General features: G+C 52.6%; 6 protein-coding genes and 1 pseudogene across 20 annotated transcripts; 2 read left to right on the top strand and 5 right to left on the bottom strand.

Moving 5' to 3' along the window:
* Nucleotides 1-13,582: 13,582 nt before the first annotated feature.
* Dedd2 (death effector domain containing 2) lies at nucleotides 13,583-31,583 on the bottom strand. The gene is made up of 6 exons (XM_029479316.2): nucleotides 31,337-31,583; nucleotides 30,553-30,693; nucleotides 29,568-29,934; nucleotides 28,295-28,417; nucleotides 22,519-22,659; nucleotides 13,583-14,675 (listed from the first exon to the last, which is right to left on the bottom strand). The coding sequence occupies exons 3-6, from the start codon at nucleotides 29,893-29,895 to the stop codon at nucleotides 14,284-14,286; spliced, it is 984 nt and encodes a 327-aa protein (XP_029335176.1). The 5' UTR covers nucleotides 29,896-29,934; nucleotides 30,553-30,693; nucleotides 31,337-31,583; the 3' UTR covers nucleotides 13,583-14,283.
* LOC147003380 (signal recognition particle RNA) lies at nucleotides 23,260-23,512 on the bottom strand (annotated as a pseudogene).
* Nucleotides 31,584-31,750: 167 nt separating the features above from the next.
* On the top strand, nucleotides 31,751-38,975 carry Znf526 (zinc finger protein 526). 2 transcript variants are annotated; one of them, XM_021167500.3, is made up of 3 exons: nucleotides 32,194-32,269; nucleotides 34,870-34,962; nucleotides 35,056-38,975. In XM_021167500.3, the coding sequence occupies exon 3, from the start codon at nucleotides 35,073-35,075 to the stop codon at nucleotides 37,092-37,094; it is 2,022 nt and encodes a 673-aa protein (XP_021023159.1). In that variant the 5' UTR covers nucleotides 32,194-32,269; nucleotides 34,870-34,962; nucleotides 35,056-35,072; the 3' UTR covers nucleotides 37,095-38,975. The 2 variants fall into 2 exon arrangements, with proteins under 2 accessions (XP_085698154.1, XP_021023159.1); XM_085842028.1 differs by lacking the exon at nucleotides 34,870-34,962 and having other exon boundaries at nucleotides 31,751-32,269.
* Gsk3a (glycogen synthase kinase 3 alpha) lies at nucleotides 38,976-48,840 on the bottom strand. The gene is made up of 11 exons (XM_021167501.3): nucleotides 48,414-48,840; nucleotides 46,581-46,768; nucleotides 44,507-44,590; nucleotides 44,252-44,362; nucleotides 42,517-42,647; nucleotides 42,318-42,424; nucleotides 41,477-41,574; nucleotides 41,297-41,392; nucleotides 40,574-40,760; nucleotides 40,190-40,297; nucleotides 38,976-39,651 (listed from the first exon to the last, which is right to left on the bottom strand). The coding sequence occupies exons 1-11, from the start codon at nucleotides 48,694-48,696 to the stop codon at nucleotides 39,575-39,577; spliced, it is 1,470 nt and encodes a 489-aa protein (XP_021023160.1). The 5' UTR covers nucleotides 48,697-48,840; the 3' UTR covers nucleotides 38,976-39,574.
* Nucleotides 48,841-55,562: 6,722 nt separating this feature from the next.
* Erf (ETS2 repressor factor) lies at nucleotides 55,563-62,365 on the bottom strand. 2 transcript variants are annotated; one of them, XM_029479908.2, is made up of 5 exons: nucleotides 62,189-62,365; nucleotides 61,983-62,038; nucleotides 57,669-57,903; nucleotides 57,210-57,325; nucleotides 55,563-57,103 (listed from the first exon to the last, which is right to left on the bottom strand). In XM_029479908.2, the coding sequence occupies exons 3-5, from the start codon at nucleotides 57,698-57,700 to the stop codon at nucleotides 55,821-55,823; spliced, it is 1,431 nt and encodes a 476-aa protein (XP_029335768.1). In that variant the 5' UTR covers nucleotides 57,701-57,903; nucleotides 61,983-62,038; nucleotides 62,189-62,365; the 3' UTR covers nucleotides 55,563-55,820. The 2 variants fall into 2 exon arrangements, with proteins under 2 accessions (XP_029335768.1, XP_021023413.1); XM_021167754.3 differs by lacking the exon at nucleotides 61,983-62,038 and having other exon boundaries at nucleotides 55,564-57,103; nucleotides 62,189-62,355.
* Nucleotides 62,366-78,985: 16,620 nt separating this feature from the next.
* Nucleotides 78,986-105,445, top strand: Cic (capicua transcriptional repressor). 13 transcript variants are annotated; one of them, XM_021166301.2, is made up of 21 exons: nucleotides 78,986-79,047; nucleotides 82,102-84,900; nucleotides 96,152-96,301; nucleotides 96,383-96,617; nucleotides 96,714-96,843; nucleotides 96,938-97,120; nucleotides 97,202-97,367; nucleotides 98,134-98,336; nucleotides 98,428-98,653; nucleotides 99,073-99,176; nucleotides 99,397-100,624; nucleotides 100,711-100,898; nucleotides 101,875-101,996; nucleotides 102,103-102,269; nucleotides 102,356-102,646; nucleotides 102,749-103,071; nucleotides 103,363-103,613; nucleotides 103,713-103,867; nucleotides 103,949-104,080; nucleotides 104,260-104,391; nucleotides 104,468-105,445. In XM_021166301.2, exons 2-21 carry the CDS (start codon nucleotides 82,113-82,115, stop codon nucleotides 104,833-104,835), a joined length of 7,542 nt encoding a protein of 2,513 aa, XP_021021960.1. In that variant the 5' UTR covers nucleotides 78,986-79,047; nucleotides 82,102-82,112; the 3' UTR covers nucleotides 104,836-105,445. The 13 variants fall into 13 exon arrangements, with proteins under 13 accessions (XP_021021960.1, XP_085698149.1, XP_029335245.1 ...); XM_085842023.1 differs by lacking the exon at nucleotides 78,986-79,047 and adding an exon at nucleotides 79,735-79,835 and having other exon boundaries at nucleotides 102,359-102,646; nucleotides 102,752-103,071; nucleotides 103,716-103,867; XM_029479385.2 differs by lacking the exon at nucleotides 78,986-79,047 and adding an exon at nucleotides 79,735-79,835 and having other exon boundaries at nucleotides 102,359-102,646.
* Nucleotides 105,446-106,172: 727 nt separating this feature from the next.
* On the bottom strand, nucleotides 106,173-109,045 carry Pafah1b3 (platelet activating factor acetylhydrolase 1b catalytic subunit 3). Its single transcript, XM_021167880.3, has 6 exons — nucleotides 108,885-109,045; nucleotides 108,416-108,514; nucleotides 108,130-108,219; nucleotides 107,362-107,478; nucleotides 107,162-107,284; nucleotides 106,173-106,500 (listed from the first exon to the last, which is right to left on the bottom strand). Exons 1-6 carry the CDS (start codon nucleotides 109,005-109,007, stop codon nucleotides 106,213-106,215), a joined length of 840 nt encoding a protein of 279 aa, XP_021023539.1. The 5' UTR covers nucleotides 109,008-109,045; the 3' UTR covers nucleotides 106,173-106,212.
* Between the last annotated feature and the right edge of the window lie 234 nt (nucleotides 109,046-109,279).

Raw genomic sequence — 109,279 nt, 5'->3', positions numbered from 1 at the left:
GCTCCTGGGGCACAGTGGCTCAGGCGTGTAATCCCAGCTTCCTTGAAGGCTGAGGCAAGGAGACTGGAAGTTCAAAGCCTGTCTAGGCACTTTACTGAGAGCATCTCAAACACGGAGGTGGGAGTGGACATGGCCCCCACCGTTAGTTCCAGCACTCAGGAAACATAGACAGGCAGAGCTTTGTGAGTTCAAGGATAGGCTGATGATCTACTTAGCCTGTTCCAGGCCAGCCAAAGCAACATGGTGAGACCCTGTCTCAAACAAAACAAAACAACAAAAAGGAAAGGGAGGGCCGGGCGAGTGTGAACATCTTCACACCTTCGGGGGACGTGGGAAGATCATTTCTTTTTCAAAAGGTTTGTCTATTTTATATTTTATATTCATTATTATTCTTTATTTATTGGGCGGCAAGAGTATGGTAGCCAGAGAACAACCTGGGAGAGCCCACCTCTGTTTCTTTCTGTCAAGGATTCACAATCCAGTAAGAAAGAGAAATGCATACAGAAAATCCCAACAACAGAGTTGGAAAGATGTCAGAGCAAATAAGGGAACTTGCCCCCCACCCCCGGCACGATGGCCTGATCAATTCCCAGGACCCTCGTGGTGGAAAGAGACAATAGGCTTTCATAAGTGGTCCACATGTGCACAGTGACATGCTCATGACACCTATAAATAAGAACACACTCACTAGAAATCATATGTAACTTGTTTTTTCTTCAATCACAACAGTAAAGTCCCCTGGCATGCAAAACTAACCTGGAGAATTTCCTTGAGGTCTTTTGGGTTGGATTCAGTTGGGTTTTTTTCAAGACAGAGTTTCTCTGTGTAGCCCTGGCTGTCCTGAAACCAGCTCTGCAGACCAAGCTGGCCTCAAACTCCGCCTGCCTCTGCCTCCTGAGTGTTGGGATTAAAGGCGTGCGCCACCCCCAACCCAGCAGGTTTTCCTGCTGAGTTTTAAAAGGGAAAAGTCTTCTAACGACAAGGAGAAGGCATTAAAATCAGAGAGACGTCCAGAGCAGCATTCCTGTGAGGGTTAGTTGTTGTCTCCCTGCAGAAGGGAGACTCCCTGACTGAAGAGTCAACTGTAAGAGAAAGATGCTGAAGAGACTGCCTGGGGCTCAAACATTAAATATCATTGGAAATTAAAAGAGAGGAGTCACTGAGGTTTGGTCTTGTATTTTTTTTAAAGATTTTATTTATTTATTTGTTTACTTACTTAATATATATGAGTACACTGTAGCTCTCTTCAGACACACCAGAAGAGGGCATCGGATCCCATTACAGATGGTTGTGAGCCACCGTGTGATTGCTGGGAATTGAACTCAGGACCTCTAAAAGAGCAGTCAGTGCTCTTAATTGCTGAGCTATCTCTCGAGCCACGGTTTTTTTTTGTTTTTTTTTAAAATATGGTATCTGTGATTGAGTCTTAGAACCCACACATTCTGGGCTGGGGGCTCTACCACTGAGCCATGCCCCTCCCCCCCAGCCCTCTTTTTACATATTTTAAGACAGTCTCACTGAATTTCCAAGGCTGGTCTTGAACTCACTCTGTAGGGCAGGCAGTCCTTGAACTTGCAATCTTCCTGTCTCAACTTATCAGGGAGCTTGGACGACAGGCCTGTACCAGCTGGCCTGGAACCCTGTAGGACCTAGTTCAGGAAACGTAATGTTTTTTTGGAGAAGATGTATTTGAAGGGACAAAAGTAGAAGCAAGAAAGATCAACGGCCATCACCAGTGTCAACAACAGCAGAAAACACAAATATATACAATATATACACATTACAATTCACAACAGGAGCAACATCAGAGTTATAAAGTATCAATGAAATAATGGGGGGGGCTTCACAACAGCATGAGGAACTGTGTTAAAGGGTCCCTGCATGAGAAAGGCTGAGAACCACTTCCTTGTCTCAAGAAACAAGAAGAAGCATAAAGTTAATAGGTGAAATCCTGGAAGTTGATGATGTCTTTCAAGAAGAAAATATGTAGAACATGGGCCTGAAGAGATGGCTCAGTGTTAAAAGCACTTGCCACATCCACATGGTGGTTTACAACTATCTATGAGAAGTTCGAGGGGACCCAACACCCTCTTCTGGCCTCCACAGACACCAGGCATGCACATAAGGCACACACATACATGCAGGCAAACTACTCGCACACATAATAAATACACAAATCTGAAAAGAGAACTAGGGCAGGCCGAGGATGTGCTTCTGTCGGCGGGGAGCTTGCCCAGCTTGCACAACGCCCACCCTCCCAGGGTTTGATCTCCCCATAAACGGGGCATGGTAGCACACGCGGGTCATCTCAGCACTGGGGAGGTGGAGGCAGGAGGGTCAGAAGTTCAAGGTCATCCTCAACTACATAGGAGGACCTAGGCCAACCTGGGAGACATCAGACCCTGGTGCGGAGAGGGGAGGTAGGGGAGGAAGGAGGAGGGAGGGAATGGGCGTGGTAGTACCTAACACTCAGGAGGTTGAAAAGTTCAAGGCCATTCTGAGCTGTATAGCAAGCCCCTGTGGAAGGAAGGAAGAGGGAAGAAAGGAGAGACAAAAGAAGGAACAAGGGAAGCAAGATGGGCTGGTGAGACAGCTCAGTGGATAAAGGTGCTTGTCACCAAGTCTGACAACCCATGTTCAATCCCTAGGATTCATATGGTGGAAGGAGGGAACCAGCCCTGTAAGTTATCCTCTGACATCCATGTAAGTGTATGTACACACACACACACACATACACACACACATACACACACACACATACATACACACACACACACACACATACATACACACATACACACATACACACACATACATACATACACACACACACACATAAACACACACACACACATACATACACACATACACACATACACACACATACATACACACACACACACATAAACACACACACACACACACACACACACACACGCTCACAAACCGAGGCCACAGTCTTTTAAAAAATAGTAGCATGTTTATTTCGTGGTGTATGTGTAGGTTGGATTGTGTGTGTCCCTTCCCTCCCCTCCCCTGTTAGTCACAGATCAGTGGTAGCCCCCAGCACGGAAAGACTTTGGAAGAGACCCCAGCCTCTAGGCTCTAGGAGATAAGTGTTTAGGAGGTTGAAATGAGACTTTTAGGTCGTTCCTTATGCAAAAGCTAAGGAAGGACATATTTTGACAGAGAGGATTGGTAGGGAGAATTAAAGGCTAAATATGAACTAAATATTAAAGGCCTTGGGCATGGGGTCATTAGCTCCTTCCATGTGACCCGTACGGAGGAGGAGGAGGACTGTGCGGTGAGGAGAAACGGACTGTCCAAGACATCCATTGTTTCTGCCTTTTCAGCATCCACCTCTGCTCGCGCTCGCTCGTTGATCACAACTCTCCCCGGCTTCTCTCTAAGTCACCACCATGGACCACTGAAAGCCATTTCCATGAGACTGTCCATCAAGAAACCCAAGCCATCTACAGGCCAAGAGGAGACCACATGACTCGAGTTGCACCAATCAGAGCTTCTCCCTGGAATTTGAATCTTGACAGAAGGCCCAAACCTGGCTGAAGCTGATTCATGCTGCAGTTAGGACCCTAAGGGGACTGTCATTCCTCTTTGATCTACCTGGCCTCCATCCAGCCTTCCCAGGCAGTCTGGTTCCTGGGTACCATTCTCATTTTATCAAATAGATAATGTCTTAGGGTTAATATTGCTGCCGTGAAACACCATGAACAAAAGCAAGTTGTGTTTATCAGGTTTACATTTCCACATCACTGTTCATCATCACAGGAAGCCAGGGCAGGGATTCACACAGGGTAGGGACCTGGAAGAAGGAGCCAATGTAGAGGAAAAATGCTGCTTACTGGCTTGCTCATCGTGGTTTGCTCAGTCTGCTTTCTTATACAACCCAGGACCACCAGCTCAAGGATGGCCCCGCCCACAATAGGCTGGGCCCTCCTCCATCAATCACTAATTAAGAAAATGCCATTCTTATAGAGACATTTTCTTTCCTTTCCTTTCCTTTTCTTTCCTTTCCTTTCTTTTCTTTTTTCTTTAACTTTTTTTTTTTTTTTTTTTTTGGTTTTTCAAGACAGGGTTTCTCTGTGTAGCCCTGGCTGTCCTGGAACTCACTCTGTAGACCAGGCTGGCCTCGAACTCAGAAACCCACCTGCCTCTGCCTCCCAAGTGCTGGGATTAAAGGCATGCACCGCCACTGACCAGCACATTTTTTAAAAGATTTATTTGTTATTTATATGAGAACACTGTAGCTTTGTCTTCACACACACTAGAAGAGGACATCAGATCTCATTACAGATGGTTATGAGCCACCATGTGGTTGCTGGAATTCGAGCTCAGGACCTCTGGAAGAGCAGTCAGTGCTCTTAACCACTGAGCCATCTCTCCAGGCCCCTAGAGACATTTTCTTAACTGAGGCTCCCTCCTGTCAGTTGACTCCAGCTTGTCAGGTTAAGATAAAACTAGCTAGCACAGGTATATTTGTTTGTTTGTTTCATCTAGCAGGAGTCAGTCTCTACTGCCTGCAGCCCAAGAGGCATGTGTCATACATGTTCTTTTAAGAATTAGGGATGAGAGGCTGGAGAGATGGATCAGCAGTGAAGAAAGCTGACTGCTCTTCCAGAGGTCCCAAGTTCAACTCCCAGCACTCACATGGTGGCTCACAACCATCTCTGAGGGGATCTGATTCCCTCTTCTGGAGTGTCTGAAGACAGCTACAGTGTACCCTCTTCTCATGGGTGTGAAGATAGAGTCCTCATGTATATTAATTAATTAATTAATTAAATAAATAAAAGAATCCGGGATGAGGCGTACACTGAGCGGAGAACTTGCTGTGCAAAAGCCTGACAACCTGACAGTGTGAGCTCCTATCCTAGAACTCACAGGAGTGTGAGGAAGAACAGCTTCCATTAAGTTGTGCCCTGACCTCCACGTGTGCTCCATGGTACATCCTGCCTGTCTTCACCCCAAACTAATAAAGGAAAAACATTTTTAAACACTTTGGTAGCTAGGTGTGGTGACATACACCTTTAATCTCAGCACCAGGGAGGTAGAGGCAGGGGGATCTCTGTGAGTTCCAGGCCTGTCTGGTCTACAGAGTAAGTGCCAAGAGAGCCAGGGCTACACAAAGAAACTTTGTTGGGGGAGCGGGGAGGAAGAGTTTGGGATGAGGGCAAAGTATCACAACTAGAAGGCCTGATGAGGGGTGCTGTAAGGAGTTGGGGATGCCCAAGTGTGTCGGGAGTTTTTATTTATTTTGTTTCTTTTTTGTTGCAGGCTTTGGGGTTTGTTTCTTTGTTGCAAAGCTACATTCCCAGTTGACAGTTGTTTTGTTTTGTTTTAGTTTTGTTTTTGTTTTTGGAGACAGGGTTTCTCTGTAAAGCCCTGGTTGTCCTGGAACTCCCTTTGTAGACCAGGCTGGCTTCGAACAGGCATGCCACATGCATGCCTACAGAGGTCAGAAGAGGGTGTCTGATCCCCTGGAACTAAGTCTGATCCCCTGGAACTAAACTACAGATGGTTGTGAGGCATGGTTACCAGTGCTGAGAACTGAAGCTGTGTCCTCTGGAAGAGCAGCCTGTATCTTTAACTGCTCAGCCATCTTTTCAGCCCCTATCCACTTCATGGTAATGGAGATTGAATTCCCATATTCTACACAAGTGCTCTGTTGCTGAGCCATATCCCCAGCCACTGGGAGATTCTAGGCAAGTGCTCTACCACTGAGCAACACCCCCAGCCTGTTCCTGGGTGATTCTAGGCAAGGGCTCTATCACTAAGCCACACCCTAAGCCTGTCACTGGAAGATTCTAGGCAGGTACTTTACCACTGAGCCACGCCCCCAGCCACTCACTGGGAGATTCCAGGCAGGGACTCTAACAATGAGCCCTATCTTCTTTGCACTTTGTAATTTGTGGGTGCACATGCACCAGAAGTTAACTTTGGTAAGCTCGTCAATCACTTTTCAATGCGTTTTTTGGGGGGCCCACTGAATCTGGAGCTCATCTACTTGGCTAGACTGGCTGCAAACAAGCCTAGGAATCCACCCGTCTCTTCCTCTCCAGAAGTTGGGATTACAAACCCCTAGGGACCCACTTTTTACACAATGCTAAGGATCCAGGTTCAGCTCTCCCAGAGCTTGTATGCCAAGCACTTTACAGCCATCTCCCATGCCCGCCCTTTCTTTCTTTCTTTCTTTCTTTCTTTCTTTCTTTCTTTCTTTCTTTCTTTCTTTCTTTTTTTTTGGTTTTTCGAGACAGGGTTTCTCTGTGTAGTCCTGGCTGTCCTGGAACTCATTCTGTAGACCAGGTTGGCCTCGAACTCAGAAATCCACCTGCCTCTGCCTCCCAAGTGCTGGGATCAAAGGCGTGTGCCACCACGCCCGGCCCTTGCTTTCCATTTTAAAACAAGACTTCATCATGTAGTCCAGACAGGCTTTGACTTTTCAATCCTTCTGCCTCACTGCCCAAGGAGCCTGGCCCTACCCCTCTAGCATTTTGATCTCAAGGTTTTCCTTTCGAAGCACCAGCAAGGCCTTAAAGCAGGAGGATCGTGCATTTTAGGCATCCCTCCAAGCTCTCTCTGCTCAATCCCTTGGCTCTGATGGTAGCTGTATGGTGCCTTCCACAGCCTCAGCTCCTCAAGGCAGGCTAGCGGGTTCCAGTAGTACCTTTTCATGTGACATCCTGCCAGTTAGATTTAAGGGCCGTGTGGTCAGTTTTCTGTGGTATTACCCTCCCTCCAGGTTCCCTCAACAGTGTCCTCACCAACAGTTCCTTCATTAAATTACCTTCAAAATTCCAGCTGTGGTCCCTCCCGTTTCCTGCTGAGGTTCTATCAGAGGGTTAGTGAGAGAGATCAGGTTTGCCAGAAGACTGTAGCTGCATGGGGAAAGGAGAAGCCGGAGGGGTCTGCTCCACTGGTACACAACAGAAGCATCCTGAGAGGACCTGATACCACAGGTGTGACAGCCAGGAAGGCCTGACAGGTGGAGATGGCAGATGCTGGGATGATTGGAATACTGGAGTTTGAAGACATGGAAGACTGTATAGGATTGTGATCAAACTCAGGAATTTGGGGCCAGTGAGAAGGCTTAGCGGGTGCTTGCTGTCAAGTCCAATTGTCTAAGTTCAATTCCCAGGACACACAGCAGGAGAGAGTGGACAAGGTGTCCAGAGACTTTTTCATGTACACTGTGGCATGCATATACACATCCACACAACACAACACAACACAACACACACAAACACACAAATGTGACTTTTAAATTTTCAGGAAAGATGGTTCCGCAGTTAAAAGTATTTATTGCTCTTGCAAAGGACCCAAGTTTGGTGTCAGCACCTTCATGACAGCTCGAAACTACAGCTCCGTGACCATAGTTCTAGGGGAACAAACACCAAATGCCCCTTCCAAACTCTGTGGACTTCTGCACACACGTGGGGCACTTACATACATACATGCATAAAATAAAATTTAAATGTTAAATATTAAGAAAATGGCCAGGCAGCAGTAGTGCATACCTTTAATCCCAGTACTCGGGAGGCAGAGGCAGGCAGATTTCTGAGTTCGAGACCAGCCTGGTCTACAGAGTGAGTTCCAGGACAGCCAGGACTACACAGAGAAACCCTGTCTTGAAAAAACAAATAAAAGAAAGAGAGAAAGGAAAGAAAATAGCTGGGCAGTGATGGTGCAAGCCTTTTAATCCAAGCACTTGGGAGGCAAAGACAGGCGGATCTCTTGTGATTTCGAGGCCAGCCTGATCTACAGAGTGACTTTCAGGTTAGCTAGGGCTACACAGAAAACTCTTTCTCAAAATAAAATAAAATAAAATAAAACAAAAAGAAAAGAAAAGAGAGAAGAAAAAAAGAAAACCAAATATTTTTTAAATTTTTACAAATTTTTTGAAAGTTGTTTTACTGCATGTACATGGGTGTTTTGTCTGCATGGTATGCCTGATTTCTGCAGAGGCTGGCCACCCATGAAATCAGTGACAGTTGTCAACTGCCTGTGTGTGACAGGGCTCACATTGTGTCCTCTGAGAAAGTAGCCAGTATCCTCAATGATGAGACCAAAGTCCAGCCCCGAACCCTGTGTGACCCTGGATCCTTAGACACTAAGCAAGCATGCTATCGTCAAGCTGCATTCACACCCCTAAGAATTTAAATTTGGGACTTGCACAATCCTGTTTGTCACTTCACTGTGTCACTCAGACAAGTGGCCTCACATAGCTGTGTGTATCTCACAGAGCTTAAACGATGAGGGAATTAATAACCAGCCTCGCAGGCGTGTGTGAGGGATAAATGCTCGCTGAGCCTTTGGCATGGTGCCTGGCACGTGGTATAAGGACTCAGGAAATGTCCCTTTGTTTACACTTCCAGGGAATGACTCAGTCCAAGGTGTGGTCCAGGGAGTGGATGGCAGGGGTGAGACAGAGGCTGGTCAAAGGATGAGGCAGAAAGAGAATGTGACACAATGTAACAATAAAAAATAGGTCATCGCAGGGCAGTCAGGTGTGCAGCAGGATGCAGAGGCTGGGGTGGAGTGTGGGCCCCTGCCTTGCCCACTTCACTCCCTCACAGTCTTTACTCAAGAACGAACAGAAATTGGGTTGGTGAGGTGGATCTCGGCTTAACCCGAGTTCAATGCCAGGGGTCCACATACTCCACAAAGTTGTCCTCTGGTCTCCTCAAGTGCACTGTGTACACACGACCAAATACAAAACACACACAAACATGCTCGCGCTCGCTCTCCTCCCTCCCTCCCCCTGAAATATTTATTTTAAAAATTAAAGAATAAGCAGAAAATTAAACCAGGCAATGGTGGCATACACATGGAAGTTGAGCAGTCAAGAAATGGAAGAAGGGGGCTGGAGAGATGGCTCAGTGGTTAAGAGCACTGACTGCTCTTCCAGAGGTCCTGAGTTCAAATCCCAGCAACCACACGGTGGCTCACAACCATCTGTATTGGGATCTGATGCTCTCTTCTGGTGTGTGTCTGAAAACAGTGACAGTGTACTCATATACAGAAAAATAAATAAAAATAATTCTGAAAGAAAGAAAGGAAGGAAGGAAGGAAGGAAGGAAGGAAGGAAGGAAGGAAAAGAAAGGAAGGAAGGAAGAAAGAAAGAAAGAAAGAAAGAAAGAAAGAAAGAAAGAAAGAAAGAAAGAAAGAAAGAAAGAGAAAGAAAGAAAGAAAGAAAGAAAGAAAGAAAGAAAGAAAGAAGAAAGGAAGAAAGGAAGAAAGGAAGAAAGGAAGAAAGGAAGAAAGGAAGAAAGGAAGAAAGAAAGAAAGAAAGAAAGAAAGAAAGAAAGAAAGAAAGAAAGAAAGAAAGAAAGAAAGAAAGAACTGGAAAAAGAATCGGGACTTCAGGGCTAGTCTGGACTACACTTAAGACAGTCTCAGACTGCTGCTCCCTTCCTATTACCCCCAAAAAAGTTTAGGCAGAAACTAACTGGGCATGGTAGCACAGCTGTAATCCCAGAACTGGGAAAAACTAAGACAGGCAGACAATGAGTAGCAGGCCAGTCTGGACCACACAGCAAAATATCTCAAAAGATGGGGAGGGGGAAGGCAGGAAAGATGGGGAGGGGGAGGCTGGAAAGATGGGGAAGGGGAAGCTAGAAAGATAGGGAAGGGGAGGCTGGAAAGATAGGGAAGGGGAGGCTGGAAAGATAGGGAAGGGGAGGCTGGAAAGATAGGGAAGGGGAGGCTGGAAAGATAGGGAAGGGGAGGCTGGAAAGATAGGGAAGGGGAGGCTGGAAAGATGGCTCAGCAGCTGAGAAGCTCTTGTCTGTTGTTGCTGCTCTTGCAAAGGACCAGGTTCCCAGCAGCCACTTGGGTAGGTCATAACCTCCTGTGACTCTAGATCTAGGGTATTCAATGTCCTCTTTTAACCGCCAAGCACATGCACACACAGACATACAGACACACACACACACCTACCGTAAATCAAACAAAATACTTTCCTAGAAAAGCAGAAGCAATCAATCACTGGAGAGGAAGAAAATAAGGCACAATGATGCACTACTACACACCCAACAGATGAGCACATGCATTTGTCTGACAACAGCGAAGACTGGTGAGGAGGAAGCAGGGACTGCTCAGACACCGTTGCTGACAAGGTATCTGTCTGTATCTCCACCTTAGGGAAAGGGGTCTCAAGGGGAAACAATAGAGCAGGCAGAAAAGATGCTCACTGGAGGGGCTGGAGGGATGGCTCATTGGTTAAGAGCACTGGTTGCTCTTCCAGAGATCCTGGGCTCCATTTCCAGCACCCACATGGTGGTTGATAATCCGTTAGTCACTGTGTCTGTGGTAACCTAATCAGGTTTATGGGATGCAGGGTTCAGATGGGATCTACCAAAGCAGACCCTGTTCATAACCACGACCAGCAATTCTACCTCAAGGGAGATCCCAGTGGGAAGAAGAGTTTGTTCACACACAAAACAAGTAAACAAATATGCTCGAGAATGTTCATAGCAGCTTCACATGGGAACAACGCAAAATATCCACCCAGCACGTGAATTCATAGTGTATCCACACATTGGGATGATGCGTAGCAATAGAAACACATCAATTTCAGATAAACACACGGAAGAGCCTCACAGCATAGCAGTGAGCAAAATAAGACATGACGCTAGATAATATGAAAAATAAAAATGTATTGTACCAGCTAGCTGTGTTGCTCCACACCCTTAACCCCAGCACTCGGAAGGCAGAGGCAGGAGGATCTGAGTTTGTGGCCAGCCTGGTGTACACAGGGAGTCCCAGGTTAGCCAGGGCTACGTAGTAAGAAAGAACGGAAAAGCAGCTGGTTGAGGCCTCCAGGAGAGATGGCTTGGCTTGCTTCCTCCCCAAGCCCCGGCATGGGGTTACACATGAGATTTACATTACATGAAGTATCTTCCAAACTTTTCTGAATGTTGTATTTCACGACTCAAATGTTACGCAGCGATGTGGTCATTTTTTCTGTCACTGTTGCTTTTGAGTCAGGGTCTCAAAAGCAGGCTGGCCTCAGACTTGTTGTGTCTGAGGATGACCTTGAACTCCTGACCCTCCTGCTTTCTCCCCCAAGTAAGAAACATGTTCCCTGTTAGGCCTGGTCGTGCTAGTGAGCAGGCCGCATCTCTCCATTCACTGTCCTCTGGGCTGCTCCAGAGCAGCCCAACTGCTCATTCATAGCTGTCTGGTCACTCTGGTCTGTGAGTCCCGGAGTGCCAGTCTTGGGTATCAATAAAACAGGGGCTCTTCCCGATTTCTCGAGCCCAACCTGGAATCCCCTCAGGGTCTTCAGTTCAGCTCAGCTACATGGAGGTTTCATGGAACAGTTGCTGCCAAGCTGAGTGCATTAGGGCCACCTCAGTCACCTTAAGTTCCCATGCCAAGGGCTCACATCTGTCTCTGATAGTTCTCAACTCCCCATATAGGTGGCAGCAGGAAGACTTCAGGCCAAATGAAAGGGGTAGGTGGCTTTTTCCCCCTTAATATCTCCTCTGCCCAGTGTCTTTACATCCAATTCAGAAATATTCTGAGGCCTCGGTAAGGACCGTTCTGCCCCTGCCCCCCAGCCCCCACATACTGGAATCATTCTGGGGAACTCCTCATTCCAGGGCAAGCCCTCAGCTCTGTTCCTCTGTGGAGTGATAGGCCACTATCGTCAAGCCAACAGGGTCCTATCTCAGGGGTAAGATACTGCCCCTTCCTCAAATCCTGATTCTGAACTTTTGAAGCTCTTGTGCTGCCTTCATGGTGCTGGTGTAAGCCACTTCTGGGGGGTCTACTAGACCTCTTTGGTACCCAAACCTCTCTGACAAGCCCAAGAGGGATCCACGGAGCATGCACTGTGGAAGGTTGCAGGTGCGCCAGGGCAACACCTCGGGCTTGTATTACTACAGACTTACGGGAACACTCCACCTGCACAGGTCCCTTTCCTCCTACCTAGGTTAACTCCCTCCTGGTGCACATCATGATGAAAGCTGATAGGGTGAAGTGTAGGCAGGGTGGAAGCTAACAGGCAGGAGAGGCTTCCAGAATATGTAGGGGGAGAGAGAGGCATGTCTGCGAGAGGCATGGAAAGAACTGGCATGGAGTGGGAAATCTGCCCAGCCAGAAGCCTCAGACTGTAGCTGAGGGAAAAGGGGAGCTACCTCAAGGCTTGAACGGAGCCAGTCCTGGGCCAAGGAGTGTGGCAGCTTCACCTCCAGGTACACTTAAAACTCACGCTGGGAGAGCCTCAGAGCTAAACTGTGGTAAGAAGGCCTAAGGGCACACCCCAGAGCTCTGGGGTCAGCCTGATCCACATTGTGTGTTTCAGAGATACAGAGGAGGACCCAGTTCTCGAGAACAAACTAATAAAAACAAGCCTATGCTCTTCCGGGCCCGACAGGAAAGGGCTACTTAAGCCAGCCTCCCCTCACTGGTCCAGCCTGCCTGCAACTGCTCACCCTTCAGGGCACTGCTTTAGTGACCTCACACAATGCAGCCTGCCATCAGACCACCTAGTAGAACTTTGCTCTGAGACAGTAAGAGCAGGTTCTAAGGACACACAGAGGCCGGTGGGACCCACCTCCACTCCTGGACAGAACTCAACCCCTACGTCTGCCATTTCTTCCCTGTCCACCAACCACTAGGGGTCCAGGAAGAGCACTCAGGCATGGGCAAGAACACTTCTTGTCCCAGAAGAGGGCAGCCCTTGGAATCTCTACCCACCCACCCACCCCCATCTCTCCAGTCCTTGCTCCTTAGGCCCTAAGGATGGAAGACTTGATTTTGTGTGAGAAACACTCTTGCGTCTTTGCCTTCTGAGGGGAGAAGGCAGGAGAGGCCTCACACATTCCCCTTGGGCCACATAGTGGCAGGTAGTGCTTTAGCTTTGGACTCGGAAACCCAAAGTCAGAGAGGGAGGGTTGGGAGCTGCGGGGGCAGGAATGGCAGGCAGAGAACCCCTGGCTGCCTCTCCTTTCCAGTTCCCCATTCCCAGGGCTCCAACAGTTTTGGAAATAATCAATTCCTCTCACTGAGAGGGCTAAAAATCCTGGAGTCCTCTTTCAGGGGACCAGGGTTCCGTTCCAAGCTGCCATGTCAGGCAGCTCACGACTTCTGAGAACTTGAGTTCCAGGGCGATCTCACAACTTGGGCATCCATGGGCACTACACTCAGTGTATGCGCTCGTTACAAACACCTGAAAATGGTTGGAGAAACGGCTCAGTGGCTGTTCTTCCAGAGGACCCAGGAGCCTCACAGTGACTTGGCTCTAACTCTACTTCCAAGGCATCTAACACCCACTTCTTTGGCCTCCTCGGAGGCCAGAACACATGTGGTGCACAGGCACACATGCAAGCAGAACACCTGCACACATAAAACTTAGAAAGATTTTCCCTCCATGAACATACAGAATCCTACAGTGCATGCGTGAATAGGCTGGGTGTCGATGCCAGGGCCTTATTTCCTGTGATGGTTAAGGAAAAAGAGGCCCAAGGAATGGAGTTGCCTGTTCAGATGAGCTAGCATCTTGCTCTTCTCCAGCCCTTTCCCCTTGCTGACGAACAAAAAGAACCGGAGAGCCTTGACGTCCACCTGTGCCCTTTCTGGGGCAGTTTTATTGGCGCAGTTTGTAAACCATCTTCCCATCAGCCCACCTCCTCACCTTCCCTTCACGAGAAAGTGGCTGGTTCTGGTCCTAGCTCTGTATGAAACAGCTGCCCTTGACCTGATGTGGCCACAAAGCCCATGTGTGACAGTCTGGGTTAAAAGGCCCAAGGGCAAGTCTGTCTCACTCCAGGGAGCAGGGGAAGGTGATGGAGAGTTGGATATCTGTATGTGCGGCAGGCAGAGCCCAGGTTGATTAGATGAATGGGCAAGGTGAGCAAGCCCCAGCTCCAGAGCCCACTGCTGTGGCTGAAACCCACGTGGGGACAGTAAATCTGAGATCCTGAGAGAGTAGCCCTTAGGCTAAAGTGTGTGGGGCAGACAGCATCAGCCCAGGGTGAGAGACACGATGTGCAGGGAGCTATGCCTCCCTGCTTCGGGGCTCTGTGAGGCTGGGCCCCCAAGGCTGAGGGAAACCACCTGGGAGCAGGGAACTCGGGATGGAAGCAGCTGGAAGTGGTTTATGCCTCAAAGCCCACATCATCGGAGAGGCCATCACGGAACCTGCAGTCCTGACACCGTCCTCAAGCTGCTGAATGTCAATCGTCTGGGGGCAAGAGGGTCGTCGTCTTTCTGGTGGCCTGCGGAGACTTGGAGGTGGGGTCAGTCCTGCCAGATCCAGGATCAGGAGGCCTCTGTCCCACGCCGCCCTCCTTCCTCCTCCATCAGCAACAGGCGACGCCGGCCAGCCTCATAGTCAGCCTCGTCCACACTGACCAGCAAGCGGACGGCCTCTCGGCCCACGGCCTCCCGCAAAGCCTCAGTCAGGAACACGCCCCGAAGGGCCTGCAGCAGGGCGCCACTCAGGTAGTCACCCCAGAAGGCGTCCAGATAAGACAGCTCTGAGAACTTGATGTCACACACCACAGAGCCCAGGTCCCTTGACCGTAGCACAGCAGTGGCTTGTCCAAACACATCTAGCTGCCTGGCCAACGCCTGAGGTCTCCGGGATGCCACACCCTGCTCCAAGGCTGGCCCATGCTCGCAGTACTCTGCCCGAACCCGGAGCCGGATGTCTGCAGGAGAAGGAGGGGGCTCATCAGCAGGAACCATGCTTCTCATCCCCCTGCCCTACCCCCTTCCCACAGCCACACCAGGGGAAGTCCTGCCGCCTACCCCTCTCTGCTACTTCTGATTTACAGCATCCTCTCCAATCTCAACTCCTTGCTGCTCCCTGAATCACGAGGCAGCCTCCTCCATCCCATTCAGCACCACCTCTGAGCCTCTGGCCACCGAAGGTTATTCTCTCCCCAGTTCCTACAACCCTTTTTCTGACGCCCAGTTCCCAGTGAGGCCCACCCAGACCAGACCTACTCTAGATCCACCGCCACCCTCACTCTCTGGCAGCTTCTCCACCTCTCCAGACCCAGCTTGGTTTTCCCCAAGGCACATGTTGTCTTCTAACCTACTCCAGCAGCAGCATCCCGAGTTCCCTGGGTAGCAACACCCTGAAGGACTTGGTGTGTGGCTCAGGCACACACCCTGGGCATACAGAGCTCAGTATTTGTGTCTGTGAATGAACCAATGCATAAGCCAAGGGACCTGGCTTTCAGCAGCCAGCCCAGACCCACCTCTCACACAGAGAGAAGAATCTCAGATCAAACACAGCCCATCCTCCTACGAGCTTCAGGGAGCAAGGGGCCTCAGCAAAGCCCAGGAGACCCAGCTCTGCTGAAGGTACAGTATTCTAAGATGACAGGGTTAGCCCAGGGCTGCTAAGGGCTACCGGGACAACCAGGGAGGAGAATGAAGCCCACACGGAGCCAACAGCAGAGGGAAAGAGATCCCTGAGTCCATCACGTAGCAGGAAGAACCACCAGGACCAACAGACACCACCATTAGACCAGCAGGCACCACCATCGGACCGGCAGGTACCACCATTGTTTCCCCACTCTCCCTTAAACACTTTAAGGTTAGTTCCTGTCATTTAGCCTAAACCTGCACTTGCCCAAAGGAGGTAACACCTCTGTGAAGGGGACAAAGACGGTTCTCTAGGAGTCACTGCAAGCATGGGTTTGGGCTTATTACCTCTCCACTGGGACACGGTCGTGCCAGGTTCAGCTATGCTTAGGGACCACAGCAGCCAATAGTTCTATAGCATCAACAATTGCCAAACATCACGACCTCCAAGTGTGTGAGTCAGAGCTCAAGCCACACACAGGCCTGTGAGGCAGGCCCCTATACACTCCATCTACAGATCTGAAGTGGAGTCCAAGGTCACACAGCCTGGCAGAGCCTCCTGGATCCAGACAGCAGTACCCCTGGGCAAATCAGAGCCTATGTAAACACCGGTCCCCACCTAGACCAGGGCACAGTCCCTGCCTGAAGGGCTGTTAATGAGAATATAACAAAGACAAGAAGGGACAGAAAGCACTGAGCCAGCGAGAAGGCTGCAACTCAGTGTCTATTCCTGAAACCACAGTGGCCGACAGCTGTGACTGACCCTGGACATGCCCCAACCCGGAAGTCAAGGGCCACCTTCAACCCAAAAGGAAATCGAATGGGAAGAAGGTTCTACCGCAGTGGGCGCCGTCACCTTTCACAGCCGTTCAACAGAGAGCAAAGAGTAAAAGGCAGGAAGGCAGGTCCCCAGAACCACAGATGACTTTTTACCATACTCACTTCCTCCTCCTCCCCCAAAGCCTTCCTCTTTCTACCTTGAGGGGAACCGCATCCTGTCCACTAGAGGCCCAGAGAACTCAGCCTGGAGGGGTCGGCCTCAGCTCCCAGGGTTGCTTGTGGACCCAGCTACCCTCATCCTAAAGGCCACATAAGCCCTCTGGGCCCCCATCCTTGCCTCCCAAAAGCCTCTGACCACACTTCCCAACTGAGGGTGGGGACCATGGGAGTGGGGGAATCAGAAGCTGCCCAAGGCCACACAGGGCTGGGCAGAGGCAGAGCCAGAGGCAGCTGGTGGGGTCCCACACACCTGAAAGTGAGTCCCAGCTCTGCCACGCTCTAGCTGTGGGCCTTGGGCATGTGACCTCACCTCTCTGAGCCTGTTTCCCCATCTGAAAAACACAAACAAACAAGAGGTCCCTGCTGCACGGTAGTCATGAGGATTAAATGGAGCAACTGGTACAGTGCCGGGCTCAGGGGCTCACAGCACACGAAGGTCACAGAATCAGGAACTGTGATTTCGAAACCCACCTCTCTCCCCACGTGACCCTACCTAGGCCCTCGACTCTCCACTGGGTCCAGTCAATTTCCTCCTTTACCAACTCGCCCACCCCCCGCCCCATCTTTCCACACTCTGCTTTCCCCTCACACCCTCACAGAATGATCTGGCCACCTCCTGTGCCCTGAACACACCAACTCGCCCAGCAAAGCACTGCATTAAGACGTCACGCCCAGCCCAGCCAGCCCTTCCCTGATCCTCTCCCATAGTACAGATTACCGAACAGACATGGAAACCAGCCATCGACTACCCAGAGTGCACGTCCACGGGAAGGTAGAACAGAGACGACGGACAGTCTCTCACCAGGTGTTTACAGAGTATCAGGCATCCAAGAACGAAGAAGGGCATGCCACGGGTGGGGCAGAGTCAAGCTGCCCACTGTTAGCCAGCCCTCTCTTCCCAGGCCAGGCCCACCCCTGGGGGCTTTTCCTGTCTTACCCTATCTAATCCTAAGGGTCCCATCATTACTACCATTATAAATGAGGAAACACTCTACCTACCAGAGCACAGTCCACCTCCGACCTGGAAATAGATCACAGGAAAGGGAGGGACAAGACACTCCAACAATGAGCCCCACCCACCGCAGTGCCACCCTGGCCCTGAATCACCTGCTCACCACACAGCCTCTCCTCAACCCTGAGCCAGCATGAACAGGTGACACTTGCGTGGACTCTCTTCTGGCTGCCCCAGACGCATGCACCTGGCCCTCTGAGCCCTTTGATCATGTCCACGGCTTTACGAGGTGATGCTGAGCCTCCCTTCTGTGGATGAGGAAACTGGAGCCCAGAGGTTGAATCATCAAGCTGGACCATTCCAGAATTCTATCCGAGGTGACCAGCTCTGTTCTGAGCCCAAGCTCCTAACCGCCCAACCCTGTCGGCTGCCTCTCATACAAGCATATATAAACACGAAATTACAGGGCATTCTAAGGCCAGGCGGGAAGACGATAGGCAGGGACCTTAGAGTTCTGTTCTAGGAAATGGCACTTGAAGTGAAGTGTGAGGTACACACTGGATTAGCCAGAAAGACCAGAGACATGGGAAGGGTGGTGTGTCTGCCAGAGAGAAAAGAGCTTAGGGCCGTCACCAGCTGTGGGGAAGGAGGAAGGTCACTGACAGCAGGGTTGGAAGGTCTGGTCTCATTTAACAGCTAAGCCCCTGTTGTGGACATCTGGAGGTAATCACACCTCTCCATAACCCCGTGGTGTCCTAGCAGCACTGCCCTAAAGAGACCAAGCATGAGTGATGTGGGGACAAGGACCCCTGACTCAGGGATGACCACCACAGGGGCTGGGTGAGAGCACTAAGTAGGCAGGAGCAAGGGCAAGACACTAGGAGAAAGTGACAGGTGGAGAGAAGGGCAGGCCTGGCTCAGGCTGCTTACAACTCTGTTTTGGTAGTGCTGGGGACAGCTACCCAACAGGCTCTGCCTTCCTAAAACTGGGAAGCTGTGTCTGATTCCTGCACGCATGGGCCTGAGCACCGCCTTGGTCCCTTCTCATTTGGGGGCAGAAGAAGACGCAGAAGAGAGAGTGTCTTCTCAAGCAAGTACCCGGTTGATGGAGGGAGCAGGTTCCAGCTGGAGTCTCGCATTGGTGGTATAGTGGTGAGCATAGCTGCCTACCAACTGTCTCTGAGAGCCCTGGAACGAACCTCCCTTGCATTCCTGGGTGGGTGTGCTGAGGACAAAGATCTAACTCTCACAGCACTGAAGTGCCCAGCCCAAGTAGCCTCCGTGGAACACCACAGTAAGGGCTAGCCTGGAGTAAATGCCCACCTGGAGTGCACAGTAGGCTCCCGCTCCAGTTGCCTGGCTCTGTGCCAGCCTGACAAGAGCGGCTGCCACCAAGCTTCAGAGAGAGGTTAGTGACCACTGCCTCCTGATTAAGGAACCACTGTGACCCAGGAAAGGAGCCTGAAAACTTCAATGGGCAGAGTGCTGACATCTGCCTGCAATCCTAACATATAGGAAGCTGAGGCAGGAGGATTATTACAAGTTCAAGTCCAGCCTGAGATATAGTGTGCCATCCTGTCTAAAAACTTTTTTAAAAGGGACATTGCTTCTGTCTGTGAAGTAAGTAGTAAGACAACTGGGATGACTGCAGGACAACACGGCACACAGAGATGACATCACGGTGCACGGAGAAGAGGTCAGTCACAATGGACAACTGAAATCAAAGGGCCTGGAGGTTATGAGGGCAGTCCCTCTGCTCTTGTATATTTTTCATTACAAAGTTGTAACATGGGCATGGTATCACAACATGCTTAAAGACAAAGGCAGTCAAGTCAGAAGTTCAAGTGCAACCTTGGCTATGTATCAAGTTCTAGGTGGGCCACATGAGACACTATTCTCAGAAAAGCCCCCTCCAGTCCCCCTGCTGCACACACGAAATGATATGGAGCCAGACCACATTCCAACCCTTAGGAGGCAGAGGCAGGAGGATCACCAGAAGCTTAAAACCAATCTAGCCTACAGTAGCCAGAGCCCCACGCCAAGACCCTGTTCTTGCCCCCTTAGCAGTCTTCTCCCATCGTCACTCCACCAAACCCTCATGGCCTCTGTGCCCCCGGGGATCACTCAGGGTGATGTGCACTCAGGCTTTTTGCTCCTGTGAGCTCCGCTGAGATGCTCCCTGCCTCATCTGACACCTCCGACTTGGCTTTCCTCCCACTAGAAACAGCTCACGGAGAACAGAGGCCTCTGCAAGCTCTCTGGAGACAGAGGGGAACAAGCTGGTTTCCTGCCAGCTCTGGTACTAGGGCCTTCCTCCCCTTGCCCTTCAACACACTCACACAGCGGTGAAAGCGGGCACTACTTCAACACACACAGTGGTGAACGTGGGCACTACTTCAACACACACAGCGGTGAATGCGGGCACTACTTCAACACACTCACACAGCGGTGAACGCGGGCACTACTTCAACACACTCACACAGCGGTGAACGCGGGCACTACTTCAACACACTCACACAGCGGTGAACGCGGGCACTACTTCAACACACACAGCGGTGAATGCGGGCACTACTTCAACACACTCACACAGCGGTGAACGCGGGCACTACTTCAACACACTCACACAGCGGTGAACGCGGGCACTACTTCAACACACTCACACAGCGGTGAACGCGGGCACTACTTCAACACACACAGCGGTGAATGCGGGCACTACTTCAACACACTCACACAGCGGTGAACGCGGGCACTACTTCAACACACTCACACAGCGGTGAACGCGGGCACTACTTCAACACACTCACACAGCGGTGAACGCGGGCACTACTTCAACACACTCACACAGCGGTGAACGCGGGCACTACTTCAACACACTCACACAGCGGTGAACGCGGGCACTACTTCAACACACTCACACAGTGGTGAACGCGGGCACTACTTCAATAGTTGTCCTGAGAATGAGGCCAGAAACACGCCCAGCACTGTCCACTGGATGGCCTTGAGGTGTATGGACTCAGGGCCTATGTCCAAACCTAGGGCCCCCAACTACCCCCTTCTACCCTCAAGGACTTCGTAGTTTAGGTTTGCCTCTCAATGGGGTCAAGCATTTTGGGTTTGCAGGAGCAAGAGCAGCCCTGTCCTTCCTTTGTCAGACCAGGAAGAATCACTGCCTTGGTAAAGTCATCACTACTTTTCTGAAGGGAAAATTAGGGCCCGAGCAGGGAGAACCTAAGCTAACCACACCCTGCCAGGTGACTCAGCAGTCAGACTGGCAGTTCATGGTCCTTCAAGTCCCAGCCACACCTTGACTAACAACCTCCAGGCCTCAGGGAAGACACTTGAAGCCTGGATATTCCACAGTCTGCCCAGACCCTCAGGGCAGTGACTCCCTAACTTACCCAGCCAGCCAGATGGCTGGCAATTAATTACCTGACTCCCAGTTCCAGGCAGCCCCCCCCCTCAAGCCAGCAGCGCCTTGTGAGGACATGGGCTGCCTATGCTGCTGTGCTCCTGGCAGTACCGAGCACAGGTATCTGCCACCTCATCTCTGAAACGGGCCAACACCCACTGCCTGAAAGGCCACATGGGCAATGGGAGGGGTGGGTGTATGCAAATTATGCTTGCTCAGGGGAAGAGGAGGCACCACCCAAGCCAAGGCCTCCTATAGATTCAGAAGAACCCAGCGCCTCCTTCTACCCCATCTCTGTCTCCTAACCTGTGCCAGCTGCTCAGATGACCGCATGCCACTGAGGGCTCCGCAGCTCCCTGCTGGCATCACTTGGTGTGACACCTCCATCAGGATGTCCCTGCAGGCCCACCAGGCTTTGTGGCAGCTGAGATGACATGATACCTCATGTCATGAGTTATTTACTTTCCACACTATCATGAAAACTCCTGAAGACCAGGGACTTCCCTACCTGGTCTCACTGTGTCCTTGATGCCTGCAGTACCCGATAAAGAGATGCTCAGAAAGAAAAAGTTAAAGGATAGAAATGGTAACGGGACCATTCTGGGGCTCTGCAGCCCCAGAACACAGCCTGGACCTCCGCGGTCCCTCCTGCCATATCTCCCTGTATCTCCCTGTCCCCATTGGCAAAGCCTCTGCTTCTAACACCTCACTCCACTGGACACTCTACATTGAGGCCACGGGGGGACCACCTGTCCAGCTCCTCTGCAGCATTCCCTGCACCCCACTGGCTCTGTGTCCTCAGCCTACCATGCCCCTTATCCAAGTTCCCACAGCCTAGACACTCTGGAGTCTGAGACCATATCGGAGTTCCTTTGGGTCCCTGAGTCTATCTAGCTCAGAGATAGAAGGACCAGAGATGGCTGTCAGACCCAGTCCCCTAGCACACCCCAGACCACAGTGGAATATCCCATGGGCAAAGACCGGTCCGGAGATAAGGGTGTTGGTTACATGTCTACATAATCTAGCTCTAGGGAGGCTGAGGCAAGAGGATTCCAAGGTCAAGGCCAGCTTGGGGATTATATATTGAGTACCTGGCAAGCCTGGGTCACATAATAAAAACCTGTATCAACACAAACACACACACACACACACACACACACACACACACACACACACGCACGCACGCACGCACGCACGCACGCACGCACGCACGCGGGCGCAAAAAACTAGAGGCACAGAAAGAAACCCGCACTCCATTCATGATTCACGTTGCAGCTGCCCAGCCTCCGGTTACGGTCCGGCTGGCTTCTCCACCTGGCCCTTGGCAGCACCCATTATGGTCTCAGCAATCTCAGCTCCAATGGATTATCACCCAACTGCGAAGTCAGCTCTACAGTGACAGGGCTTCCCTGCCACAGCCCTCACTCGGCACATGTCCCGGCCAGGCAGTGTTCCAAGAGGATTATGTGGGTGACTGTCTCTTCTGACAGCAGCTCTAGGCATCTTACTGTACAGATGCAGGAACATGACCCCCAAGCCCTACCCCTGTCACCTGCCCAAGGCCAGGCAGTCTCTTTAAATGCCAAAGCTGAAGAGAGAGAGAGAGAGAGAGAGAGAGAGAGAGAGAGAGAGAGAGAGAGAGAGAGAGAGGCGCTCGCCTTTAAATCTCAGCACTTTGCGGGCAAAGGCAGGTGGAACTCTGTAAATTCAAGGCCAGCCTGGTCTTCCACACCCCAGATGAATGTGGCATGGCTCACCCTCCAGCCCTGGGGCCCACCATAGGCACTTTACAGCATTCTCAAGGCCCACGGGTACTTACCACAGGTCACCTTGCCTTCTGAGGAGGGCCTGCCCAACTCCTGGTGCTGCTGCGAGGCTGCCAGGCCTGCTCTCCGCCGCTGCCGGGCACCACTGCTAGGGCGGCCCCGACTCCGCCGCTGCCGCTTGGTTGGTGGGGAGCCTAGAAGACAAAGAGGCAGCAGCTTAGGGCCAGGAAGGAATGCCAAGGTGGGGTGCTCGGAAGGAGGCGGTCTTAGTGCAGTGAGCCTCTGGGGGGACCTTCTAAAAGAGGGGTGCATGCACCACCACATAGTACACCCTCGCAGGTCTGACCCTAGAGACTGCCAACACATTCACAACAGGAGACAGGCTTGACAACTGCCAGCTAGAACCACCACACACCTGTCACCTCAGCACTCGGGGTACAGGCAGGAAGATAAGGAGTTCAAGGCCAGACCAGCTCTAAGAGATCCTGCCTTAACTGCTTATCGCCATCCCACCCCCAAAACAGAGGCTGAGGATATAACTCAGTGGTGTATTATCTAACATGGCTCAACCTCTCCCTCTCCCTCTCTCTTATACACATGCACACTGGCTCAGTGGGTAAAGGTACTTACTACTAGGCCTAAGGACCTGCATTTGATCTCTGGGATGCACCATAGCTCTGTACACACAAACCGGTGTTTTGCTTTGTTTTTTAAAAATATAAAACAACAAAATAAGAGTGCAACAGTCTAGCCGAACATGGTGGCGCACGCTTTTAATCCCAGCACTCGGGTGGCAGAGGCAGGCTGATTTCTGAGTTCGAGGCCAGCCTGGTCTACAAAGTGAGTTCCAGGCCAGCCAGAGCTACACAGAGAAACCCTGTCTTGAAAAAACAACCAAACAACCAAACAAACAAAAACAATGCAACAATCTCTCAAGGAGGCTGTCCTGGAACTCACTCTGTAGACCAGGCTGGCCTCGAACTCAGAAATCCGCCTGCCTCTGCCTCCCAAGTGCTGGGATTAAAGGCGTGCGCCACCATGCCTGGCCTGTCTCAAAGTTTCTTACACACTCACACACACACATGCTTGCAGTTTTGCCTTTCAGTCACTTAACTGTTTTATACACTTTGCAGCATAAACTGAAGGGAAGCGAAGGATAAAAATCAAACAGCACAATGAACTTTGCCCACATGATTGGTACCACCAGGATTCTGATGAAGGAAGTAGGGCAGGTACCTTAGAACAAGGGTTCTCAACTGTCAGCTGTCAGACCAGCCTTTCCCTGGGGGTCACATAAGACCATCTGGAAACACAGATTCCACATGAAGATCCATAACTGCAGCAAAACTAGTTACAAAGGTGCAAGTTTTATGGTGTGAGGTTACTACAACAGGAGGAATCCTATGAAAGGGTGCAAGTAGTAGGAAGGCTGAGAAGCACTGCCTCAGAACAGTGTGACTACAAACTCAGATGGATTTAAGCAAAGAACAAGAACAAACACATACTAGTGGCTGGCGCACATCTTTAATCTCAGCATTTGAGGCAGAGGCAGGTGGATGTCTGTGAGTTCAAGGCAAGTGTGGTCTACATAGTGAGTTTCAGGCAAGCCCAAGCCACCTTGTAAAACCCTGTCTCAAAGTTTCTTACACACACACACACACACACACACACACACACACACACACCAGTAGTCAGATTTTAAAGGAAAGCAGAGCTGGAAAAATTTACAAAAACTGGAAGAAAAACTGTAACAAAATGCAGTTTGCAACAGTGTAGGAGAGGAAATCAAAACACTTTTGAACACTCCTTACATGTCACTTCTGTTGCAAACCCTGAAAGAATACATTAGGAACAAATGAGCCTCTACAGATAAAATGTGGTGTTGCCTCACTACTGTGGTAAAACAAAGGAAGTAAATCTATCTCAGAACCAATGGCCAAGACTCTCACTGTAACAGTAAATAGTCAGGGGTGCAGGCTATGGTTCAGCAGTTAGCCAAACCTGAGTTCAATTCCCAGCATGCCCACGTGAGGTGGCTCCAACCATGAGTAACTTAACCTTTTTTTTTGGGCGGGGGGGGGGGGGGGGGGAATCTGACATCTTCTTCTGGATTGCCTGGGGATGAGCACCTAAGTCTATAAACCCAAACATACACATACTTAAGAGTAAACTTAAAAGCCTCAACCTCTGCCGGGGGGCGTGGTGGCACACCCCTTTAATCCCAGCATTTGGGAGGCAGAGGCAGGCGGATTTCTGAGTTCCAGGACAGCCTGGTCTACAAAGTGAGTTCCAGGACAGCCAAGGCTATACAGAGAAACCCTGTCTTGAAACAAACAAACAAACAAACAAAGCCTCAATGTCTTGAGTGTCAAGGGACTGTAGGCCTAGCACTTTCTCTGAAAAGCAAGCATCCGATTTCCCATCCAGCCAAGAGAAGTTGGTGTCCTACACACCCAGAAATGGATATTTGGTGTCTAAGTATCGAGGGCGGTCTCTAACAGAAGCCAGGCTCCCTGACAAGCAGATGGGGTGATAGGTGCAAGGTGAGTCCAGGACATCCTGGAGCATCTTAAAGCACAAAGCAGGAAACCAGGGAGGCACACAGGTCCAAAAGACAGAGCTGAAGCCATTCAAACCTTGGTAAGAATGACTAATTGACTATTTACACAGTGAATAGTAAGTAGCTACACAGTGATTCCTGGAAGTAAAGGAGGAGAGAAAAGCTAGAAAGGACTCCACCTGCCAGATAGAGAACAAAGGGGTGGAGGTAGGGTGACTCACGCCTTTAATTCCAGCACTGGGGAGGCAGAGACAGGTTGATCTCAAGAGTTTCAGGCCAGCCAGGGCTACTTAATGATACTCTGTTGTTAAATTAGAGAGGAAAAAAGGGCTGTAGAACAGCTGAATTGTAGAGCTCCTACCTCAAATTCCCCAGTTGAGGGCCTGGGGGTGTAGCTTAGTGATAGAAGCCCTTGCTGAACATGCACAAAACCCTAGGTTTAATGTCTAATACCACAAAAAAACAGAAAAATAATAACTAACAACAACAACAACACATTTTAAACATTACCCTTTGTTCCAGTCTCATGGTACAAGCCAGTAAATCCCAGCTACCAGGAAAAAAGTAAAAAAGTAAAAGAAAAAAAAAAAAAAGCTACCATATGAACAAATAAATGAGTTACAAACATTAATATGGCAAATGGTCCAGGCAGGGTTCACAAAAGGATGTTAAATGCCCTGGAGGAACAACTGGGTGCAAAGCACACTAAGAAGCATTCTCTTACACACTACCAAGCATAGCAGGAAAGTTACTAGCCAAGCAGCACATGCCTGTGAGACAAACATGGACACCCAGCTGGAATTCCATGCTGAGGAGGCAGAGACTGGAGCTTCCCCAGGGCAAGCTGGCTAGCTGGACTAACCTTATTAGAAAGCCCCAGGTTCAGCCAGAGACCCTGTCTCAGCCAACAGAGGGAATTAGGAAAACACCTGCTGTCAACTTCTGCATACATGAACACAGGTGAATGTGTACCTACACATACATACACACACACACACACACACACACGCCCACCACATACCAATACACACACCCCAAAGAAGAAGTCTCTTCCCAATGTATAAATCTGGCCAATGTGACCATAAGTGCCTGACCGCACTTCCCTATTCATGGTGAAAACTTCAGCACAGGCATGGTGCCCATCTGCCCATCGTAGCTACCTGGATGCTGGGGGGGGGGGGGGGCAACGGGACACAGGACAAGTAGCAGGACACCATCATGTGACACCATCATGTGTCAACCAGAAATACTCAGAACGTTGCTCACATTGACCAACCCTGTAGGGTGGACAATACCAGAAGACCCTGGGCTGGGGAGGAGGTCAGCACACACAGCGTACAGGAGCTCCAGCCCCACACAGAGAGAGGGAGGAAGATGGGTCTGTCTGTCAAGAAAAAAGTTTCTACTCTACAGAGGTTACAGAGGTAAATAGTGAATGCCAGTTGGGCCCAGGGGCTCACATCTCTAATTGCAATACTGGAGAGGGGAAAGTCATAGGATTACCTCTAGGCCAGTGGTTCTCCACGTTCCTAATGCTGAGACCCTCTAATATGGTTCCTCATGCTGTGGTGACCCCAACCATAGAAATACTTTAGTTGCTACATTTTTTTTGGGGGGAGGGGGTGGTTCGAGGCAGGGTTTCTCTGTGTAGCCCTGGCTGTCCTGGAACTCACTCTGTAGACCAGGCTGGCCTCAAACTCAGAAATCTGCCTGCCTCTGCCTCCCAAGTGCTGGGATTAAAAGCGTGCGCCACCACTGCCCAGCTTAGTTGCTACTTTATAACTGTAATTTGCTACTGTTATGAATTATAATGCAAATGTCTGTGTTTTCCATGGTCTTAGGCCTGTCCTATGAAACGGTCTCAATCCACAGGTTGAGAACCTCTGCTTTAGTTAGAGGTGAGTCTGGGGTACAAAGTGGGTTCCAGGACAGCATGGGCTACAGAATGACACTCTACCTCAAAATAATAATTATTATTTTTAAGCTGCATATATATCAAACAGTATCAACAGACTCCGAGACTTCACAGATTTTAAGAGGCTGGAAAGTGGACTATGAAGAGGTCAGAGAACTAATATCCATCTTCTTAGGAGGAAATCTTATTCTCATATGATGCTGTCTAACTCAGAGGCAGGTCTAACAATATCTGAAATTTACTTCCAAAGGGCTCAATGAAAACCTCAGAATTACACACACACACACACACACACACACACACACACACACATCACAGAATGTTAGTCATCCCTCAATCCAAGTGAAGATATTCTCTGTACTTTTTTTTAAGCTTTATTTATTCACATTGTGTATATGGGTGTTTTGTTTGCATGTCTGTCTTCATACCAGAAGAGGCAATTAGATCCCATACAGATATAGACCGTTGTGAATTGCCATGTGGGTGCTAGGAAATGAACCCTTGACCTCTGGAAGAGCAGCCAGTGCCCTTAACCACCAAGCCATCTCTCCAACCTCTCTGTACTATCTTTTAACTTTTCTGAATGTTTAAAGTTTTACATAATTAAAAATCGGGGGTGGGGGTGGGGGATAAGGGGTGGAGAGATGGCTCAGTGGTTAAGAGCACTGACTGCTCTTCCAGAGGTCCTGAGTTCAATTTCCAGCAACCACATGGTGGCTCAGAACCATCTGTAATGGGATCGGATCCCCTCTTCTGGTGTGTTTAAAGACAACAACAATGTACTTATATATATATAATAAATCTTTTAAAAAATTGCGCTCTCTCTCTCTCTCTCTCTCTCTCTCTCTCTCCCTCCCTTCCTTCCTTCCTTCCTTCCTTCTGCTCTTTCTTTAAGAAAAAAATAAATTTCAGGGATGTGGCCAGGCAGTGACAGCACATGCCTTTAATCCCAGCACTCAGGAGGCAGAGGCAGGCAGATTTCTAAGTTCAAGGCCAGCCTGGTCTACAGAGTGAGTTCCAGGACAGCCAGGGCTATAGAAAAACAAACAAACAAACAAACAATATGGATGTGCATGTGTGTATACACTGACTAGAATACAATAATTTAACAAGTTAAAGGCATTCATCATAAAATAAGCCTTAGCAATATATCCAGCCATGACTGCTGGGTCACAGGCCATAACCTGATGCTATCTGAGTGAGTCCCTGTGACACAACCCTGTTGCTTCAGGACACATGCTTCTTCTTCCTCCGATAGCAACAATAAACACAGGCACACGGCAAAATACAAAACCCTTCGGGCCATTTCCTTGATGGACCAGGATGCAGGACATTAGTCACAGGATAGACTCACCTGTGTCCCACTGACTCTGAGGAGAATCCAAAGAACTGCTCGCCTGTCGCCGACGCCGGCAACTGTCCTCTGTCCTCTTGGAAGAAGAGCTGGGATTGCCATAGCTGTATCGCTCAGGGGACACTGGGGAAAGAGAACAGAAGAAGCTATCTCAGCCTCCTCACCTCCCAGCCCCGCATCCTAGGAAGAATGCCCAGCCACGGGATGCCTGACCCAGCCGCTCAGAGGTCACACCCAAATACCCACGCCTCCTCAAGCACCTCCCGCCCAGATGTTGTTCAAAGGCCTCCCAGGACAGAGTACTCATGGGGCGGTTCAACCCGTGTCAACAGCTCCAGCTGCCAGGGTTCCTCTTTCAATAGCCCAGGTCTCTGCAATAGCACTTGCCCCCATCTCTAGCTCACTCTGGAGCCCCATGATCTATAAGTAGGGCTCTCTGCTTCTTGAGGGTGACACTCAAGACAGTATTTTTCCAAAAGCAGACAGCCTATTCCTAGAGGTGCCCATCTGCTTACACAAATCCCACAGGCTTATTGTGGGACAGAAAAGCTCATAATTCCCCCTTCCCAACCTCTTCACTCTATCTCTCAAGAAAGAGCCCAACAGCACACCTACAAACAGGCTCCTGGCACCTGACTCCTCCCCTCCCAGCTCCTCCCTTTGTACCCCAGAATCAAGGGCCTCAACCCTGGAGACAGGCCAGGCAGGTTTGAATCCTTGCTACATATGCTTTGCGTGTGACACATTTTCATGCCCCCCACCCCATTTCAAATGCCACCTTCTTAGGAAAGTATTCCTTCGTTGTTACCCAATTTTAGGTTTCCTCTCCTCATTCTGGAGTACTCTATCCCTCTCTACGACCATATCCAAAGCTAAGTTCCTTATTTACTATTAATTGACTCCTCCACTAATACAAGTTTCGTGGAGTTGGCATCTTGGCTGTAACTTCTCTGTGGCCTCACATGCTGCAAGGTACCCAGAGTCTCTGAACCTGCTGTTTTCCCTGGGGGCGGGGGAGGGCTGTCAGGTGACAGTGCCTATGAAACCTTTCCTATGAAAGGTTTGTCTCTGCCTGGCATAAAAAGTCCCACAAACAGTGGCCACAATCATTACTGATATGGCCGAATCCCACAAGCTCACTTCTACCTAAGCCATACCCTCTCACTGCTGAGTTTTCTTGCTGTGAAATAGGGGAGAGTGTACTTGCTTATCAGGGAAGTACAGGGGCCCAGAGGGAACAAGGTGTTTCTGCAACTTCCTATTCAAAACCTACCTGGCCGGCGCCGCTTGCGCGCCAGATGTGGCAGGAGGTCGTGACGGGCTAGCACGCGCAGGAGTTGGCTCAGCAGCCGCAGGTTGCTCTCGTCGCACTGCCCGCGGCGTTCCAGCTCCAGAAGCAGCTCCAGGCCGCTGCGGGCGCGGGCCAGGCCGCCGGGGGCGCCGGGGGCCTCATCCAGCAGGAAGGCCAGGAGCTCCAGTTCGCACTCGGTCAGCTGCCCGCCCACTACCTCGAACATACGGTGAAGCGACAGCATGCCGTAGTAATCCAAACACTCATCCTCCTCCCAGCTCGGGGCCGGGGTCGACCCGGACAACGCCATTCCCAGGGGAGGGGTGCGGAACAAGCTCAGAACCAGGGCCTAGAACCCACACGGCGGGGAGGAGGTCGTGGTCAGCGACACAGTGGCTCAGAGCCCACAGAGGCCAGAGCGTGGGCCCCGCGAGGTGTCTCCGGGCAGAGTCGCCCCCACACCCTCAACGGTCTCAACCTCTCTCCCTCCCACGGACAGGAATGGTATCGCCTGAGATCCCATAGTAACAGGTCGAACACTAGACCCCGCCGGTCCACAGACCTGTCGGGAGGGCCAAGCCCAGATGCCCTTTTCTGGGTAGTACGTTTCGAACTTGCCACCGACTGACCTAGACGACCAGCTCGAATGAGCTACATGGCCCATTGCAGGGCACCTTGTCCACTGCCCGGTGACTTTGGATGGCAAATGTCCGGACATAGCCCTCGGGTTCTGTCCACTAGTACCTTCCAGCTAGCTCCAACATCCCACTCAAGTGATACCTTTCAAAAGTGACCCTCGGCCCCCTGCAAGTGAGACCGACCAAGACAACCCTGAGCGCAACACAGGTGGTACTGTCTGAATCCGACCCCCCTCCCTGAAAGGGCGCTCGATCCTGCACCTCACCCGAGCACCCAAGTGGTTCCAGCTACCCTCCACCAGTCGCCTTTAGGCCTCTCTTATCCTCACCAGATTCCAGCGTCCGATGACTTCTGGGCGACGGCCGCAGCCACTTGTTTTGGATCTTTCTGGCACCTTCTCTATTATTACGCCTGCGTCACCTCGCTCCTCCTCTTTCGCCCAACTCGCGCAGGTGCGACCGCCACGCCCCTACGGCGCAAGCGCAGAATGAGACCTCAAGCTCCACCCCTTCCAGGACTCCAGATCCGCCCCTAACCCAAGCGTCCGGACTCTCCCGTGCTGCGCTTGCGCAAGAGGAAAACCTCGCTGTGTCTTGCTCTTGATGGTGGTTTCAGGCTCGGTGTGTGTCCCCTGAATCCTATGACACAACCTGGTGGAATTATTCATCCCACAGACTACCTCTTCCTCCTGATCACGACCTAGACACCCACATGACCAGTGCCAACAGCTGGCAGCGCAAAGTAAACCAGTCACGAGGGTCCCGACTCCCTGGAGCGCTCAAGGCTCATAATCAGGACTTGTAATACAGTATGCCCCATTCTTAGGTGGCAACCAGAAACCTACAACTCAACTCTGCTTTCTCAGATCCTACATGGAAATTCTTCCTCATACAGCTCCCCAGCCCCAATTTATAAATTCTCCGGTCGCAAGCAGAAGAATGATACCTCTTCCCAAATCTCAATAGACCTTGCCACCCCTGTGTGCAGCACATTCCGAAGGCGTCCATCAGCACCTCCTATCATAGACACCCACACCCACGGTTAGAACAGCCTTTGTACAATCGCTTCTGAGCCCTCTTGAGTCTTGGAGCCACCCAGATGCCCCTCCTAACCTGCACCTATGAGAGCAATCCTGTCACAGAAGTGGAGGCTAGGGTGTCTTCACGTCCCCTACACGAGGCCTTGAGCGTGACGGTCGCTCCTCCTCCCCACTTAGGTGACTCAGGGTCAGGACCAGCACGTGCCTAAGACAGGTCTCTTCTAGGACTGGTTTCCACCCCCGGAATTGTCTCCCTAAGGGGCGGGAGGTTCTGGCTCAATGCTGGCTGTTTGTTTCCCTTTTCTGGGCCTTAGCTTTTCCACCTGTGAAACGGATGGCAGTGGAGTCCACCGTATGGGCTCTGTGTGTGAATATCATTGAATCAGACGAAAAATGGGAGGAAGGGGAAAGCTATTTATAAACGGTAAAGCTTCTCTGATGGGTGGGCTATAGTGAGTACTACGGTGTATCAGGCCCCGAGCCGAACATTTTTACGTGTATGACAAAATCCAATGCCTTCAACAACCTTTCAGGAGATGTGATTCCAGTCCACTTTGCACGTAAGCAAAAACTGAGGCGGCGTAGGAAAAGTACAAGTGTTTGGCTTTTTAGTTACGCTGTTCGAGACGCGCAGTCTCTTCTGCTACGAGATAACACCTGTCAAAGTCTCGCACCGCCACGTTCTTTTATGCGACCTCGCTCTATAAGGATGCACACTTTTCTCCGCTGAATTTTCAAACAGCAGGAAAGGAGCGGCCCGGGAGAACTGCGCAGGCGCCTCTCCGGGCCCCGGACACCGCCTCCAGGGCACTGGTGTCTGCGTGGAGAAACTCGCGGAGCCCCGCCTGACTACCAACACGCAGGCGCGAGGGCGCGTGCCCTGCGCTACCAGCTCTGATTGGCTGCCTCTCCTGAGAGCACCGCCCAATGGGAGGCGTGGATAGTGAAGGGTCCTACACTACTGGAGTGGAGGGTCTGTGTCAAGAGCGGCAGGGTCTGCTTGGAGGTAAGAGAGATGGGTGAGGGCGCCGCAGGGCGGGCGGGGAAGAGAGCGCTGGGTGTAGGGAGAGAGTGGAGGAAGAGGGAAGGGTACGCTCAGGGTCGGAGAGCCTTGGGGCCTGCGCTTGGGGCTGGAGCAGCGCGGGATGATCGACAGCTCCTTCCTGTGTGCCCTAGAGGCGTCGTTGGAGCCCCTGCTTGTGCTGGCCTCAGCTTGAGCTCGCTTGCACACCCCACCCCTGCAGGGGGCTCTCACGCTGCAGAGAAGAGGAATCTGGTAGGAGGGGAAAAAGCAGTGTAGCGGGAAAGTTGAACTTTCAGGCCCCTGGTGTAGGTGCTTAGATCTCCTTTCTGTATACAGAGGTATTAGCTGAATTCCACCTACCCCCTGGCACGGTGTAGGACTGGGAGGGAAAAGAATGCAGGCGGAAAAGTGTCCATTTCGGGATACCTGTGCTACTTTCTAGAAGGACAGTATTATTAGGATTGTGTGCAAGTTAAGTGAGTTTTGGAAGGATTGAGTTGGATGAAATTCAGAGAGCACATAGGATTGGGTCCTGTGCACCATGTTTTTCTGTGTGTGAGCTCATCCATACTTTGTAAAGTTTGTGCTTCCACTCCTTACCTGCTACAAGCCATGTAGCATGCTCTGATCCAAGCCAGGGGAGTTCTGTCTTGGCAGTGAGGCTGTAACTAAGGCAGAATGCTAACCTCCCCGACCCCCAGCCCATTTGATTGTTTCTAAGAAAATCCTTTATGGACTGGTTCAGACTTAATGAGGAGCCAGGTGTAGTGGCACACGCTTTCACTGTCAGCACTGGGGAGGTAGAAGCTGGTAGATTTCTGTGAGTTTGAGGCCAGTCTGCCCTACATAGTGAGTTCTCGATAGGCCAGGGTTACATGATGAGATGCTTCAAAATAAACCCACTTAATGGGGCCTTTGGAATTGGTAGATAAGGAAAGTTTGGTTTAGCAAGTCATTTATCCGCAAATGGTTTATTGGTCATTAACTAGTAACAGGGCCTTGTACTGGGCTATGTATCATGGAAATGCATAAAATGGGTAGACATGTAGTATGCACAGGGATGGTTAAGGTCCCAGGACATCGTTTATAGGGAGCCTTAGCTCATCACTGAATGAGTCTGTGTATTTACTATGTGCTGGGCACCTTTCTTGGCACTGGAAACACCTCGTTGGTGAAGAGGCTAAGATCCCTGCCCTCTGGGAGCAGTACATGAGCAGCCTGTACGCCAGGGCTACCAGCTAAAGTCTCCATGCCCCTGGCATGAGCACAAGTAAAGAGGTAAGGAAAGTGGCCGTTGGCACTTGGGAGGCAGAAGAAACACGGCTGAGAACCAGACGTCCCCGTGTACATACTGAGGTCAAGGCCAGCCTTTATACATAGACTCTCTGTCCAAAACAGAACCAGCAAGGCAGTGGCGGTGCACAACTCTAACCCCAGCACTTGGGAGGCAGAGGCTGGTGAATCTCTGTGAGTTCAAGGCCAGCCCAGTCTACAGATCTGAGTTCTAGGACAGTCCAGGGCCACACAGAGAAAATCTGTCTCAAACAACAGCAACAACAAAAACGGGCCATCTTTCTGGCCCAGGAGGTAAAGGCGTGTGCCTTGCAGCCCTGATGACCCCAGTTCAATCCTCAGAACTCACATATCATTGGGAGGAAAGAATGGGCTCCGAATGCCATGAAGTTGTCCTCTGTATGCTACATGTATGCCATGATGTGTGCTCATGCATGCAGGCACAGAGTAACATAAACAACAACAAAAAATGGTGGTGGGGGGGCTATAAGGTAGCTCAGTGGGTATAGGCAATTGGCACTGAGCCTGATGACCTGAGTTTGACGCCAGAGCCCCATGGTGGGAGACCCAGATCCTGCAAGTTGTTATCTCACTCCACACACATGCTCCCCGCCCCCCAATTAAAAAAAAAAGTATAAAAATAAATAAAATCTCCTTAAATTGTAGGGCTTAGAGCAGAAGGCTTAAGGTGGGTTCATGGAATGGACTGTAGGTTCCTGTTGTGTGAAAGGGGCTGGATTAGGTTGAGACCAGACTAAAAGCCTAGGACTTGGACTGTCAGGTTGGAGAGTTTTGTATCCCTGGGGCTAAGTGTGGAAGTACACATACAGTGTCCCACTGCTGGGGAGGCTGAGGCAGGGTCGCTCTAAAGCTACCCTCTATTGCCCAGTGAGTTTGAGGCCAGCCTAGGTTGCAAACAAACCCAAGCATTGATGTTTGTTAACCAAGTGCCTGGCCTCCCGTAGGCCTTGTGGTCAGTCTGACTTTAGTTCCATTTTACCGGTGAGAAAATTGATCTCAAGGGAGAGGAGGTAAAGTGGGAGAGCTCAGACTCAAGCTGAGGGAAGCCTAGTCCCCGCTGTTCCCTTAAATGCTTTGCTGTGGGGCTACAGGAGCGGAGGAAAGGTGTTACGCAGAGGAACTTGCATGGGTAAAGGCTGAGGGGCCAGAAAGCACAGACAGAGAGGGAATGAGAATGTTTGTGTGTGTTCTTACAAAAGCTGTCACTGGGCTTCTGAGAGAGGGCAGAGTTAGAGGCCAGGCTGCAGGGTGTCCATACTGTCTTACAGATACCTGACTATAGTGGCTACGACAGACTCAGAGACGTGAGACCATGAAAGGCTGAGGCATAAACCTTTAACTACAACTTGACTGACAGACTGGTGAGTAGTGGAATGAGCTAGGGAACACCTGAGACATCCTACACTCCCCTTGGGTTCCTGGTGTGCCACTGGCTTCTGCCCTTCTTTTTCCAGGCACTGCCTTCCCCATAATGGCAGAGATGGTGGCAGAGGCAACTGAGATACCAACACAATCATCAGGAGCAGTGGAAATCTCACCCACCGTGTCAGGAGAGCTGGCAGAGATGGTGACAGCGGTGACTGAGATGACCTCTGGAGAGGCCCTTGCCTCGTCCCTCTTCTTCCAGCACCACCAGTTCATGTGCTCTGAGTGTGGCAGCCTCTACAACACCCTGGAGGAAGTCCTCTCCCACCAGGAACAACACCTGCTCACCGTGTCAGAGGAGGAAACGCTGACCACCCAGGACGCAGGCCTGGAGCCTGAGCTAGTGCCTAGCACTGGGGAAGGACCCTTCCAGTGTGGTGAATGCAGCCAGCTCATCCTCTCTCCCAGCGAGCTCCTCGCCCACCAGGATGCCCACCTGCAGGAGTCTGCAAGCCAGATCCAGTACCAGTGTGGAGACTGCCAAGAGCTCTTCCCCTCACCTGAGCTGTGGGTAGCTCATCGCAAAACTCAGCACCTTTCCAGTGCAGCGGACGAGCCACCGTCTCCTTTGCCTCCCCCAACACCACCACCACTACCACCACCACCACCACCACCACCACCAGAAGTCAAGATGGAACCCTACGAGTGTCCTGAGTGTTCCACCCTCTGTGCCACCCCTGAGGAGTTCTTGGAGCATCAGGGCACCCACTTTGACTCCCTGGAGAAAGAAGAGCACAATGGGTTAGAAGAGGAGGAGGAGGATGAGGAAGAGGGGGAGGAGGAAGACTACGATGATGAAGAGACGGATGAGGAGGAAGCATCCTCAGAGCTCACTGCTGATGACACGGGAGGCGACAAGTCCACGGCTGACTCAGCTCAGAGCTGTGGGGATTGTCCACAGCACTGTACCTCTTCAGGGGCACGCCGCAAACACCGAAGGGCATCTCACGGCCCAGCCTCAGCCACCCATGCCTTCCACTGCAGCCAGTGTCAGCGCAGCTTCAGCTCAGCGAACCGGCTGGTGGCTCACGGCCGGGCCCACGTGGGTGGCACCCATGAGTGTACCACTTGCTCTAAGGTCTTCAAGAAGGCTGCCTCTCTGGAGCAGCACCAGCGGCTGCACCGTGGGGAAGCCCGCTATCTCTGTGTGGACTGTGGCCGTGGCTTTGGCACTGAGCTCACACTGGTGGCCCATAGACGGGCCCATACTGCCAACCCACTGCACCGCTGTCGCTGTGGCAAGACCTTCAGCAACATGACCAAGTTCCTGTACCACCGACGAACTCACACTGGGAAAAGCGGAACCCCCACCAGGGTAGCAACGGTCTCCCCAGCTCCAGCTGAGCCCACGCCCCCACCCCCGCCCCCACCTGCCCAGCTGCCCTGTCCACAGTGCCCCAAGTCCTTCGCCTCAGCCTCCAGGCTGTCCAGGCACCGGCGCGCAGTACATGGCCCCCCTGAACGCCGACATAGGTGTGGGGTCTGCGGCAAGGGCTTCAAGAAGCTCGTCCATGTGCGCAACCATTTGCGGACACACACGGGTGAGAGGCCCTTCCAGTGTCACTCCTGCGGCAAGACCTTTGCTTCTTTAGCCAACCTCAGCCGCCACCAGCTGACCCACACAGGAGTGCGTCCCTACCAATGCCTGGACTGTGGCAAGCGCTTTACACAGAGCTCCAACCTGCAGCAGCACCGGCGGCTACACCTTCGGCCTGTGGCCTTTGCACGTGCCCCTCGCCTTCCCATCACGGGTCTCTACAACAAGAGCCCCTACTACTGTGGGACCTGCGGCCGCTGGTTCCGCGCCATGGCAGGCCTTCGGCTGCATCAGAGGGTCCATGCCCGAGCAAGGAGTTTGACCCTGCAGCCTCCCAGATCACCCTCTCCGGTCCCACCCCCACCCCCTGAACCTCAGCAGACTATCATGTGCACAGAGCTTGGGGAGACCATCGCCATCATTGAGACATCCCAGCCGCTGGCACTGGAGGACACACTGCAGCTATGCCAGGCAGCACTGGGGGCCAGTGAGGCAAGCGGACTGTTGCAGTTGGACACAGCCTTTGTATGACCCGGCGCAAGAGCAATGAGAAAAGGGGTTTGCTTACTAGCTTGTGTCTGGGCACCTCAGGGGAGAAGAGGACCCCTCCTGGCAAGCTAACCTGGCATCCACACGTCAGGGTCCACCCTGTTGGCCTCTCCTAACTGCTGACTCCTCAGGGTTCCTCCTGTTACCTTTCCCTGCCCCAGGTGAAACTGAAGCTCTGACAAGTGATGGGATCTGTCTGAGTCCTTACCAACTGCATTGCAGAATGGGGTTTGCCAAGGCTCTTTGCACGGCATCACCCGGTGCTCAGCAACATCAGGTAACCTTTATTGAGCACCAACCATATGCCAGACCTGTGCCAGACACTCCCATATACCTCTTCAGATCTTCTGCTTAAAACTCCCCCCCCCCTGCTCCTCCTCCCCAAGAACTTGGGGTGTTTGGGACTTAGCTCTACCTGGTATAGGAAGGCACTTAGTTTCATGAGGCGTGCTTCATTTCAGTTTTGACAGTATGAAATCTGTAGGTGACCCCAGTACTCAGCCCAGCCTGGGTGACCTTAAAAGCCCAGGAATGAACCAGTCACAGCTCCACACTCGGGCATGCTCAGCCCAGTAGGGGCAACTGACTGAATACAGACAGTTGCCCTATACAGACAGTGCTGCCTGTGGCTCATTGTGCCTGTGTGCCCAAGCCTGTGTGCACAGGCCATGGTGCGGCAGGCTAAAGGAGAGTTGGGTCTAAGGAGTCCTGGGCTGAGGTGGGGATGTGCAGGGACAGTGGAAGAGACTTCCTAGTGGTGCCAGTTCCTGAAGTAAAAGTAGGAGACTGCCAGCACAAGAGGAAAATAACCTTTCAGGCAGGCCATCCAGTTACAGCTGCAGTATCAGGCAGGACACTTGGTGTCTCTCAGGCCTGAGATGGACCTGTGTACCATCCTGGCTGTGCAAGTAAGGACGCAGCACTGAGACTAGCCAGGGTTGCAGAATGGGTGGAGGCTCCGTGAGATGAGAATGTAGTTCTTAGTCCCGTCTCTATTATTGTAAGACCTGACCCCTCAGGGACCCCAGAGAACACTTGGTCCATCCCTGACCCAGAGCTCTCCCTGCTTCCTAACTGGTTGGAATGAAAGGAGGATGAGATCAGTCCTGCAGAGCAGAAAGGTACCCCTGGGGCTGATGTAAGCATCTAGCAGGGACCCAAATCGCCCTCCCCTCAAGGATATGTTCCAAAATTACTTTTTCTGCATCAGTAATCCATCAGGAGGACCCGCAGTTGCTCCCTCCCAGGTCCCCTCTCTTTCTGGAACATCCTACCCACTCATTGCTTGGCACCATGTAGAGATACCATCTCCTTCTGCCCATGGTTCTCACCATCTGGCTCCAGCATATTTTAAAAGTCAAGGGAAAGAGCCAGGCAGAGTAGCACAAGCCTGTAATCGCAGTGTTTGGGATCCTAAGGCAAGATGATCTTGAGTTCCAGGAAAGCCTGAGCTATTCTGGAAGACCAGCTCAGAACCAGAGAGAGAAAGAGAGAAAAGAGCTAAACTCTCAACCTCCACCTTCCTTCCCACTACCCGTAAGAGAAGTGAAGCAAGTGGGTGCCATGCTTCAAACAGGGCAGCTTACACCTTGGGAGTCTGCCCATCTGCATACGTAGCCATCCACTGAGTCCACAGGCAGTTAGACGCTGGACCTGAGAGGCTCATCAGCCAGGCTCTCTCACTCCGCACCCAGGATGCTAACACAGAGTTTGTGCCAGGAAGTGGGCAGGTTCCACGCCTGTGGTAGTCAAGCATTAAGTGGCACAAGGGTTTCTGGCCTCTCAGTATCCCCCTGCCTCAAGTGGAACTGATTCCAAACCCTGAACCCCTCACTCTGTAGACACAGGCAGCCAGACAGGGAGAAGGGTTTCATGCCAATAATTTATTGAACAGAGGTCTGTACACAGGCAAACCTTACTGTGGAAACTAAAGACACCAGGGACTCTCTCTACTCCCCTCCTTCCAGGATGGGGAGAGGGAGGAAGCCTTGGGAGCAGAGGACAAGAAGGGGTACAGCTGGGGGGAGAGGGGGCAAGTTGAATGTGTGAATTGACGTTTTCTTTAAGAAAAAATTATAACAATCTATTTACACCCAGGGGGCCAGGGAAGGGAAGATGAGATGGGCTGGGCTGGTTCTATTTACAAGGGACATGGGAGAGGGGGGAAGGGAAGGAGTGGTAGCCTGGGGGAGGGGAGGGGACCAAGGGGGTAGAAGGTCCTCATACCCCCAAACCCCATCCTTCCTTTTCTTCCCTCCCCCACAAACAGTTAAAATCCTCTTTAAAAAGCCCACCACAGAGGTTAGGCTGGTGAGGGAGGCCTAGATGCTGGGGGTAGTTCATTTACCTCTGCCCTCTAGTCTAGGGGCCCAGCCAGGGCAGGAGCTTGATGGGCTGTGGCCCCCTTCCCAGCGCCACTTGGGCCTTCCCAGATGGACGTGGAGGGGTAGTCGGTGGGGCCCTCAGGAAGAGCTAGCGAGGGTAGCAGTTGTGGCATCAGATGGCTGCCAATCTTGGCCAGTCTGAGCTTCAGTTAAAGCTGAGGGAAGGAGAGGGGAGAGGGAAGTCGGCCTTTCCATCCCCCACACCACAAGAGAATAACTTGCTTCAAAACACTATGCAAAAAGTTGACAGCTGTCACTCTGGGTTCAAGGTTACAAACTGAAATGCCAAAGGGCCAGCTTGACACCAAAGTGGCTTACACCGAGGAGCCAGGCTCCACGGAAGACGGGGCAGCTGGACACGACTCCAGCCGCTGTCAGGAGAAAGGCAGACCCATGGCTGCCAAGCCTCATCTTCTTCCCCTAAGAAACAGGAGATCTGGGTTTTTACCCAGAATGCCCAATCTTCAAATGTGGGCAACTTTTGTTTATTTGCTCAGACCAAAGAAATGTTTGGTCTTCCAGTTGGCATTTAAGCACAAATGTAGGCAATACCGCCCTGCAAAGCCGGTTACTGACATACTCTAAAATATGCCTTCTGTGCCATCAGATGTCAACAACTCAAAACCCACAGGAAATATTCAAAACCAAGGACAACCCTTCCTTGACCCTCAGCACATACGTTTCCCAGCTTACCTTGTGAGGATGGGGTGTAGGTAGTGGTGAGGGAAGAAGCAGGGCCTGCTGGGGACCTCAAGTGAGGAGGGATGAGAATGGCATTGAGAGATGGTTGGATGGACAGTTCTAGAGACAGGAATTGACATATTCAGTCAAGGAGAGGCAAAGCGTATGGAAAGCCAGTTAGGGTTAGGATGGGGCACCAAACAAGGACCCAGTTACTGGCAAGGCCAGGTAGAAGAGACTTTAGCCACAGGACTCTTAAGTTAACAGTGGAAAGGGCACAATGTGGAGACACCTGGCTGAGCCAGGGCCACCTTGTACCCTCTCAGCTCCCCATTCCTGCATAACACCAAGCCTCTCCACATTCCCGACATCTTGCTGGCCCCAGGCTATGCTCACCACCAGGACTGAAGTTGAACAGGGGGGGAAGAGGGCGGTCGTTGGGGAGCTGGGCTCCAAGACTCCGCAGTTCATCAAAGAAGCTGTGGGCACAAGCCTCGAGTGGGGAGAGCCTTGAGGATGGTGTGTACTCCAGTAGGCTAGAGCAGAGTGCAATGGCCTCAGGTGGTGTCCGAGATTTAAACACCTGTGGGTTGATTCAGAGGTGAGAGGCGCAGTGACACCCTGTGGCAGCCTGCTTCCCAAACACCCACCTCCCTGGTAAGGAGACAGACAGTGAGATGGGCGCTGGCTCAGGGTCCATGGCTTGTGACTCCTGGTGCATACTTGTCACCATATAAATGGGAATCTTGTATTTACCTATGAGTTCTCAACTTTTAAAATTCTATAAACTTCACAATCACAAAATGCTGACTGCCTCCCTGGATAACTTCAGAGACATCTGTTTTCTTGCTGTATATGAATGTTCTGCCTATGCACATCTGTGTTAACCACATGCATGCCAGTAAGGACCCCCTGGAACTAGACTTACAGGTGCTTGTGAGCCGCCATGTGAGTGCTGGAAATTGAACCCAGATCCTGTGTAAGAGTAACGTGCTCTTAACCACTGAGCCATCTCTCCACTCTGCAAACCATGATTTTAAGCCAGGTCCCCAGAGCAGTTGGTCTCCAAGGGGACCCACCCTTCAGCCATGCTGTGCAAGTCCACATTTCTGCCCCTACCTTTGTCCAAGGGTGAGCTTTGATCTGGGGGAACTTGAACTCCGTATAGTTAGGGTTCATCTCTCGGATTTGTTCCCTGGTTGGCGTTCCTAGTACCTGTAAAGTGAGGGTTTGAGACAAAGCCCCTTTCCTCGGGCCCACCCCTGCTTTCCCTGGCTCTGGCCCTGCCCTCGAACTCACCTTGATGATCTCCACAAGCTGGTCCACCCCACTGTCCCCAGGGAAGATGGGCTGGCCGAGAAGTAGCTCAGCCAGTACACAGCCAGCCGACCACACATCTGAAGGGGAAGGGTAGAGTAAGCACACTGCTCCTCATGGTGAGCCCCACACACTGCAGCAGCACTGGCTCAGGCTGTGCTCGTCAGTCTAGGTGTGCTATGGCCCTCGCGCCCTCAGTAATGAGGGATCCCAATGAATCTTTTGACGCCTTCTTTACTTCTCTAGACTAGCACATGGCCTGACCCTGCCCACTGGCACCTGTGCGTTCTGGGCCACAAGAAAGCTTTCTATCCTGAGCTAGCTGCTCACCACCTGGCCTATGGCCTGCTCAGCCCTCCCTACTGTGTGCCGTGACCTGCACTGGTACATGTTCCCATCTGAGGGCCTCACCAGCCCCTCAGGCTGACACACTCCTTCACCCTACTTTCCTGTACATTCTCTCGTTTCAGCCTTCCCCTTAAGCCTGGAAGAAGGGAATGCTACGCTCAGAAACAGAACAAGGCAGTCCCTGGGAGCAGGCCATACCCTTATGGGAACAGTTCTGATTACCGCCAGCCCCTTCCCTCCAACTGAGACCAGAGGCTGACTGGGAGTTTCTAAGTGGAGATGAACTCTGTAGCCAAGTCAGACTTGAAATCCCAGCCCTGCCGTGGCCAGCTGTTGAGCCCCTGGGAAGCTGCAAGCAGCTTTCTCTAACAAGGTGCAGCAGCTCCAGCCGCCTCAGCCTGGGAACACCAGTGAAGGACAGCTGGCAGGCCCTGATCACTCAGCCCGTCACTCCCCAGCCCCTCCCCCAACTGACCGATGGACGAGGTGTAATCTGTGGCTCCAAAGATGAGTTCTGGAGCACGGTAGTACCGAGAGCAGATGTAGGACACATTGGGCTCCCCCCGAACCAGCTGCTTTGCACTGTGGGAAGAGACAGGCAGGGTTAAGCATGGAAGCAAGCTGGAGGTTCTTTCACGCCTTCAGGCACCCCACAGGCTGCAGGACAGACCTACCTGCCAAAGTCGCAGAGCTTGAGGACAGCAGTGTCGGGGTCCACAAGCAAATTCTGGGGCTTGATGTCACGGTGACACACACCTTGGGAGTGGATGTAGGCCAAGCTCCGGAAGAGCTGGTACATGTACACCTAGGACGGCAGGGCAGGGCACGGCTCAACCCAAGCCCACTGCTTCCCACTCAACACTGTTGACCCATATTATGCCACTGTCCCCGCTGGATGCCCCATGGCCTCAGCTCAACTGTTGTAAACCCTTGGTTTCTGAACTTTAATGCCTGCTGCAGTCACATGGAAGACTTAGGAAGCCAGGCCCCAATTTCTGAAGCCTGAGGATGCCTGACACTGGGCCTGGCCCCCACATGAGGAAATGTTGCTGCTGCAGTTACCCCTATGATGACTGACACCAGAAGGTCTTGCCGTAACACAGGCTGTGGGCCCTGCACTCTGCTTCCCCTCTCACCAAAACCGCCAGCTCTAGAGGGCCTCAGTCCCCACCCACCCTCGCTGACAGCAGCTCCCATGCACAGGTCTTCTCTAGCTTCATTTCCTGCCTTCCCACTCCCACTGACCAGAACCTAAGTAAGGTTTTCAGTTTTGATTTGTTTTTTCGTTTGTTTAACATTTTGGTTGTGTGTACATGACTGCCTCTGGAGGGAGGGGTTCCACGTGCCAGAGACCACAAGTAGCAATCAGGTCTGCTGCCGGCTCATCATTTGTGTCCCAGGAATTGGTCCTCAAGCTTAGCAGCAAACACCTTTACCCTTGGAACCTTTCTAGGTTTTTTTTTTCTTTCAAAACAGGGTGACAGACTGGATTCCAAGCTGGCCCTGAACTTGAAATCCTCCTGCATTAGCCTCCCCAGTGCTGGGATTACAAACATGCACCAGCGCATGCAGCCAGGACCTTGGCGTAAAGCTCCTGTCTCCTGGACCTAAGGCAGTACCTGAAGCATAGACTCTAGCTGCTTCCAGACCCCCTCCTGTTCCATCAGGACACTACTCCTCCCCAGCACTCCTTCCTCTTTCTCACCCCCAGGCCAGTCAGGAGGGCTTTCAGTTTCCAGCACTTGCTGACTCTCTACACAGCAGCAGCTCCTCAGCTGTGTCATTTTCTTTGATGGTGCCTGTAACCTCACCAAACACCACGCTTTTGTTTTAAAGACAGGGTCTCTATGTAGTTCTGGAGCTTACTATGTAGACCAAGATGGCCTTGAACTCAAGAGATCCTCCTGCCTCTGCATCCTGAGTGTTGGGATAAAAGATGTGCACCACCATGTCCAGCCAAACAGCTCTTCAAAAGCAAGGCCTGGGTCTCAGTCTGGAACTGCTCTGCACTTGGCTGAGCAGAGTAACAGCCACAGCATGGCTCTCACAACTGGAGAACTCCTTTCCCAGCATGTAAGCAGCAGCAACCACAAGCACAGCCCACATCAGTGTCAGCTCACCCAGGTGGTGAAGCCATAGAGAGTCAGCCGAGAGGTGATATGGGGTGAGGGGTCTGCTGGCTCTCTGGCACATCTTTACTGCACTCTATGCTTTCCCACCCACCCCAATGACACTGGTCCTACTGTGTGGAGCAGTTCCTTTTCCACCCCCTTGGCCTTAATCCTCCCCTGGGCTTAGCCAAACCTATCTGCAAGCTACAGAACTGAGGACAGGGAACATAAGCCTCCAAAGACCAACTCGGAAGTGAAGGAACCCAGACAGTTGTGCTCTAGCAGCCTGCCTGCCTACCTTGACGTAGATGATAGGGATGATCAGCTTGGCCTTGGTGAAGTGGCGGGCCACTCGGTACACCGTCTCGGGCACATACTCCAGCACCAGATTCAAATACAGCTCATCCTTCTGGAGAGCCAAGGAGAGATGTCAGGCATTTAAGGGGGGAAGGAACAGTAAGGAACACAGAGGACCTTCTGGGAAAGGCAGGCAAGAAAGTGGATAGCATTCACAATGTAGAGGGCTACACACCTCAGATTCCCAATGTCTCACCTTCTCCCCACTGGAGTAGAAGAAGTACCGCAGCCTCACGATATTGCAGTGGTCCAGCTTACGCATAATCTGCAGTTCTCGGTTCTTAAGGAAAAAGGAAGAGTTTCAAGACATCCAATCCCCTGCCTCCCCCTCCCCCCAGGATCCTCACCTCCACCCTACACCTATTTCTGCTAGTAGAGCAGTTTCATGTCCCAAACTCAAGGCTCTAAGGCCTGTGGGAGGCAGAAGATGGGGGATATTTCTTCAGCCCTGGCCCCTACCCCCATATGGAAGCTGCAGGTCTATGGGTTCGGGGCCACCAATGTGTTTACACTTCAACCTGCTTTACTGACTACCGGAGACGTGCAAAGGCCAATTCCTGGGCTGGAGAGATGGCTCAGTGGGTAAGAGCACCGACTGCTCTTCCAGAGGTCCTGAGTTCAATTCCCAGCAACCACATGGTGGCTCACAACCATCTGTAATTGGGAATCTGATGCCCTTTTCTAGTGTGTCTGAAGACAGCTACAGTGTACTCATATACATGAAATAAATAATTAAAAAAAAAAAAAAGCCAATTCCTTCCTTCATAAAGCCAATCCTCAGCATCTCTGCTGAAGCTAGGCCTGCTGGTGCTGGTCTGTAATCTCAGCCACTCAGAGGGTTAAGGCAGAAGGATTGAGTTCAAGGACAGCCTGGGCAGCTGGGCGTGGTGGCGCACGCCTTTAATCCCAGCACTCGGGAGGCAGAGGCAGGCGGATTTCTGAGTTCGAGGCCAGCCTGGTCTACAAAGTGAGTTCCAGGACAGCCAGGGCTATACAGAGAAACCCTGTCTCGAAAAACCAAAAAAAAAAAAAAGGACAGCCTGGGCAACTTAGTACAGCTCTGTCTCAAAAATAGAGGGTGCTAGGAATCTAGCTAGCCCGGTTGGTATAGCACTCACATAGCATGGGGAAAGTCTACTTCAATCGCACATACTACCACATACACATTATTTACCACCCAACACTGGCAAAGGCAGCAGTAGACAGGCAGTGACTGCCTGGTTCACCCTGACCCCCGTCACCTTCCCTGGAAGTACAGGGGACTCAGAGCTCTCTAGCTTAGATCTGAGACTCTAGACTTCCAATCTCATCTTCTACTCCATACCAGAAACTCTTTGCAATGTCCAATCCTCTAGGGCCTCAGGACCCTCCCCAGATCCCTCTCAGTTCTGCATCCCAGCTACACCAAGGATCTGACACCCCAGAATTCTTCCTGTGCAAGAAGAGCACCCACAGCCCAGGTCCTGGCCCAGTTCTCCAATCACCACATATCCCTCCACTTCCCTCTTTCTCCTCCTCTCTCTAAGGTTCCCTAGGCCCCATCTAGCTTACAGCAGCATGCTTCCCTGCAGAGACAGCCGTGGCTTAGTGAGCACCTTACGGGATGGACTGCATTCTGTGCCACCTTCAGAGCTGCCAGCATCAACCTTACCAACCTTTTTCTTCTGGAAGAGATGTGACCACAGGGTTGAGGAGGACTTGTGTGAGTCAAACAGGCCACAGCTTACTCCTAAAGGGGCCTCACTATGCAGCTTCATTTCTGCTGACTTAGAACAGTAATGGCAGCAGTACCTGCCCTCAGAGACTCTTCAGGTAAATTAAATTAGAAACTTGCCTGTCAAGCACTTACACTGAGGAAATGCCCAATAAAGATTAGCTCTCAGCTTTTCTGGAACGTATACTCCCCTCTCCCAATCATTCTCCTCCTTCCCCCTCTCCTTGGGCCCATGCTTAAGTTCCAATGAAATAAATCCCAGGCTCAAGCTGGTGAGCTGCTACGGTGTATAAATGTGCTTGCCATGCGAGCTTGAAGTCCTGAGCTCAGTCTCTGAATTCCACAGTGGAAGGCGAACCAACTTCCAACAGACGCTCCTGACCTCCAGACAGACAGACCATGGCCACACATGCCAGCCACACTTACAGACAGACAGAATACATATTCACACATTAATAAGTAATATTGAGAACATGAAATTCCGGGCTCCAACTCTATTGCTAGGTACACTCAGCAGTCACTCCCAGCGCCCAAACCTCCAGTCTACCCAAGCTACCTTGAACCTTTTGTCCTGAAGAACCTTCTTGATGGCCACCAGCTCCCTCGTCTCTGCCAGCCGTGCCTGGTATACTACTCCGAATGAGCCATTACCAATCACTTTGATGTCAGTGTAAGCCACTTCTTGGGAACGCTCTGGGCCTTGGCCTACAGTGGCTACCACTGTGGTCACCTTCCCGCTGTCACCTAAGGAACAAAGGGAATACAATCCACTGATCTTTCGTCTCTAGCCACCACAGCCCAGGGAGGGGAAGCTGTTCAGTTCACTGTAGGGACAGGAGAGTGATTATTCCATGGTAGAATAACTGTCTGGCACACATAAGGCCAATACCTTGGGTTCAATGCCTAAGAATGGGAAGAAGTTATGTCCTAGAGCCTCCTCCAAGAAACCCTGAATTCTGTCTTCCATATAGCAGTACACCAACATTCAAACTTATTTTCCATTGGTGAATAAAGCACCTACAAATTTCTACTTTTAGCAAGTAGCAGTGAAATCACTTGGTGGGGGCCACCAACACCTCAGGTGTAGAATCCAGCCACACCAGGCTCCCCAGCCTTTTTTCCCTTCTGCAGGGCAGGTACAAGGTACCACCTTCCACACAAAGGAGCAGAAACTATGGGGGTGTTCCTTCTTCAGAAAAACACTGTCATTCCTCACAGCCAGAGAGCACTGACTTCTAAATCCTTCCTGGCAGAGGTCCTAAGTAACAGAAACAAGCTGGTCTGAAGAGCCATTGCCCTGACCCTCACTTGGGGATAACGACTGGAGGGTTGGGGGTCTGTTACTCTTACCAACTGCTCTATATTGTTATGGGCACTGGTCTGGCCTCTGTGTGCTCCAGAGTAGTGCCTAGCCTGAGAATGGAGCAGCTCATCTCCACAACTGCTGAAGGCATATCCCAGCCTGATGCCTTTGGAGTAAAGCTTTGGTTTCCAATTCCCTGTCTCTGAGTAGCAGCAAGCCTTGGTGCCACTCTTTGGGACCCACTCCCTTTAGGAAACTTGTCAATTTGCAACAAAGTCAATTTGCAAGGGGGACAGTGAGGGATATTTTGAAAAATAATACCACATGGCTATTTATTTTTTTCAGAGCCAGTACCAGCCACTTCAAAACCATATTTTATAATAGGTGTGACCTGTGCCCCCCCCCTCCATTTTTGCTAAAGAACCCTGCTCCCTCACCTTGTTTTAAAAGAAAACTGACGATGAGCTTTCTTAGAAGCCTGTGTTTATTCCCAAGCTATTCTTATCTATAAACAATAGTGATTATTTACTGCCATCATCGAGGACTGACTACAAGTCTACACGTTTTCAGTGGGTTAGGTGATAATGTCAGGCCTTATGGTTTAAACCTGGCCCTGTTCTGTAGAAACATTAATAATCCTGAATCGGTGTTTCTAAAGGATATCCGATCCAAATCACCAATTTTGATGAAAAGGAAACGAATAGCCCCCTTTTCATACAGGATAGTGACAGCAATCATATTCTTGTCTCTTAGGGGACAACAATCCTAGATCAAATTGGCAAGTAACTATGACCTCTGATCCTAGTCTCCTGTGGATGGCAACGTCGTCAAGTACTCGAGACCTTGATAACTGGAAGAATAGGACCTGTGACCTCTGTTTCTTGGGTGTTGGTAATTCTGAATCTAAACTCCAAGTGATGGTAAACCCTCAAACTCCTTTATCTGGGAGACAGAAAGCTCAGATCCTGGCTTAAAGCAGCACGGTGACCTCGAGCTTCTCTCTGGGTACATGAAAGAACCTGATCGCCGTTTGATGCGCTTGGGAAACCCAGATCACCACCCCACAGGGCGCCCCTAAGTACTCACGGCCCAGCTTCACTCCCGGCGGCGGGAAGCTAGTGCCCGCGCCGGGGCCACCGCTGCCTCCTCCGCCGCTGCCGCTGGGGCCACCCCCGGAACTCGAGGCTCCCACGCCCCCACCCATAGCCCCGACTGACGCTTTCCCGCCGCCAGTGCCTCCTGGGCCAGAGGCCGAGCCCCCGGGGCCGCCGCCACCACCTCCGCCTCCGCCTCCTGGCTCCGCGAACGAGCTGGTCCGCGCCCGGCCCGAGCCCCCAGGGCCGCCTCCCGAAGGCCCGCCGCCGCTCATGGCGCCGAGCGCAGGCCCAGGCCGCCGGGCTCGGGCTGCCTGGGCTGCCCCCGCCGCTGCCTCTGCCGCCGCCTCCCCTGGGCTCCGGCCTCTTCCAGGCCGCGCCGTTCGGGCTCCGGCTCCGGCCCAGCGCCCGCCGCGGGGCACGCCGGGAGATGAAGTCCTTCTGCCGTCGGCTTCGTTGTCACCACCCTCGACCCGCACAGCACTCTGGGAAATGGAGTTCTCAAACCCCCTAGAGTAGCTGACTGCTGGGGGCGGGGTGTGACGGCTCGCGCTGCACACCGGGAAATAGAGTCCTGGCTAATGTCACACGACTCTGCCAAAAACTAACTTGGAAGCACTTTGAAAAACACAGTCAGAGTCACACACTCACTACACAGAGGAAAAATCAAGTCCCTTAGAGTATCTCAGAAACGAAATCTTAGCCACTCCAATACTGAGCAGCATCCAAGACTGATGCACGCCGGGAAATGGAGTCCAGCCACCCACCCAATCTGTGGGCTGTCGGTGACTTCCTGCACCGCGTGCATTCTGGGAAATCGAGTCCGCACCCGTGAATACTTAGTACTCTGGCTGTGAAGCACACTGGGAAATGGAGTCATCACCACGCCCTCACCGCATTGCAGGTGTAGAACGGTTGATAAAGCACTATAGGAAATGAAGTCTCAGATGCTCCTCAAACCTTAAGTAGATACTGTAACTGAAAGGAACTGATAGGAAGTGGAATAGGCATCGCGCTCTCTCAGGCCAGCTAGCAGCGTCGCAGTTCCTTCCGGGAAATGTAGTCGACACCAAGAGTTATGCGCATCGCTTCAGTGAGCCTGGTGTCTTCTGGGAAATGAAGTTCAATATTGCCTCACCATTGACGAGGCTGATGGGAGCTACCAGCAACCAGAAGCATGCTGGGAATAATCCACAGTAGACTGACTCTTCGCGAAGCTAGGCTCTGGGGCTTCGTGGGAGCTGTAGTCCAAAGGGAGGACTGTGGCTGAGAGTGTGGGTGAAAGGTTAAGGACAATAGTTCCCAAGGGAAACTATAATGTGTTACAATGTCTTCTCTGATCCCTAGGTCTAAGACCTAAACCGATAAGTGAGTGCTAGAAAAAGTAGTCCCAAGCAACCACATATAGAGAAGAAAATAACGTCTCCTTACATTCTCAAAGGATTTAATACAGTAAACAGTTCCGATTATGTCTCAGAACATTTGTTTCCGGTAGTCTACCTTTTTCCCTAGCAATATGGTTAGGACCAAGATGAGCTGCAGGATTTAAAAAAGGAGAATTTCTGTCCTAAACCCCCAATTTTTTGCGTCTATCCTCTTCCTAAATTACAGGATTCTAGATAATCTGAATGAAGGGAGCCGAGTACAAGAAGGAGTTTCAGCTTTCTTGAGTATGTCGAGTTTCCTGTTAATCAATTAATACACGGGAAAAGTCGCACCAAAGTAGGAAACTGGGGTGGGGGGGTGGGGGAGGCAGAGACAGAGGTCAAAATGCTGTCACCTCTCGTGCCTCAGAAACGGAGTCTGTACTCTACTTTACTCGCAGCCTGTGTTCGTCCTAATTGTTGGGGCTTTTCTGAAGCCTACAGTACTGTCTGCTCAGTCATTTCCCTACTGCAATTCTCAGTGGACACGGAATGGAGACAGAAGGTACGGCTAGCGCTTCTAAAGACTACGTTATCCAGAAGGCAACGCACGGGTACTTCCGCCCTCTTCGCAAAGCCTCCAGACGCTTCACGCTCGACTGTAGAGGGAGTTTCTGGAGTAACACAGTCGAATGGTGGCTGCCGCCCTCTGACGGCTGCTCCCAGTTGAAAAGTGAAGTCAAGCCCCTAGGTATAGGATCAAAGAATCTCACTAGGGTATGTAGCAGGATAGAACAGATTATTTAACCGCCAGAACTCGTGGAACCTGCCCAGGGGACCGTTCTTGGCATTGAGATCTGTGGGGGCACTGGTGAGCAAATTCAAAGATCTGTAAGATGTTTCCAGGTGTCTAAGCGGGTTCAAAAGATGTTTCGAGGAGTTGATGGGGTCCATGAAGAGATTAAAGACTTTGATATAAGCAATGTAAAACAATTGTTTGGGGAATTATAGAGAACTCTCAAGGGAAACCTATGAAAGGTGTGAGGGAAAACCTCTGGGCAGCCATGATTGAGAAATGGCTAAGAAACACAAGGAAGAGACACTGGCCATGGAGAGACTTTGGAGGAGGGCTGTTGCAAATGGGATTTTAATTGGAATGCATTCATCTGTAAAAGTCGTGAAAGGGCCCGGTGTGGTGGCGCATGCCTTTAATCCCAGCACTCGGGAGGCAGAGGCAGGTGAATTTCTGAGTTCGAGGCCAGCCTGGTCTACAAAGTGAGTTCCAGGACAGCCAGGGCTATACAGAGAAACCCTGTCTTGAAAAACCAAAAAAAAAAAAAAGTCGTGAAAGGTGTATGGAGGACTTTCTGGTTGGAAGCAAAGATCTCAGGGACAAAGTCATGTGTCTTGTTTTTGTTTCTTTGGAGACAGGGTCACATGTAGCCCAGGGTGCCCTCAAATTCACTATGAAGCTGAAGACATCTTCCTGCCTGTACTGTGCTTGGGTTACTGACTAGTGTTGCCAAGACAGTTTTCTGGTGATGAGAATTGCGTGTGCTAAGCAAGCACTCTACAAACTGAGCTACATCCCCAGCCCTCCATTCTCTTTTGAAATAGGGTCTTGGGGCTAGAGAGATGGCTCAGTGGTTAAGAGCACCTTCTGCTCTTCCAGAGGTCCTGAGTTCAATTCCCAGCATCCACATGGTGGCTCACAAACATCTGTAATGCGATCTGATGCCCTCTTCTGGTGTGTCTGAAGACTGCTATGGTGTACATAAAATAAATATTCTTAAACCACATCAACAATAAAAAAGAAATAAGCCGGGCGTGGTGGCGCACGCCTTTAATCCCAGCACTCGGGAGGCAGAGGCAGGCGGATTTCTGAGTTCGAGGCCAGCCTGGTCTACAAAGTGAGTGCCAGGACAGCCAGGGCTACACAGAGAAACCCTGTCTCGAAAAACCAAAAAAAAAAATAAAATAAATAAAAAAATAAAAAAGAAATAAGGTCTTATTATAAGGGGTAGTGCACACCTTTAGTTCTAATACTTAGGAGGCAGAGGCAGGCAGTTCTCTGAGTTCAAAGCTAGCCTGGTCTATAGAGTCCCAAGGCTACACAGAGAAACCCTGTCCTAAATGACCAAAATGGAAGAGCAGCAGCGAGGAGGAAGAGGAAGAAATGGAGTCTTGTTCTGTAACAAGGCTAGACTCAAACTAGCAGCAATCCAACTAAGAGTTCCCAGTACTGACGGCAAAGACACGTGCCACCACACTAAGTTCAGGGCATCTTTTTGCAGGAAATGTTCCAGACCTCCAAATGGATTCCGGTGGGCGATTAGAGACTGGAGGAGCTGCTGTTCTTAAGGCCAAAAATCACCTGTGACATCCCACACAACCAGAATCTGGGACAACAAGTTTGATTAGATCATGACCTGTCCTCTGGAGGGGATCTGAAGCTGAACACTTAGGAGCCATGTGATTAGAAGTGCTTTGAAGGCCCAGCAATGGCTGTGCATGCCTTTGATCCCAGCAGGCAGGGGCAGGCAAATCTGAGTTGGAGGCCAGCCTGATATCCTTGTGTGAATTCTATGATGGCCAGGGCTACATGGAGGTACCCTGCCTTTAAAAAAAAAAAAAAAAAAAAAAGACTGAGTGTTGCTGCTGAAACCACTAGCCAGTCCTGCTTCTTTCTTGCAATGACAACATCCGCCTTTCTGCATCACCCCACTAGCAACTCAGCTGCATCTATGTTGCCAGGAGATATGTCTCATTCCAACTTCCAGAAATAACCCAGTGGTTCCCACCCCAGGGAATGGCTTACATCACCCAGGAGAGGGAGCAGTTGCCCACAAGCTGCCACAAGAGCCTGTTTCCTGTCAGTCTCCCCGTCCTGGTCAGCAGCAGGCTGGAGAGCCCACTCCAGGGCTGACACATGCTGAAGTATAAGTGCAGGGATGGGTAGCCAGTTCAAGGTTCCTTCTCCCTCAGGGCTGCACAAGGTGGAGTTTTATAGTGAAGCCAGTCCAACAGGCCCAGAGTTCTCAATTCCGACTCTTATCTCTTAGCAACCCTATGGCCTTGAGGGAGCCCCTGTCCCCTTTCAGGGCCTAGGGCATCACACCTGCACTGCCCAGGTGGGGCCGATATCCTAAAGCACCCAGAGCCTGGCCTCTTCCTGATTGTTTTATCTCCTCAAAGACTCAGCACTCAAAGCTCCTGGCTTCTTAGCTCTAAAGGCTCCTCATCAACCAAATTCTAAGGTCCCGGATCCCTTGATCTGGACTCCAGCTGGCTTTCCACTGGAAAATCCAGTTGTTGTTAAGACATTAGATTACGCACTACTTTGTTGAATAGCTCAATTCTAGGTCTACAGGCAAGTTTAATGAAGCCCTGTGTTGCTGAATGCTTAAAGAACTAAAATGTGCTGGGGTGGGGCCTGAGCTCGTGTGTGTGTGTGTGTGTGTGTGTGTGTGTGTGTGTGTGTGTGTGTCTGTGTGTCTGTGTTCGAGAGTGCACAGGGTTTTTAATCCCAGGAGGCAGAGGCAGGTGGATCTGAGTTGGAGGCCAGCCTGGTCAACAGAATGTTCCAGGACAGCCAGGGCTACACAGAGAAACCATCCCAGAAAAAAAATAATTAAAAAAAAAAAAAAAAAAAAAGGAAAGGAGAAACTGAAATGCTTACACACTTGGCACACAGCAGGTCAGGTCAGTCAAGAACTTTACACAACAAATCCCTCTTAAAATCTGCTTGTGTGTGTGTGGGGGGGTGCGTGCAGGAGGTGAGCTGATGGGACAAAGATTACCGATTACTTTCCAAGGTTTCTTTAAGATTTAGTTTTATCAGCACTTGGGAGGCAGAGGCAGGTGGATTTCTGAGTTCGAGGCCAGCCTGGTCTACAAAGTGAGTTCCAGGACAGCCAGGGCTACACAGAGCAACCCTGTCTCGAAAAACCACAAAAAAAAAAAAAAAAAAAAAAAAGATTTAGTTTTATGAGCCGGGTGGTGGTGGCGCATGCCTTTAATCCCAGCACTTGGGAAGCAGAGGCAGGCAGATCTCTGAGTTTGAGGCCAGCCTGGTCTACAGAGTGAGTTCTAGGACAGCCAGGGATATATAGAGAAACCCTGTCTCGAAAAACCAAAAAAAAAAAAAAATTTAGTTTAATTTATTCGGGCTGGCAAGACGGCCTGGTGGTTAAGAGCGCTTGCTGCTCTTGCAGATGACCTAGGGTCGGTCCCTAGCACCCACACGGCAGTTCACAACTATCTTTCTGTCCTTCCTGAGCATCTGATGCCCCTTTCTCACCATCTCGGACGCAGCACACATGCCGGTGGGTGGACATGCATATAGACCAAACATTCATATATGCATACGTGTAAAATTCTTAAAAAGATCTTTATTAATGCATATATCTGAGTGACTGTATGCCAATTCTGAGTGTTTGCCAGAAGCTGCCTCCCCTGGAACTGAAGCTGTGAGCTGTCCCGAGCCACCCCACATGGAGGTTCTCCGAAGAGCAGAAGCACCCTTGAACACAGAGCCGAGCGAGCGAGCGAGCGTCTCTCCAGCCCAAGGGCTGCATTTCAGGACACTACAGGCCTCCGGGTCAAAGGATCCCAAACAGGAGGCTAACATTGCACTTCCCTTTCACATGGTCCCGGCCTTAACTTTGAACTTCCTACCTCAAATGCTGGGGGATTACAGGTGGGGACCACTAAAGCCTCCTCCGAGTACATTGGAGCAGGATGGGGAGGATTCAAAATACGGGACCCTTCCCTCCCTGGGGAACTGATGAGGGTGTGGCTTAGCAGTCAGAGCTGGAGGGCAAAAGCAATTCAGGTAGGAGAACCAGGAACAGCGGGGGCCTTGTTAAGGGTCCTAGAGGCAGATGGGATGATAAGGAACCAGTCAAGGAAAGACAAGACTATGGAAAGCCAGAAACCTTAATCATCAGCTCTGAGGTTTGTGACATCTGAAAGTAGGCCAATAACTCCCCAGGCCTAGTTGACCTGTTCAGGTGGAGTCAGGCCTTCTGGCCACAGATGGGAAGCAGGTGTCTAGACCTGTCCAGAAGTAAGCCAAGTCTGTGTTGATACTGTGGCTGCGCCCAGCACCTAGGATAGATTACCACATGCAAAGGTCCAAAGTTTTATTGTTTTGAATACATTCTCCAGCAGCCCCCTCATGTCCCACCCCACCCTCCATTCCCAATACAGAATAAGGCTTGACCGCAGCCCTCCAGGCCACCCCTGGGGCCCCAGCTAGGAGGCAGAGAGGGGCTTCCAGTTTGGTTTTGAGAGACAACCCCCCCTTCCTGTCCCCTGACCCACCTGCCCATGGGCCAGACCTAGGAGCAGCAGGGGGTGGGCGTGAAGGGACTGGACCAGTACTGGGTGGTGTAGGGAACAGGCACTTGTAGAGATTTGTGGCCCACAGGCGGCACCCCTCACCTTCCTCTGCCTCCCACCCCACCACCCCCCACAGAATTTTTGGTTTATAAAATTTGTCCCTCCTGCCCCTGCTGCAACCTTGTGGGGTATAAGAAACCCAGGCACTCACAGCCCCTGGAGGGGCAAGAAAGGCAGGGTTAGGGCCATGGATTTGGGGTGCGGGAGGGGGGGGGGAGGACGAGGTAAGAGGCAGAGAAGAGGGAGGGAGACAAGGCTTTTCTTCCTACGATTGTAATAAAAAAAGTTCCTGGGTTTGAAGGCCAAAGCCTCGGTTCAAATAGAAATCCCCAGAATGGAGGTGCCCCCCCCTTAACACCCCCCTCCCACCCCCCACCACCACTTTGCCCAGAACTTAGAAACCCAGATGAGGAGCAGATTAGCCCCTAGCTCTGGGCACCCACCCACCCTACCATTAAAAAAAAAAAATTCAGTTTTATACAAAATGTGGGGGAGGGGAAAGGGAGGAGGCAAGGAATAGAGAGCTGTCCTCACCTCCAGGGCTGGGGGGGGGGGGGGTGGGACGGTTAAGGCAGCAAAAGCTCAGGGAGTTGGGTGGGTGGGGGTGGCACACGGGGCCGTGTCCACAGCTCTCAGGAATCTCGGTGCTCCAGGGAGAGCTGGGCTGTGGCGTGCTGGAGGTCAGAGCTCACCCGTCGTGGGGTAAGGGGTCCCCCAGACTCCCCAGGGCCCACGTCCCCACGCACCTTCTTGTCCTCACCCTCATCCTCAGGGCCCCCAGACAGGCACCCGCCCCCCTCCAGGCGACAGTCTTCACTCCAGCGCCGCTTAAAGCGCAGTTTAAGGGGCATGCACTGGGCCATCCCCGGTGCCTCTCCGGGCTCTGGCTTGGGGGGAGCAGGCGGGGCACGGGGGGTCTTGAACACCTCCCCATCTTCCTCATCTTCGTCACTGATGTCAGTCACCTCCACCTCCTCCGACTCGCCTTCTGAGATGGGCTCCACCTTAATCTGGGGTGGTGGCGGTGGGGGAGCTAACGCACCTGCCCCCTCAGCCAGCCCACCCGAGCCACTGCCGCTGCTGCTCTTGTCAGTGCCTCCTGGAGCCTTCTCTCCAGCTGCCCGCTGCCGGCGTCCTAGCGGGGGTGGCTGCAGCTTAAACTTGAACGGGGATGAAGAGGAGGAAGAGGAAGACGAGGCTGAGGAGGGGACCGGCGGGGTCTCCGGTGCCATGGGCGGCAGTGGGCACTTGTCAGGGCGCTGAGGCTGGGGCACCACCAGCCCTGGGTAGTGCAGGAAGGCGCGGGGACTGAGGTGGTAGTTGTAGACGCTTTGGGTGTGGGCCTGCAGGTACCGTTTCATGTCCTCGGGACTGAAGGAGAAGTGGGAACCTCCCCCTGAGCCACTAGGGCCCCCGCCGCCACTGGGGTACATAGGACTCAGCGTGGGTGAGGGTGTGTAGGCCAGGTGGGTGGGAGTCATGGGCAGAGCTGGGGAGAGCTGAGGGGGTAGAAGGGAGCCAGGCCCAGCCAAAGGTGACACAGGGAAGGGACTCAGGGGTTCAGGACCACCCCGGGGCCGAGGATAGACACGGAAGACACCAGGGTCATGCGGGAGGCGGGCCAGGGGGGGCCCTCGGAAGGCACCCAGCTCCGGAGGGCCAGGTGGTCTTGCCCTGGGGTCCTCTCCCAGAGGCTCCTCCAGCTCTGATGTGCCGTCACTACAGTCACTGACTGAGCCTCGGCCCAGGCGTCGGGCAACCACAGCAGAGAAGAGAGAAGAGGATGATGAAGAACAAGCCGGTGGAGATCGGGGATCCTCGGTGGGGGACAGCACCTCGGAGGGTGTTGAGGGAGGGAAGCGGAAATGGCTGCCGCCTGATGGCACTGGAGGGGCGCTTTGGGGAACTGCACCCCCTGACAAAAGAAGGGAGAGTAGGCATCATGTTCTCTGGCCTCCTCTGAACACAGAAAACCCCACCTCTTCACCCCCTTCTGACACACACGCAGGCCAGACACTCACCAGCCAGCCCCATATCGATGAAAGGGTAATTGACCAGCACCAGTTTGTTGAAGTTGAACTTGTAGGTGAACCGTTTCCCCTTGGTCTTGTGTAGAATGCGCTTGTTGTAATAATAGCTGTGGGCATAAAACACCATCGGGCCATCAAGCCACGCTCCACAGGACCCAGGCACCATGACATGCGGCTGGCTCTCATGCATAAAGGGTACCCAATAGCCGAGAAATCAAGTAACCAGGAGCACAGTAGAGGCTCCAGCTAACATTTCTTTGCCTGGGACACCTCTGTATGACCTATGAGTTCACAAGAGTGACAGGACTTGCCCAAGGCCCAAGTTGACATAGCTAGAGGGACCTAGCAGAGCCAGCTAGACATCAAACCCAAAACCTGTCCTCATGTATCAGGAATTTCCAACCATAGGGACCTGCCACATGTCCTCTGGGGCCCACAGCCCCTTCTCACCGCAAAGCCCGGCTCAGCTTGTCATAGTTCATCTGGGGTTTGCACTTGCGGACCCCCCAGAGGCGGGCCACTTCATCAGGGTCCTTGATGACAAACTCCCCGTAGTCCCCCTGCCAGGCGATGACGCCCTGGTACTCCTCTTTCCGAAGCAGCTCCAGGATAAAGTGCCACAGCTGGATCTGCCTGGAGCCAGGGGATGACTCCGGTTTGTAGGCCCAATCTGGGAAGGCAAACCCTAGGGACAGGAGACGGAGTTGCCTGGGGTCAAGATGCCAAGGTGGGGGGCTCTGGCTCCTACTGGAGTTTATATGTCCTGCCCCACCCCTCAGTCTTCCACCATCAGGAGAGCCCTCTTTCCTCAGCCAGATGAAGACCCAAATCCGAGAGTAACAGTATGCGCATCTGCATGAGGGGGCTAGACAGGAGCTGGGAGGAGGGGAAGCTGGAGTCGGCTCCAGCGACACCGGGAGAAACAGGAAACCAACGGCGGCGGGTCCCGGGGCCAGTGCCAGGGGGCCAGGCACCAAGCCAGGATGGCGGGCAGGGCTGCCAGTGAGGGAGGGTGAGGGGCAGAAAAGGGTACACGTGGCCAGCAGGATGGGGGCACAGCCCCCTATGTGTACCCCAACTTCCATTCAGAGCTAGCAGTGCCCCTCTGCTTCTGTGGTCTTCCCTTCAGAAACACGTATGATCTTTCTCTCAGCTTACAGAAGCTCCTACTCCCACCCAGGACTGGAGAGTATTTTTTTTTTTTTTCTTAAAAGGACCAGGCCGGGTGGGGTGGCTGGTTGACGATGAGGTCAGCGCTTGCACACACAGAGGCTTCTGTCTTCCCTTGAGAGAAAAACCCAGACTGTCTGAGAGCCCCCCCCCAACCCCCACAGCACTGGACCCTCTGAGCCAATAATGCCCTCCTCAGGTCCACCCTTAGGACCTGGATGGAGGGAACCCAGCCCAGACAGAGCACACCCAGGCAGGCTCAGGACTGTCATCTTCTTGCCTCTTCTGCCTTCTCATCTTTGGCTAACTCTCAGCCCACCTGCTGGCCCGCCCCCAGCATTAACCTTGGGTGGAGGTTGGTGGCGGGCTGACTTGGTCCCTGGAGGGGGTGGGCAGCCTGGGGTGGGGGGGCTGCGGTTGTTGTCATTTCCCAAACCCCCGGGTAATCAGGGGCCATCAATAATTCAGCACTAGGCAGCCGGTAATGGAGGGGTGGGAGGAGGGAAAGGGGAGGAAGGCACGGAAGGGGGAGGCAGATCAGGGGCCCGGGAGCCACTATAGAAGGAAGACCAAGGTATATGGTTAAAAATGGGCGGGGTCCAATTCAAACGGAAAGCAAGCAAGACTCTGTGCAAGATTCAGTCTCCCTGAAGCCTCAACCCCCAATCCGAAATCCAAAAGTGGTCCTTTTCCTCCTTCAGAAACCACCTTTCCCCAATGCATAACCCAGTGTTCCCCTGAACAGGCAGGCAGTCGAACCCTGGGCTAGGTAGAAAGGGATGGCCTGCTCAACACTCCTTAGTCCACATGCCCCATTCAGAAATCCCCATCTCAAACCAGCCAGCCACTGCCAGGCTCCAGGACAGGGCTTCCAGCTGTGTAGGATGCTGGGCCCAGAGTCCTGCCCCAGCAGTCCTCCTCAGCTGAGCGGTGACAGCCCCTGACAACCCCTTCTAAGGACCCCAGCATCCACAGCTTCATCCTTCTCTTGAGAACCCAGCTGTTCATCCCAGTATCCTTGCCCTGCTATAGGGAACCAAGGTCCTGCAGTATCCCTTAGGGTCCTGAGGTCTTTGGGAACCCAAGTCATCAAGTCACCCCTCCATATACCGGGAAACCACCTCCAAAAAAACTCCTGGCTCCCTTCAGGGCACAAAGCTCCACGGACTCTCTTATCTCAGTTCCAACCTGACTCCCTGTCCCAAGAGGGGGGCTAAGGCCCCTAAGACATCAATTCGGAGGTGGAGGGGTGTACTGACTTCCACCCTCCCCCCAAAATTAAAGCCACCCTTCCCAGCCCACCAGCCCCAGCCTCCGTGTCCCGGTAACCAGGCAACGTGTGTGCAGCGACAGTCCTGGGAGCGGGGGAGCAGGAGGCTAAAAATAAACTTTGCAGAAGAGAGGGAGTGAGAGAGACTACATGCAACACAAAGGGAACTCGGAAAGGAGGTGGGGGGGCTCTGGAAAGGCCTCAAGCCCGCATTCTGGGAGCTGTCCCAGGCCCCCTTGCTAACCTCCTTCCTGGGAAACACCACCCCCGGGGCCTGGACCCTGGCTTCTACTTCTGGCAGAGACCCCTCCTCATGCCCAGGCCCACCCCAGCACCACCCTAGTACCGGCTTTCCTCATCGGACACAGCATACACGAGGGCCTGTTCCCAGCTTTGGGGAGGGGACGGAGTGGGGGTGACGTCAGGGTGTCTCAATGGGGCTCTGTTCCCCAGGCCTTGGAGCCAGGAGCCAGGCACGGGCAAGGAGACCATGTGTGTGTTGTATACGGGTCCACGTGCTTAAATCACGGAAACACCAGCTCTTCAGCAAGAAAGCTTGAGGGTGCAAGACCTCTCGAGCATGGGGGTCCAGTGAGGCTTTTCTAAGAAAGCAGCTGCACTGAGAGAAGGGCTCCAGAAACACAGACAGGGTGTAGAGGTAGCTGCAGACAGGAAGGACTGTGATGGCTGGGTCCCAGAAGGCACACCTGGATATCCCAGACTGTGCAAAGCCTGGGTCGGGACATAAGTTCTGGGAAACAATTCCCAACTTAACATGACTGCCTAAACTTTTTTATGGGAATATAGGGGTCAGATGGGGGGGGGGGGGAGGTTTGAGGAAAAATACGTCTGCCTCCCGGGGGGCCTCAACACCTCCCCCACTCCAGGCAGACCTCGATGGCGCCAGAGCCGGGAAGAAAACAGGAAGTGGGAAACAGCCACGGCGGAGCAGAGAAACGCCGGGATGGAGGATCGGATGGAAGGGCTAGCAGTGGCCGGCAGTCGGAGAAACAGATCGACCTCGAGGCCGTTCTGGTCTCTCGCCTTCCCATGAGAATCTACACATGACCCGGACCCCAGACAGGGTTGCAGTGGCCCTACAGGTTCCGTCAAGCCAAGGCCCGTAACATAGAGGGAAGACAAGGCGGGGTTGTCTGGGCGCCTTGGTCCCCTCCCCGGGTGAGGGGAGGCTCCTGCTGCCCCCAGGGCCCGGGAGCCCGGGAGCCTGTGGGAGTCGGGGAGTGGGGAGTAAGTGGGACGCACGTGACTGACCCTATGGCACTGCGCACCCCTACCCCACTCCCGACCCCCTTCCTTGGCCCCAATCCCCTGGCGCCGGAGCCCTGCTCCGAGCCCTTTAAGAGCCGCCCCCACCCGCCGAGCAGGGAGGTGGGGTGGGTGGGCCGGTCGGGGCACACACCCGCACATAGGAGCCGGAGCCGCGGCCGCCGCCGGGGGAAGGAAACAAGTTTGAACAGCGGCGCCCGGCCCCCTTCCCCCTCCCCTCGTCCCCGCCCCGGGCCGGATTCCGACGGGGCAGACGGGCAGGGGGCGGCGAGGCCCCCTCCCCCCGCGCGCCCGGGCGCAAAGTCCAGCCTGTGCGAGCCCGGGGGCGGCGGGGGAGGGGAAGGGGGAAAGTCCGAGTGGGAGGGGGGGTTAATCCTGCTGCCCCCCGCCCGAAGATGGGGGGGGGAGGGGAATCCTGGCCCCTTAAGGAGGAGCAACTTGGCGGGGAAGAGAGGGGCGGAGGGAAAAGACGGCCCGCAGAAAGAGGCGCAGGATCGGGGAGGGGGAAGGACGAAGAGGGAGCCTCTGCATTTCCCCCCCCCATCTTTCCCACCCTCCTCAACTCCCAGCCTCCGCCCGCGCCGGAGGAGGGTACCCAAGTCTCCCCTGAGCCACCTTAAAGCCGCGCGTTCTAAGGTCGGAAACAAAAAGTTCCTTTTTCGAACGTTCGGGCTGCGCTTTGGAACTTTGCGACTCAGTCCGGGCGGGGGAGCGAGGAGACGGACGGGGGAGGGGCGGTGCAGCCCGGACCCCGAGTCCCGTGTTCCCCTCTCACGCCCAGCTCCAGGCCATCCCGTATCCCGCTCACCGGGTGCTGGGCACGCGCTGCCGTGAAGGTCACGGGCCGGACCGCGCAGCGCAGAACCGAGCATAGCGGGTCCCTGTACAGAACCCCCACCTCGCCCCGCACACGTCCCGGCCCCCGGAGTGCAACGTGACAGAACGACAGGGAGGGGACTCTGCCACCCCAGTGATCCCGGGAGAACCCAGGTTGCCGAGTCCGGGAAGGGAAAGCCCAGCACCCGCAGCACCCATACCATTCCGAAAGGATCCACGGAATTGGGGCTCCCAGGCAGCACCCCAGCTCGCGCCTCTAGAAGCAACAGGTCTCGAGTGTTTGGGGGTCCCCAAGAACTGGGTATCAATCGGGCTCCCCAGAACCCCTTCAGCCCCCACCCAAAGTTTTCCCTCCCGGTTTCCCGGGGCAACAAGTCTCCCCCACACGTGCTGCCCCCGCCCCCACCTGTGTCCGCCGGGGTCTTCATGCTGGGGGGCCCGGGGCAAGGCGCCCCAACTCCGGGCCGCTGCTCCTGGCGCCCGCGTTGCCCCGTCCCGTCCCGCGCCCGTTGGGACGCCCTCGCCGCCGCACCCGGCCTCGCCTCTCAGAGCCTCTCCCCTCCCCGCCGCCGCCTCCCGGGTTAATATCGCACTCCGGGGCCGGGACGCCCACGCCCCCCGGCCGACGACGTCACCGCCGCGTCGCCATGGAGACACTGTGCCCGCCCCCTCCCGCGCAGTCACACACGCTTGCCGGCGCGCAGCCACTGAGGACCGGCCGGCTCTTGGCTTAAAGGGGCCGCGCGGCGGGGGGGGGGGGGGTGCGGGGGGGGGGAGAAAAGGGCAGGGAGGGGCTGGGGAGGTCCTGGGGGTCACGACCCTTCTTGGAGGCTCTAAGTCAGAAGAACTTAAGTCTTCAGCACTCAGTACCTGCTGCCTCTCTTCTGCCCTTTCCTGGCTCCAGAGTTTCTTTTGGGACCTTTTTGGAGGAAAGGAATTATATGAAGGGGGACGATCAGAAATTTTTGTGGGGAAGGGGCAGTCTTCTCCGCAGGGGGGGCGGAGTCTGGATCTTGGAGGATGATCAAGAGCACAGCCATTTCCCAGCCTGAGTTTACCCAACCCCCCTCAACCCCGAGCCTGAAAGAGGGCAGCTGTCCAGGGGTGGGGTGGAATGGGTGGGAAACATTTCCCAGCATCGGAAATGGGGAGGCGGCTGTACCCTCGACTCCTGTGGAGATGGGGTCTTGGCCTTCCTGATAGACCCAGTCCAGCTGGGGAGGAAGTGACCAGAATGCATTCGGGAGCCCCCACAATCACCACTGTCCCTTAGGCTGCAGCTGTCCTGGGAACGCGGCCGGAGGTACCCCCACCTCCACACTGGAGCAGGGGGTTCCGGAGATAGTGCCAGGATGCTGGGGGCGACCCAAGTCTGAACAAATGTGCTCCGGAGGATCATTGGGGGTCGCCAGGAGAGAGGAAGACAGGGCTTAAGACCAAAGGCCTGAGCGTAGGGGAAGTGTTAAGTCTGTGTTCGCTGCAGCAGATAGGAGGAATGGATGGAGCCTGAGGCTCGGGAAACAGGAAATCGGGGTACCGATCGGATGCAGGTAGGCAGCCTGCTGCTGGGTAGAGGGGAAACAGAGCTATATTCTCATAAACTAAACCTAAACAGTCTCAGGGAAATAATGAAAAATAAACCAACCGGAGTTACCAAAGGAAGAGATAGGGGGCTAGGAGACTGAAAAGATGATGAATCAGAGCCGTGAGATGCGGCAAGCAAGAGGGAAGGCCTATCTGGCTCAAGCTATAGGTGCTTAAGGCTTCAAACCCAAACTTCTCCGTTGCTGGGTTCCTATTCAGCCTTTAAACCAGTTCACGGGTGCTGCAGAGAAGTCTCATGCCTCCTCCTTAGGGAGACCATGGCCTCCAGGGAAGTGTCACCCCTTTGGGAATTATGTAACCTTGCCTACGGACAGTGCAGCTCCCCACGGATATTGTAACCCTCTGGGAGCAGCGTGGTCCAGCAATAATCATCATTGTTACAATAACAGCTCTCAATTCTGAGTGCTCACGATGTGCCAGGCTGGGAGCCAAGCATTGTCTGTAACATCTTCACACTCATAAAATCCCAATGAGGGGCCTACCATTGTAACCCCTACCACAGATTAACAATCAAAGGCTCTTTCTTACATGGGAAATTAATCTGCCAAAGTCCTATAGCAAGGAAGTGCTGGGATCAGTATTCAAGGCCTGATCTGTACAATTCCAGTTTTGCCATTGTACTTCACTGTTTAAAATAGATCCGTAACACACCCCGTGTCCCCATTTCCTGACAACAAAAACAGATTTGAGTGGCAACCCTACTTCTCCTACCCACTCTCTTACCTAAAACAACTGAAATCACCTCTTTAAGCCTCATCTGTAAAAATGGGGCTATTTTGTAGTCCCTGAAAGATAAAAGATTATTATTAAAAACTGGGTTGTGGTATAATTGTACAGTAATAGCCAGGTGGTGGTGGCGCTCGCCTTTAATCCTAGCACTTGGGAGGCAGAGGCAGGCAGATTTCTGAGTTCGAGGCCAGCCTGGTCTACAGAGTGAGTTCCAGGACAGCCAGGGCTACACAGAGGAACCCCGTCTCAAAAAACAAAAACAAAACAAACTAAATAAATGTACAGTAATAATTGGGATGGGGTAATATCCCAGTATCTTTGGCATGCTTGGGAGTCCCTATTACACTGCCAACACCAATAATTAATTAAATAAAGCTATGCACACTAGCTCACTCTTGTAATCTCAGCTCTCATGATGCTGAAACCAGAGGACCGGTTCATTTTAGAGCCAGCCTGGACTACATGAGAGAGTTCAAGGCTAGCCTGTGCTATATAGCATGAATCACTGTCTCAAGAAACCAAAATAGGGAGGGTAGAGAGGTGACTCGGCAGCTAAGAGCACCTCTTGCAGACAACCCTAGTCAGTTCTTAAGACAGTATTAGGCAGCTCACAACTACCTGTACCTCCCACGCTTGGCAAATCTAATACACTCGCCTATCTCCAGCTGACATTCACATTCACACACACACACACTTTTTTCTTTCTTTCTTTCTTTCTTTCTTTCTTTCTTTCTTTCTTTCTTTCTTTCTTTCTTTCTTTCTTTTTTTTTTTCCCGAGACAGGGTTTCTCTGTATAGTCCTGGCTGTCCTGGAACTCACTCTGTAGACCAACCTGGCCTCGAACTCACAAATCGCCTGCCTCTGCCTCCCAAGTGCTGGGATCACCACCACCGCCTGGCACATTTTTTTTTTAATTGGGTTTGTTTTTTTTTTAAATCTTGTCTCCTTGATTTATACTTCTAGTTGGTCTAGAACTCACTATGTAGAACAAACTGACTTCAAACTCACAACAATCTGGCTGCCTCTGCCTCCTGAGTGATGGCTGACATTAAAGGCAGCTAAATATTTTATTTATTTATTTATTTATTTTTCCAAGACAGGGTTTCTCTGTATAGCCTTGGCTATCCTGGAACTCACTGTATAGACCAAACTAGTCTCAAAATCAGACATCTGCCTGCCTCTACCTCGAGAGTGCTGGGATTAAAGGTGTTCTCCACCACTGCCCAGCTCAAAATATTTTTTAAAATAACAAAATAAATATACAAATAAAATTTAATTTATAGTGGTAATAAATATAAAGAATAAAAACGTACATATATGCTTTTTATATATGCAAATATATATATATATGTGCAGAGTGACCATCTACCTCATTGATGTGAGCACCCTATGCCTTACAGACACACAATAACAGATGTCACTGGCACTGAGAAATTGATGATGTATCCTGGAAACCCTGGTATCTGGGTGGCTGAGACAGAGTATCCTAAGTTTAAAGCCACTTTGGAATATATAGCAAGACCCTGTCTCAAACAAACAAAAAGGTGGATATTGATTAACTACCATGCCCATTGTTGCACTCTTGCAATGCACGAAGTTAAGTCCTTTTAAAAATAACATTATTATTATTTTCTATGTACTGTGTATGTTGACTGCATGAATGTCTGCGTATCACATGTGGCCTGGTGCCCAAAAGATCAGAAGAGGGTGTCAGACACCCTAAACCTAAATCCGGTTGAGAGTGGAGCGCTGCCCCACGGTTGCTGGGAATTAAACCTGAGTCCTCTGGAAGAGCAGCCTTTGCTCTGAACCCTCAAGCCATCTCTCCAGCTTCAAAAAGTACCGCTGGAGTAAAAGGGGTCCAGGCCATGCTAAAGATGTAGCTCAGATACTCTAGGGCCTACCTCTCAAGCAAGAAGTCCTTCACTCCTGCTCCTGACCCACAGGAAACAGGAAGTGCATCCTCCTGCAATTCCTGCACATGGGAAGTGAAGGCTTGAGGATCGGAAGTTCAAGGTCCTCTCTAGGTAGATAAGTGATTTGAGACCAAACGGGCCTAGCTCATAGTCACATCTATGCATACAGACAAAAACTAGAGGCAAAGCTCTGGCAGGGTAATATGCAGATGTAATCTGAGTTCTTGGAAGGCTGGAAGCTGGAGTTTAGGGCTAGCCTCTCCTACAAAGCCAGCGGAGTTCGTTCAAGTCCAGCCTGAATTGCAGGAGACCTTCTCCCAAAAGTGAATACTCAAGTGGCTGGTGAGATGGCTCGGTGGATGAAGGTACTTGCTTGCCACTAAGCCTGACAACCTGAGTTTTATCCTGGGACCCACATAGTGGAAGGAAAAATATGTCAACTGCTAAAAGTTAACCTCTGACATCTACATACATTGCCAGGGATTCAGGCATACATATATACAATACCTGTGGAGTATGCAGAGTTCCCTTGTATAGCCTGGCTGTCCTGGAGCTTGCTCTGTAGACCAGGAGAGAGAGCTGTCTGTCTCTCCCTTCTGAGTGGCTGGGATTAAGGGCATGTGCTGCCACCGCCTAGCAGAGAGAATGGAGCCGGAGGCTGACAATTTTGTTAGGCTTTTTGTCTTCTGCGGTAATTTATTTATAGATCTTATTGTAACTTCTTTCTCCAACTCATGTGACTGCCATGTGGTTGAGTCTCAGCCTAAAAGGTAGTAAAGTGGTGAACCCAACCCTTCACTAGGAGAGACACCAACATAGTCAAATTTATAATCAAAACTGGTATTGGTCAATGGCCATCTCTTGCAAGGAGGCCATTGAGTGCTGGTGAGACAAAGGGTCCTGTACCTCTCATGGGCTTGGCACACTTTGTTCCATGACCATCCCAACACAGATAACATCCTCTTATTGTCAGGGCATAGCCAAGAGCTAGCTGGGCAGGGTGGCTCACACCGGTGAAGCATAACAGCTGAGAAGCTGAGGCAGGAAAACTACCACAGTTGTCTATACAGTGACTTCAAGACAGCTTGGGATACAATTGGGACTCTGTAAAAATAGGTCAAAACAGGCAAACAAACAAAAAACACACATGTTGGTGGCAGCAGAGGGGGCACAGGTCTGGCCTTTAATCCTAGCACTCTGGAGGCAGAGGCAGGCAGATCTCTGTAAATTCAAGGCCAGTCTGATCTACAGAGCTAATTCTGGCCAAGGCCACACAGAGAAACCCTGTCTTAACAGATTTAAAAAAGAACAAAAAAAAAACAAAAAACAAAACGGGGCTGGAGAGCTGGCTCAGCGGATAAAAGCACTGACTGCTCTTCCAGAAGTCATGAGTTCAATTCCCAGCAACCACTGGGTGGCTCACAACCATCTGTAATGGGATCTGATGCCCTCTTCTGTCATGCAGGCATCATGAAAACAACACTCCCATACATAAATAAATACATCTTTAAAAGAAAAACAACAAACAAGACATAAAACAGGAGCTCTGTACATGAACTCTGCATGTTGCCTACACTGGCCTGGAAGTATCCATCCAGGGCAAGATAGACACCACCAAGTTCAGTGGTTCCAAGGTAATACATTACTCAAACACTGCAGGAGCCACTAGATTCAGACTCTATGATCACAAAAACAGAGAAAAGAGAGAAAGACCTATTAAACCCACTGTGACCCACAACACTGCAAACCCTATGTAAATGGTGAGACAGATTGCAAGCAATAAGCTCCTGACAGAATTCCTTCCTTAGTGTGATTTATCAAGCAGAGTGATCTCCACATCACTTGGATTCCTTGGCTTTTGTATCAGCTCCCATAACCTGGAAACAGTGTAGACAATCATGTAACGAGGCTCACTAGAAGCTGTGTGCTTCCTGACCATAGAACCCCATGATCAATATGGCTAAGTGGCTTCAGGACATTGTACTCCAACACGGACAGCACCACCTACCTACTGGATAGACCACCAGTGGTAGTAACACAGACCCTGAACTGTAGAGAAGTTCTCTTATAAACATCACCTGTCAATAAAAAAGCAGATGGCCAATGAGCTGAGGCAGGAAATAGGAGGTGGGACACTGGCAAGAAGAGAAAAGATTCAGGGCAACAGTGTGAGGCACAAGAGATTCACCTGGCAAGATAGATATAATGAAACAGAGGCAATGTAGGTTAAAATAGATGGGTTATTTTAGTTAGGATCTAGTCAGAGAAGAGCCTAGCTATATGGCTAAGGTATTTGTAAATACATTTTGAGTCTGAGTCTTATTCTGGGAGCATGAGGGCACCAGACCTAACTTTTACACTGAGCCTCAATCAACAATGGCCCCAATAAATTCCAGTGAGAGTGTAGCAATTTAATTCAGTTTTGATTAATAGCTACCTCATGTTCCAGTTAAATTCCTTGGACCTTTGAAGATTGTATTTATTTTATGTCTTTGAGTACACTGTAGCTGTTTTCAGACACACCAGAAGTAGGAAGAAGGCATCGTATCCCATTACAGATGGTTCTGAGCCACCATGTGGTTGCTGGGAATTGAACTCAAGACCTTCAGAAGAGCAGTCAGTGCTCTTACCAGCTGAGCCATCTCTCCAGCCCTCCTTGGGCCATTGTAACCATACACTTTTCTTTTCTGTTAGTCTCTAACAATTTCAGTTCTCCCGTTAAAGGTAACCCGACCTCTCTTCTGTGCACACAGAAGTTAAGACACTAGGATTCCCGGTGAAGGTGAAATACCTGTCATTTCAAGTGAGCTCTCCCATACAGGAGAAGGAAGTATGGTGGTGACACAAAATAATCCACACACTTGAGAGTTGGAGGCAGGAGGGTCAGGAGTTGAAGGTCATCTTTCCCATATATCCAGTTTGAGGTCAAGAATAACACGGACAGCCAAGCAGTGGTAGTATACACCTTTAATCCCAGCACTCAGAGGGCAAAGACAAAAGGGTCTAAGAGTTTCAGGGTAGCCTGGTCTACAGAGAGAATTCCAGGACAGTCAAGGCTAACACAGAGAAACCCTATCTCCAAAATAATGATAATGATGATGATGATGATGATGGTGGTAGTGGTGATGGTGATGATGATGGTGGTAGTGGTGATGGTGATGATGATGGTGGTAGTGGTGATGGTGATGATGATGGTGGTAGTGGTGATGGTGATGATGATGGTGGTAGTGGTGATGGTGATGATGATATGATTGATCGATAGAACTGAAGAGATGGCTTAGGGGTTAAGAACATTTGTTGTTTTTCTTTTCTTTTTCTTTTTCCTTTCTCTTTTTTCTTTTCTTTGTTTTGTTTTGTTTTTTCAAGACAGGGTTTCTCTGTGTAGCCCTGGCTGTCCTGGCACTCACTTTGTAGACCAGGCTGGCCTTGAACTCAGAAATCCGCCTGCCTCTGTCTCCCAAGTGCTGGGATTAAAGGCATGCGCCACCATGCCCAGCTTCTTCTTCTCCTTCTCCTTCTCCTTCTCCTTCTCCTTCTCCTTCTCCTTCTCCTTCTCCTTCTCCTTCTCCTTCTCCTTCTCCTTCTCCTTCTCCTTCTCCTTCTCCTTCTCCTTCTCCTTCTCCTTCTTCTTCTTCTTCTTCTTCTTCTTCTTCTTTTGAGATGGGTTTTCTCTGTGTAGTCGGGGCTGTCCTAGAACTTGCTTCGTAGACCAGGATGGCTCAAACTCACTCTGTAGACCAGGCTGGCCTCAGTCTCAAAGATCCACCTGCCTCTGCCTCCTGAGTGCTAGGATTAATGCTGACTGGTTGTTTTCAGAGAAGACGCAGGTTTGGTTCCCAGTGCGCAGACAGTGGCTAGCTAACAGCTGTGAGTAACTCCAGTCTCAGGTGATCTGATGCCATCTTCTTACTTCCATTGGCACTAGGAACACACATGAGCACTTACATGCATGCAAGTCAAACACATTAAAAATAAATAAAATAGCCTGGCAGTGGTGACACATGCCTTTAATTCCAGCACTTGGGAGACAGAGGCAGGTGGATTTCTGAGTTCGAGGCCAGCCTGGTCTACAAAGTGAGTTCCAGGACAGCCAGGGCTACACAGAGAAACTCTTATCTTGAAAAAGCCAAAATAAAATGTTAAAGAGGAGCCGGGCGTGGTGGCGCATGCCTTTAATCCCAGCACTCGGGAGGCAGAGGCAGGCGGATTTCTGAGTTCGAGGCCAGCCTGGTCTACAAAGTGAGTGCCAGGACAGCCAGGGCTACACAGAGAAACCCTGTCTCAAAAACCAAAAAAAAAAAAAAAAATGTTAAAGAGGATAGGGTGGGGAAGGGAGATTAAATATCCCATTTTATCATTACCTCAACTTGATGATTAGACTTGTGTCCAATACCACTTCCTGATGGATGAGTTGACTCATGATACAGATTTTCTTGGCCCTAGAATCCCTTCCCCAAGACCTGTCCCCCAAGCACACACAAAGCATTGATAGGATTGCCAATTAGATCATGACAGCATATACTATTTGTCTTTGAGACAGTATCTCACCGTGTAGACCAAGCTGACCTCAAATTCAGAGCTATCTGCCTACCATAACCTCCTGAGGGCTTAGATTACAGATGTCTTCTGGCTCATGGCTATGTATAGACTCCTTAAAAAGTGTTGGGCTAGCCAGGCATGATGGGACATGCTGGTAATCCCAGCACTTAGGGGACAGAAATAGGAGAGTCACGAGTTCAATGCTAACCTGGTCTATGTAGTAGGTTTTAGACCTGTCAGCCCTACATGGTTAGGCCCTTTCTCACAAAACAGACTTTCTTTTTTTTTTTTTTTTTTTCCCCGAAACAGGGTTTCTCTGTATAGCCCTGGCTGTCCTGGAACTCACTTTGTAGACCAGGCTGGCCTCGAAGTCAGAAATCTGCCTGCCTCTGCCTCCCGAGTGCTGGGATTAAAGGTATGTGCCACCACGCCTGGTGAAAATATTTTTTAGGAATATTTTGTGTGTGTGTGTGTGTGTGTGTGTGTGTGTGTGTGCTTACATGAATGAGTGTGTGTGCTCACATGCATGAGTGTGTGTGTGTGCTCACATGCATGAGTGTGTGTGCTCACATGCATGAGTGTGTGTGTGTGCTTACATGAATGAGTGTGTGTGTGCTCACATGCATGAGTGTGTGTGTGTGTGTGCTTACATGAATGAGTGTGTGTGTGTGTGTGTGTGTGTGCTCACATGGATGAGTGTGCAGGCACATGTGAATATATTCACATGTATATGGGTGCCCAAGGAGACCAGAAGACAGCATCAAGTCCCCTGGAACTGAAATTACAGACAAATGCGGGTTGCTTGATGGGGGTGCTAAGAACTGAACCCAGGTCCTCTCTGAAGCGCAGCAAGTACCTTTAGCCCCTAAGCTGTCTCTTGCCCAAGATTTTTTTTTTTGGTTTTTCGAGACAGGGTTTTTCTGTGTAGCCCTGGCTGTCCTGGCACTCACTTTGTAGACCAGGCTGGCCTCGAACTCAGAAATTCGCCTGCCTCTGCCTCCCGAGTGCTGGGATTAAAGGCGTGCGCCACCACGCCTGGCCCAAGATTTATTTTTAAGATTATTTTAAGTTATGTGTGTATGTTTGTGTATTTGTGGAGCTGTACATGCACGTGAAGAAGACAGGTGCTCTTGGAGGCCAGAGGGGTCAGATTCTCTGCAACTGAATTGCAGGCAGACAGAGCCTCTTGATATGGGTGCCAGGAACTGAACTCATGTCCTCTGGAAGAACAGCAAATGCTATTAGCCACTGAGCTTGTCTCCATCCCACCCTCTAAAGAGTCCATCTTCTTGTACGTGTCTGAATCTTTTCCTGTGATTTTGCAAGTGCACTGTGTGTGAACCTAATACCAGTAGAGGCCAGAAGGTGCTGGGCCCCTCACCTGGAGAGTCAGACTGTCTTGGTGATGGGAACCAGCTTTGGGTCCTTTGCAAGAGCAGCAAGTGCTCTTAAGAGTTAGGCCACCTCTTTAGCACTCCAAAAGTACTTTTAAGCAAAGCACAGTGGCTCAGGCCTCCTGTAATCTTAGCACTCAGGAGGCTGAGACAGGAGGATTTCAGTTTTGAAGTAAATCTCAGCTATCTACTGAGGTGAGGCCAGCCTGACACAGTGTAAATCCTGTCAAGATCATAGGGAAAGGTGGCTTCGGAGATAGCTGGGTGCTTTAGAGCAGTATGGTCTAGGCAGGGGACTCAGGGTAATATATGCACATGGTACAAGATCCAGCCTACACAGAGAAGGCAGAGGTAGGAGGGTCTCTGTGAGTTTGATGCCAGGCAGGCTTGTCTACAAAGTTAGTTGGAGGACAGCCAGGACTGCATACTGAGACCCTGTGTCAAAAAGAAAGAAAAAAGAAAAAGAAAAAAGAAAAAGCCGGGCGTGGTGGTGCACGCCTTTAATCCCAGCACTCGGGAGGCAGAGGCAGGTGGATTTCTGAGTTCGAGGCCAGCCTGGTCTACAAAGTGAGTGCCAGGACAGCCAGGGCTACACAGAGAAACCCTGTCTCGAAAAACCAAAAAAAAAGAAAAAAAAAAAAAGAAAAAAGAAAAAAAAAGAGGAAAACAGGGAGGGGAAACTACAGTCAGGAGGCAGATGATGATGTAAATAAAGTAAAATTTTCAGCTGCAAAAAAAAAAAAAAAGGAAAACAACACAAAATGTATATTTTGGTGTTTTCTTCCACCCTTAGATTTTTTTTTGTTCCACTTATTTACATTCTAAATGTTGCCCCCCATCCCTCCTCCCCTTTGCCTCTGAGAGGGTGCTCCCCCCCCCCTCCCCCGGCATCTCCCTTCCCTGGGGCATCAAATCTCTACAGGATGAGGCTCATCCTCTCCCACTGAGGCCAGACAAGGCAGGCTTCTGCTACTTATGTGCTGTTTGTGCCGGGGCCTTAGGTTTTTTTTTTTTTTTTCCTAGATTTATTTATTTATTATATGTAAGTACACTGTAGCTCTCTTCAGACACACCAGAAGAGGGCGTCAGATCTCATTACGAGTGGTTGTGAGCCACCATATGGTTGCTGGGGTTTGAATTCAGGACCTTCTGAAGAGCAGTTGGTGCTCTTAACTGCTGAGCCATCTCTCCAGCCCTTTAGTTTTTTGTTTGGTTGTTTGTTTGGTTGGTTGGTTGGTTGTTTTTTGAGTCATCTCCTGCAGTCCAAGATGGCATTGAACTCACTGTGTAGCTGAGGCCGACTTTGAACTCTGGAGCAGAGTGGAATTGTGGGTATGCATCACTCTGTCCTATTGTTGTTTGTTCTAACTCATTTGTTTTGTTTGATGCTGTCACTGTGTAGACCAGGCAGGCCTCAATCTCAATCTCACAGCAATTCTGCCTCTGTCCCAAGTGTGCTTGTGCTCTTTTCTCTCTCTCTCTCTCTCTCTCTCTCTCTCTCTCTCTCTCTCTCTCTCTCTCTCACACACACACACACACACACACACACAAACACACATATGTTTTTTGAGACAAGGTTTGTGTAACCAGCCCTGGCTGTCCTGGACTCCCACTGTAGTCCAGGCTAGCCTCAAACTCCCAGACTTGCCTGCCTCTGCCTCCTGAGTGCTGGGATTAAAGGCTTGTACCACCATGCCCAGCTGTGTATTATAAATTTTGAAGTCTAACACTTTCAGCAAAGTATTCTTTAAAATAAATTATTGGACATTGTGGCCCATCTCATTAATCCCAGCACCTGGGAAGCAAAGGCAAATGGATCTCTGTGAGTTTGAGGCTGGCAAGTCTGGTCTACCTATCAAGTTCCAGGATAGCCAAAGCTATAAAGTGAGATCCTGTCTCAAAAACAACAACAACAACAACAAACAAACAAACAACAAAACAAAAAAACCATCACCTCCAAAATTATTTTATTTTTTGTGTATGAGGGGTTTTGCCTGTATGTGTGCCTATGCATCATGTGTGTGCCTGGTGACCATGGAGACCAGAAGGGGTTGTCAGATCTCCTGGAACTGGAGTTACATGTTTGTGAGCTGCCTGGTGAGTGCCAGGAATACATTGCAGATGCCCTGGAAGACCGGTCAGCACTCTTTAATGCCATTTTTTCAGCCTCCACTCTGTTTTGTTTTGTTTTGAGGGAGGGATGTTTAAAGGGTGTTGAGACCAGTCTCATTTTTAGCCGTGGCTGGCCTAGAACTCAGAGAAATCCATGCTGGGGACAAGACATGTACGGACCACACATCACCCAAGTGAAGTTTGGAAGATAACTTTCAGGGGATCGAACTCTGGGACTCAGGCTTGGTGGCAAGTACCTCTACCTGATAGGCCATTTCCCTTGTCCTCTGTTCTATTACTGGAAATTTATTTATTTATGAAACCCAGGGCTTTATCCATCTTAAGCATGGGCTCCTGTTATTAAGCTACATTCCCAACTCATTACAGAAATCAAATAACTTATAACTGGTAATAGATCAGAGTACTAGGTAATATTCTGATATATATATATATACATATATATATATATATATATATATATATCATACTGTACCAATCTGATTAAATAAATGATGTTTCTTTAACATTTAGCTTTTTTCCTTTCTCCTTTGCTTTTTCAGCTGAGGTCTGCTGATGCAGCCCAGGTCTGGATGATCCTCCAGCACCAGCCTCCCAGATGCTAGGATTACTTCTGGCCTTAGTATTTCTCCATGATGAATATGGTTGTTCTTTTGGTTTCCTTGTTGTTTCCTGAAATAGGGTCTCCTTTAGCCCTGGCTGACCTCCAGCTGGCTCTCGCTCTCTAGCCCAGGCTTTCCTTGAACTTCAAATCATCCAGATCCTCCCACCTCCACCTCCTAAGTACTGTTATCACAGACCCCGGCCTGGGTCTCCCATCTTCTTTTTAAAATTTGCGGAACTTCATCCTGTTGTTCAAAAAGCACTAGCTTGAGCTGCTCTAACTCACTAGCCTTCCCAACAAAGCCATCAAGGTCTTTTATTCTCTCTCCCCCCCTCCCCTCTTTTTCTGCAGGGAAGAGAACCCAGGACCTTAAACTGGGGTTTTGCAATTGCTCTACCACTGAGCCACACCCTCAGCCTATTCCCATTTTAAAAGAGGTGGAAATCAAGGCACGGGGTGGGGTGGGGGTGGGGACTAAGTGACCTTGCCCATATCACACAGTTTGAGAAGAAGCCCAGCTGCGATTTGACCCCAGGCAACCTTAAGGCAGTAGCGTTTTACTTCCAGCAATACCATCCCTCCCTGACAGGACAGCATAACTGGGCATGTAAGTTAACTGTAGTTTATGTAATTCTCTCAGGGGCAGGACACAGCTCCCTGAACGCATACCTTTCCTCCAGTAAGCTTTGGCCCATGGTGTAAACTCCCAGGTTTCCCTGCATGCTTGCATGCTGTAATGTTCACAAGCAGTATGGGTTAGTGGGGGAATCCCTTCTGTGGACATCATAATCACACTAGAGCCAGAAAGCCTTTGCACTACAGCAGAACATTTCCTTGGCAGGATGTGTTTGTGTAATCCTCACACCTGATGTGACCTGACAGGGGAAACACACCTTCACCCTGACCCGTTTGAGCCTCTTTCATAACACAGGCTTCTATGGACAGTGGGAACTGTGAACTGCCCTGCAGTAGCCTCCTGCGGACCGCACAGTTTTCTTTGTATCCAAACTTAACAAGGCCGGTTTGCATTTGCAAAGTCTTAGAATTATCTGTGACTATTGTGCACCCCCTTCCCTGCTACTTGGTAACCACCATAAGCCCTTCATTAGGGGCTATCCAAATGCTTTGTTTGTTTGGGCAACAAGGTCTTACTATATATAGTCCTGGCTGTCCTGAAACTCATTTACTGTAGACCAGGCTGGCCTGGGACTCAGAGGCTCCACCTGCCTCTGCCCCAAGTGCTAGAATCAAAGGTGTGCGCCACCACCGCCCGCTAACATGTGCATGTTTTAGGTTTTAAATATACCTGCATGTATGGCTGTGGACAACGTGTGTGCCTTATTATGTCTGCAGAGGCCAGAAGAAGGTGTTGGGTCCCGAGAACTGGAGTTACCCAAGGCTTATGAGCTACCACATGGATGCTTGGCCTCAAATCTCAGTCCTTTAGCTAGTGCTCTTAACCAGCCCAGACACGGTCTTAATGGTTGTATTTCTAGCACTTCAGAGAACAGAGTTCTACAATAGCATGGGTAATAGACTAAGTTCTCTGTGAACTTGTAAGGACAGTCAAATTTTCTTGAATCCCCGTGGATGGTGGTGCTACATCCACTCCAGTAGTGACAAATGCGACAGGCCCTGAAAACCTGGCCGCTATCCTGAGGCGAAAAGTTCTCGGAAACTTAGTCTCCTGGAATCGTGGCATCCAGTATAAAGAATGCTCCAATGTCCTTGCTTTAGTTGGTAAACGGATCTGTGTGCTTTCCCTTAATATTGCTTTATTACAAGTGCTCCTAAGGATTGATATTTTGACATATAGCTAAGTTAGATTCTAGGCAGTCCTTGATCCGACCTTGGGCATGGAAAGCTAAATCACTGACCTACACAGGAATTTACCATTATCTTTTTTTTTTTTTTTTGGCTTTTGGTTTTTGGTTTTTTTTTGTTGTTGTTGTTGTTTTTTTTTTAAAGATTTATTTATTTATTATATGTAAGTACACTGTAGCTGTCTTCAGACACTCCAGAAGAGGGCGCCAGATCTCGTTAGGGATGGTTGTGAGCCACCATGTGGTTGCTGGGACTTGAACTCTGGACCTTCGGAAGAGCAGTTGGGTGCTCTTACCCACTGAGCCATCTCACCAGCCCGGTTTTTGGTTTTTTGAGACAGGGTTTCTCTGTGTAGCCTTGGCTGTCCCTGTCCTGGAACTCACTCTTAAGACCAGGCTGGCCTTGAACTCAGAAATTTGCCTGCCTCTGCCTCCTAAGTGCTGGGATTAAAGGCGTGCGCCACCGCTGCCAGGAAATTTACCATTATCTAGGAAGATAATGAGGAACCAGAAGTAGATACTTAGAACCTAAAGTGACCTAAAGAGGAACCAGAGTAGATTCTTAGAACTATAGATAGCTGAGTTACACCCAAACACAAGTATTTACAATGGCCTAGGGGGAAGGTGGACTGTACAATTGACTAGAATAGGAACTATGGCAAGGGCACGAGGCCCTCGCCCCTGGCTTCTAAGATTAAGTGGACCTTAAATGGAACTGTTTTTGATCCCAGTTGTTAACAGTGAATTTTATCTCAGTTGGTTCCCGCCAGTTCTTCCGTGTTTGCATTCCTCTGTTTTGTGTAAGAATCCAGTAACCTCTTTATACCTTGCCAGTGTGTCACCCATCTTCCTTATTTTCTTCTGTATAAAAAGTTTGATGCTCGAGCCGGGCGTGGTGGCGCACGCCTTTAATCCCAGCACTCCGGAGGCCGAGGCAGGCGGATTTCTGAGTTCGAGGCCAGCCTGGTCTACAGAGTGAGTTCCAGGACAGCCAGGGCTACACAGAGAAACCCTGTCTCAAAAAACCAAAAAAAAAAAAAAAAAAAAAAAAAAGTTTGATGCTCGATTTGACAAATTATATTCAGATCCACACTCCCTTGTGTGGAGTCTGTCTGTCAATTCCCACCGACTCCTTGCCCACCTGAGACTAGAGACCCGTTCCATGCAGACAAGGAACCAAGAGGGTCTGCGGCACTGTAGGAACTTCCTGTAGATATCGAGAAGTTGCCTCTCTGTAAGTGCCATAGATAATGGGCGCTTTTTGCATGTCCTATGTGAAGCAGCCATATATTCCAGAACATTCTCATAGTGCAAAAGTAAGGAAAGCAGAATGACTAGAAGCAGCTCAATGAGAAGGGGTTTATCTCAACTTATAGTTCATCAAGCCCATCTGAAGGGACGCCAGGGCAGGAACTCTGGGCAAGAATTCAAGGGGAAGCCATGCAAGAACCCTTCATAATGGCTTGCTCTCCATGGTTTCGTCTGCTTCCCAGGACCACCTTCTCAGGGGTGGCACCCACCCACAATGGGTTGGACCCTCCTACACCAACCACTAATTAAGATAGTACTGCACTGACTTGCCTACAGGGCAATCTTTTGGAGGCAATTGGGGTTCACTCTATGTCAGGATTTGGTGCTTGTGTCAACTTAAAAACTAACCAGCGCCAACAGTAAGATGTACTACAATAGACCAGATGTGTGTTTTGGTTTTTTTTTTTTTTCACTATTACAGTCTTGAGTATCCACATAATATGCAAGAGAAACCTTCATTAGAGGTGTACACCATTCTCCATTATCCTTTGATCCAAGGGAAACCTGATGGGGAGACTGAAGCTAGGGATAGTCACACCTGGTGTAAACTCCGCACTGGGGCAACAGCTGTCTATGCTTCAGAGGGTATGTGGCACATGCTCTTCTCCTCACCTCCGGTGTGACACCCACCCCAAGATTTTTACACATCTTTCCTCAGGTGTGAAAAGCCATGGGGCTATTCGCCTACGGAATGAAGTGTGAAACCCCAGGAAGTGCCGCAAAAGAAAAGTTTGGAGATGGGAGGGTGCTATCAGAAAAGTGCGCCGTCCTAAAATCAAAAAGTCTTGGAGTTGACATCACGGCCACAGGCCACGCTGGTTGCCAGTACTGCAGAGCGCGCTACCCTACAACCGCAGGTCCTCTCTCCTTCTGGTGGCAACAGGGCTTTCCGCGGGGCCGCGCCAGACTTTTTTAGACTGTTGATTGGCCGTAGTCCGGCCACCCGACAGCCAATCATGCAGAGGAAAGGTGACATCACTAGTTCTCCTCCCATCCCCCTACCCCAAACTTCTCTACTCTGGTTTACCAGCACCAACAACCACGTGGGGGAGGGGTAAGAGAGTAGAACCGGTGAGGTCATTGCACCGCCCCTGCCGTTGCTGATTGGCTGCGGGGCTCGCGGGTGTCGGTTGGCTGCTCTTTGCACCTCCCCCTCGTGCCGCTACAGCCGACACAGCGAGGAGCCACTGGCGACGCCAGAGCCAGGAATCCGGGTGAGTCGGGGCCCTGGGTCTAAGATGTTCCCAGTGTCCAGCGAGACTCAGGAGGAGCTGCCCTTTCCGACTTTTTCTCTTCGCCCGGGTTCTTTGGAGCTCCATGCACTCTGTCACATGGGAGTTGTAGTCTGACTTATGCTTCTGACTACGGGCCGGATACAGAAGAAGACTACTATTCCCAGCAGGCATTGCGTTCAGCTGGTCAACAAACCCTCGGGCCACGCCTCTCGAGCTTGTTTATTGGAGGGCATATCCTTTAGTCCCGCCTACCCTCATTTTATTGGTTACTGTCCCTCACAGGGGCTGGTTTCTTGCTTAAGATGGATGGTGGTTGGGTACTGTAATTGTCATTCGGCATATAAATAGTCTGTTAATTGGTTAAAGGAGGTGTCCATTACTTGTTGTAAGGTAGAGTTCTAGGCAGATCAGGCAGTCGTAGGCTTAGGTTGGTGTCGGTCCCGGAGGGAGGCCGGTCTTGGAATTTGACCCCGCCCCTTGGCGCTGCCGGAAGAGCGCAATTGGTGGTAGCAAGTGTCGCTTGCGGATGATAGGCGGAGCCGACTAGACAGCGAATATCTATTGGTCTAGGTTGGCGCCGGTCACCGGGGTTGTGGCCGTTTATTGGCTGGTTGCTCCAGCTGTTGCAGGTCCATTCACCATTTTGTGTGTTGGAGTAAAAAAAAAAGGGAGAATCGAGAGGGAGAGCCGGAGGGGGGGCGGGGAGGGACCGGACCGGACTGAGCCGGGGCCACGGCCCCCCGCCCCGAAACCCCGCGGAGCCCGAGGTGAAGGGCGGGGCTAGGGCTGACACTGCGTGGGGGTGGAGGGGAGCTGGAGGCCGAGAGGGGACAGGTGGCAGGGACGGGAAGGGGTACAGGGCAAAAGAGGTGGGCGGAATGGTGTGGGAAGGGGTGACAGAGTGGAAGAAGTGGTAGGAAGTGGGGAGTGACAGAAAAGGAACAACTAGGGGAGAGTACTGATAACAGGAATGGAGGGGTAACAGGATTAGATCAGGGTGACAGGGAGAGGAAGGGGACCGAGTTGGAGGGGGTGATAAAGAGAGGTGATGGGCAGAGGTGTCAGATTTGGAGGTCTAGAGATGGCCGACAGAAGAGTGACTAGGAGGAAGAGGTGAATAAATAAATGGGGGTGACCAGCGGGGGGTAACAGGAGGGGGCCTAGTATCTGAGGAAATAAGGTAGAGGTGGTGACAAGATGGGAGAGAGTGGCAGGGAAGATGGTGTCAGGAGGGTGGATAGAAATAGAGAGGATGAGACCCTAAAGGGCATGGGGTGGCCTCAGCTTCAGGAGTTTCACGTTCTGAAAGGGAGGTGAGGGCCCACGGGACCCTGGGTAGTAGTTAGCTATGGTGCACAGGAAGAAGGTAGGCCCCAAGAAAGAGAGGTCTGGCTCTGGGGTAGAGAGACCAGTCCAGGTAACAGGGGTAAGGGATGTTGGCTGGTGTGCTTGTCGGCCCTGGGTGGAGTGTAAAGGTTTATGTTTGGGCAGTGTTTGTGCCAGATCTCAGTATCCCGAATGGTGCCCTAGCAGGTCAGTGGGGAGATGGCAGTGGAGTCGGCTAACCTCACAGCACCTTGGTGCTGATCCCAGGCCCTTCAGAGTCTGCCAGTGAGAACCCCAGAATTGTCCCACAGAAGGAGAAGGCCTCAAGTCGGAGGAGCATGAGATCTGGGATCACAGTCAGCCAGAAGACCGTCAGAGGGGTCTCTGATTGTGTTTGGCGGAATCTAGGACAACTCATGTTTGGCTTCTCAAGTTTTCCAAGTCACTCTGGAGTAAAGTTTTAGGGCTTTTGTTTTGCCTTTTTTTTTTTTTTTTTTTTCTTCTTTTCTCAGGGCAGCTTGAAAGGGGGCGGGCAGAGTGACTGTTCAGGAAGTGGGTGAGGTTGGCTTGTTGGGCTTGTCCTGCTGTCTTTGACCTCATCCTCCTTATCCCCACCTGGAGCTGTCGGGCATATTTGGGTCCCTGAGGGTGCTGGCCATTTCAGACACCCTGCCCCGGCCTGCTCAGTCTGGGTGAGGATACATGCAGGCCAGAAGTGAGGGCTGGGCTTGCAGGCATTACTCTGGGTGCTGTTGGGGAAAGGGGAAGACTCCCTCCTGTGTAGTGGGACAGAGAAACCCTGGGGTGTGCAGTTCTGTGTCCCACAGTGTGATGACGTGTGCTGCATTTGTGCGCGTGCGTGTGCTCATGTACAATCCTGTGGCAGTGCTGGTGTGAGCTCTTGCCCCAAACGTGCCCCTGCCTACTCCCTGCCAAGACCTGGGAAGATGGTTGTATCTGGCAGACCTGGGATACTTAGCAGAGTGGGCAAGCATCCCTAGGGACTCTGAGCTGCCTACTCCTTCCCACAGTACCTGGCCATGCATGACTGCCTGTAGGGGTGGAGAGAGAGTAGAGGGAGGAGAGAAGCTTGCATCTCAGCTGTGTCACCTCCTTTCTGTGGCTTGGTGCTTATGTGTATGAGTCTCTGTGTGCTTTTGTGTGTGTGCTTTCTATGTGATGAGAGTGAGAGCAAGCATGATGTGTGGGTCACATGACTGGCAGCACAGGGCAGTGGTTAGGAGCTCAGTTCTGTGGCCCTAGAGCACCTGGGTTCAGACCCGACCCTCCCCTGAACCCCCTGCCCTGGCTGCTTTGTATGTGGATGATCCTAATCCAAGCACCAGTCTCTCTGCACCTTGCTTCATAGTAGCACTCACCTCTTAGGGCTGTTGGGTGGAAAAAGTAGGCAGCTTAGCAAAGGGCTCAGGACAGTGTGATTGCTCCATGGTGTGAACTCTCAGTGATCCTCACACTCCTGGAGTCTGTTTGTGCACACTGCATGTCCCCTGCAGAAGGAGCAGGGAGTCAGGGTTGTATATGCTCAGGAGACCCAGCCAGGTGCCAGTCTGTGTGTGAATGCTTGCCAGAGCTCACGTGAGCTAGAGGTAGTCTTGTGGCTCAGCAAGCAGAAAGACCCGAGGGGCCCTGGGTCTGTGGGTATTCACGGTCCCTTCCGATGATCCCTGCTGCTCTCCTGTCTCACAGGTGGACAGACGATGAAGCCAATGAAGAAGGCGTGCCCTGGCCTTGCAGGTTCCGCCAGTGGCAGCAAGTCCCCACCAGCTACCAGGGCCAAGGCTTTGAGACGGCGAGGGGCCGGGGAGGGTGACAAGCCAGAGGAGGAGGAGGAGGCACAGCCACAGGAGCAGGCAGGGCCAGAAGAGGCTGAAGAGGGTGAGGAAGAGGAGGCTGAGCGGGACCCTGGAGCTGAGGGAACACATCCAGAGCTGCAGCCCAATGATCCTACTCCAGGCCTAGCTGAGGACCCTAAGGGGGATGGGGAGGCAGGCCGCTGGGAGCCCTCACTCAGTCGCAAGACAGCCACATTCAAGTCTCGGGCCCCGAAGAAGAAGTATGTGGAGGAGCATGGCACCGGAAATGTTGGTGTGGTAGGAGCCCCTGAAGAGCGGGAGCGGACGCCTGAGGACGCCAGTGCCCTGGGTGTGCCTCCTCGGCCACCCACCTCCACTCGGTCCTCCTCTACTGACACGGCCAGTGAGCACTCAGCCGACTTGGAGGACGAGCCCCCTGAGGCTTGTGGTCCAGGCCCCTGGCCCTCTACAGGCACCAGTGAAGGCTATGACCTGCGGCAACTGAGGTCTCAGCGGGTGCTGGCTCGGCGTGGTGATGGCCTCTTCCTGCCTGCTGTTGTGCGCCAGGTGCGCCGTAGCCAGGACTTGGGTGTGCAGTTCCCTGGGGACCGTGCCTTGACTTTCTATGAAGGAGTACCCGGTGGTGGTGTGGACGTTGTTTTGGATGTCACACCACCTCCAGGTGCACTGATGGTGGGCACGGCTGTCTGCACTTGTGTGGAACCTGGTGTGGCTGCCTACCGAGAGGGTGTAGTGGTGGAAGTGGCCACTAAACCAGCTGCCTATAAGGTCCGCCTCAGCCCTGGCCCCAGCTCCCATGCAGGTCCACCAGGCACGCTGCCACAAGCCCAACAGACACTGCACCGTGAGCCCGAGGAGGCTGTCTGGGTTACTCGCTCTAGCCTGCGCCTGCTTCGGCCCCCCTGGGAACCCGGGGCCTTGCTGAGGAAGCACCCTGCAGGCCCAGAGGAGGAGCAGGCTGAGCCTGGGCCCGCTTTGCCTCCTTGTCCTTCTTCCGTGGAGCCCAAGCAACCTGAGGATGCTGAGGTCTCCAACATCAGCTTTGGTAGCAACCTGGGAACTCACTGCGAGGAGGGGGAGGAGAAGCACCCACCATCCCTGGGCACCCCTGTCCTGCTCCCACTGCCTCCACCCCAGCTCCTGTCACCACCCCCGAAGTCCCCAGCCTTTGGTGGCCCAGGCCGCCCTAGTGAGCAGCCTTCGCCCTGCCAGGAAGGGAGCCAGGGTGGCAGCCGCAGTAGCAGTGTGGCCTCACTGGAGAAGGGAGCTGCACCAGCAGCCCGTGCTCGCACGCCATTGACAGCCGCCCAGCAGAAGTACAAGAAGGGGGACGTGGTCTGCACGCCCAATGGCATCCGAAAGAAGTTCAATGGCAAGCAGTGGCGCCGGCTGTGCTCTCGGGATGGCTGCATGAAGGAGTCCCAGCGGCGCGGGTACTGCTCGCGCCACTTGTCCATGAGAACCAAAGAGATGGAGGGCCTGGCAGACAGTGGGCCAGGTGGGACTGGGCGGCCTGCGGGTGTGGCAGCCCGGGAAGGAAGCACTGAGTTTGACTGGGGCGATGAGACTTCGAGGGACAGTGAGGCCAGCAGTGTGGCAGCCCGGGGAGACTCCCGCCCACGCCTAGTGGCGCCTGCTGACCTGTCGCGCTTCGAGTTTGATGAGTGTGAGGCGGCTGTGATGTTGGTGTCACTGGGCAGCTCCCGCTCAGGCACACCTTCCTTCTCTCCGGTCTCTACACAGTCGCCCTTCTCTCCAGCCCCCTCACCCTCACCCTCGCCGCTCTTTGGCTTCCGCCCTGCCAACTTCAGCCCCATAAATGCCTCACCTGTCATCCAACGCACTGCTGTTCGCAGCCGCCACCTGAGCGCCAGCACCCCTAAGGCAGGCGTGCTGACACCACCAGACCTGGGCCCCCACCCACCGCCACCTGCCCCTCGTGAGCGCCATTCCTCTGGCATCCTACCCACCTTCCAGACCAACCTAACCTTTACTGTGCCCATTAGCCCTGGGCGGAGGAAGACAGAACTGCTGCCCCATCCAGGGACTTTGGGGGCCTCCGGAGCAGGAGGTGGGGGAGCCGCCCCAGACTTCCCCAAGAGTGACAGCTTAGACTCTGGAGTGGACTCAGTGTCCCACACACCTACCCCATCCACACCGGCTGGCTTCCGAGCTGTGTCACCCGCTGTGCCCTTCTCTCGCTCCCGCCAGCCTTCACCATTGCTGCTGTTGCCCCCACCTGCTGGACTCACCTCAGATCCAGGGCCCTCTGTGCGAAGGGTACCTGCCGTGCAGCGGGACTCACCTGTCATTGTTCGCAACCCCGATGTGCCACTGCCTTCCAAATTCCCTGGAGAGGTGGGCACTGCCGGTGAGGCACGAGCTGGGGGGCCTGGACGGAGTTGCCGTGAGACCCCAGTGCCCCCTGGGGTGGCCAGCGGGAAACCTGGCCTGCCTCCACCTCTGCCTGCCCCTGTGCCCATCACTGTGCCTCCAGCCGCACCGACTGCTGTGGCCCAGCCGATGCCCACCTTGGGCCTGGCTTCTTCACCCTTCCAGCCCGTGGCCTTTCACCCTTCACCTGCTGCCCTGTTGCCAGTTCTAGTGCCGAGCAGCTATCCCAGCCACCCTGCCCCCAAGAAGGAAGTCATCATGGGCAGGCCCGGAACAGGTAAGAGGGTAGGTGGCTGGGCTGCCGTTTGATCTGGGCTTTCAAGGGTGATGAGCTGCTTGTCCTAGGAGGGCTATGGGGAGATTGGTCTTTTCCCGGCAGATCCAGTAGAGCCCCACATGCCAGGCAAGGGACTTTTCAGATTTGGTGTGGCATTATTACAGGGTGCTGGGGATCAACAGCAAGGCTCTCCTGAGAACACAGTCAAGACAGCCCCTGTGGGGCTGATGGAAGCACAGAGTGGTAGTCCTGAAGACGTCTCCTGGGCCTTGGAGGACTGGGCCTCCAAGAAGATAAGCATGGCTCAGGGTTATCTTACCACATTTCACACCCAGCCCATAACACAGCAATCAACCACACACCCCAAGCTAACGCTTTCAAATGTTAGCTCATTTTGTCTTTTCATCACTGATAGGCGAGTGCCAGGAATGTGTTTGCTTGGAAGAAACTGAGGCCAGGCTAGTGACTTCACACAAAGGCAGGCTGGCCCTGGTGCTTGGTAAAAGACGGCGAGACTAAGACCCTCGACAGGCCCTTTTCTCATGTGTGGAAGGTGGATTGGAGGGGGGGGTACTGGGCACTCCTCCAGCTGGGAATCTAGCTTGGCTATCCTCAGGATAGGGCGCAGTAGACAGCTGTGTGTGAACAGTAGCAATATGAAGTGGTTGGGGCTTGATGGTCAATGGTCTGAAAGCTGTGCCTGTCTTGAGAAGATGGTGATCCAGTCAGAAAAATCAGGAAGGGGTTGGAGAAAGGGCCATGATTTGCTGCTTGATGACCATCTAGATGGGAGTGAGGCAAGGGAGGTAGACAGAGGGGAGAGTGTATGCGAAGGCATCGAGTAGAAGAAGCAGATAATTAGAAGACTAGAGACAACCCCTGGAAAGTAGGGGGTTGTTGGGGTTTGTGGTGGAATTGGTGAGCAAAAGTTAGGCCTCAGAGGCCTTGAGGACAGTGGGGAGCTGTAGAAGGTTTTGAGATGTGACCATAACAGCACTATGGAGGGAGGTTCAAGCCCTGAGACCAGAGGAGATGGTAAAGGAAGGAGTCTGGTTTGTGGATGTGGGTAGGAGTTGCTGTGGTTTAGGCTCAGGGTGGAGCCACTCGACAAATGAGCTAGGCCTTGCCCCTAACAAAGCACCATCGTAGTAGGCCTGTCTCCAGAGCCAGGACGTGGACTGTGTCTGTTCCCTGTGCTCATTTACTGAGGTTGTGAGCTGTGTGCCTCAACCTTTCTCCCCAGCACAGTTTACATTTGTTACTGTAGTTGACCCAGACCATTTCTGAAGTATGCACAGCAGGAATTTCCGTTTAGGCAGATCTGTAAACTACAGGGGGAGGTCTCTAGCTACCCTGAGTACCTATTTCTTATGTGCCCACAGCCTCCACTGTTTACCGATGCAAACCTTAACACACATGTCCTCCACTGCTGGGTGGGTAGGCTCGGCAGGCTGGGCAGCAGTACATTTGTAGGTAGGTAATGTGCAGCCTGCTAGGACAGGCCCAGGAAGGGCTCTCTGTCATGTCCAGATGAGGAAAAACTGAGGCCTTGACTAGAAGGTCCTGCTGTCACCCAGCAGGGAAGGCACACCTCTGCCTTACCCAGGTCTTCCAGCTTCCAGATTATAAGCTCACTATCAGAGCTCACTATCAAGAGCTCCAGTTGGAACAACTTATTGGGCGCCAGCAGGGCACTCCTTGGCATACCATGTCTGTGAGCCCCACTGGGTATTCCCTCAGAGGATGTCAGCACCCTGATACGTCCCAATCAAATCCTGGAGGAGCCTGCAGCTCAGAGAGTCCTAAGTCACTTACCTAGGTAACCTAGGTAAGAAGAGAGAGAGCCAGGATTTGAACTCACTACCTGGCTCCATATACCAGGCATTTAAGTACTATCAGTGTGATGATGATAGCTGTGAGTAAAATGACCGTTTATTGATCACATACTATGTGCCTAGCCCCAGGCTAGGGTCCATCTCATCAAATCCATCTGATGCTGTACAACAAGGATTTCTAGCTCTGCTGTCCAGATGTAGAGCTAAGGTTCAGGAAAGGGAGGCCTTTGCTGGAGGCCACCTGGTTGTTAGAACTTGTCCAGCGCCTGTCCTGGCGGTTCTGAGCAGTGACTCCCTGACTACGCCCATACTGAGGTATCTGGGCTGCCCTCAGGGTTGCAGGCAGGCAGCCTTTCATTTTCCTCCCAGAGGCCTCCCTCCCTAGCCTCTGGGAGGCAGGTGCCTGGAGGCTTACAGCCTCCAAAGTTCAAGCAGGGCTAATAGTATCTAGTGGCATAAAAGGATCACAGTCCTGGCCCCTTTTGCCCTTCCATGTCAGGGCCTGACCTTCAATCAGAGGGCAGCAGGTGTGAGGGGGTGGGCCAGGACAGCCTGCCTGCTCCTGTTCCCTTCCACCCCCACCCCCGCCCTAGGCATTTGCTTCCTCTGGGGGACATGCTGGGGCAGGCTGCCGGCATTCTCTGCATTCTGATCATGGCACGGCCAGCCAGCTGCCATTGCCACCTCCCTTTGACTCTTCCCGCCTGTTCTCCAGGAAAGGAACACCCCTCCAATACCAACCTGGAGTCCCCCCCAGGAGGCCAGATGTCTCAGTCCCATTGCTGGCATGACCTTCTTGCCTGCTCCCAGCTTCCTGCATGGCTTGGCTGTGTTGCTCTGACCTCCAGCTGTCGGTTTTGGGACTGCCTAGGTGTAATTAATACCTTCATGGTTTTGTCCTTACCTGGGCTTCAGCCCCTGCCTAGCTTTCAGCCCAGCTTCTTCTGTCTTGGCTCCCAATCGAGGGAGGGGGTCCAGTGTCTGCTGTGGCCTCCCCTAGTCCTCCCTTTTCATTTAACCTTGCCCTTGTTATTTTGCTGTTGTTGTTTCTGAGGTAAGGTTTCATATAGCTCTTGCTGGCCCTTGAAGTCTTTTGTGGTTGTTTTTTGTTTTGGGTTTTTTGTTTTTTGTTTTCTTTTTTGAGACAGGAGTTCTTTGTATATATCTCTGTCTGTCCCTGAACTCTCTATGTAGACCAGGCTAGACGTAAACTATAGATTCCCCTGCCTCTGTCTCTTGAGGGCCTCCGAGCCTGTCCACTTTACGCGATACTGGGGATTGAACCCAGGGCTCCCCCCATACTTTTCCTCATTTATAGGCCAGACTGATCTTGATCTTAGCGTAGTCCTCCTGTCTCAGCCTCTCAAGTGCTGGAATCACATCTGTGTGCTTCCTTCCGTGTTCCGTTCTCTCACATTATTTAGATACTCTTGCTGCCTCTGTCCCAGCCTCATACCCCTATTCTGTGCATGTCAGTCTCTCTCTCTCCCTTAATGTTCACAGATTTGAGAGGGTGTGAGAGAATGTGCATGTGTGTGTGCCAGTGTGTACCACAGTGAAATTGTGCAAATCAGAGGACAACTTGTTGGAGTCAGTTCAGTCCTTTTATCTTTATCATGTGGCCTGTGGGAATCGAACTCAGGTAGCAAGGCTTAGCAGCAAGTTACTTTACCCCCTGAATGGGTCCAGAATCTTTAATCTTTTTCAACTAGAGGGCAGTGGCCAAACACTAAACCTCCTTCCCCTTTCTTTCTTTTTAAAATTATTAGTGTGTGAGGGAGGCAGAAAACAGTTTTGTGGAGTCTGTTTTCTCCTTGCACATTTATGTAGGTTCAAGAAATTTAATTTTGGTTGTTTGTACAACAAATGCCTTTACCTGCTGAGCCACCCCCCACCCACCCACTTCCCCATATCTTAGAGTATAGGGAGGTTGCCCAGGCCTGGGGCTCCTTCTTGGTCTTTTACAAATGAACTGTTTGTTATTGCCCCTGTAACCTGCTTAGACATGTCCGCGGGTCTAGCTTGTACATCCACCCACCATACACCTGTTCCCCACTGGCAGGAAGATGGGGGCTATATGGGCAAAGCTAGGAGATCCGGCTAGAGTGGGTGGCAGGAAAGCAGGTCTCATGTTATCCACCTACCTGCTAGAGGGCATGACCCAAATACCCCATCCCAGTCTTCCAGGGGACACATTTGGTGTTCAAAAGACCAGGTATCACTATGCCATGATCAGTGGGGGGAAAATGAGTCCTCGAGAGGGACTGAAGGGGTTGAACGTGACTCCCTGTGGAACTCACATTCTTCCCACTAGGATACCCACTTTCTCTCCAACAACGAACTGGTATTGATTCCAGTTCATTTTTCTGCTGGCTGCAGGGCTGAGCAGTCCCGAGGCAAGGGAGTGGGAAAGGCAAATAAAGTATGGGACAGGGGAGAGCTAAGAGTATTCGTATCAGAGGAAGCCAGAGGTCAGGACAACTCTGGTTCTTGTAGACTTGAAAGTTCAGGTAGGGGTGTCATAGAGCTGAAGTATGTGGAATAAACAGAGTTCAAGGTCGTGAAAGAAAGGATGAACATGCATGACCTCTTCGTAGTTAGCCAGAGCTCCAGACTTAGAGGTTGGTTGCAATGGAGGCTGAAAAGCTGGGGCAAGTGTAAAACTTAGAAACAGTTTAGAGCCTACGGTAAAGTGAAGGTTGGCTCTTAAGGATCAGATCTCAGTAGATTATCTGAGACAGGAAGAATCATAGAAGAGCGTTACATGAGGGAGATGATAAGAAACTTTCCTGAGCCTGTATGAATCTTGGTAAGAGACCCCAAACTCTCCAAGCTTAATAGTTTTTAGCACCGGATTACTGAGAGGGATCAGGCTGCCGCCTCGTGGCAGCTGGCGGTGGGGCAGCAGACGCACGCATGCGCGGGGGGCGGGGGGGCGTGCATCCCGAAGACCCTGGCGCCCGGGCATTAATGACTCCATTAGTGGCCGGGAGGGAGGCGCATTAGCGGCGGCGACGGCGTCTGGCTCTCATTACCACCGGCGGCAGCGGCTGCACCGCAGGCGGCTGGACCCTAGCCCGGCGCGCCGCCTCCTCCGCCCGCACTTCGTCCCTGGTTCCCGCTCCGCACGAGGGCGCGGGTAGGAAACCTCAGTCTCTAGTTCGGCTGAAAAACTGGAGTCTGACAGGCTTGGGCTCAGATGGCGGTTGCGGCATCTCCTGAAAGCAAGATGTTCCCCCGCCTCCAAGCCCGTTGCACGCAAAAAAGACAGGAGAACGGTGCACCTGGGGCTTTGTGGACACAGACAGACCGCGCCCAAACTCGTCTGCACCTATGGGTGCGGATTCCCGCGCACCCTTGGGGGTAGATTACCACCTCCACCACGCTAGCAGCGGGTCTCGGTCCTTTCTATTGGTTACTGTCGCACCTTCCGACCGCCGATTGGCAGAGGCTCCCTTCCTCACCCCACCCCCGCCCTTCAGTGTAGTTAACCCTTATGTGGCCAGGTCCTCCGTCTGGGTGCCCCCCCCCCCGCGCCCCATCCCAGACAGACTGGGTGCCAGCTGGCCCGCGCCCCGTCGCGGCCCGCGTGGGTGTCAGGCCGGCCGGGCACTCGCCCGCCTTCCAAGCACAAAGCGGCTTTGTAGGGCCTGTCGGGGACTGGCTGCGAGCCAGGCGGCTAGTGGAAAATCTCGTGAGCGCTCTGAGAGTAGGAGAACGCAGGGCGGCGCCCCCTCCTCCGCCGGGCGGTGGCGCCTTCCACTGTTCGCGCCGAGTAGCCCTCCCAGCCCCGGAGCCTGCACACAACCACTCCCTGCTCTCGCACCTTTCCACCCCCAAACCCGCATCCCACTCTCCACCTGCAACCTGCTTTTCTCCCAATCCCTAGAGACACCCCCCCCCAACTTCTCCCCTCTCTCGTTTCCCCTTTCTCTCCCTGCCTACCCTAGCTTGGCGCACACTGACTCACCCTGGCGCTATTTTTAGCCCCCCCCATCCCTGTGGAGCCTTGCCAGCCCAATCCTAGGCTTGTTCCCCAGGCAACCCTGGCCGTCGCCGACGCCTCCCGGGATGGGTGGGTGGGTAGGTGGGTGTGTATGTTGAGAGCGGGTGAGGGGAGCTGGGGACACCGGGGTGGTGAGCCGAGCCCGGACCGGGGCGGGGAGCAGCCAAGGGCGCCTGGCGAGGGCGCGGTGCCTCGCGGGCTCAATAATTGGGGCCATGAGTTCCGAGTGAGTCGGCCTGTCCCTGGGTCTGTCAGCATCCCTGGCAGCTTGCCCCAGGCGTCAGGGCAGGTCTTGGCCTGCACCACCCCAGGTGGCTGTTGATGTGTTTGGGCTCTGTGTCCCCAGGTCAGGATGGTGTGTTTTGTTGGGAGCTACTTAGTTTTGGGCTAAAGCTTTTGTAGAGTTGAGAGGTGGTGCAGAGAGAGGGTGGCTCCCACCATAGCCCTGCCCAGTACCTGTGGTGGCAAGTGAAGGATGGCTGTGTACCTCCTCTCACATAGGGCTGGGGCCCCAGTTTAGGGAAACCCTCAGCCCTTTCCAACTTGGGAGGCCCCAGTTAGGGTTGGGTATGACTGGAGAGGGGGAGCTGTTTGGGGGATAGGATCTGCTCTTTCCCTTTCACTCGTAATCCACCCCCACCCAGGGTTCTTCCACCCTGAACAATAGAAGCTAAGTATAGGGCTGGCCCAGTGCCCAGGGCAGGGGGGCCCTTCCCGCCCGGATTCCAGCCCCTCCCTGCCAGGCAGGGCCCCCACTTGGTTGTACCCTGCCCCGAAAAGGGCCTCTTCCTATCCTTTTTCCATGGGTACTGTGTGTTCCACCAGATGTGCAATCTTCCCAGATGTGAGGCCTTCTTTTCCTGCTGTGCTGTGCTGTGCTGTGCTTGGCTTTTTCTCACCCAGCAGAAGCAGGGAAGTCTGCCTTCTCCGAGCTCTGTCCCTGGGCTACAATGCAGTGGGGAAGGGGTTAACTTGTCAGTAGGTGACTCACTAAGACTCACGGTTGGGGAGAGGAGGGGCAGCAGTGGGGAGATAGTGGGCCACATTGATTTCAGCCTCACATTGCAGTCCCTAGGGCAGTGAGGTAATGGAGGGTCTGAGTCAGGGGCTGCATAAAGGGGAGGGGGCAGTCACCTAATAGTCCCTTTGGTAGCCCCTCTGGGCTGTCAGCCAAGTGACTGGCCCTCTGGAGGTCAGAGGGTTACAGACCTGCTTGTCCCCTTGGGATCAACTGACTCAGTTTCTTGCCATCTCCTGCCTTCAGCTTTGTCAGTGAACAGGACAAGTTGAAAAGGAGGATTGCCTGCTCTTGATCCACTTAACCTTGTGTAACTGTTACCTGTCCAGTGAACCAGGTCTCCTCTTCTACTGGGGGAGACCCCAGACCCTGGCCTGGGGGCTGCTTGCTTTCTGTACTATATTGTCATTGTTTGATCTTGTTTCTGGGCCTTTTGGAATTCCCGCTTGTGTCCACCTTGAGTGATGATGAGCACTTGAACTGGAGTCTTGAGTATGTAAAGCCCTGGCTGTGTGATCATGCATAATTTATTCAGCCTCTTTGAGCTTCATCTTCTCTCTTAAATACTAGGCATAAGGCTGATCTCCCTTCCTAGGTGGCTGTGAAACATCCGTGAACAAGATAACATATAGAGGCTTCCACCACAGGGCTGCTCCAATGGTAGCTCCCTTCCTTTCTCCTGGTCCTTTTTCTGGGGGCAACAGAGGGTGAGCAGTGGCGTTACTCTCCGCCTTACACTGCTAAATAGAAGGCCCAGAGTGCCTGGTAGCTTTATAGTGTGATGATGGTGGAAGACCATGGGGTTTTGGATACCTGATGGGTCTGGGTATTGAAAAAGGTGGTGCCCTGGAGTGTGGGGTCGGTTTGATAGTCTGTGAGTGTGTTCTGGTGTGGGAGTACTGAGTGGGTACTTAGGAAGGAAGGCCGTGTGAGAGTGAGTGTGTGTATAGTGGACAAACAATGTCTGCTGAGGCTGGTCTAATTCATGTGGGCTGGTGGAAATTTGATGAGTGTTATGAAGGCATGTACATTTTGGTGAGGAATATAAAGCGATGGTGGGTAGGGAGTTAAGGATCGTGTGTACTTTTGAGGTAGTACACCTGTGCCAGCAGGTGTGCGAAGTATGTCTTCGCGTGTGACTGTATGGGTGTAAGACAGAGGGCGTGCAGTGCCCGTAGCGGTGTGTAAGCGACAATGGGTGTGGCATGGAAATATATCTACGAAGAGTCTGCGCGAGCCTGTGTACTTGAGTTAGGGCTCAGGGATGATTTGCCCTATCCGTCACCGTTGGTCCTTTCAGCAAGACCCTGTGCGCCAGGCCGGCCACACCGTGAGTGAGCGTGTTCCTCGCGCGCACTGGACATAGCACGACACTCAACTTCGGGCCTCTGCAGCGCAGCACCCTGAACCGCCCCCCTGGCTTGCTGCCTTTGCTGCAGTGCGCCCTCCCTGCCACCCTACTGCGGGCCCGCCCCCGGCCGGCTTGGAGCCAACCGTAGTCCGCCCCGCCCCGTCCTTATTTGCATATGACTGACGTTCCCTCGGGGCGACCAATGGGGGCGGGCGCGGCGGGGCCTGACCCGCGCGCGGCGGCAGCAGCCAATAGGCTTAAGCGCAGGGGGCAGTGCTTGCGCGGAAGGCCGCGGGGGAAGCGGGGAAGGGGCGGGGGGAAACGCTGCGGGGGGAGGGGAGCGCGTAGTAGTGGCGGGGCGGGGAGGCGGCGGTGGTTCGGCGCGGGGCTCGCTTGGAGCGCGCGGACGCTAGCACGCTAGTCCGTCTATACGCCGGGGACCCGAGGTCGACCTGGTGTTCAGCCGCCGGCCCAGGGCCCGGAAAGGCGGGGCGGCGGCTCTGACTGCCGGGCGCGCGGGGCCAGAGCCGTTACCCGCCGGAGCTTCGAGGGAGGGAGGGAGGGAGCAAGCAAGCCAGCAGAGAAGGGAGGGGGCCGCCCCCGCGCACGCGCGCCGCGCCCCGCCCCGCCTGCCCCGCCTGCTGGACTCTGCGAGGGAGGAGGGAAAGGGAGGGGGCGGCGCCGATGGCCCCCGAGCCGCGCGCCCCGTGACGGCCCCCGCGCGCGCCGGGGGGCGGGGCGGGGACGACTCTCGCTGACCTCCCCCGCCCCCTGGGCGGCGGGAGGCAGGCGGCGCTTTGCGCAGGCGCGCCCGGCGAAGACCCCCGCGTGGGGTGGCCGGAGGGGGCTGGGGGGGGGGCATGCGGCGACGGCCTCCCGCTCCCCCCGGGCCGGAGCGGCGACGGCCAAGGAGCGGGTTACGGGCAGAGCGGTGTCGGCCGCTGAGGAGGTGCGATCCCCTGTCGGGTTCCCGCTGCTCCGGACCATGTACTCGGCCCACAGGCCCCTGATACCCGCGTCTGGCGCGGCCTCTCGTGGCCTCGGCATGTTCGGTCAGTAGCGTCTGGCGCTGGGACTGCAGGGGTCAAGGTGTCGGGGTGCTAAGCGCGGAGTATCGGTGATGGGATATAGCACCTGCACGGTAGAGGAAGAGTAAAGGGATGGCTGAGAAAGTTTAGAGTCTAGCGGGGCCAAGTGGTTAGCGATGGCAGGTGTGAGTGTAGCCAAGCGGTGGGAGTGAGGAGTGGGGCGTACGTGGAGACAGGTGTGGTGCTTAAGTGACGGGATGGAACAGATCCATTCTGATTGGTGGTAAGGGCTACAGAGTAACAGGCTTTGGAGGAGTAGACTGAGACCTGCTGGTGGAAGCTGTAGAATAAGGACAGGGAGGGGGCTTAGAGTAGTGGTCTAAGGACAGGTTTCGGGGGAGGTGGGGTGAGCACTGTTGGCTCAGAACGGACTGTGGGCAGCAGTATTTATGGTGTAGTTTGCTGGGAGGGTGAGAGAGAGGAACACCTGGCCGGTAGTGCACTAGGATGAGGGTAGGACTTTACCCCATTGTCTGCTTGGCCTCTTCACCGCTCTCCCCATTTTCACGAAAGCTAGGAAGTCTTGATGAGAAAGATTTTTCTGGAGGTAGAAACACATCCAGGGCCTTGCAGGCTGTCTTGGAGTTGGAGTCTAGCTGGCTTTGGGGACCCTGGGGGGGGGCAGGGCTGTTAGGAATCTTGAGTGCCTTCCAGTTTTGTTTCCCTGCTTCCTTTAGGGCTCCTTTCCTTTGTCAGCCCCTCAGAATCAGGTCCTGAGGCCAGTTCTTCATACAGTGCTCCCCCAGACTAGATTTCAGAAAGTATTGGGGTGAGGTCACCTCGGGTCAGGATGCTCTGGAGCAGGGGGAGTCACGGAGTGATGGATATCAGAGATAGGGCGGTTCCCTCCTTCCCTCTTCCCCCCTGAGCAGGGGCCTCTCTCCTCTGCTGGTTCCACTTCCCCTGAAGCCTGCGGCCTGCCAATGTGGGAAGCTCACTGATAGCCTGGGTTTGTTCCTCAGTTCCAGCAGGCGTGGTCCCAGCTCAGGGATTACCTGCTTTCCCAGCCAGTTCTCAGGTGCAGCTGGGCCTGAATGTTAACCTTCCAAAAGTCCACTGGTGAGGGAATTATCTTCCTGTCCATCACCTCAAGGAAAACACCGGGTACTTGAGCTTGCTCTGCCCTGCTTATAACAGTTCTGTCCCATTGTCCCTCTGCTCTTTTTTCTGAGGTGTTTACCACACCCTCCCATCTTTCTGGGCAAGAAAACTGGGCACTGGGCATGAGATAAGCCCAGTGGTTTACAGTGCTGGAAGCTTCTTACTGGGTGTTGGAGTCTGTTCAGGAGACAAAGAGGAGAGCCACCTGGACTCCACCTAGGAGGGGGCATGTCTGGCCCTCTGGAGAGTGGTTGTTGGGGGTTAAAGGCAAGGAGGTTGTTACTCGCTATGGGACTGTTTTAAGAGGCAGGGAGGGGAGATAGAACTCAGGAGTAGAAGAGAGGGGAGTGTGAGGCCAAGGTGAGGCTGTGTCAGGAGGCAGCACATTTGCTGAGACCGTGATGACATGGCTGTTGGGAGGAGTGTCCAGCCTTGTAAAGGTCTTAGGACATCAGTGTGGGGAATGGCAGCTGAGAGTGACCTGGTTTGTGGCAAGAGCCAGTTCCTCTGGCTTGGTCCCTGGTGGCAGGGCTGGTGGAGGTTGGGAGGGAGGAGTGGGACATGAGTACTAGTTCTCTTTCCTGGGGTGCTTTCTTTTAGGGTTGTTTTTCTTTTCTCTTTTCTTTCCTTTCCTTCTCTTTTCTTTTCTTTTCTTTTCTTTTCTTTTCTTTTCTTTTCTTTTCTTTTCTTTTCTTTTCTTGAATGACGTTTTACTGATGGCCTGAAAGGCCCACGGGATGGGTTCTGAAGCTTGGGTGGAGCCACTTCACACAGGTTGGGATGAGGAGCCTGATTTGTGTAGGTCAGGGCCAAGCTCTCCTGGTGCTCAGCTTACATGGCTCCTTCCTACAGTGTGGACAAATGTCGAACCTCGTTCTGTGGCTGTGTTCCCCTGGCACTCCTTAGTCCCCTTCCTGGCACCCAGCCAGCCCGACCCCTCTGTGCAGCCTAGTGAGGCCCAGCAACCTGCCAGCCACCCTGTGGCCTCCAACCAGAGCAAAGGTAAGGGGTAGGGACTATGGGAATGTGGGGATGGGGGTCCAGATAGCCCTGGAGTCCTCTGACTAACTGCTCTGATCCTAGAACCTGCTGAGTCTGCTGCTGTTGCTCATGAGCAGCCACCAGGAGGGACGGGGGGTGCTGACCCTGGACGGCCCCCTGGAGCAGTGTGCCCTGAGAGCCCAGGGCCTGGACCTCCACTTACTTTGGGTGGTGTGGACCCTGGTAAAAGTCTCCCTCCCACCACTGAGGAGGAGGCTCCTGGCCCTCCAGGAGAGCCCCGGCTGGACAGTGAGACCGAGAGTGATCATGATGATGCGTGAGTACTCCAGGGCCTGGTATGGGCTGGGGCAGCTGGGGCAGGGGTGCAGAGTCTTAGACTCCTGCTCTTCATTGTTCCTGATGGTCCCCACAGCTTCCTCTCCATCATGTCTCCTGAGATTCAGCTGCCTCTGCCACCTGGAAAGCGCCGCACCCAGTCTCTGAGTGCCTTGCCCAAGGAACGAGACTCATCTTCTGAAAAGGATGGACGAAGTCCTAACAAGGTGCTTTCTTTATACCTTAGTTCTGCCCTGCTGTGGCCACCCAAGCCAGCCCCAAACCTAGTCCTAACTGTCCTCTGGGCTGTGTTAACTACAGCGGGAGAAGGACCATATCCGTCGGCCCATGAATGCCTTCATGATCTTCAGCAAGCGGCACCGGGCCTTGGTCCACCAGCGGCACCCCAACCAGGACAACCGGACTGTCAGCAAGATCCTGGGCGAGTGGTGGTACGCCCTGGGGCCCAAGGAGAAGCAGAAATACCACGACCTGGCCTTCCAGGTAATCTTTCCTCTCCTTGGTTCTCCCCAGTGTTCTCTGGGGGGGCGGTGAGTGAAGGGTTGCCCTGCCCTTTCCTGCCAGGTGAAAGAGGCCCACTTCAAGGCCCACCCAGATTGGAAATGGTGCAACAAGGACCGAAAGAAGTCCAGCTCAGAGGCCAAGCCTGCGAGCCTGGGTCTGGCAGGAGGGCACAAGGAGACGCGGGAACGGAGCATGTCGGAGACGGGAACTGCTGCTGCCCCTGGGGGTTAGTCAGCTCCTTGGCTCTCCCCCTGCCACCTCCCCTTGAGGGCTGCCAGCCTTCCCCTTGCTTGCTCAATTTCTCTTCTTTGTTGCTTTTGAGGACTCGTCCGCAAAAGAACTGGCAGTTGATTTATGTGAATGAGCCAGGGAGATGCAGATAAGGAACCCAAAGACAAGTTGTTACCTCCTGCCGTTTACTGAGCACTTACTACAAACTCAGAAATCAGACCCCTTTTCCCAGTGAGGAGTTAGCCTCGGAGAGACCAAGTTACTTGATTAAAGTCATGGCACCATAGCCATGATTTAAACTCTACCTTGGTCGGCTCCCCAAGACCACAGTTAGAGTCGCTGCCATTCACAATACCCTGGATCGGCTGCCTCTAGGAGATTCGGGGGACTTAGAGGGTACAATACTGTGGATATAGCTTTCTACAAAAGTGGGGATCTTACTGCTTCTCTCATCTAGGAACACTAAGGCTCAGACAGGCCAGTGGTTAACTAAACAGCCTCATGGACCAATGTGCAGGCTCTGCATACTCAGAATGTCTGCTTCTGGGCATGGGCTTACTCCCTGCAGGCCCACAGGACAGAAGCTTGGGGCATGTTGGCATGTTGGACTGGAGACTGGTGTCTCACTTCTACCAAGTGGCTGAGGAACTCCGGCCTGCTGTGCTCAGACCTAGAGACACCTGTGGAAGGTTCAGGTGCCAGTTCAGGTGCTTGTTGGAGGCTTCCTGACTGTTACAGCTGGGGCACCTTCTGCTTTGCAGTGTCTTCTGAGCTCCTGTCGGTTGCTGCCCAGACACTTTTGAGCTCGGACACCAAGGTTCCAGGGAGTGGCCCCTGTGGAGCAGAACGGCTACACGCAGTTGGGGGACCTGGCTCAGCCCGACCCAGAGCCTTCTCCCACAGTGGGGTGCACAGTCTTGATGGTGGGGAAGTAGACAGCCAAGCACTACAAGAACTGACCCAGGTTCGAGTCTCAGGTCACCAGGGAGGTGGGGCAGGGAGGGCTGCATAGGGCAGCAGACCCACCTAAACTCTCCCTGCCACCTGTCCCACAGATGGTTTCTGGCCCCGCATCATACTCCGGCCCAAAGCCTTCCCCCCAGTATGGTGCTCCAGGATCTTTTGCAGCTCCTGGTGAAGGAGGTACCTTGGCCACTAGTGGGCGGCCTCCACTGTTGCCCTCCCGAGCCTCTCGTTCCCAGCGTGCAGCCAGTGAGGACATGACCAGTGATGAGGAGCGGATGGTCATCTGTGAGGAAGAAGGGGATGATGATGTCATTGGTGAGTAGGGTGGCTCACAATCCTGGTGGGGGCCCTGTAGGCAAAGGCTCAGTGGGTAGGTGGTCCCTGGGCTCCTGTAGTTTTTTTTTCCACGTTTGTGACTGGATACTGTTGGGTATACTTCAGCCATGGAAGCTCCCAGCCATGCAGGAAACCCAAGGATATGGATGTCATTAGCAGAGCACTAGATGCTCTTCCTAGTGTACGCTTCAGGTTCTTCTTTGTTCGGAGCACATAACCCTGAGCCCAGGACTAGCCTTCTGTGCTCCCTTTGTCCCGCTCTGCTGCCACCATGGTCACCATCCACTTGTCTGCTTGGCACAGAGCTGAAGTGAGAGCACAGAGTCTATTTTAGACTATTTCCTCCTGGGTCACTCTGTACTCAGTCCCTTCCTCACACTGTTCCCTCTGCTCCTCAGCTGATGACAGCTTTGGCACCACTGACATTGATCTCAAGTGCAAGGAACGGGTGACTGACAGTGAAAGTGGAGACAGCTCTGGGGAGGACCCAGAGGGTAACAAGGTGAGGCGTGGGGGGCGCTGGGACATGCTGCTGTCCTGTCACTCTTAGAAGAGAATGCGCATGGATCACTGACTCGGGAAAATTGGTCACGTCCAGGATGAGTTGGCCTTCAGCTGGCAGGGGTGCTTGTGGCTGGCCTGCTTACAAGGAGGCAGGGTTCCTGGGATAGGGGTTCAGCTGCCTACACTGCCTGACTTGGGCTTCTCTTTCCTTAACCCAGGGCTTTGGCCGTAAGGTGTTCTCACCTGTCATCCGCTCCTCCTTTACCCATTGCCGTCCAACCCTGGACCCTGAGCCTCCAGGGCCCCCGGATCCACCTGCAGCCTTCAGCAAAGGCTACGGTCCCACCCCATCATCCTCCTCTTCACCTGCTTCCACCTCAGTCTCAGTCTCCACCTCCTTTTCACTGGGCTCTGGAACCTTTAAGACCCAAGAGTCTGGTCAGGGCAGCACAGCAGTGCCACTACGGCCCCCACCCCCTGGAGCTGGGGGCCCAGCAACACCTTCCAAGGCCACTCGGTTTCCTCCTACGGATTCTGCCACCTTTCGGCGCAAGAGACCTGAAAGTGTTGGTAGCCTTGAAGCACCAGGCCCCTCTGTCATTGCAGCACCTCCCAGTGGGGGAGGAAACCTTCTGCAGACACTGGTTCTGCCTCCTAGCAAGGAGGATCGGGAGGGTACACGAGTGCCCTCAGCCCCAGCCCCACCACTGGCTTATGGGGCTCCAGCAGCCCCTCTGTGCCGCCCTGCTGCCACCATGGTCACCAATGTGGTACGGCCTGTCAGCAGCACTCCTGTGCCCATTGCCTCTAAGCCCTTTCCCACCTCTGGTCGGGCTGAGGCATCTTCAAATGACATAGCAGGTGCCAGGACTGAAATGGGCACAGGATCCCGGGTGCCTGGGGGCTCCCCAATGGGTGTCAGTTTAGTGTATTCAGATAAGAAGTCAGCAGCAGCAGCCACCTCACCAGCTCCACATTTGGTAGCTGGACCTTTATTGGGCACTGTGGGGAAGGCACCTGCTACTGTCACCAACTTGCTGGTAGGCACCCCAGGCTATGGGGCTCCTGCATCGCCTGCTGTTCAGTTTATTGCCCAGGGAGCCCCAGGCAGTGCAACCCCTGCAGGCTCAGGAGCAAGTACTGGGAGTGGCCCCAATGGGCCAGTACCCCTGGGCATCCTGCAGCCAGGTGCCCTAGGCAAGGCTGGGGGAATCACACAGGTGCAGTACATCCTGCCCACACTGCCCCAGCAGCTTCAAGTGGCACCTGCCCCAGCACCAGCCCCTGGGACCAAGGCAGCAGCTCCCAGTGGCCCTGCACCCACCACCAGCATCCGTTTCACCCTCCCTCCGGGCACCTCGACCAACGGCAAGGTCCTGGCTGCCACTGCACCCACTGCTGGCATCCCTATCCTGCAGTCCGTACCCTCAGCCCCACCCCCTAAAGGTGAGGCCTGAGCTGGGCATTGTAGGGATTTGGGTCACAAGCCTGTTTGGCTGTCTTGTAACCTTTTCTTTTGTTGCCTCTTCTAGCCCAGTCAGTTTCTCCTGTCCAGGCCACACCTTCAGGTGGCTCAGCCCAGCTGCTGCCTGGGAAGGTGCTAGTCCCCCTGGCTGCCCCTAGCATGTCAGTTCGAGGTGGAGGGGCTGGTCAGCCACTGCCCCTGGTTAGCTCGCCTTTCTCAGTACCTGTCCAAAATGGTGCCCAACAACCTAGCAAGGTAAGGCACTCTGATAGTGGCCTCACCTCTTCTCCGCACTGATGGGTGTCATCCTTGTGTCCACCTGTGTCACTGTCTGCCTTCCCTGTTTGCTTTTCCACTTTTTTACTTTGGAACTTGGTGATTTTTTTCACTTATGTGTATTTATCTGAAGCTTGGGTATCAACATTTATTAGAGTTTAAGAGAAAAAAGAGCAAACAAGTTGTAAGTCCTGGTAGTTGCTGGGCAGGGTGGGGAACAGAAGGTCGTGCCTTTCTGAGTGAGGGTTAGCAATGGAAGTCTGTAAGCTGCTGTAGAAAATGAGTTGGGGCTGGGCACGGTGGCATTACCCACTTAGTGCTTAGGAGATAGGCAAGTGGATTTCTGCGTGAGGTTAAGGATTTCTATGTAATGAGGTCCACCAGGGAAGACACTGTTTCAAAAAGGGTGCGTGGATGAGGGGGAGAGCAGTTCTTGCAGAGGACCTAGATTCTCAGCACCATGTTACCACCTGGAGGTGCACAGCCATCTGTCACTCCAGTTCCAGGGGATCAGATGACCTCTTGTGGCCTCTGCAGGCACTGCATACACACAGTGCACATACACACATGCAGGCAAAACACTGGACATTTTAAAAAATGTTGGGGATGTTCAGAGAAAGCCCAGAGTGTCAGGGCTTTCTTAGGGATATGCTTAGGAGTTGGGAAGAGATGTGAAAAGGAAACATTAACATTTTAGTTACAACTTGGAAGAACAGGTAGGCTCAGCAATGCTCAGAGTAACTGCCTCTTTCTCCTAATGGTTCTGTACAGCCTACTCTCTCAGTGATGAGTGTCTCTACCTGTCCCTCATCTAGATTCTCCTCCTCTCACAGTCTCTGAACTGGCTTATCTCCGGCTCAGACCTCTGCTCTTGCCTGGCCTATAGTGTAGGCCTCAGCCCTCCCTGCCTTCTAGGCCATAGCTTACCCTAGTCTGTGGGCACTTTCATCCACAGATTATCCAGCTGACTCCTGTGCCTGTGAGCACCCCTAGTGGCCTGGTACCACCCCTGAGCCCAGCTACAATGCCCGGACCCACATCACAGCCTCAGAAGGTCCTGTTGCCCTCTTCCACAAGGTGAGTCCAGTTAAGCCTCTTTCCTCACTCCAGGCCAGACCAGGGGTGGAGTAGGGCCAGCCCACCTCGCCTCACTTCACTCCTCCCCTTTCGTCTCCTGTGGCAGAATCACCTATGTACAGTCAGCAGGTGGGCACACTCTGCCTCTAGGCACCAGTTCTGCATGCAGTCAGACTGGAACAGTGACCTCATATGGGCCCACCAGCTCTGTAGCTCTGGGCTTCACATCGTTGGGGCCCAGTGGTCCTGCCTTTGTACAGCCTCTGCTCTCAGGTGAGAAGTGGCCTGGGGATTTGGGGTGGGGTTGAGATAGCTCCAGATCCTAACTTGGTTCCCTGCCCCTTCTGTCTTCCTCCCAGCAGGCCAAGCTCCTTTGCTGGCTCCTGGCCAGGTGGGCGTGTCACCTGTGCCTAGTCCCCAGTTACCTCCTGCCTGTACAGCCTCTGGAGGTCCTGTCATAACAGCATTTTACCCTGGCAGCCCTGCACCCACTTCAGCACCCCTGGGCCCACCTTCCCAAGCTCCGCCAAGCCTGGTCTACACTGTAGCCACCAGTACCACCCCACCTGCTGCTACCATTCTGCCCAAGGGCCCACCAGCCTCTGCCACTGCCACTCCAGCCCCTACTAGTCCTTTCCCTAGCGCCACAGGTAGGTGTCAGGGCAGCTCAGGGGCAGGGTTTGCGCAAGCTGGGAAAGGCAGGGAATGAGCTTGAGTGGGCCTGGCTCAGTAGACACTCTTTCCTTTACCAGCAGGCTCCATGACCTACAGCTTAGTGGCTCCCAAAGCTCAGCGGCCCAGCCCCAAAGCTCCCCAGAAAGTAAAGGCAGCCATTGCCAGCATTCCTGTGGGCTCGTTTGAATCGGGTACTACTGGGCGGCCTGGACCTACACCCCGACAGTCTTCAGATGCTGGCGTAGCCCGAGAGCCAGCTGCCCCAGAATCAGAACTTGAGGGGCAGCCCACACCCCCAGCTCCCCCACCCCCCACAGAGACCTGGCCTCCCACTGCCCGGAGCAGTCCCCCACCCCCCTTGCCTGCTGAGGAGCGACCTGGCACTAAAGGCCCTGAGACTGTAAGTATCTAGCTGACTGTGGGACTCTTAATGCTGGTCTCTCTTCTTGCCACTTGGTCTTTTCCTTCCACCATGTCTGTGTGTATCTCCTACCTGTCTGCTGTACCCATTCCATTCTATTTGAGATCTGTATTCTGGGTATCCTGGCCTTCAGAGGCCAAGGGTTTGTCTCATCTTCTCTCTCTCTTAATCTTGTTCCTGGCTATTGGCTCATGATCTCCCCTACCCCACTCGAGTCTCTTTTAACCCTGGCACATCTAAGCTCAGTGATCTTGCCTGTCCCCACCTCAGGCCAGCAAATTCCCCAGCTCATCTTCAGACTGGCGAGTTCCTGGGCTGGGCCTGGAGAGTCGTGGGGAGCCTCCTACCCCTCCCAGCCCGGCTCCAGCCACAGGCCCCAGTGGAAGCAGCAGTGGCAGCAGCGAGGGCAGTAGTGGGAGGGCAGCTGGGGACACACCCGAGCGCAAGGAAGTGACTAGTTCTGGCAAGAAGATGAAGGTGCGGCCCCCACCCCTGAAGAAGACCTTTGACTCTGTGGACAAGTGAGCAGGGGCTGGGATCTTGGCAGAGTGCCTAGGGCTGGTTGGGAGAAGGGGCAGCTACAGGCAGAGACAAAAGAGGTGACTCTGCTGGCCCCCCAGCAGGGTCCTGTCAGAAGTGGACTTTGAAGAGCGGTTTGCTGAGCTGCCGGAGTTTAGACCAGAGGAGGTGCTGCCCTCACCCACCCTGCAGTCTCTGGCCACCTCACCTCGGGCTATCCTTGGCTCCTACCGCAAGAAGAGGAAGAATTCCACGGGTAGGCAGCTCTGGCTCCTAAATAGGTTGGGGGCAGGCCTGAGGCCACTTCTGCTAGATCTGAGCCTGCTTGTTTGACTAGACCTAGACTCAGCGCCTGAAGACCCCACCTCACCCAAGCGCAAGATGAGGAGACGTTCGAGCTGCAGCTCAGAGCCCAACACCCCCAAGAGTGCCAAGTGCGAGGGGGACATCTTCACCTTTGACCGCACAGGTGCCAGTGTTTAGGAGACTGGGCTTTCAGGAGTGGTGATGTCATGAGTATAGTGGGGGAGGCTCCTTCAAGGCTGATCCCCATAGAGACAGAGTTGGCAAGACTTGGTGGGCATCTGGATGGCGGCAGGAAGTATGTGTGGGGTCTCCGCTGCAGCCCTGACTGAACTGCCTGTGCAGGTACTGAGACAGAGGATGTGCTCGGGGAGCTGGAGTATGAGAAGGTGCCCTACTCATCACTGCGGCGCACCCTGGACCAACGGCGGGCCCTGGTCATGCAGCTCTTCCAGGACCATGGCTTTTTCCCATCAGGTCAGGAAGGCGGATACTCTTGGGAATCACTCAGATAAGGACTTGCCCACTTATCTTACTTTCTTTCTGTCCCCAGCCCAGGCCACAGCAGCCTTCCAGGCCCGCTACGCAGACATCTTCCCATCCAAGGTGTGTCTGCAATTAAAGATCCGAGAGGTCCGCCAGAAGATCATGCAGGCAGCCACTCCCACAGAGCAGCCCCCTGGGGCTGAAGCCCCCCTCCCTGGACCACCCCCTACTGGCATGGCTGCTACTCCTGTCCCCACTCCCAGCCCTGCTGGGGGCCCTGACCCCACCTCTCCAGGCTCGGACTCTGGCACTGCCCAAGTTGCCCCGCCACTGCCTCCACCCCCAGAGCCTGGGCCTGGACAGCCTGGCTGGGAGGGGGCTCCCCAACCCTCACCACCTCCCTCTGGCCCTTCCACAGCTGCCACAGGCAGGTGAGGGGCCCTTGAAAAGACCCCAGGACCCACAGTACCCCCCCCTCAGGATATGGACAGTATATAGATGGCAGGAATTGGGGGCCAGACAGTGGGATAGTTACCGCCTCCCCAGGAAGCCATTTTGTCCTTTCCAGTTCGGCGTGGAATGTGGCCTGTTCCCTTGTATATATTCCCTCCCTGTGCTGGGGGCAGCAGGGGCGGATACCCTCCACTGAGCTCTTGTAGATAACCTGAAGTGTGTGTGACCTTCAGAGCTTTTCACTTGTACTTTATGCAGAATGGCTCCTGTGAGGGCTGCAAGCTGGAGGGTAGTATGAGCCTTGGGCCACAGGGAGAAGATGCCTGTGGAGTAGTGGGGAGTTCAATGTACCCCCCTTTTTCCCCAGAGGGGCTGGACTCAGGTTAGTTTGGGGTGGGGGGTTCCTGCACTTTGCCACAGGCATGGGGAGGATTCTCCCCACCCTCTGCCCTCCCAACTTGGGTTGTACTTTCTAAGAAGGTGATTCCCCCTACCATTGTCCCCATTCCCAGAACAAAACATGTTGATCATGTGCAATATTTCTTACTGTGCCGAGAAGCCGCAATGACCGAGATTAAAGCTGTTTAACACACATGTGGGCTGCTGGCTTGTTCCTCAAGTACTACTTACACACTCCTTTCTAGCCCCAGGTGGACATGGGTCAGCTCCACAGGGCCCCATCATTATCTGTTAGCACCAAGGGACTTAACTTTGGTCTGACAGCCAGAGCAGTCTGGGGACTGTCTACCTATCCAATAGGCAGCAAATTGAGTACAGACTGAGACCTTGCACTGTGAGAAGGGCAGTTCATGGCTATTGGCCATTGAATCAGTTTTACTCAAAACATTCAAAGGGCAGCACTTTCAGGGCCAGTTCAGGACCATGGGTTATCTTCAGCGACTGACCCCGCCATGTGGTCTAAGCCAGCACTGCCACCAGGGGAGGAGTCCACCTGAGACTTGACCTCCTCCCTGTTGCAAAGTACTAGAGAATGTAAAAAGACTCAGGATGCATCTAAAAAATCCAGAGCACCAGCAAGTTAGCATATATCAGCTGGGACAACTTCCTGAGGGGACAGCTTGTGGGGTGAGATATTTGATACTGTTTGAATACTGATTGACACTGATCCTAACTGGGTAATAATGGCAAACTGGTTTCAACCAGAATTTGCCCAAAGCACACTACTGAAATTCAACTGACTTCAAGAACCAAAATATCTGCTATAGGTACAAATAGAAACACCTTGAGTAAACACCAGGTCAAGGATCGGTCTGGTGGTGGTACTCAGACATGCGTAACCGTAAAGCAGAGAACAGGAAGAGGAGGAGAAGCATTTAATGTCAAGGGAAGGAAAGATGCTTAGGATGCTATCTCTGGCAGAGGGATGCCTTGGCCCTGATCTTGGGCCAAGAGACGAAGAAGCAAGGAGTGCAGGGCCCGGCAGACAGGTGTGTAGCCCAGGCGGCTCAGGTGTAGGTAATCATACATGTCATGGTGACTTATGGTGCCATCGGAATGCACAAACCCAGGGTCTGCATCTAAGAAATGGGCTCGGGGGTAGCCAGCCAGCGCTGCCCGAACCAGCTCGTTTACCTGTCGGTTTTTCTCTCGAAGTGGGTTGGGGTGCTGGCCTCTCGGAAGCAGGCCCTGAGGAGGCACACCAATAGTACGTTGTCAGATAAGGGATGTGAAACTAGGGAGGACATGCATTAAGAATCTTACAGGTGGCAGCCTGTTTGCAGACATTACTCATTAAAGACATAATGCCAATGGGTTCTTTCAGAAGTGGAAATGTCTAGAAGCGATAAAGCTTAATTTAATGCAGGAACACCTGGCAACTTTCTGAGATTTTTTTTCAACACTCAAATTACCTAGCATTCCCTTGGGCAACAGGCAAACGGTCCCTGCCACTGTTTGTAAACAAGATCTCTATGTAGCCATGGCTGTCTTCACTATATAGACCAGGCTGGCTTTGAACTTACAGAGACCTGCTTGCCTCTGCCTCTAGAGCACTGGGATTTAAGGCGTGCACCACCATCACTAGCCCATAGCCACTCTTAAAGTGTAGAAATCTTTTACCACACACTTTGTGGGAGACCACTGTGCCAAGGTGTCCATAACTGTGTCAAGTACAGCAGGTTTGCCCCTTTTTTAAAAAAACATTTTAAAGACAGGGTCTTGTCATATTCCCCAGAACGACCCTTATCTCAATTATCCTCCTGCCTCAGCCCTTCAAGTGCCAGGTTTACAGGCATGTGCCACCACAACCGCTGCCCCTTTCCCTTTGCCACTCTTCCAAGGCTCTCACCAGCACAACCACCCGTGCCTGGGGCTGCAGCTTGTTCACCAGTTGTACGATGGCTTTGATGCCACCTGTCACTTGTTCTGCTGTGTGGCTATGGTTGTTGGTGCCCACCCAGACCACCACAATCTGTGGAAAGAGTGACACAAATCAATAGTAAAGAGGCAGGCAAAAAGAAGGCTAGCCCACCACCCAGGCCTACTTACCTTGGGCCGGATGTGTTCCAGCTCCCCATTCTCAAGCCGCCAGAGTACATGCTGTGTGCTGTCACCACCAATGCCAAAGTTAAGTGCATGCAGAGGTGAGAAGAGCTCCCGCCAGATCTGGGGTCAAGAAATGACGTAGACACTAGCCACCGCCCTCTGTCCAGGCGGTAACTACATACCATTAAGGATTAGCCTTACTTTATGGACAAGGTCCGGTTAAATCTCACCTTGACCAAATCCCGAATCATGGAACTTATCACTGCTTCACTCTAACCAAAATTCCACAGAAGTTACATTTATTTTATGAAGATCCTGTCTGCTTTAAGTATACACAGAGCTAACGGCAATACAAGTGAACCTCATTGTGGGGGAAAAAAAGCCATTGTAGCTAAACTTCTTAGGGACTTTATTACTGCTAGTCTTTGCAGACTACCATTACCATCAACCTTCACTTTCTGTAAAGCTATTACAACTTCGAGTAAACCCAACAGGAACTGTGCCCCACTTTAAACAAACAATGAAAAGCCTCACCTGGCACAATCTTGAAGGAAAGCCTCAATTTAACTTGACAGAGACAAACCCAACCCGACAAACTCAGGGCACACACTTCATTCTCAGCAGAATGGCACATGTACACGGGGTTCTTAGATTCCTGCTACCACGGGCATTTCTGTACCCCTTATCTTGTCTGGCAGGTTCTGGGCTTGAAGTGCCAGTGAGGGAGGGTGCATGCCTGGATGAGGAAGGAGGAAACGGGTGGACCCTCACCTCACATTGGTGCATTAGCTGAACCAAGGAGTCCCCTATAAAGACTACTTCGGGTTCCTTGTCTTTGCTGTCCGCTACAAACCGATGGTGCTGCAGAGAAAGCCAGAAAGAGTGAAAGGCACGCATGCTCCAGGCCCCGCCCCACCCCGCGGCCTCAGGCCGACCAACCCCAAACAACCCAAACCAGGCTACCCACCTAGGTGAGGAAGAGGATGTCGCGAAGCAGTTCTATAGACACACCCGCCCCTCAAGCCCCTAACCCTGGGGACCACGCGCGGTCACTCACCAGAGACATCCAGCGTCCGTCACCCTGCACGTCTTGCACAGGCGTGGGCTTGCTGGCCGGGTTCTCCCCTTCCCCACTCATCCTCAGCACCGCAGCCCCCTGGGGATGAGAGTGGAGTCCGCTCGGGAAAGCTCCGCGAGGACGTGGATCCGCCACGCCCACCCCTACCTCTCCGGCCAACACAATGGACCGTCCTGCCGCGCTCGCTCGCGCGTAGGGCGAAGGCCGAGCCCAGACGCCGCCTCCTTTCGCAGACTAGAAACCGTCACGTAGGAAGGAATCCTCGTTCCCCTCCCCCGATGGAGGCCGCAAAGTGGGCTCGTCTGCCGCTTCCCGCCGGGACCCCTTGCGGCCACGGCGGCCCAACGCCGGGGGGAGGGGCAGGCGAGACCAAGCGGCACTCGTGGCAGGGGGAGAGGGGGCAGGCAATAGAGACACAACCCAGAGTGGACGGGAAGGGGCAGGGTACCTGTAAAGCCGACAGGGACCAGGGACAATCTAGCGCCCTCCGTCCGAGGAGGAAATCATTTGCTGCAGGGCCAGAAAACTCCGGAAGAGACCACCTACGGGTGTGTGTGTGTGTGTAACCCATTCACATAGGAGAGGGAGTGGACGAGCTCATTCCTAGATCCGCAGAGGGGGTGGCTCTTAGACACCTGGGAAGGGACGCTCCCATTTCTTACTGGTGTAGGGATTTGAAAGGAAGCTAGCCAAACTGGGCGGTGGTGACACACGCCTTTAATCCCAGCACTGGAGGGAGCCAGAGACAGGTGGATGTACTAGTTCGAGGCCAGGCTGGTCAACAGAGTTCCAGGACAGCCAAGGCTACACAGAGAAACTCTGTCTTGAAAACAAAAACAGAAA

The sequence above is a fragment of the Mus caroli genome, unplaced genomic scaffold (genome assembly GCF_978045245.1).
Source record: "Mus caroli unplaced genomic scaffold, Mus_caroli_1 scaffold_8, whole genome shotgun sequence".
NCBI lineage: Eukaryota > Metazoa > Chordata > Mammalia > Rodentia > Muridae > Mus > Mus caroli.
Note: the sequence above shows the minus strand (reverse complement) of the source record. Positions and strands in the feature narration are given on the sequence as shown.

Coding starts and splice junctions, on each gene's coding strand:
- Znf526 (XM_085842028.1), top strand. CDS start 32,191: ATGGGAGGCGTGGATAGTGAAGGGTCCTACACTACTGGAGTGGAGGGT. Junction 32,270..35,055: donor GCGGCAGGGTCTGCTTGGAG/GTAAGAGAGATG, acceptor TTCTTTTTCCAG/GCACTGCCTTCCCCATAATG.
- Erf (XM_021167754.3), bottom strand. CDS start 62,210: ATGAAGACCCCGGCGGACACAG. Junction 57,904..62,188: donor GAAGACCCCGGCGGACACAG/GTGGGGGCGGGG, acceptor TCCTGTCCCTAG/GGTTTGCCTTCCCAGATTGG. Junction 57,104..57,209: donor CATCGATATGGGGCTGGCTG/GTGAGTGTCTGG, acceptor TTCTTTTGTCAG/GGGGTGCAGTTCCCCAAAGC.
- Cic (XM_021166301.2), top strand. CDS start 82,113: ATGAAGCCAATGAAGAAGGCGTGCCCTGGCCTTGCAGGTTCCGCCAGT. Junction 96,844..96,937: donor ATGGACGAAGTCCTAACAAG/GTGCTTTCTTTA, acceptor TGTTAACTACAG/CGGGAGAAGGACCATATCCG. Junction 102,270..102,355: donor TGTACAGCCTCTGCTCTCAG/GTGAGAAGTGGC, acceptor TCTTCCTCCCAG/CAGGCCAAGCTCCTTTGCTG.
- Gsk3a (XM_021167501.3), bottom strand. CDS start 48,696: ATGAGCGGCGGCGGGCCTTCGGGAGGCGGCCCTGGGGGCTCGGGCCGG. Junction 46,769..48,413: donor GCCGGGAGTGAAGCTGGGCC/GTGAGTACTTAG, acceptor TTTGTTCCTTAG/GTGACAGCGGGAAGGTGACC. Junction 42,425..42,516: donor AAGCTCTGCGACTTTGGCAG/GTAGGTCTGTCC, acceptor CTCTTCCCACAG/TGCAAAGCAGCTGGTTCGGG.
- Pafah1b3 (XM_021167880.3), bottom strand. CDS start 109,007: ATGGGTTACACACACACACACACCCGTAGGTGGTCTCTTCCGGAGTTT. Junction 108,220..108,415: donor ACGGACGCTGGATGTCTCTG/GTGAGTGACCGC, acceptor CTTTCTCTGCAG/CACCATCGGTTTGTAGCGGA. Junction 107,285..107,361: donor TGGAACACATCCGGCCCAAG/GTAAGTAGGCCT, acceptor CTCTTTCCACAG/ATTGTGGTGGTCTGGGTGGG.
- Dedd2 (XM_029479316.2), bottom strand. CDS start 29,895: ATGGCGTTGTCCGGGTCGACCCCGGCCCCGAGCTGGGAGGAGGATGAG. Junction 28,418..29,567: donor GCGCAAGCGGCGCCGGCCAG/GTAGGTTTTGAA, acceptor CTCTTTCCCCAG/TGTCCCCTGAGCGATACAGC. Junction 14,676..22,518: donor AGAAGGCAAGGTGACCTGTG/GTAAGTACCCGT, acceptor CTTCTCCTGCAG/ACATCCGGCTCCGGGTTCGG.